This window comes from Nesoenas mayeri (assembly GCF_963082525.1).
Source record: "Nesoenas mayeri genome assembly, chromosome: 18".
NCBI classification, from domain to species: Eukaryota; Metazoa; Chordata; class Aves; order Columbiformes; family Columbidae; genus Nesoenas; species Nesoenas mayeri.
The window spans coordinates 8,464,844-8,603,763 of NC_137566.1; the positions used below are offsets into that span (position 1 = coordinate 8,464,844).

General features: G+C 50.9%; 6 protein-coding genes across 8 annotated transcripts in view; 4 read left to right on the top strand and 2 right to left on the bottom strand.

The window, feature by feature from the left end:
* Window positions 1-629: 629 nt before the first annotated feature.
* ABL1 (ABL proto-oncogene 1, non-receptor tyrosine kinase) lies at window positions 630-30,268 on the top strand. The gene is made up of 11 exons (XM_080355900.1): window positions 630-1,477; window positions 9,531-9,704; window positions 10,407-10,702; window positions 15,354-15,626; window positions 19,480-19,564; window positions 19,918-20,095; window positions 22,206-22,390; window positions 24,495-24,647; window positions 25,211-25,300; window positions 25,624-25,788; window positions 28,162-30,268. The coding sequence occupies exons 1-11, from the start codon at window positions 1,393-1,395 to the stop codon at window positions 29,859-29,861; spliced, it is 3,384 nt and encodes a 1,127-aa protein (XP_080212026.1). The 5' UTR covers window positions 630-1,392; the 3' UTR covers window positions 29,862-30,268.
* Window positions 30,269-36,947: 6,679 nt separating this feature from the next.
* Window positions 36,948-37,383, bottom strand: QRFP (pyroglutamylated RFamide peptide; the record flags this gene model as incomplete). The annotated part of the gene is given in 2 exon segments (XM_080355804.1): window positions 36,948-37,337; window positions 37,339-37,383. Coding segments are annotated over 2 exon segments (435 nt in total).
* A 4,517-nt stretch (window positions 37,384-41,900) lies between these two features.
* FIBCD1 (fibrinogen C domain containing 1) lies at window positions 41,901-55,279 on the bottom strand (the record flags this gene model as incomplete). Its single annotated transcript, XM_080355886.1, has 7 exons — window positions 41,901-42,160; window positions 42,458-42,637; window positions 42,940-43,036; window positions 48,139-48,275; window positions 49,043-49,202; window positions 50,166-50,642; window positions 55,208-55,279. The coding sequence occupies 7 exons, from the start codon at window positions 55,277-55,279 to the stop codon at window positions 41,901-41,903; spliced, it is 1,383 nt and encodes a 460-aa protein (XP_080212012.1).
* Window positions 55,280-67,544: 12,265 nt separating this feature from the next.
* LAMC3 (laminin subunit gamma 3) lies at window positions 67,545-85,396 on the top strand (the record flags this gene model as incomplete). The annotated part of the gene is made up of 28 exons (XM_080355955.1): window positions 67,545-67,947; window positions 71,293-71,597; window positions 71,732-71,862; window positions 72,757-72,923; window positions 73,519-73,707; window positions 73,858-73,975; window positions 74,056-74,154; window positions 74,467-74,603; window positions 76,067-76,183; window positions 76,464-76,662; window positions 76,891-77,007; window positions 77,443-77,657; window positions 79,096-79,284; window positions 79,367-79,612; window positions 80,169-80,322; window positions 80,405-80,547; window positions 80,629-80,807; window positions 80,898-81,036; window positions 81,462-81,667; window positions 82,030-82,106; window positions 82,312-82,446; window positions 82,767-82,911; window positions 83,028-83,189; window positions 83,519-83,621; window positions 83,734-83,933; window positions 84,019-84,165; window positions 84,369-84,468; window positions 85,146-85,396. Exons 1-28 carry the CDS (start codon window positions 67,581-67,583, stop codon window positions 85,394-85,396), a joined length of 4,737 nt encoding a protein of 1,578 aa, XP_080212081.1. The 5' UTR covers window positions 67,545-67,580.
* Window positions 85,397-87,751: 2,355 nt separating this feature from the next.
* AIF1L (allograft inflammatory factor 1 like) lies at window positions 87,752-98,386 on the top strand (the record flags this gene model as incomplete). The annotated part of the gene is made up of 5 exons (XM_080355982.1): window positions 87,752-87,829; window positions 92,342-92,408; window positions 95,312-95,353; window positions 96,480-96,642; window positions 98,299-98,386. 5 exons carry the CDS (start codon window positions 87,752-87,754, stop codon window positions 98,384-98,386), a joined length of 438 nt encoding a protein of 145 aa, XP_080212108.1.
* Window positions 98,387-101,735: 3,349 nt separating this feature from the next.
* Window positions 101,736-138,920, top strand: part of NUP214 (nucleoporin 214) — a 39,287-nt gene continuing 2,102 nt past the window's right edge. Inside the window, exons 1-33 of one of the 3 annotated variants that reach the window (XM_080356050.1) lie at window positions 101,736-101,822; window positions 103,127-103,322; window positions 103,698-103,849; window positions 104,122-104,326; window positions 104,791-104,861; window positions 105,192-105,255; window positions 105,603-105,706; window positions 106,252-106,358; window positions 106,978-107,044; window positions 107,608-107,731; window positions 109,159-109,320; window positions 110,296-110,749; window positions 112,100-112,272; window positions 112,957-113,048; window positions 113,617-113,706; window positions 114,054-114,203; window positions 114,443-114,601; window positions 116,474-116,577; window positions 116,997-117,179; window positions 117,638-117,723; window positions 117,837-117,920; window positions 118,222-118,458; window positions 119,178-119,339; window positions 120,253-120,361; window positions 123,292-123,367; window positions 124,082-124,190; window positions 125,445-125,547; window positions 126,295-126,368; window positions 127,822-129,588; window positions 131,031-131,101; window positions 131,616-131,769; window positions 133,935-134,084; window positions 136,578-136,749. In XM_080356050.1, the coding sequence (XP_080212176.1) occupies window positions 101,781-101,822; window positions 103,127-103,322; window positions 103,698-103,849; window positions 104,122-104,326; window positions 104,791-104,861; window positions 105,192-105,255; window positions 105,603-105,706; window positions 106,252-106,358; window positions 106,978-107,044; window positions 107,608-107,731; window positions 109,159-109,320; window positions 110,296-110,749; window positions 112,100-112,272; window positions 112,957-113,048; window positions 113,617-113,706; window positions 114,054-114,203; window positions 114,443-114,601; window positions 116,474-116,577; window positions 116,997-117,179; window positions 117,638-117,723; window positions 117,837-117,920; window positions 118,222-118,458; window positions 119,178-119,339; window positions 120,253-120,361; window positions 123,292-123,367; window positions 124,082-124,190; window positions 125,445-125,547; window positions 126,295-126,368; window positions 127,822-129,588; window positions 131,031-131,101; window positions 131,616-131,769; window positions 133,935-134,084; window positions 136,578-136,749 (6,053 nt within the window). In that variant the 5' untranslated portion in view covers window positions 101,736-101,780. The remainder of the gene's footprint in view (window positions 101,823-103,126; window positions 103,323-103,697; window positions 103,850-104,121; window positions 104,327-104,790; window positions 104,862-105,191; window positions 105,256-105,602; window positions 105,707-106,251; window positions 106,359-106,977; window positions 107,045-107,607; window positions 107,732-109,158; window positions 109,321-110,295; window positions 110,750-112,099; window positions 112,273-112,956; window positions 113,049-113,616; window positions 113,707-114,053; window positions 114,204-114,442; window positions 114,602-116,473; window positions 116,578-116,996; window positions 117,180-117,637; window positions 117,724-117,836; window positions 117,921-118,221; window positions 118,459-119,177; window positions 119,340-120,252; window positions 120,362-123,291; window positions 123,368-124,081; window positions 124,191-125,444; window positions 125,548-126,294; window positions 126,369-127,821; window positions 129,589-131,030; window positions 131,102-131,615; window positions 131,770-133,934; window positions 134,085-136,577; window positions 136,750-138,920) is intronic. The other 2 variants (XM_080356051.1, XM_080356052.1) reach the window with 2 other exon arrangements.

Genomic DNA, 138,920 nt, shown 5'->3' on the forward strand with positions numbered 1-138,920 from the left:
CCAGTCCTTTATCCCCAGCCTCTCTATTTGGCACCCCAATGAGCTTTGCACCCTTCAGCTCCTCTTGCTCTGAGCAGCAAAAGCACCCCAAGGTTTGGGAAATGAAAAGGGATTTCTGAGTGGAAAAAAATTCAACTGTATACACACCCAATTTGCTGTCTCCTTTATATATACAATATGTATACACATATACAGAATATAAATAAATATAGTGGAAATGATGGTTGTTTTAAAAAGGAGACACACAATAATGCCAGAAAGCACTCTCTAAAAAGTGCAAAACTGGGCAGTTGTAATTAATGTGTAGCCTTGAGAAACCTGCAAGGGAAAGGCACAGTTTGCAGGGGGAAAGAACAGTGGATGGTGGGACTTTTGTGCAAGGGGAGTAGTACCCTGCAAGTGTAAGTGCATCAGCTGAGATTGGAATCCATTTGCCTGTAGTTATCACAGCGATACTACGACTGGATCTCCTGGGGAGCACCCCCAGCTCTTTGGCAGGTTTTGTGCTGGGCTCAGGCGGGATCAGCTCTCACTTCACTTCTCCCTGTTGCAAGTCGCTGTGAAACAACCCGCATCTAAGACTTCTGACTATTGCCTACAACTCGCTTTACCAGAGCCGTGCACACGCACCACAGCAGCGTTATCCCTTAATCCTCCCTTTCCCCCCTTCCCAAACTAACCAGGGCTCTCCCAGAGCAGGGAAACTTGTTGCTTTTCCACCCTGGCGTTGTGCGAGCAGGCAGGCGCAGGCAGGAGGAGGGTTAAGGAGCGAGGGCGTTGCTCGCCCGCCTGATGTCATGGAGGGAGGCAGCGGCTGAAGGGGCCCTTTGTTGGCAGCCCTGCCTGCACCCAGCCCTGCCTGCACCCAGCGCCGGCAGCATGCGGGCAGCCGCCGCTCAGCGTGGCCAGCGCTAACTCTGCCCAACTTGCTTGGATTTGCTTTCGTTCTTCTTTTTTTTAAAAAAAAAAAGAAAAAATCCCCTTTTTTTTTCTTCTTTTTTCTTTTTCCGCCCCCTCCTCTCTCCCGCCAAAAGAGTTGGGAAGGAGGGAAGATGGCTGGAGTTCACTCCCCGCGAGAGGAGACGCGGGGCCCCAGGATTTTCCGCCTCTCGGGCTCACCCTTGTAATGGTTTTCAGAGCGCTGGATTTCTTAGACTTTTCCTGGATATTTTCTCGTAGACTTTTCCTGGATAATTTCTTTAAGACTTTTCCCGGATATTTTCTTTTAGTCTTCCCGTGGGTATTATCTTTTACACTTTTCCTGGATTTTTTTTAAACTTTTCCCGGAGCTTTTTTTCTTTTTAAGACTTTGACCGGATAACTCGAGAAGAAGCTTGAAAGAGGACGGGGGGTGGGAAGGGAAACCAGACAGCTGAAGCCAAACTCTAACAAATGAAAATGTTGGAGATTTGCTTGAAATTGGTGGGTTGCAAATCGAAGAAAGGGCTTTCCTCCTCCTCCAGCTGCTACCTGGAAGGTGAGTACCCAAAGGGACCTTGTTTGGGACGTGTCCCTTCGGTAGTTCCCCAAGCAACATGGCCCGACCCCGTCGCCATCCCAAACACGAGTTTTATCCCTTGCTTGCAATTCGGGGCCAGGCTTGGGGCAGTATTTGGTGCTAGCCAGCTTTAGGCTCAGCTTTTGCGTGCGGGGGTGCGGGTGTACGCAGCATCCAGACCCCAGGTGACTTTCATTAACTGCAGTATACAAAGGGAGCGCGGCTCTACCATTTATGGTTGTAAAATGTCAAGTGATCTTATTGCCGAACCCATAAACAAAACTGTATCTTCAGGCCTTAGCTTTATTTTTATTTTACCAGTGGAAGGATCTTCCTTATTTTGGATGTGAGGGGAGGATGATAAAACCAACTCCAGGCTCAGGAAGAAAATTTAGATGAGTCTATCACTAAAATATTTTCAGCGTATGTTAATACGTATTAATCTCTTAGTTCATTTGGGTTGTCCCCTTGTAAGTTTGCTTTCCATAGGCATTCATTTAACTGTTTTTTCTTGCATGTTTGCTTTTAAAAGGTGATTTTTGGGTGACAACTGTGGTTATTTGGAGACACTGAGATGTTAAACACATGGACCCGACTAGTTCAGATTGAAAGAGTGGGTGACAGAGCCCCCATGCCGGGCTGGGGGACTTTGGGCCGAGGTCTTGTTCAATATGAGCTCGAGCAAGTTCTTCACCCCAGTGTGGCTTCAGACCCAGCTTCTTCAACTTCTTTTGTGTTGCTGCATGTTGCTTCAGTAAAAAATAATCCGCATGCCAGGGCCGTGCCAAGTCGTCAAATCAGAGGCACGAAAGGCAGCAGCTGATTTCCCGGGGCCTATCGCAAGTTGCTGTTGCTCAACTCTTGAATATTTAGTGGAGAAATGGTCCTCGGAAATTCATAGGTCAGGAATCTCAAAATCTACAAATGGCTTCTCGTGGCAAACCCGTTTGAAGAAATTTCGGATCGAGAGTCTGGATTTATCAGGCACATTTAGTGGCTCTGAAGAGTTTTGTGTTGTCTAAAATCAAAGAAGAGTTTGCAGAGGACTTTTTTACTTATTTAAAGTTTCAGAAACCTAATGGTGGGCGGATGCATATTAATAATTTCAGTCTTTCCTACGTGACTGAGTTCTTTCGGGTGTAGGAGATCTCAGTCCGTGTCTGGTTTACTTGGGGCCGCTCCATTCTGTCCAGTTGGATCTTTCAATACGGCCCTGGGGGAGCAGGCAGAGCTTGGGGCCTCTTCCCTGCTGGAATGAATGCTATGGGATGATGTTACAGCGGCGTTAGCCTGACTGTTTGTGCAAGTTTTCCCTTTTCTGTGTGTGTGTGAGCTACAACCACTCCCCCCCCCCAATTTGCAATGAAGTTGCTTAATGAGATTACAGCACAGCTTGACTTGTGCCGTATAGGCAGTATCCAGTTAACAACATGATGGTCGACGCACTGAATATTGTAGTATTTCTGCCTTCAGCCTCCCTGGGACTGTGGCTGTGCACTTATTTTTTGTGATGGGATAGGAAATAAGCATGGAAACAACTTTTAATTTCTCTTCTATCAAAGTAGCTCAGTCCCATTCTCAGCTCAGTGTGAGGCAAAACCGAAGCCAGGACCCATGTGGCATGTTGAAGGTGAACAAATGTGGCAACTACAATCTTAATGTAGGCTACTGTGGCTCTCTTGGAAAGCAGGGTGAGAAGTGAGGAGCTATTTGTTAAGGACATCTGGAAAAAAACCAACCAACCAACCAAAACCACCCAAAACACTTGTGTTATTAATTTCTAAACCTGAAGGTCCCCACATAGTATTCCTAGGCAGCTTTCCTATTAAAATGTTGGTGATATTGAAAGCCCTACTGAGGACTCTTCCAAAGAGTAGAGGTGGCTTGTCCCAAACCCTTGTGCTTCAAGGGCACAAGTGAAAATATCCTTGTGTTATTACCCTGAGGAGCATAACAGGTTTTTACATCTGGGCTGGTTCATTTTGACAGCATCCACTTCAACTTGCAGTCGTGTGAAGGCCGGACTGATGGTTTGGGAGAAATGGGCAGGCTTGGGACAAAAGAGGGGGACCCTGGGTCCCCGTGAGCCATGTGTGGTGGCCAGTCCAGCCCCACACATGTCCCACAGCCCCCCAAAGGGCTGAGCAGATGACGGTGACACCACTGGAGGATTCCTCTCTGCTCTCTTTGCCTTATTGTAGGGGAAGCTGTTGAGGATGTGAGAGGAAAGCTGAAAGTTTCTTTACTATAGTAAAGTTTCTTTACTATGTTTACTATAGTAAAGTTTCTTTACTATGAAACCTTAACCATAACTGCGTAAAGGATGGAAGGTCTATTAGTTGTGTTGAAAACCAGTTGCAGCTTGCAAGTGAGATTAAATTGTACCTAAATCAGTTTCTTATTTTCATTTCCACATGTTAACAGAAACACCACAGCATTTGCTTGGTGAATAGCATGGAACTGTAACAAAACCAAATCTGTTTGTTTTGTGGTGGTTATTTTAAACACACTTCTGGAAAATACTGTCTTGAGGTTGGGTTTGGTGTAAGGTTGATGTAGAGTCAGGCACCTGTGTAGATGGACGTGTCTTTTGACCAAGTAATCCAAAATGTGGGGTTTTTCTTTTCGAGGCGGTCCTCTTCTGAAAGGCTCTTGTGCTGTGTTCGTGTGCAGGAATGAGGATTTTTTGGTGAGTTGTGTTTGTGGAGGTGTGAAGAGATGGCAGGAGCTCCATCCCATTGCCCAGCGCTTTGCTCTGTACAGCCAGGCCTGAGACCTTTTCTTAACTTGATCAAAAATAAGTTCAGATTAGGTCTAACGATTACTGAGATTTCGTATTGATGTTGAAGCTGGCCATTTTCTGCCCTCGTTTCTCTTCCCACTAGTAAATATTATTCTAAAATGTGAGAGATCTGAATTTCTCTCATCTGCTTTCTCCTTTCTGCCTTTGCCAACCCGAAGGATTCCTCGCCCACTTCACACCAAGAAAGGGTAAAGAGTAGAAGAGAAGAGGCACAGCATGTACTGCTGCCAATCTGATCTGGAAAACAGAATGTGTCCATGTCCCAAATAGGGGCTGGAATAGTCTTGCTGCCTTTTTGGGCTTGCTCTGCCACCAAAAGGCAGAAGCCTTGTTTAAAATCCATCAGTGTTCTCAGTAAAGTTTAAAAACTGTTTTGGGGGCACTAGTAAAGTCCTTTGTTTTCTAACTGAAGTGATTTCTGTCCCGCCAGCTGTCAGGTTGTCTGTATTTGTTTCTTTTCATCTAAGCGTGTCCTGTTACAGTCAGAGGAGCCTGGGGAGGAGCAGCAGCCCGTGGATGTTGCCTCGTTCCTGGAGAGTTTCTTTTTATGCCTTTGGGCATGTTTTGAGCCAGACCCAGATCTGAAATGCCGACGACTCATTCTGCCCTGATTTCGCTGCGATCCGCAGACAGATCTCGGGTCAATCTGTTGGGAAGAGCGAGCGCGTTAACACGGCGTTGCTGCCTCCCAGGGCAGGGCCTTCTGTTTGTTTCTTGGCTATTTTTTGCTCCTCACCTCTTGGCCTCTTGTCACTCAGTAGAGTTCTTCTAAAATGCGTTTGTGCCTTTGTAATGTCTTGCTAGTTACGTCCTTGTTCCAGTGGTTCTTGCCCGTCCCATCCTTGTTAACAAATCAGGCTGATGGTGCTGGCTGCCACTTCCCGTGGGTCATGGTGAGGAAAGGATTATAATTTCATAGGGAAAGCCGTAACTGTCTTCAGACCTAAAACTGATCATCCACAGACATGTTAGTCCTTCCCCAAGCAGTCTGGGGCTGCTCAGTAAATCTCAATGATTCTTTCTTGGTGCTTTCCCTTCCCAGGGCTCAGAAACGGGTAAACCTCACTAGATCTGCTCCCTTAGTAATGGAACTGAACAAAAATTGTGGAGTTTTCAGAAATACGTGTCATTGAAGTTGACTTGGGTACTCTTTTCCTTTCCCAGAGGTTATAATCTAAGGCCAAGCAGCAGTTATAGTAGGAGATTTGGGAATAAAACCCGAATTTCTGCCATACCCACTATTGTGCTCCATACATCTACAACTGTGTTTAGCTGGCTGGAGAAAGATGATATTTACCATATCACTAAGGAGTTATAAATGGAATAAACTCAGTGAATGAACTCGAGTGGAACCTGCAGGTTAATGTAAGAGTGAACATTCAAAAAAACCCAAACAAACAAAAACCCCACAACCAAAAACCAACAACAAAAGCCACAAGATGATGAAGGCACCTTCCGTCAGGCATAGGGAATCCGTGAGGGCCGCTGAGGAGATACTGGGACAGGGAGACAGCTGCTCCATCAAATGCACTCAAACTGATAAACATTTGGATATATTAAATCTGCGAGGCTATTCTGCTATTTATCATCATTTCTTCCAGGGGAAAAGGAGAGCAGGAGAATGCAGGGAAAGGAGAAGCTTTAGATAACGTGTGCTGTACCTCTGAAGAGATTATTAGATGTGTTCTGTGCTTTCTCGTGCGAGAAACCTCGTGGAAAAAACGCCAGCGCAGTCTGTAAGCCCACAGGATGTTTGTTTTGTAGGGAGACAGGAGGTCTCTTCCTTCTCTCGGGACTGCTGGAAGAGCTGAGTGGAATTCTGTGCTTCTGCCTGTTTTCCAACCCTTCCCTTAAATTACTGAGGAAATCTGCTTGCGTTGGTCTGGACCAGAATTTTTCATATCTGAGAACTTCTTCCACAGTCCCTAAGAATGATTCATGACTTCGTATAAACAGTAATTAGCAGGAGATAGCTGCGCTTATGAAACCTTTCTGTGTGCATACATAAACATCTCCTGGTAAAAAAATTAGGGGGGAGACGGAGACATTCTTATGGTTAATGCTTCAAAGTAAAAGCTGCTTTGTCTTATTTCGAAGTCTGCTCTGCTTTAATTGTTGTCATTTAGTTGGTGTTAGTGGAGAACTGAATTCCAGCGTTGCCTGGGGACTCCTCCCAGGAGTCCGGGTGTCATCTGGAGCACGGTGTGATCAAAGTAATAAATCACAGTCTTGCTGGGATGTAGCAGAAGACAAAGTGGATGCGTGGGAGGAATCACAGTGCAGAGATAACAGATTGAATTACGCTCGGTTCCTGCCCTGTCACCGCACCAAGATCCCCTCCTGTAGGTACAGCAGCCAAGCTGGTTTGTTAGGAGGAATCTGTCCCGTTGAAGAGCTCAGGGGTGTTGTAGAGTTGTAGTTACCACCAGCAGTAGGAGGTGAAGAAGCTGTAGTGTGTTGAAAAAGACCCTCAATACGTATGAACAGCAACGTCTAATTCCTGTGCTGAAGGACTGCGATGTCTGGGCAAATGTACTGGAGAAGAGCTGCTGACAGCTGGCTGTGAGTGGCTCCCAGATGGCCGTGTCCTGTCAGCTTCTCTCGCTTCATGGTTTTGTGTCCCGAGTCTGCTGACAGCCCCCTCTTGGGGCCCAGACCTTTAAAAGTGTGTTTTGTCACGGTCTATCAAGCTTCTGCTACACTCGGGTCACCACAACTCTGCTCTTTCCTTTACGCTCTTCTGTGTGTTGGCTCATGGCCTCCTTCTCTGGTTCTTGCTGCCCTTCAAGCTTTGTTCAGTCGCTGCCTTCCCTCCCCCTGCTCTTAGTTCGGGGTTCCTGCCTTCTGGAAATGCCACTATTAACCCAACCTGAGACTTGGGTCCTGCATCTCCCCGTCGTGCTGTCCTCCTCGGTGTGTACCTCCCCTGGGCTGATAGGGAAGATACAAACCTGTCTGTGCGCAGCATGTTCTGTGTTCGCTCAGGAACTTGTGTGGTTTTCCAGCTTATCGAATTCTCATCCTTTTATTTATCAGCCCTTGCTCTCGCCGGTCCCTGGGTTTGCAGACAGTGATCACTGAGTCAGTGTTTGTAGGAACGTCGTCGAGCAAAACCAGCCTTCCTTGACTTTCACACCACAGCTTGGTTTTGGTGTTCGTTGTCTCACGCTCGGAATCGAAGCGCATACCTTGGCATCCACGTGCAATGAGTCAGTCCTAGCATCGCCGTGCTCTGGGCACGAGGGAGGGATTCTTGCGGAGCGCTTGGCTCTCCTCCCGCATCTCCATCCGTGGCCGTGCCTGCGCCGTCCTCGCTGGGCTGCGATCGCGCTGGAGTTGGAGGGGAGCCTGCCTTGGATTTCCTGCCTTCCTCTCCAATCACTCCCCCGTGGGGGACGCATTTTCTTTCCTAGCAGAGGTTACAGTCCATCCCACCATGCAGCATGCACTGATTTGTGCTGTATTTGGGGGAGAGCATCACCGCGTTGCTCCTCGCTGCCGTTGTGCGTCTGCTCCTCGCAGCTCTGTGCTGTCTGTTCCAGGTGTTCACTGACGGTGTAACTCCTTGGAGTATCTCCAGTCACTGCAGTGCCCTGTGTTTGATAAGGGAGCTTAATGGACTTGACAGGATCAAAGCGTTTGCATGGTAAAATGATTATAGCTTAATTTTCTGAAAGTGGATTTTCTGTTTCTTTTCTCATTGTCCCTCTTGAAGCAAACCCGGGCTATTAAAATGTCTTCTCCTGCTGGAAACGGGAGGGGGAAGCAAGAATGTCCTGGTGCTTTAAAAAACCACCCAAGACACCACCACCTTCTCTGACTGGGGAATCATTTGGAAAGCAGAATTATTTGACTTCTTGGATTCACTATAAAAATATATCTCCCTGCAGATATGGTTTGGCTAGGAAAACAGGCCCAACAACATGGATACTTGTTGCTTTGCTCTCTGCCCACATTTATGATATTACCTTTTCCAAAGAACACAGTACTACTCATTTTCATAAATAATCACCCAGAGAGCCTTTACCAGTGGTGGTGTGACTAATACACCGAGGACGCCAGATTATCTGTGTGGGTGGCTAGTGGCACTTTCACCACCAAAACAATGGGATTTGTTATCATTGGTAGGGTTAGCGTATTCTTGTTTTGTGAAGACACTTGGCCTGGGATTTCTCCCTGCAGAGCCCTGCTGTGTTCACCTGTGCAGAAGGAGGATTCAGGGCTCTGGGGGAGCAGGCGGCGGCTGATGCTGAGTAACAAAAAGCAATTTCGTGGTTCGAGGGACTGGGTGCAATAGCGCCGTGTTTCCTGTCCCCATAGCTGCGCTGACGCGATGGTTTGTGTGCCGTGACCTTGCTCAATTAATCCATCCAGATGGAAAATAACCCTTCAAAAAACAAGATTGTTTTCAAAACTTCTTGCGCTGGGTTTGTGCCAGCACAGCTGGAGGTGGCACATTGGAGTGAGGGGCACGACTGCCTGGAGCATCACTGCCACAAACTCCTGAATCGTGATACGGAGATAACGGTTTGCAGGGGTTTTTTCTTGTGATAAAATTCACTGATGTGCTTGGACTTGCCTGGTACACAATATTACACGCCTGATGTGCTGCAGTGTACAAAAAACTTTGGTGGTTGGTTTTAACTCGCCTGTGAAGCTCAGTTTTTAGGCATCTACTTTTCTGGAGGTGACTCAGGATTCCTGAAGATGTGGAAAGCTCGTTGTGTGAAGTGCACTGGCCACTGCACTCTGGTTTTGAGAGCAGCAAGCAGGACAGAGGGCAATAAAAAAGGCACAGCCTTGTACTCAAATAGGAAATGATTAAAAATACAGTGACCCACGGAAGTACGTATCTCATTCTCAAATACCACATCTTATAAATCTCCCCCTGCCTGGCTGCACGTTCTGGCGATTTTGAAGGCCTTGGGTTTGTTTTCAAATCTAACTATTCCAAGTTGGGAATGAGCCAAAGGATTTAGCAGCAGCAAAGAGCCTACATGAGCAGCACAGAGGGAGAGCGGCTTTCCCTTTCCTAGGGGCTGGGGACAGCTCTGGGACGAGCGTGTCCTGCCCATGTGGCAGGAGATCTGCATTAGAAAACCGTCCGTGGAGCGCACATGGCAAGAAGCACAATGCAAATGAGAAAATCAGAGCGTGTGGGTTGACCGGCTGGCTTTTATCAGCACAAATGAACCTGCTTTTTCCCCTCTTTCTCTCTTCCTACTCCAGAAGCCCTTCAGAGGCCGGTGGTGTCGGACTTTGAGCCCCAGGGTCTGAGCGAAGCAGCTCGCTGGAACTCCAAGGAAAACCTCCTGTCCTGTCCCAGTGAAAATGACCCCCACCTCTTTGTTGCACTCTATGATTTTGTGGCGAGCGGGGACAACACTCTCAGCATAACTAAAGGTAAGGTCGCCAGGCAGAGCGGTTCTCGGAGTGTGTGAGAAGGCACAGAAGGAAAAACCACTGTGGGATAACTGAGTTATACACTAAACCCTATGGAATTTTTTTTTTACTGTGGGAATTCTTCTTAAATAAATACAAATGTTTCCCAAAGTCGTAACCTTTTAAAAGGTTAAAACTCTTTGAAGCTTTTGCATTGGGCAAGAAACTGTTTGCCAAAACTAAGGTCTCGGTTAGGAGCAAGAATTTGAACTGAGAAATTAAGCTGATTTTAAAGGCTGACCTCTATCATTTTCATAGTTCGCCAGAACACTGTCCCTGTAGGAAAAATGGCTGTATAGATAGTGTTTTCTTACTCGATCCTTCTGTTCCTCATCTGTACTCCAGGTCACATCAGCTTACCTCGCTAATTGAAATGATTTTTTAATTGTTTATCCCCTCCTGCTCTCTCCCAGCCCCATCAAGCCAACTCAGTTCAAATAAAATTTGCTAGGTGAATTTTTTTAAGCTCAATCAGTATCAGAGCTGGTGCAGAAAACTCCTGAAGCATGTGTGTGACTTTGTTTGGCTTTGAGGGTCCACTCAAAGAAACACACATGCTGCTTGCTCAGCCAGATATCTGTTCTTACAGGAGATGATTCGATGACCTGTAGCCAGAAAGAGCCCAGGTTTGCCATGTCTAAATTTATTCTCTTTTGTGCTAAGGTGAAAAGCTCCGTGTCCTGGGCTACAACCACAATGGGGAATGGTGCGAGGCCCAAACTAAGAACGGACAAGGCTGGGTACCCAGCAACTACATCACCCCGGTGAACAGTTTGGAGAAGCATTCCTGGTATCATGGACCGGTGTCACGGAACGCTGCCGAGTACCTTCTGAGCAGCGGGATCAACGGCAGCTTTCTCGTGCGAGAGAGCGAGAGCAGTCCAGGCCAGAGATCCATCTCCCTGCGATACGAGGGAAGGGTGTACCACTACAGAATAAACACTGCGTCCGACGGAAAGGTAGGATGTCCAAACCATGAAAGAAAACCTTACCGGTATCCTGACTGTACCGGATCAAGTAGTAGCAATTGAATTGGGCAGTTCTGAACTCTGATCGCAATGTTCATCATCTGTAGTTATTATACAATAAACTGCAACTGTCGCATCAGTGACAAAACAGGTTTATTCCTTTAGCAATCTTCTGGTGAGATATAATACAGCTCAGCAGCGAAACACCATAAGGTAGGTGATAGAGTTACATCAGAGCTGTATGTAATAGATATTAAGATGATATTCTGAGGATGAATTCTTGTCCCGTATGTTCAAAAGGTAATCTCTTTGCTAAATCAGACAAGTCAGTGCCTGTTTCTGATAATCCTGCAAATATTAGGGACAGGATGCTTCTTGAGCTATTCTGCAGTATTTTTAACTACTGTTTTGATTTCTCTACAGTATTTCAGCGTGATCATTGGAGACGGGTAGGCACTTTCACTTTTATATGGGCCCAGTCTCTAGTTTCTTAAGTTTGTTTCTCTAGATCGTTGTGTGCTGTAGCAGTGTTGCAATGCTGTGCTTTGTGGATGCTGCAGAGAAACGTTAGCATAAAAGTGTAGTTCTCCACAGATTTTTGTTTTGTTTGAATTTCATGGAAACATTTCTGCTGGCATTGGATTTTGGAAAAATCTTGTTTGTAGCCAATCTGTTTGAAGCAATGTCTCTTCAGATCCTGTGCAGAAGTTGAAGTGTGGATCTGGAGCAGCATGGCTGCTGAGGCTCTTCTTGCCAGCATCCAGCAATGACAGATTCTGTGCCATTAGAGCTCTGTAATTAAAATTAAAAATCAAGTATAGTAGTGGCCCACCGTGGCCCATTTACCTTTGTCCTGCCAGAGCTTTATTCTTCTTACAGTGATATTGACAGCAAAATCTTTAGTATGAAAACCTAGGGAGCCATAGTGTCACCTGTTTATCAGACTCATCACTCTAAAACTTTTAATAAGATAAACAGATTTTATTCAGTAATGAAATACCTTTTGTCTGCTTTGGCAGACAGATTGTAATAGAGACAATTCTGACCATGTTAGTTAAGATAATGTATTTCTAAATTATGGCACTTTGATTCTTCCTTTTTCCTCCAGCGTAGAAACGCTCTGTGGTCAGAATCAGCCCTGGGAAATGCTGGCGTGCAGCACGCTTGAAGGACGACATGGCAATCTGGAATATTATTCCTCCCCCTGTCTCTCTAGTTGATGTTCCTTCAATTCACATTGATGCTGGCAGATGAGCAATGTTCACACGTGAACATTTCAATCCAGGCCGCCTTCAGTGGGTGTAAACACGCATGTGTCCATGATGCGGTAGCACGTTCTCCGTTTTAGCTGTGAAAGGGTTTGGCATATGAAGGCTTTCATCCCAGCAGAGCTGTTTTTATCCCTAAAAAACAGTTCTGCAGCACTCCGATAATCCGTTAGGGTCCGTATTAGCCAGGTTAACCGTTCATTTTCCACAAAGTTGCTTGAATTGGTGTTTTTGAGAAAAGGCGCAGGTCAGCACAATTCGCCACAGCAGATCTGCAGCTGGTGGTGGCTGCAAATACAAAATCAAGGAGCGGCAGCGACCGAAAGCTTTGGCTGCTCGTGCCTGGTGAGCAAAGAGGCAGCCACAGCTCTCCCCATTGCCAGGGCCAGCATCCCTACATAAGGGTCGTTTTGCCATGTCCGTGCACCAGTCGCTGCAGTTTGCAGCCTGACATGTTAAACCACATTGGTTTTAATTCGTGTTAATAATCTGGGCAGTGAATTGTGACAGCTTCATAGCAGCCGTGCTGCCTGCTCTGCTGCTGGGCTCTTCCAGCACCCATCCCCAGCCTTAAAAGCCGAGGAGGCACGAAGAGAAACAACTAATATCTCTGCTTTTCCCTCTGAAATGAAGACTGATGGAGCAGGTTCCCCGCTCCGAGCTGCTCACGTCATACTCTATTACCCACTTGGCAGCACAGCACGGCTCTGCCCAAAGAAAGCTCTTACCTTCAACTCCCCGAGCACCTGGGGCCTTCCCAGCCCGCTGGGTCATTAGTCAGCCTGTCTGGGGAACTTAATATCTGCAGGAAGGATGAATGGCTTTGGTGGGATCACATCCCGTGACTGAGAGAAGATGCTATCGGGAGAAAGAGGTATTAGAGAAACGTGCGGAACAACGGCTGCCATGCATCGCACAGCCCGGCCCAGGCTTTATCCTGGGGAAAGCTGAAAGGTCTAGGAAGATCGAATAGGGAAGTGTCCTAATTTTAGCACTGCTCATACTGAATGTATTGAGGTTCAACTATTTTTTAAGGAAAAAAAAAAATATCCTCAGAGCATTTTTTATTTTATTTCCCAGTTTAATGGCTTATATTCTTCCGGACCACCTTTGAATGTTTTGTTGGCATCTGGTAAATGACTTCTGTGGTACAGAGGACTTGGTTTTCCTGACTTGATAATACTTGAGGCAAAGCCTCCTGTTGAGTAACCCAACTGAATAAACAACGTTGTCCAGCCAGTTCTTCAAATCCTGCTGTCGTCAGCATTAAGGGTGCAGGACACGGATCCTGCTTGAGTCTCTTGGAGCTTCCAGTGGCTCAACTCACTCCTTTATCACAGACCTTCATGGATTTTTTGGTGTGGATGTTCAATTTTGTCTGCTGACCTGGGAGAGGGAATCCCATCAGGTGAAAGATGTGTTGGGTGTCAACACAGGCTGGTTTATATTTTAATAAAATATACCAACCAGAAAAAAAAAGATGTGTTCTGATGAGGGAAGCTGCAGATGAGTGACTAACTTCATAGAAACAGGGCTGGTGTTACAATTTGACTGATGATACACAAAAATTGCCCAAATAATGTGTCAGCATCGTAGCCAGGAAGCAAACTGTACGAGTCCCCCTGTAACCTGACACATGCCGAGCCTGTTACCTCTGTTGGAGCAGGTTTAGCAGCATCAGATGGTTTTCTTGGGGGAAATTCTCCAGCCAGCAGCTCGAGTTAAGGTTTGGTAATGGGGAGCAGCGGAGCAGGGGGGTCGCAGTGCATGGTCGGTGTACGCGGCTCACTGGGCTGTGTTGGCAGCACGCCGTCCATCGCTGCTCTGTGCTCCATCTTCCTGTGATACAGGCTGCAAATTCCAGATGAAGATTTAAACACGGCATACCTCTGATTTCCAGTAGTGCTGATGTGAAATAAGGCCTTCGGGAGTTGGTATTGAGATGTAATGACTGAAAAAAACCTTTTCTGCCAACAGAATGAGCACGTTTAGTGGGCAGATGTGGTTTTTTGATGTAAGTGGAAAGCTTCACATGTGTGGCCTGGGTAGGATCATCCTGTTCTGTTCCCCATCCTGGTATGGGTTTGCTGTGAAACCTTTGGCCACTTATTTAACTTATTTCTCTACCTGTAACAAGATCATAAGATCTGTCATGCAAAACACAGATATTTCTAATTCCTATGAGATTTTGAGATCATGAGATACAAGCCATCATAAAAGCATGGGTAGCTTCCTTTACTCTAATTCTCTAATACTTCCAAGTGATCGTGGCATTCAGCATCATTTTCTCCATCCATACTTTTATATTTTAGTCCTCAGTGTAGCATGTGAACTGCTCGTACCGCTGCGAGTACACAAGTCATTCCAAGCAGGTGTGGCTTGTTTTAAATTGTGGCTGTACTGCCTGATGCTTGGTGGTCCAAGCCATACAACCGTAAACACCTCTCTGATGTTGTCACTTTTCTGTTCTCAGAGCAGCTGGTTTTAAGGTGATTCCACCTCTTTGACCATGAAAGGCATGTTCTTTTTTTTTTTTAATCAATCTGTGTTGAAATGAGGTTTCGTCCATTTACTTTATCTAAAGAGCATCCCTCTCCTCCAGGTGTTATCAGCATAACCTTTTTAGAACTCAGATTTCTAGCATTTGTCACCTTGCCTAGAAGAAGACTGGGCTTGAGTGAACACTGGAAATACAAAGCGCTGGTGGTAGGGAGTCACTTGTGGGTTATCTTTAGTAGGCTTTTAGGCTTAAAATGGATCTTCTGTATAAATGTTAAAAAAGGTAACGAGTCTAGGTTACCATGCTGCACAGCAGGTTCTCATTCAGTGCTAATGATTTTACTTCTGCGTTATTGACCGGTGCCCATCGTGGGATCTGCGCAGAGCAGCCACCCGCCTTGCTGCCAAACACAGTGCAGGAGCTTGGGCCACATGCAGGGAAGGCACCAGTTTGCTAGTGACACTTCAGAGAGAATTTAGGCAGGTGAAGATGTCATAACCCAAACAGGAATAATGGAATCAGGGCACCGAGGTTGCCAATCCCCTGCTCTCCAGGAAATATCCCCCCATCTCTACTGACTGGCCTTTTGAAAAAAGACATTTCAAGCAACAGCATGCAGATTTAATGCTATTTGCAGTCATTCCTTTCACATTGTTACAGCGAAGTGCATGTATTTTCTCCTGAATCCATGCATTTCCATGTACGTGTTGATTGTTGGCAGCTCTCAGAACTGGTAACAGAGCTGGTGGAGCTCATAGTACTGCAGATCGAGTAGATGTGATGCAACACTCTGGTTTCACAATTTTATAATGTAGTTTCTAGATATGAAAGCTCTGATGTGTGATTGAGTTCTCTCTCTCTCTTTGGTCCCTAGCTGTATGTCTCTTCAGAGAGCCGTTTCAACACCTTGGCAGAGCTGGTCCATCATCATTCAACCGTTGCAGATGGGCTCATCACCACTTTGCACTACCCGGCGCCCAAACGCAATAAGCCCACTATTTACGGCGTGTCTCCAAACTACGACAAGTGGGAGATAGAGCGAACTGACATCACGATGAAGCACAAGCTTGGTGGAGGACAGTATGGAGAGGTGTATGAAGGAGTCTGGAAGAAGTACAACCTTACGGTGGCTGTGAAGACTCTCAAGGTAGGACTCAAATCTCAGAGCGTTCCCGTTCATCTCCTTTTAGCAGGAACCGAGTTTGGGCTGCTTGCCTGCTCTCAGCCTTAGTTAAGACAGTTTGGGTTGGTGACAACCTTTCCTTTCTGTGCTGTAGGTTTGAAATATGAGTATTTTTGAAAGAGCTTGATCCTATTATGGTTTTAGGTGATACCTGAAACACTTGTAACTCAACAAAGGAGAATGATAACAGCATGATTTTTACTTTAGAACAGATGAAACCTTAGACAAGTAAATAGTGCCATGATGTCTCCCATTCCGGGTGTAGTAAAGGAGGGCTGTTCACGCATGAACGCACTAACACAAGCTGGTGTGTTAAGGAAAATTGTGAATTGTGAGTCAGTCAATATAGAATTCAAAGGCTGTGCTTCAGGGAGGCTTTGCATGTTTTGATTTTGTGTCTTATGTGGCGTCTTACCCAAAAGACAAGCTCCCTGTGTACCTGCAAGTCTTACGCAATTGTTCACAGCTGCTTCTTATCAAAAGACGCAAGAGGAGGAAAAAGTGTTTCCGAGCTAAAATATATTAACATTCATAAGTGGCTTTAATGAGGAACTGGATAATCAGTTCTGTTTCTGGCTCTGCTCCCTGATTTGTGTCTTGGTTTCCTTGTCTATTGAAATGCAAATAATGCTCTTTGAGTTCATAAGGTCATTGCTTAATTCATTTATGTTTATAAGAAATGTCTTGAGATCTTCTGGCACCATCCATGCACATTGCATTTGATTGCTTAATAGGAGTTTATGCTAACTTGACACCGTGTTCTCTCTCCTCGAATGGGGATGTGGTTTGGTCTTGCAGAAACAAACAGAACGGGGTTTTTTGTTTGTTTCTTGGGTTTTTTGCAGTGGAAACTTTGAAGTGGAGAGAACTGTGTAGATGCTTTAGTGTCAGGGGAAGAACATTTCCTTGATTTGGGGAAAATATTTCTTCCTTACTCTCTGAACAGCGGCTACCTCAGTAATTCTGGGTTGCCATGGTTGCAGAAAGTACTTTCATTTTGGCCTTTTTTTGTCCTCTGGAGATTCCTGTTGCTGCTCCCCAGTGGAGAGCCCAAGCTCCTGCTTGCACAGGGAGCGAGTGACACCTAGTGACATCCCAGCTCGGATCCGTCGCGCTGGGGACCGCAGGGCTTGCTCGGAGCGTTGCGGTGCAGGTGGAGCTGGGATGTGACCAGGCTGAACAAAACGCCTGTTTCTCCTGAACAGGAGAGACTGGTTGTTTCCAAGAACATAATTTGCTATAACATCTCTCTTCCTGCTTCCGGATGCAGTGTGAGGATATTCCATGTCTTCAGATTTCTCATTTTTGCTCCAAACTGTCGTTGTTACTTTCATTCTCTTCTCTCTAAAACCCATCAGCAAAAGCAAATTGTGTGTCATCCAATAAAATGTGTTAGTGCATAGGAGAAGCCTAAATACAGACCATGGCTGTTTCAAATATATCAAATAAATATTTAATGCAACATAAGTAAAAGTGGTTCATAATGTAGTATGAAGCAGCATGTTCCACTGGGGAATGTAAGAGTCACCAAGAAGAGAGTTGAGAAACACTTCAACCTGCAATTACGCACACTAAACCCATCCTTAAAAGCAAATTTATAATCCACCTTCTTTAAATCCATCAGCGCACTGCCTGACAGCTGGGATTATAGCTTGCTTCAAAGTTTTGGGAAACATTTTAAAATCACATTTATATCCCAGTTCTGCTGGGGAAAACAAGCCCTCCGCAGCTTCTGCACAAACCTTCACATGACTCACTTTATTTTGCTCTGAGAGAATATTCTTCACAATTTCGTGTGACTCTTCGTGTTCCTTCCCCATGTACTCCAGCCAGCTTGATAAGAAAGATAAAGCGGGGGGGGAAACTAAAGGGGAAAAACCATTGTTCCAGCTTCTTTTTGAACAGCGATGCTTACAAACACCCATTTGTTGTTGGTTTTCTATCAAGTCTCTCAGCGTAGCTCACAGCTGGTGCAAACCTCTGGATCGCACAAGACGGCGAGCAAAGCAGCACACGCCGTTCCTTGATCGCATTTTACTGGCAAGTGCTGCTCAATGTCTTGCTAATTAGATGCTTCCAGTTAAAATAGATCATGCGCATTGCGCAGGACACATCAGTGTTTATAAGGGTCTGTCATCGTACCATGACACACTCAGAATTTGGGGTTTTACACTAGATGTTGATGGAGAGGAGCATGAGGTAGGAGTGGGGCTGTGACCTGTGTATCACTGGACTGAATGCCGCCTGCTGTGACCGTGCCCAGCGCTTATTCCCCGTGAGGGCCATTTAAACACCATTTAATCTCAGCATGTTCCTCACTGCACTATTCAGTCGCCATCCTTCAAGACTGCCTCTTATTTTTTCTTATTTCATTTTTTTCCCCAGCAGAGAAGCCTGTGTTTCAAATTAGGCAACATGCAACCCCGATGTCCCTTAATGCCAGGGAGTGGACCTGTGCTCTGCTAGGAGAATATTGTATAGCCAGAACTGGTTTATTTCTTCCGTGGCTTTGTCCGGTGGAAGAAGGAAATTGGTTAAGCTTGATCCTTTGCATAAGATCAGGTTTTCAGAGAGATCATTTTACAGTAGTGCTCTGTATGTGTCCTTCTTATTAATTTGGTCACTGAAAGGCAAGAGATTTAAAAAGGTGGCACAGCTGTGCAGAGGAGCGACCTTTCAGAGCCTGGATGGCGTGCGTAAGATAAATGCATATTTAGGGTAATTTTGCAACCTGGATTGTTAACCCGGTTTCCTCTGCCAAAGAAAACAGTTTAAGGATCTACTCACAAGGACCTTTGGGCTATTAGTTTTGACAGAATGTGTTCAGCAAATCACAGCTGCCAATCAAGCTAATTGGCAAGGAATAGTAAATGATTGAATGAAGCTGTTTGAGAAGGGTTCTCGTTGCTAACTGCAGAGCAGGGAGCTGGCTGGATTGCACAGCAAGCTGCCCACTGTTATCATGCTCACCAGCAGCAGTAAATCCTTCCCAATCCTTCCTTAAAACACTTCGTCCATGTAGCCTGTCAACATTAATCCACCAATGAAAAAAAAAATATGGATATAGAAAGAAACATTGCTTTAGGAATAGATCTGTGCTTTTACACCACTTTGAAATGACCTTCTGGCCATTTGGGGCGTATTTTCTTCTGAAGAATATGTCTTTCGAGCAAGATCTTATCTTCCTCGGGTTTGTGTTGTGCCAAGCAACTTTATGGCGTTCAATAAATAGGTGGTGAGACGTCTGCCTGGACGGTTACGTCATGGGTCAGGCTCTAAATGCCAGAAATCGGTGAAACCTCGGGCTTTCAATTAAGGAGAAGCTGCTGTCGGTCCTGCCCCCGTCTGAACGGGGGGATTTCTTGTTCCTGCCTAGTGAAACCAGGGACCCGCATTTCAGCTGCTTCTCAAGCATTTGATTGTGGCAAATCCTTCCTTTGCTGTTGCTTCTTGATTTTTTCCTGTACTTTTTATTTTGTGTTATCTTCTGCTCTGTTAGGAACAAGCACATTATTCCTTTTCAACTCCTGAATGGTCCTGTGAGAGGCCTTTCACAAAAGGGATATGGATTTTCTTGCCCCAAAAAGCTATGTTAGAATAGGAATGATAAAAATATATACGTTTTTAAATCCTACAAAAAAAAAAAACCCAACGTTCCTAATTCCCTGGCATTGTGATGTGGCTACAGGGAAAAATTACCTTAAAAGAACTGTGGCTTATGTTGTCACTTTGCAGTTCGTTTTTGTGTCCACATACACAAAATCCGTTCCTCCTTTGTGCGCGCTGTCCTTGCCAAAGCTTTGCCATTGTTCTGCAGGAGGATACCATGGAGGTGGAAGAGTTCTTGAAAGAAGCTGCAGTAATGAAGGAGATCAAGCATCCGAACTTGGTGCAGTTATTGGGTAAGTGATAAATACTAAGCAGAGGGATTGGAACTGAACTCTTGTGCAATGATATGGATGTTAAGGAGCGGATAAGCTGCTTACCATACCAAGGCTTTAAATACAGACACTTATTGTCTGGCAAAATTCACAATTTGTACCACTAATACATGATTTTTAATGATCTCGTCTCCCTAATGTTTAAATTGCCAGAGCCTGAAGCAGGGAATTAAAACCCTCTGTTAACCATTTCCAAGCAGAACTCATTCTTTCTGTGAGCCCCATATTTCTGCCTTCTAGAGGGTATCAATTGCCCTGGAGAAGATTCACTGATATTCTCAAGCATTCCTTGTAAACTTTCTGCTGATCCCTAGGGGTGTGCACACGGGAACCTCCTTTCTACATCATTACGGAGTTCATGACGTACGGGAATCTGCTGGATTATTTGCGCGAGTGTAACCGGCAGGAGGTGAACGCTGTGGTGCTGCTGTACATGGCAACTCAGATCTCCTCAGCCATGGAGTACCTGGAGAAGAAGAACTTCATTCACAGGTAGGAAGGACAGTGGGCACCACTGAATTTCAGCACAAAACACCGCTTGATTTATTTTTCCTGCCTTTCAGGTTATCACGGCATTGACTTAAAAGCAGTTGGTGTCCTATAGTTAACACACCAGTGTGTTGTGTTTTGATACCGCACCTTAACCTGTCTATAGGATATTCTCCTAATTGGTTTTGTCTCAGTGTTTTTCTCTTACCTTTGAAGTAGATGCAGGTGAAAGGCATGCCAGCACTTTTATATTTTGGGCAAGGGCCTTAAATCTGAATGCTTCCCGAAGTAACAGGCTTTTAATGGAGCAGATAAGCTACTGCTCCACCTTGGTTCTAACAGCCATTAAAAGCTGCTGCAGTTGCTGGATGCGTGCAGGTGCTCGCAGCAAAGCCACCCCCTTAGTGCCGCCCTATCCTGTGGTCTTTCTTGTTTGTTTGACGTTTTTTTTGCCATCCTCTGTAGGGATTATTTCCCACTATTGTCCAGATTGTGTATTCAGTTTAATAAGCATCTCTGCAGTCTTAAAAGTCTCAGAGACTCTGACCTTTAAGTGTGCTGCAATTATGGCTGGAGCTTTGCATTCTTCATCTGCAGAAGTGGCCTCCTAGCAATATAATGACACATCCTGCGCGAAGGTTTGAGACGCTGAGCTTTTATACAAGATGTTCTCTGTGCCATAGTGTGACCTTTCCTGCCCAATTAACTGCAATATGAAATTAGCACGTGTTTTTTTCATAGAGACAAATAGGAAGATTGTGTGTGAAGTTCTAGGTGCTCCTCCAAGTCATACATTGCATTTGCTGCTTGAAAGGCCTGTTTAAATGCTTCTGTCAGTCAGTAAAGTGAACGGTGATGCTGCAAATTAAGATTTCCAGCCCTTGATTTGCTCTGTTGAAAGTATTTCATCCCATCAGCCTGCAGGAAGTGAACTTTAAAAACTGCTTTGTGTGAATCCCATTTGTCTGCTCTCCCGTTCATTTAATTTCCTCTTATTTCTGATGACCCATTTATCTAAAATAAATAGTAACGTTTTTCCTTATCAGCCACCCCCATACCCACCTACCCAATTATTTTAAGTATGTTTTCACAATTCACATCCATGGATTCAAATGCTGGGCTGTGACCTCATTTAATGAATCAGGAAGGAGGAGGAATTACATTATGAAGAGGAGCTTTTATTTAGACACACATTGTAGTAATCAGCATTGATAAGAAGGTGTATTCAAAAACACTGTGAAAATTTAATGGGCATCTAGTGAGACGTACTTTTAAAATTTATTCTGCTTGAGGAGAACAAGCAAAAGAAACAGCAACGTCTGCCTCCTATCTAAAGATCTCTCTCAAGCTTCCTGGTAGAATCAATTTTTAGTTCAATGTGACATAATCTCCAAGTGTTTTTAACAAAACCTAATATTAGGAGAAATATCCTTCTGTGCTTTACGTTTTTATACTCATGAAGCTTTTCCGAGGGTGCTGACAGCAAGTACGAGCCGGGGAAGCGGTGCATATGATGTGCACATCTCTCATCTGGAGGAAAAACGTGGAGGAAAAGCTTAATTTGCTTATTGCCCGGTGCTTTGAAAGTACCGATAACAGGGGCTTACAGCAGCTTTGAAAAGGGCAAAACATGGTATGAAAAAGTCCTGTTGTAAAATGTGGGGAGGAAGAAGAGCTGGAGAAGGAATTGTGGAGAGCGATGGGTGCTGGGGTGACCGACGTGCCGGAGAGATGGGCAAGAAGGGAGACGTCGCCACATGGTTTATTCAGTGCTCATCCTCAGCTATTGATAACTTAAGCACTGACATTTCTTGAAATTATTTTTATCCTGAGGGTGGCAGCTTTTATTGAAAGTGAGGGGGCTTCTTGAAGCTTTTGCTTCAAATTATTTAACAAAAAATAAAAAAGTTTGGATGACAGTCTTGCAGAGCCAGAATGGAAAAGAACTTTCTCTCTTACATGTATGTGCATAACTACATAATTTCTGTGTAATGCTCTGATCCAAATAATCACGTGCAGACGCAGGTTTCCTTTGGAACAGCACGTTTCCTTGCTGTCGCTACAAGTGAGATGGTAAAGACTCCTCATTGCCTATTTTTGTTCATGTTTTTAGGGATCTTGCTGCCAGAAACTGCCTGGTAGGGGAGAACCACTTGGTGAAGGTGGCGGACTTTGGCCTGAGCAGACTGATGACAGGGGACACGTACACTGCCCACGCCGGAGCAAAATTCCCCATCAAGTGGACGGCACCAGAAAGCCTGGCCTACAACAAGTTCTCCATTAAATCTGACGTCTGGGGTAAGAATTTGCGCGGACGAATTAATGCAGATTATAGTTCTTTCGCAGGGCTGTGAAATGAGGACGTTGTGAAACATTTCAGGAGGGAGCACGTTCCTTGGTTTGAGCCAAATTGTTCTATGAGCTTGTCAGAGTGCAGGAACTAATCTTTGCTAAGTCAGTGGATGCCAACCTGACTTTGTGTGTTTGAATCATTGGCAAATATGAAAATAAAGGATACTGTAGCGTTTATCGAAATGTATGAAATGGGGCTGGAGGGCACTGATATTATACTATTGACTTAATAAGTGTTCTGACCCAGGACTATGAAACAATATATTGTTATATAGTTAGAAACTTTCTAACTACTTCAAGGAGGAAAGTGAGAATCTGGTTCATTTTATGTTACAAAAAAATTATATGTGTATCTGTGTAGTGATAGCTCCAAGCTTGTCTTTTTGCATTTTAAAAGGATAATCTTTGGAATGAGATGAGGAGAAACGGAAGGAAAATTTGATGACAAATGGTTATTGAAGAGCCCTGAGGTGCTGGTGATAAGAGTAGGCTCAGCTAAATGGAACTACATTCTATCAAATCTGACCCCAGAAAATCTCATTGTACTTTTAATCAGCCGTTCTTCGGGTTTTCTATCTCTGCCATAGCTGTTGGTCAAATTCTCAAAAGTGCCGGTGACATGAGATAGAAGTTTGCGGGACGTGGTCGCCAAGGCACTTGGAAAATGTTATCCTGAGCATCTGAGCATCTTCTATATGAAAAACAACACAGTGAAGCAGCAATGAAGTTTTCTGGAGTTTTGGGAAGCTGTGCAGAGAAAGGCTTTAGTCAAAGAAACTTTTAGGTAGATGGCTGATGCAAAATGTGTTATAAGTGGGAGGAAAACCCAAACCAACCTCCCAAGGAGTGCGTGATTGCTGACCGAGGTGTTTCTTCTGCTTCGGACTCGGCCGTGGCGGCGTTGGCTGTTGCTGGGTATCCACGCAGCCTCAAGGATGCTGCTGAATCACTGTGGTGGCTGCAGCATCCCTATTGCATCTAAATGGTAGAGTACTCGGGGAGGAAAATCCAAAAGGAGTATTGGGTATCTTTAGTTAGGGTTTACGTAGTGAGAGTTGGGCAGTGGGTTTGGGATCTGATCAGAACAAGCCGCCGTGCCCCGGGGCCACGGGTGCTGCTGGGCACACCGGGGTTTAGACGCTTTCACCTCGCTGCCTCGAGACACCAATCAAAGAAAATTGTGCACAGAAATGTCTAATGTAAATCGCCCTTGGTGGTGGTACCATATAATGTGATGTGATTTCCTTACTTATGCAGAATTGTAATCGCTTTCTCTTCAGGTTAAGAACAGAATAGGGTGACTGAACTAATTACATGCAGGTTGTTGAACTGGCATTGAGTCTGTTCTGCCTGCCCGACTGCTGGCTTGGCTGCCTGACCCTGCTGCTGACCTGCATCCCCCACCCACATCTGGGGCTTGAATGTCTCGTCTGCCCCAAAACCCCTTTTTGATGTGCTCTCCCTTTTCCTGCTCAGCTTCCCCTGTGACCAAAACAGCTCGTCCTCACCCCATCTTGTTGGTAGCAACTGCTGAAACTTTCCCCTCACCGCTGCCCCCCCGGTTTCTCCTGCACACCATGCAGCTAAACAAGGGCACCCCAAAAACTAGTCAAAAAAAGCTATTAAAATGTGCGAGTCCTGTGGGGAGAGGCTGCAGATGAGAGGAGCTGTCAAATTGAGGGAGAGACTGCAGTGCAGCAGGGAAACGGTTTCAGCTAATCCACTGTGAAGTCTCTTAATTGTGCCTTTAATAGGACTTGAAGGATCTCAAGACGTTCAGGTTTGAGACAACTGATACATTGAAAATTAGTCTAATTCTACCCTGTCATATCGCAGGAGACTTGTCTGTGTTGACGACGAGGCTTGTTATGCTTCTTTAACATTTAAGCTGCTGCTGAGCATGGGATCTGAGCCACCCAGAGCTGGTTTAAGCGTGCAGCACTGTTTAGTGACTGCTCCCACCAAACATCCTTTCAAATTTAAGATGAAAACAAAGCTTATTGATTTTTTTGTTTTCCCTTTTTTCTTTTCCTTTCTTTCTCCACTGCAGCCTTCGGCGTTCTGCTGTGGGAAATTGCAACCTACGGTATGTCCCCTTACCCTGGGATTGACCTGTCTCAAGTCTATGAGCTGTTGGAGAAAGACTACCGGATGGAGCGCCCCGAAGGCTGTCCTGAGAAAGTTTATGAGCTCATGAGAGCGTGTAAGTGTTCCCCAGCCCTGCAAACGCGGCTTCTTAGCTCTGCAGAGGTGCCGTAAAGGTGCCAGGATCTGGCCACGTACGGCAACACACAAGAAACCCCCTGCCAGTTCCAGTGTACAATGCTGGGTACAAGTGTTTGATTAAAACTGTTTTCCCCAGAGGATGAGCACGCTGTGAAACCAGCCATTCTTCCCTACTGGGAGCACATAGGCCTGGGGGAGAGATTTGTTGTTCAGCTTGATGTTTTCTTTGTCTCCTTTTTCCTGACAATTTAAAGAAAAGCTTGTGCTCTAAGGATGAAGCAGGAGCTTCATTAGGCTTCTTAAGGGACTGACTGTTACTCTTCTACTGTGGCCTCTTGGTACGTGACTTAGCACAATATGTTCTTTTCCAGCATTAGTTTGGCTCAGTGCAGACACCCAGCGCCCTTCAAATGAGGTTTCCATGTCGTTATTTCATCTTGCCCATTTTATAAAATAGGAACTGCTGTTACTGACTCCTCCTGGTGTACTGTGTGGAATGTCTGACGTGGTGGGCAGTTCTGAGCAGTGCTGTTTTTGCAGGCTGGCAGTGGAGCCCTTCCGACAGACCCTCCTTTGCGGAGATCCATCAGGCCTTTGAAACCATGTTTCAGGAATCCAGCATATCGGACGGTAGGTCTGGGGCCCTTGGCCCGACAATTCCAGGGATGGAAACGGGGCCAACTGCATCCTTACCTGTGTGTTTTTATGGACTGCTTTGCAGTGAAACTCAATCCTGGGTTGTACTGCCCGGTGCAAACAGTGTGGAAAGCAGAGATGTGTTTGCATTTGGACATTTCTGTGGATGGGCACGTGTCTAATTTTAAAGGGCCAAATGGCTGAACAACCTCAAGGAACCTCTACTTTGTGTTGTTTGCTTTTCTTTTGTGGTAGGAACTCTGAACAGCACAATAGTTTTGATCTTTTGTTGATTGTAGTGATTTTCTTTGTTGCAGAGGTGGAGAAGGAGTTGGGAAAGAAGGGCATGAGGAGCGTAGTGAGCAATTTCCTCCAGGCCCCAGAGTTACCAACCAAAACACGGACATCGAGGAGAGCTGCTGAAAGCAAAGATGCCAACGAGGGCTTGGAGACCACACATGCTCGAGGCCAGGGAGAATGTGGTAGGTTTTAATTAAAGTCATTATTCCTTCAGGAAATACAGAGGAAAACAAAATACACGTCCAGCTCCAGGTCTTCACCTAGGAAAAGCTGACTCTAATAACAGGTGCCGTCTTTCCTTACCAGTGTTGTGTTTCTGGGTGACAGGCTGCTGAGTTTGCTTTCCTGGGGTCAGAACTCCTTTTATTATTTTTTGCAAAGGCAGGTTGTTAATTTTGGGACCAGATACACACGGAGCAGCTGGGAGTGTGAATCTTTGCACTGGGTGAGGCATTGACGCTGTACCTGCCGTTGCTTAGAGGAGCCCTCGGAGTTCTTTTAACTTAATGGCTGTAGCCTGCAGCTCCCTGTGGACCAGAGCCTGAGCTCTCTGATCGTTTCCTCTTCCCACTCCCTGCTAGGAGCTATCAGTGGGATCTCCCACTGCATCTGCGTGCTGGGTAATCTGCTGTGTTCAAGCCACTTTACACTATCACGCTGCATAATTTAAAGCAGGACGATTGCTCGGGTTTAGCAAACCCCACAAGGGATGTTTCTTCACTGCTCCGTCCTACCAGGTTTGTACTCGGAGCACTGAAGAGTATTACTCTTGGCAGGTACCAAATATAATTTCAGCAAGGGACAAAGAGGTATTTACAGAATCTTCTATGAAATTAAACTCTCAATCAGTTTCTTCATCAACTTACCTTGCATTTTGAGATAATAAAAGCAATGGTAAAATGCTGAATGTGTGGAGTAGATTAGTATCTAGTTCATGTGAAAAAATAATAAGGTAAACCAAAATGCAGTGTTTTTTTTCCAGCTCCTGTTGAGGGTGGCTTCTCTAACCATTCATATGACTGACCTTTCTTGTGTAATGTCAAATTCACTTAGTAGTACATATTTCAGTAGCAGATGTATGTACATGTAGACAAAAAGGGGCAAAAAAAAAAAAGAGGTGGTAAAATGTTGGAAAAAGAAAGTATTAGTGACTTAGAAAGGAAGGTTATTTACCATATATAGGGAATATAATTGCCTAGTATTACAAGCTTTGAAGTAAAATAACTTCATTTAAGTACTTGAGGGCTTTGAGAGATTCAAGTGTAGCAGGAATAATATGATTTTAACATTATGCTGGGAATCATTTCGCTCTTTATTGTGAAAGAAAATTTTTCACATTAAAGTTTTATTGTGGTTTCCCCTTCAATTGTCAGTGTTTCCATTGCAAGTCCAGCAGCTGGAAGCTGATCCTCAGTGCAAGCTGCTGGTTTTCTCTGGATCTCCACTGTGTGCAGACACAGCAAGGCCATGGTCTCCTCAAGTGCTGAGAGCTCTGATGGTTGTCCAGGGCCCCATAAGTAGTTGTGTGGAATGGTTTAACTGCAGTGGGGCTGTGGAAGTGTGCTGTCTTCTCAAAGTACACAACCATTTTTCTTCTGATTCTCCCTCCTCAACCAAAACCCCTTCCTCAAGCCAAATCCTACCCATAGCATGATGATCACCGATACGTGACTAAGCAGCATCCTCCTTTTCCCCTGTGACTCTGCTTCATCTCCCCGCGTGGCTGTAGCTGTGTGCTGCCCTGCAGGCATTCCTCCTCAGAATTAAACCGCCGTCTGAGCGCCTGGCCTGGGAATGGGACCCTCTGTCAGGGAGAGACCTTCAGGACTCTGTATACATTTATTATAAACCACTATTCATTTTTAAATATCTCTTCTACGTGGAGAAGGGGTCACCCACCATTTCTCCCTGGAGCAGTGCTGCTGAAGGAGACTTGCTACCGCTTTCCCCCGTTATTGTACAAAACCGGTTGTCTTTGCAGTGGAACGACCTGAAGGGTTCAGCTGTCGAAGGGCATCTTTATTTCTGCTTGTGAAAATGTTATTTCCATTCCCCACAAAGGTTTTCACCAGGGAGGAGACGGGGAGTATCAGAATCTAAATGAACAAGGAGGCTGGGGATGGAGGTGGGTGACAGAGATGCCTTATTAATTCAGAGGGTCGGCTGTTCAAGAGACAGCAACAGCACAGGGACTGAAGCAAAGGCCTCTTAATATTTATCTTCATCACAGTGCGAAGCTTAGACAAGTCTCCAGATGCAAGGGCAGGAATCTGAAAATAAACATTTTGTGTTTGTATGTCACTGTTTAAATCAGAAGCCTTCAGGGAAGGTGGTTTGGCAGCTGAGTCCTGTAGCGGCCACCTTAGAAATGAATGTATGCAGGACTGGGGACCGCGCTCAGTCCAGGCTTGAGTGTGGCTGCACTTGCTCTGATAGTGTCTCTCTTTACAGAACCTGCACCTTCCGTAGGTGCTGCAGTGCTTTGATCCTTGAAGAAAACCGATTATTCTGGCTGTTGAAGCAATGCTCAGTAGACTCTTTTCTTTCCCTTGCAGACCCTCTGGATCACGAGCCTGCTATTTCTCCCTTGCTTCCGCGGAAGGAGAGAGTGGCCCTGGAGAGCAGTTTGAATGAAGACGAGAGGCTGCTTCCGAAAGACAAAAAACACAACCTCTTCAGCGCCCTTATCAAGAAGAAGAAGAAAACTGCCCCTACCCCTCCCAAACGGAGCAGTTCCTTCCGAGAGATGGACGGGCACCTGGACCGCCGGGCGGGTGGGGAGGAGGAGTGCAGGGATGCTGGCAACGGAGCTTTCGTCGCACCCCCCGCAGACACAGCGGACCCCAGCAAGTTTCAGAGCCCAAGCAACGGGTCTGGTGTCACCAACGGGGTTGTCACAGGGAGCTCTGGATTCTTATCTCCCCACTTACGGAAGAAATCCAGCACGATGAGCAGCAGTCGAGGGGTGGCTGGTGAAGAGGAGAGTGGTTCCAATTCCAGCAAGCGTTTCTTGAGGTCCTGCTCAGCCTCCTGTGTGCCCCATGGAGCAAAGGACACCGAGTGGAAATCTGTGACTCTGCCTCGGGATTTGCAGTCCACGGGACGCCAGTTCGATTCCTCCACTTTTGGGGGACACAAAAGTGAAAAGCCAGCACTGCCTCGGAAACGGGCAAACGAGGCCAAGACTGACATTGCTGTCAGGGGAACAGTGACCCCTCCTCCGCGGCTGCTTAAGAAAAATGAAGAGACCACTGATGATGTGTTCAAAGATGCGGAGTCGAGCCCTGGCTCCAGCCCTCCCACTCTGACGCCGAAACTTGGCCGTAGGCAACCTGCCGCCCCTCCTTCCTCCAGTGTGCTCCACAAGGACGATGGAGTCAAATCCAGTGCCTTAGGTACCACTGTGACAATGGACCAAGGTTCTGCTGCCAAACCCACCCCTGCGGGGTTCGTGGGCGCCAGCAAGGCTTCCTCTGAGGAGCCGCGGCTGCGGAGGCTCAAGCAAACCTCTGAGGCAGCAGGGAAGGACAAAGGGAAGTTATCGAAGCTGAAACCAGCCCCTCCAATTCCGCTCTCTTCATCCTCCATCGGCAAGTCCGGGAAGGTTTCTCACAGCCCCAGCCACGAAGCAGCAGCAGATGTGACGTCTGGGCCAAAATCCAAACAGTTGACTCAGGTTGGAGAGGCTGCAAGCAGTGATGCTGTCAAGCCAAACCAGTCGGGGGAAGGTGTGAAAAAGCTGGGGATCCCCTCAGTACCAAAGCCCCAGTCCTCTACAAAGCTGCTGATGAGCACAGCGACCCCAGCTGCCTCTTCCTCAGCTGTACCCTCTGCCCCCGGTGGGGACCAGCCATCATCTACAGCCTTCATCCCTCTCATATCTACCAGGGTCTCGCTGCGGAAGACGCGACAGCCCCCAGAGAGGATCGCCAGTGGCACCATCACTAAGGGAGTGGTGCTGGAAAGCACCGAGGCTCTACGGATCGCCATCAGCAAGAACTCTGAACAAATGGCAAGCCACAGCGCTGTCTTGGAGGCTGGCAAGAACCTCTACACCTTCTGCGTGAGCTACGTGGACTCCATTCAGCAGATGAGGAACAAATTTGCTTTTCGGGAGGCCATCAACAAGCTGGAGAATAACCTACGGGAGCTTCAGATCTGCCCAGCAACAGCTGGTAGTGGTCCAGCAGCCACCCAAGACTTTAGCAAACTTCTCAGTTCAGTGAAAGAAATCAGTGACATTGTTCAGAGGTAGCAGAAGCCACGTTTAAAACTAAAATTACAATGGGCCAAAGCCAACTGTGGAGAGAGTAACGTGTGGACTGACAGGGGAGCGGGGCATCCAGGTTAGGGCTGTGCCAAAGCCACAGACTGTGAACAGATGCCCCAGCTCCAAAGGGCAGGGCTGTGTTCAAGAGGCACTTTCCACCCTCTGAACTCGGCTTCCCTGTGTTTCATATACTCGTAACCATCTTATCTGTGGAGTTCTTGCCTTGTGGACTACAAGTCTAAATGCTGATGTCACACCATGCCTTTTTATTAATATTTTATTGTTCTGGACAGACCATTAAGACTGAAGCCAGACTGATGGACACTGAGATGCCATCCTCCTCAGGAGGACTTTCTACTGCATTTCCTTCCCCTCCCTCTGCCCCACTGCACACAAGGATGAGTGTTTGAATAGCAATATACCCACTGTGTTTCTTGCAGAGTTGCAGCACGTGTCCCTGGCCTGAGTCTCACTCTTATGTGATGTTCATGCAGTAGACTTGGTGCTTGGGAGGGAAGGGGGGATAATTGTTACTGTAAGGTTTCTTTTTAATGACAGAATGCTACAAGTGATGTTTGCCCAAATTCTTCTGGTGATTCCACTTGCTGCCCTTCATTTCTGTGTTTTCGGTAATTTCTTGTTGGGCCCAAGTGAATTCCCTGGGTTCAAAATGTTGCAGGCAGCACCCGCTGGTGTTTGGAGATCTCCCTTTGGTAGTGAAAAAGGACTGGAGAAGGATGTTCTGTCGCACCCTGGTGATATCCAACATTAACAGGGCTGGTGTTTGGGGTGGAGGCTGCAGGAGGCATCGCTCCCTGCAAGACAGGAGTGCTGCAGGACGGGGAGAGAGCTTAGGATGAGTGCAGAGACACCACCGTGCCTCCAGCGTTGTTTGGCTGAGCTTACACATCGCAGACAGGCCAGAACTGCTGTTTCTCTAGCTGAATTTCCAGACTTTTGTACTCTTTGAGCAGAGGTGGGACCCGGCTTGTGCGGTCCCATAGAGACCTGGGCTCTGGGGGCCTGCAGTGCCTCCCTTCCCGTGCCGGTGTGAAGCCAGATGCCAGGACTTTGGGGTTCAAACCGTCAGTACCTTCATGCCGCCGTGGTTCCATCCAGCATCACACGAGGAGCTGTGAACACTGCAGACGTTTCTCTTGGGTGCATCTCCCGAGGAACCTGCGCCGAACGCTGACAGCAGGACTCTGCGCCTCCCCTCCGAGGTCCTCTGACCTTCCCAACTAATGCAACGCGACTGGGAACTAACTGTGACTTGTGACAGTAGTGAAAGAACAAGGTTTAGGGCTATTAACAGTGCAATTTAACTCCTCTTAACAGTTCCAAACAAGAGAAAAAAAGCATTTTCCACGTCCTGTTCCCCTGTAACTCTTGTGACCCCTCTTGTGTATCTTAAACACTAATTGCCTTCAATTGTATTTTATTCTGTTCTCTTTGGAACTGTTTGTTTTGTATATGATTTCTAGTAGTTCACTCGTGTGTGTTCACACCACTTCTCGCCCTCACAAACAGCCGTGACTTAACACATGACAAATGTTCGAAAGGAAATACACCCTTCTGCCACAGGCTGCCTTGGAAAATGTAAGGAAAACAAACACCACAAGCCTTGGACTGTCTCTTTCCTGGAGGTACTGTTTTTACTTTGATAACATATTGTGCCACTATATTATACATTTGTATCTTGTTATTACACACTTTTGTAGACTCGTCTTTTTTACAGTGTGTAAATAGCTTCGTCCTTCATCTCTGTGATACTTAAGGGGGTTGTTTCCCCTTTAATTTGGTCTAGTACAGATTGTTTCTGTACACGACTTTCAATTCTTCCTCCTCTCTTTCTCTGTTTTTCATTTTTTGATTTATTTTTTATTCCAGTCTCTCTTGCCTAGTATATTTAAAAATAAATCAATGTTGAGGAAAACCCGCGTTTGTCTGTTAGTGTGACTTTTCCAGCCCAGTTACCTCCCCTTAGACTCCACATCCAAAAAGGGGGGTTCCCTGTTCACCATGGGCTGGTCGGAGCCGGGCAGCAGCACCTTCCACGGGCTTTGGATCTGGCTCTGAAAAATCAGGAGAGAAAAAAGATGCACAGATGAATGGCTGTGTCATCGCCTCTTCCACAGCAAAGACTTTGCTGTTGTCTTTGATGAGATTTAAATCAGAGATTTGACTTGAAGCTTTTCTTCCTGTTCATTTTTTGTCTTCTGTAGTACAACTGCTGTTGGTTTTTCCTCCTGCTCTATAAAACAACCTCTGAGTTTCTCTGCTCAGACAGTTCTGGCTGCTCTCTCCCTCATCTCCAGTTGTTTGCTGGCTCAGGCTCCTTGGGTGAGATGCTCTGAGTGCAGCCTGCAGTGAGGAGCTTCCCACTCCCCTCCCTGGAGACTCCAGCACGTCACACGGTGCTCCCCGTGCGGCTTTACTGCCTAAAAACTGGAAATAACAGGTCCAAAAATCCATACTTATTTTCTGTTTTCAGACTACAGCCTCTGCAGCAAATCTTGAGGGAGGGACAGATCCAGGTGCTAAGCAGCCCCCAAAATGAGACGCTGCCTTGATTCATGAAGGCGTCAAAACAGGGCGAGAAGGAAACGAGGGCAGATGAAAGCAAGTGATATGCCCGAGGTCCCGCGGTTGCTCAGAGATGTTTCAGGGCTATAACCCAGCTCATCCAATTTCTGTTCCCCTCGACAAGTCCCTGGTGAAATCTGTCGGTCCTGGCGTAGGGAACCCACAGTTCACGGGCCATGGGGACGAGGCTCATCGCAAACCTTGTCCTGCTCTGACAGCGATTGCATCGGGACGCTTCCAATAAGCGTGAGGTGAAACGAGAGGAGAGGATGCTGTGGGCAAGTAAAAGTGTCATTAATGGCCTGCACTTGGCAGGGCTTGGGCTGCTCCTCAGCAGAGTGTCCTGTGAATCACACGCGGAGCTACAAGGGGTTCTTGGTTGGTTTGTGACAATGGCACTCAGCAAAAATCTGAAGCCAGGCTGCTCTTGGTGACTTGGAGGTGGTGAGTAGCGGTGGGGTGAGGGAAGATCTGGAGAAGCTTAACCTGCCCCTAAATACAATTGCACCTGGTGATCTCCATCTCTGCTGCTCCGGGACTGGCCCAGCTGGGGAAAACCCCGGGATGTGCAGAGCTGGGAGTGAAGGAGAAGGGGATTAAAGGCTAAATTTAGCTGAGTACAGTAGGAGTTGATTTAACAGATCGATGCATTTAACAGTTTGATTGCTCAAATTTTCAAGGCTATTGAGCTTGAAAGTGAGAGTGCTCTGGGGGAAAAATAGCTGTGTTTGTGTTTTTGTTTTGGTTTTCATGTCTTTGAAATTACAACGTCCTCTCTTTTAAGCTTTCCTTTAATGTCATCCTGCCTTTTGTCGAGAAGTTGCTTGTCACAAGATGTAAAATGTGGTCAGTGTTTTACGCTCGCTTCTTTTTTCTCAAAAGAAACCCCACCAAACAATTGTACTGTGGAGATGCTGGTGGAGCAGCGGCACTGCGCGGGGGACGAGGGACCCACTGACAGCCTCTCCCTTCTTTGACATTAATCCCTTCACGACTGAAGAGAGAGGAAAATGCACCTAAGCTCCGTGTCACCTCTGAAGAGAGGGTTTGTGGCATCGTGTGCATCAGAAAGCACAGAGCGAGATGGCCCATGGTAATGATGCTCCTGGATTACGCAGCTTCTCCGCCCAGCGCCGATGCCCTGGCAGTGGTGTTGGTGTCCCTAGAGCTCTGGGTTAGGGACAGCCCTGCAAGTCATTTGGCAGTTTAGGCTTGGCTCCAAGCTGTCCTCCCTGGCAGTGGAGGGTTGCTCGGTGTTTTTTCAGCAGTAGATCCAGCTCAGCAGATAGTTTACCTGCAAACCGGGCTGTGCTCAACTGTTTTCCCAGCAATCGCCCCCCTGTTGAAGGTTACGTGTTTGGCCTGACATCCAGTCTGCTGATAAAGGTCCCACCTGTGCCCCTGGGGCCGCAGTGCTGAATGACCCAGTTATGATGCATTAGCCCCTTCACGAGTCCCTTGGATGCGATTGAACCCGGCTCTCTCTTTACAGAGGATCTGCGTGGGCTTCTGAGATTTGCTGCTCGCGTTGTGTGTGTTTGTGGGGCTGCTGGGGACGGTGGAAAGACAACAAGCAGCTACAGGAAAGGAGCAGATGAGCAGAGATGGAGCTGGGGCCAGGATGAGGGTTGTGCCCTGGTCAGGGAAGGATAACGGGGTGTTTTATAGAGTCTCCCAGCACTGGTGGTGGTGGCAGCAAGTCTCTGCATCGGGGTCCACGGGCTGTGTGTAGCGTACCCAATGCGTGTCTGATGCCCCGTCTACACTCAGCTCTGCCGCAGTGAATCTGGCCCCTTACGATTCAGTGTGTGGGTCATTCTGTGCTCTCCGGCTCTCAAAGGTGTTGGGGTCTGGGTGTCCCCCTGGGAGCTGCCCCGCAAAGGGACCCGGGAGGGGAGGAATTGGGAGGGGACACAGATTCCCGCAGATTCTTATGGGAGCTGGATGGGAGACACCAAGTCCAGAGTGCAGGGATGGGCTTTCCAACCCCCTGGGGGTCCCTCCTGGTGTGTTCCCCGCTCCTTCCTCCCAGGCAACACCCCCAGACTCCAGGCACTTATTTTCCATTCACTTTCACCTCCTCCCCCCAGCATCAATCACCAAGGACAATAACAAAGAGCCTGGCCTGCTGCCTTTTCCCAAGCACATCACCATCCAGCTGAGGGCTGGTCCGGGGTGCTGCAGACCCTTGCACCCCACGTCACAGCCTGGGGGGAGCCGGGGGACAGCATCACCCCCATGACACGGAGCTGCCCATCACGGAGCCCCTGGACACAGGGGCTGAGCCCAGCTCCGTCCCACCCGCCAGGTAAGTGCTGTGGGGAGCACTGACTCTTACTTTTAAATAACTTACACAGAGGGTTATTGCGCTTCAATCAAAGCCTCGTTATACCTGGGGTTTTATCATGCTGCTCTGAGCCTTTTCCTCTCCCGGGCTTGAGAGCAGGAGCCCAGACGTCCCCCCCAGCACCGCGCAGCAGGTTTTCTTTCCCTTCCCGCAGCAGCCGGTGCCGCTTTTCCCTGCAATGATCCATCACCGCAAAGCCAGGGCTTCACTCGCTAGCCCAGTGTTGCTCCAAAAATTCTTTCCCCTTCCTCCCACCCCCCCATTCCAGCGCAGGGTAAAATTGATCAGTGCATATTTATTGATGGTTTGAACACTCAAAAGAAAGGGGGGGGGAAGGGATGTTGCCATAGAAACATCAATAAAGCTCCCGTGATGTGAGTGCTGCACCTGCATCCCCTGAACCGGTGGCCTTTGGTGAGGTGGGAGTCGAGAGGAGTCAGAGGTGGGTTTGGGGGTGCCTGGGGTGGGGGGCTGTGTGGGCTCAGCCACCCCGAGTGCCAGTGGGTCTGTTGGTCACTGCTGTGGTCCCCGCAGTGCGATGGTGACCGCAGCAGAGATGCAGGGGAAGGAAAACACCCATCCTCTCCCTCACCATCCTTGTGCAAGGGCCAAATCCCAAATCACCCGTATCCTGCAAATCCAGAGTCCCCATTCTGCACTCGTGGGGCTGTGACCCACACGTAGCTCCCAGGAGGACCCTGCACCCCATCACTCCCCCCAGGCCTGGCCACCTCATGGCTGCTGTTTGCCACCCCCAGTTCACCCCCATTCTGCCTTCGCTTACCCCCGCTCCCGCTGCCAGAGCAGCCCGCGCCGCTGCCGGCAGCGCTCTATTAAGCGGCCTGTCTGCGTGATGGATATTACAATGCACCTCTTGAAGCCTGGTTTTTATTTTTCCTTTTTTCCCCCCAACCACGTCCTGCCACAGTCTTTGATTCTGAGGGTGCAATTTAGCGCTTGCAAATAATTGCCCTGCTTCATTTTTGTGCCTGCGATGAAATATTAGCAGTCGTCAGGTGTCTAACTCGCTGTTAGCGCCTGCAAGCCGGGTAGCTGGATCTCTGCAGCGGCAGGCGCAAAGCGAGCGTGGTTGTTGGCATCGGCAGAGGTAGATCTGCCCGAAGGAGGAGAAGGCGGTGGCTGAAGAGCGGGGCTTGTCCTTTGCAGCTGAGCTGATTTTGGGGCTAGCGATTCCCCCAGCTGCACCGCCGGCGGCAGAGGGGACTGGAGAGCAGGAGGACACTGGGGACATGTTGGTGGCCCCAGGTAGGTGCAGAGGTCCTTGTTTCAGCCTCTCTGCACCCCAGTTTCCGCAGCAGCTCCAGCTGGGAAGAGGTGGCGATGAGGGCAGGTTAGGAAGGGCCAGGCTCTCAGGCAAGCGCTGGGGTGATGCGACAAGGACGCCGAAGGTCAGTTATCACCGTTTCACCCTCACAAGGACTCTGGTGGCACCTGAGGACGGGTCTCGGGGTGGTGGGACAGCAGCGGGACTGGTGATGCCAGGGCAGGTTTCTGTGCTCACGCTGGGGATTTCTAAGGACAAGATTTTCTCCAACCCCGCTGCTCTGGCCCGGTTTGCACACAGGAGTTGGCTCTTCTAAGTGGCATCTTGACACTAAGCAGAATTTGCTGCCGGAGGGACTTTTTTGTAACAGACGGGAGAGCAGCAACTCTGCAGCTCCGCAGAGAACTCAGGGAGACCTGCTCGTCGCTGACAGCCCTGCCTGGGACAGGCCATCCCCAGGGGGCTGCCACCACCAGCACTGTCCCTCTGTGACCCTCCAGCCTCACCGCCTGGCTCTGCCTGTCCCGGGGTGACATCCCCGCTGTCAGCCTGCACCGCGGTGACCCGGCGCAGGGCGTTGCACTGTGCCCCGGGACAGGCCGCCTGTGATGGGGAAGGGACATGGTGGCTTCTTTTTAGGGCAGGTACCTCTTCTTCCATTGCACTGGCTGGTAATGGGCATTTGAGATCTGTGGCAGGGCTGCGAGTGGAGCAAACGCGATGTCCCCCCTCCCCAAGGCAATCCCAGCAGCAACCCCCCCAATCCCCTTTTGTCCGAGCAAACCCAGGTGAGATGGAACAGAAGGACAGGATGGGGTGACCCGCAGGACGTGGGGGGGTCGAGTCGAAGTCCTCATCTCCCGAAGCGGAAGGTGAACCCCCCTTTTTTCCTGTTGTAGCCGGTGAGCTCCTCGGCCAGGTCCCCCAGCGTGCCGCTGCGCTTCTCCCCTCCGGCCGGCAGCAGCGGGGACCCCCCCTGCCGGCCCAGCCGCTGCCCGCTGCCCTCCCTGCCGCGGCCCCGCAGCCCCCGGGCGATGCCCAGCAGCCTGCTCAGCCCCTCGCCGCCGCTCCGCGTCCCTCCTGCCCTCCAGCCGGCACCCGAGTCCTCGGCCACCGCTGGCCAGCTGGGCTTGAGCGCCGTCCCTTCCCTGGGGTCCCCCAGCTCCTGCCGCTCGCTGCGGGGGAGGCAGGTCCCCAGGCTCAGGAGGAAGAGGCAGGACAGCGAGTAGGGTGCTCTCATCTGCAGGGAGCAGAGGAAGGGAGAGACACATCGGTAAACCACAGAGCATCCTCGGGCAGTGGTTAAAGCAGCAGCACGGACATGTGGGTGCAGAATCAAAGAATCAGAGAACAGTTTGGGTTGAAGGGACCTTCCCAGCTCCCCCAGTGCCACCCCTGCCATGAGCAGGCACATCTTCACCAGCTCAGGATGCTCAGAGCCCCGTCCAGCCTGGCCTGGGATGTCTCCAGGGATGGTTCATCCACCACCTCTTTGGGCAACCTGGGCCAGGCTCTCACCACCCTCAGGCGCAACAGTTTCTTCCTCATGTCTAGTCTGAATCTCCCTCCTTTAGTTTAAAACCATTACAAAGGGTAGAAGGGCTGCCCTCAGGAAGCATGTGTCCCCCATCCCTGCTGCAGCCCTGCCACCCCATAGCCTGTGAGAAAACCCCTCCAGCCTCCTCCTGCAGCCCCCACAGACCCGGCTGCGGTGAGGATGCTGGGCGGTCCGAGCTCTCTCTGCCTCTCCCCTGCCTCCTTCAGACCTGCTCCGCTTCATCTTTAGCCACTCTATGCTCACAAATTACAGCCTTGCAGCTGCTCCCCCGCTTTGCAGCTCTGCTTGGATGGGGGGCTGAGGGGGCTATTAGCCGGGCTGGCTGATGGGCTCCAGAGCCGCTGGCTCCTCTTAGGAGCTCTGCGGGGAGGACTTAAGTGCTTTCGCCTGAGCCAGCCTCATCTTCCCATCGCGCAGGTCCTACCTGCCGTGCCTGGTTAATGCAAGCACAGAGGAAGGTGCTGGACATCGTTCTGCTTTAGGGGGCTCAGAGGTGCCCCCCCAGCAGCAGGGTCTGCTGAGCAGAGCTGGGGGAGCGCAGTGCTGGGCTGCGGGCGGCAATGCCGCAGGCACCCGGGGTGACCTTGACACAGGAACGAATGCTCTGCGTCCCCTTCCTTCTGCAAGAAAGGCTCAGAAAGGGGACATGAACTTTATTCTTATTATTATTAGTATTTGTTGCTGCAGATGTTGCGCTGCTGGTGACGGGGGCCAGGGTGTCTACCCTGTGATTGCAGGATGGGGGTTGCTATGGGTGCCCCTCTCTCCTGCGCTGGACCCAGCTGTGCCCATCACCAGCCCTCACCTCCTTGCTGCCTGTGCTGCTGGTGTGAAGAAGACATGCGGGGGAAGACAGACAGACGGACAGACAGATGGACAAGTAGACAGACAGACAGACAGACAGATGGACAGGTAGACAGACAGACAGATGGACAGGCAGACGCACAGCCACCAGTGACTCACCTCTCTGCCTTGGGTGATGCCGCCACGCCACCTGCCCTGGCCCTGCTCCGTGCTGCCCCGCGCCCAGTCTGAGCTGGCCAGTCGCTTCACCCGCTGTTAAATACCCACCGGAGCTAATTACCCACCTGTGCTAATTGCCATGTCACCCCTTGAGTGCGTGGCCGGCCAGCGGGGCTGTGGCTGCAGAGAGCGGGGGACGGGGGGGCTGAGGGCTGGCCAAGCGCCACAATGGGAACGCGGCACCATCGCTGATTAACACGCCTCCTTCGTTAGCTGCCTCATTTGGAGGAGAGGCTGGGTGTGTGCCACGCTGGAGCTGGCCTTGAGTCACCGGCAGCTTGTGGGGACACTGGCGGGAAGGTCTCGTCTGGGGACACAAGTGTCCCACATCCCCTTGGCTGGTGCATTCTTGTGTGCGGCTGTTGGGGTCCCAGATGTGTGTGGGCAAGTGGTGGGTGCACAGGCACCGCCGGAGCCCCCTGTACCCCCAAACCTGCTTCCCCCATCCTTGGCCAGCACACACAGCCACCGGGGTCCCCAGTGCCTGGCACTCAGCTGTCCCCTCCCGGGTGCCCCAGGCCTGGGGCAGAGCGGGGTGTGGGGTGGGCAGCAGGATGGGGCTGGGGGCATCGCTCGGTGCTGCCCATCAGCACAGGCAGCTGGGAGCAGGTCCCCTCGTCACCAAGACCTGCCACCACCCTCTCTCCTGTCCCCAGGGCCACCCCGAGGCCTCAGGTGCCCCATCCCTGCCCTGCTGGGTCTCCCCAGCCCTCCTGGCAGTTTTGCAGGGCAGTTTGGGCAGGTCGAGCCCATGATGGGCCTGATCCCAGCGCCTTCAGCACGGCAGGAGCTGCGGTGACCCGGTGCCGCACGGCAGGTTCCTGCGGTCCCCGCACCACGCCATGGGCACAGCCACCGACACACCGGCTAACGATGAGTTCCTTTTATTAAGGAGTTTAGAAAGTCCACATGTACAGCGTGGGACACACTCACACATGACCTAGACGTCACGGCACCGCTACACACCCGGCCCAGGGCTCCATTGGGAAGGTACGTGACACCATTCCAGACCTGTGGCCACCCCTGCCCACCCCTCTCCAGGGACATGTCACCACGGACGGGTTTAAGCCTAATCCGGGGTCATGGAGCAACGCGTGCGCTCTTGGGAATTATCCTGGGAAATCCTGCGTCTCGGCGTGGATTAAATACCTCTCGCGCAAGTCAAAACAAAACCATTGGGGGGTTGTGGGTGACACAGGCAGTTATACAAGGGTGTGCTACTGACAACCTGCATGTACAACGTCCCCTCCCCAGCACGGACAAACACCGGTGGAGGGGTCCAGGGAGGGGACGAGCCTTCTCGCTTGGGGCACATGGCTCCGTGTGCCTTCTTGTCCTGAAAACAAGTGCTAGAAAACTCAGCTACAGCTAATCCACCAAAATAAAGGAAGAAAAAGTAAAGATGGGTGTTGTGCTTCCCACCTGTGTGGGACCCTTTCCGGAGGGTCTGACCCTTGGGAGTTACAGGGGGTCCTGCTCTTGTGCTGGCCAAGAGGTTCCACCACCGAGCACCCCCAAACCCCATTGCTGGGGGAGCCAGCCCGGCCAGCTGCTCCGGGCAGGGTTGCTGGGGATGGGGCCGGTGTCTGTGCTCGGAGCTTGTCCCTGGCAGAGGGGAAAGCTGCCATGATCCCTAGTGCATCGTCCGTCTCCGTTTCCCCATCAGGACAGGCAGACGGGGACTTGCCCTGCAGGAAAAAGGGCTCATCCAGCACAGGATCCAAGGTGGAGAGGGCTTAAAAAAAGGAGAAGCACGTGGGGAAATACAGAGCTGCCACAGCTGCAAAGATCAGCCTTTCATCTCCCAGTGCCTTAAGCCCCCATTGAAATGGGGATGGCAGCAGCTTCCCTCCCCTCCTCGGGCAGTCTGTCCGTCCGATGGTGTTTCTTGGGGCCAGGGCTGATGTGAGGGCTCTGCTCCTTCTTGCAGGCAGAAAATCATGTAAAGGATGGCGATGTCCCAGCTGTCCCCCTCCCCTCCCTGTTCCTGCACATCCTGCTCAGGCTTGGGCTTTTTTTTTGCTGTTAAAATCCCCCGTTTGAGTCTTCAAAGGGAGCCAGAGGGAGCAGTCAGCCCCACACCCCCGGCAGCTCCTCCTCGGGTCGGCCGGTGCGCGGCATCGCCTGCCGCCCGGTTATCAGAGCCCTGCAGATGTTAAGCCCCACTCAGGGCTTCTTTTTGCAAAAACCTTAATGGGATTTGAAGAAATGAAAGGCTTTGAATATCTGCAGGTGCTGAGCCAGAGCGTGGCTCATCCTGGGTGAAAATTAATGCGGGTCTCTGGGCCGGGAGCGAGCGGAGGGGGTTTGCGCGGGGGCACGCAGGCGTGCTGTCCAAAGTCAAGGGTTTGGGGAAAGGTCGCAGCATCTGGATGCCAAAAGTCCAAGGTGAGTCCGAGCGGGTCTGGAAGGAAGAGAGGAGCTGCAAAACACAGGCAGAGCCATGCTGGGAGGTGAGCCTTCCTCGCCTCCTCTTCCTCCTCGCCCCAGCACTGCCAAACCAGCTCCGTGCTGTGCTGGGTTCCGGGTGTGTGCCCTTGCAGCACTGTGCCAGTTTCGGGGTGCCCCAACCCGCTGGGAGGTGCCAGGAGCCAGGACACTGGGGACGAAGGAGCTCGTGGATGTCCCTTGCCAGCTGCATTGCTCTTGCAGGGGGAGAGGCGAGCGTTTACAGACCGGAGAGGGAACCGCTGGCATGATCAGATGTTCAACCCAGCTGAGACCTCCCTGTCCCCGGTAGCACCATAGGCTAAGCTGGCACCGCACAGCAGCAGCCTTGTCCCTATCCTAGAGGCCTGAGGGTCCCCACGGTGAGTGTCCCCCGGTCCCTCACCAGCTCAGCTGGGCCACTGCCAGGTACCTGTGCCTGAAGCGGAGATGATGGAGGTGCCCAGCCTGCTGCATCCTCCCCTTCCTCACCCCACCCTACTGAGCTCCCCAAATCCCACTGCCCTCTCTGCCGCAGCCCCAAGCACCGGCTGTGGGTCACGTTCCAGCCAGGAGACCCGTTTTGGCTGCAGGGGAGCCATGGAAGTAGGAAACATAAGTCTGGTGATGTCTGTGGGTGGCCAGGAGCTAAAGCCACCCTGCCTGGGAGCAGGTGCTCCCCAGGGACCCCTGGAAGATAGGTCGGCCCTTGGGGAGGACGGCAGCTGGGGCAATGGGGCTGTGGGGCGGTTGGGAAGGACAAGGGGCTGGGCACTGCGGGGGGCTCATGCCATCCAGCTAATTCTCCTCCCGGACAGGCCGGATCTTCATCTCGGTGAACTTGAGCGAGTACTGCCAGCCGGTCCAGGAGGACCACTCGATGCCGTCGGCGTAGGAGCTGTGGTGGCCCTTGAGGTACTGCCCGTTGAGGTTGGAGGTGTGGCAGTTGCGGTACCACCAGGCGCCGTGGTAGAATGCCGCGCAGTTGTTCTCTGAGTGGTCGTTGTCCAAGTCCTTGGTAGTGAACTTCATCCCATTGTGCTTCAGGAAAGAGTCGCCTGCCACGGTAGGGGGAAAAAGAGCCATGATGGGCCCTTGCTGTCCCACATCCTGCCCTCGGGCTGTGTTCCACGCCCTGGGCACCCCAATGAGGTTCATTTGGTGATTTACATGGCACTTGGGGTCACCCACCCTGCAAACACCCAACCGCAGCCCATCTCCTGCTGGTTGCAGGGATGCAGCTGGTACTGTACCAGCGCCAGAGGAGATGGTTGATGCCCCAGCAAGAGGGTTTGATGATTGTGGGTCCCCCTGCCCCAAAGGACCATGGATGTCCCCCCATCCTGCTGTGCTACCTGCTGTCCCCGAGTAGTCAGCGATGGAGATGGGGTACCCGTCCTCCTCGGGGTCAACGGAGAAGAGCCCCACGCCGAAGCTGCCATAGTGGGCAAAGGCAGTTCCGTTGTCAAAGTCCTCCAGGTCGATGCGGAGCTCATAGCTGCCCTGAACTGTCAGCACATGGATCCGCTTCAGCCCTGCGGCGGAGGGACGGGTGAGTGCGGGGGCCCCGGCTGGGACAGGGTGGCTGGGGGGCCCTGGGGAGGGGTGCGGGGTGGGATGGGGAGCGGTTCCCACTCTCCAGCCCTCACTCTGCTGTTGCTGCACGGCCAAGGGCATCTGCTCAGCTCACGGGCAAACAGCCCCATTGCTTCCCTGCACAGCCAGGGCTATCACTGCCAGGTGTGAGTGCTGGCCAAGGGGGTCGCGGTGTCCCTGGAGCTCCCTCACCCCACCCTGGGTTTTCCCATCTTGCCCAGGAGCAGCCAGCCCCACACACCTAACCAGTGCTCCCCCGTCAGCTTCCCGAAGCCGTCCCGGTAAGCTTCCCAGCCACGGAAAAAGTTGACGGAGCCGTCCTCCCGCCGCTGGAACACCTGGGGAGACATGAGGGGCATCAGTCGTGGGGCTGCCTCGAGCATCCTGAGCAGTCCCCTTGCTCCCCATCCCTCCCTGCTGCCGCCTTATTAAATGCAGGTGGCAATTAAACCCTTTAAACTCAGTAATTACATGAGGACACTGGTGAGCAGGTCCCCGGGGAAATGCTGGATCATTATCCGCGAGCTCCCAGGGACAAGTGAGTGGGTTCAGATAAAATGCTTCACTGGATCCTCCACCTGGAAACAGGAGCAAAACTTGGGGAAAACCACAGCGTATTCTTGTAAGAAGGCAGCTGGTGCCCTGGGAGGGGTGGGCAACCCGCACTCCGATTGAAATGGCTGGGGCTCTGCCATCGCATGTGGTATGGACAGACAGACAGACAGTGTGACTTGAGCTCTGTCACCACAGCTCGTGCTGCCCAGGTCAGTCCAAGCCATCCTGCAAACAGTGGGATGCTCAGTGCTGTGTAGAACTGTGCTCTCCCGGGCATCACTCCCATGGCAGCCTCGTTAGTCTCCAAGAGCAATTAACTGAGGGGCACCAAGCACCCCGACTCTTGCAGGGTCCCCATGTCCTGGCCAGATCCAGTGTGGCTTTTCTCCTCAGAGCCTTTCCCTTTACCCTCTCCCATCTGCTCATTGCCATGTCACGCCCTCTGTGTTTCATCGCCTTTTATCCACACTTTTGGGTTTGATTTATTGACAGTGATCCAGAAAATGCTATTCTGCGTCTGACCATTTGAACTTAATTAAGCCTCCAGCCCTGGATTAATTGCATTAAACTTGGCTGAGCCAGCCTGCTCAATTGTCACCGAGCACCACGCTCCTGTGGCCGAGGTTGGGGGCGATGGGGCGCTCGGTGATTTTGGAACAGCTACCCCATGCCAAGGGGCCAGAGCACCCTGTCCTTGGGGCTGGGCTGTGCCCCCAAGCCCATTCATCCCAATTCCAGCATCCCAGGCTCAGGCATCACCATCAAGCCCCTGCGCTGGCCGGGAAGCCACTGTCCTTTGCTCCACTCTGGGAATGTCCCCCCATCCTGCTGCCCTACCTGTCCTGTCTATCTATGTTGGGTTTCATCCCAGCCTGTGGAGGAGACCCAGCTCTTGAACTTCATGCCATTTTGCCCTTCACCAAATGGGCATTTTCGGGGCGGTGAAGGCTCCGGCGCGCTCCTCGGCACGGCAGGGCTCTTATCCTGCTGTACTTACCTTCTAGAATTAGAGCCTTAATTTTTATCCCCGCGTTGAGCACTTGAGAAGCTGCGGCTAAGCCCGTTTAAAGGGGCTTTCTTCAGACTTGCTAGGACGGGGGGGATGGCACGGCTGGACAGGGGCCCGAAGCTGATTTTACCCGGCCAATGTCAGCTCCAGCGCTGCCGCGCGAGGAAGGCGGCACTGATGCTCTGTCTTAATCGGCTTTTACCCACGGTTGTAAATAGGCCAATTGCCTGAGCGGTGTCCAGGGAAGCGTGTGGGGCACGTCTGCATCGGCTGAGCCTCAGCACGGCTCGGCGATCACCCTGGTGCTGGAGGAGCCGTGGTGCCCCATTGCCCCCCAGGCTCAGCCCCAAGGGGATTGAAACTGGGTCAGGAGGGCTAGGGGTGCTGTGAGTCTTGTGTACTCCTGGGTCTCCTGCTCAATCCTCATCATCTCTCATGCACAGTCCCTTCTTGTGCTTCAGGCATGTACCCAGTTCTCCTATGTGCTGATGGGGATGTGGGAGCCTCCTCCTTGCCCCACACTGGGATGCTGGGTGTACTGGGATGCTGGATGTACTGGGATGCTGGGTGCATTGGGATGCTGGGTGCATTGGGATGCTGGGTGTATTGGGATGATGGGTGCATTGGGATGCTGGGTGCACCAGTGACCCGCAGGCTCGCTGCCGTGCTCCCAGCCCTGCCTCACTGCTCTTTTCATCCTCATCAAATATGCATCGCCCCCTCTTAAGCAAAAAGGATTTCCTTCCCTTCTTTAAAGGCAAGGCTGAAATATTTATCTTCCCCGGTCGTGCTGAGCTCATGGGGCAGGGACAGACGCCTGCAAAGGCACCAACCAAGAAAAATGGGTTAAAACCAGAGAAAATCAGGAGTGTCAGCCTGATGCCAGCCCCTAGAGCCGCAGCCTGGCAGACGCTCGGCCATTGCTTCTCTGCCACTGCAGCACTCGAGCTCCTGCGCAGGTTTTTGGCCCCACGGTGTTCTCTGAGCCCTCATCACAGCCAGGAGAGCACCTCTAGGTTCAGCCATGGAGAAGACAAATTCAGAGCTGATCTCCAGGAAGAGCCAGTCCCCTGGGATCCCCTGTGAACACCACAGCGGCAGCGCTGCCCGTCCCAGGGACCCGGCTGCTCCTGCCTGCCCCTGCCAGCAGAAGCATCTCGTCCCCATTAGTGACAATACATAAATCACATCTTTTGGAAACAGCATGCATTTCCCTCAGCTTGTGCCATCCGCTGCCTTTGGCTTATCCCAGCCTGTGTATAAATGCATTGGTGTCTGTTCAAACCCCCCAGGGTGGATGACAAGCAGGCTGGGTGAAGCCACCCCTGTGAGCATCCAGGTGCCCATAAAGTTGGCAGCTGTCACTTAACATCCCCACAGCCCTTGTCCTGCCGGCACAGCTTTTTCTTCCTCATCCTTCGGCTTTCCCACCATTTCCCAATACGTGCTGTACATGGAAAATGACGCTGACGCCGCCGGAGCTGCTGCAGTTCTGTTGCTCACAGAGCCAAGATGCTGATCCCGGGGGCTTTGCCCCGGCCGGGCAGTGATGGAGGCTCAGGGCACCGGGAGCAGCGCAGAGGGTTTGCAAAGACTTTCCAAGACAACAGCACATGAAACAACATTTTCAGGCCTCCTGGGATGCCAAGCCTCTCCTGCCCTCCGTCACCCCATTATTACTTTAATAAAGTGCCGAAGGTGAGTGTCAAAAGGGGAATCAGTGTCAGGCTGGGCAATTACACGGCTGCAGCCTGGCGCTGCCGTGAGGCTCAGCCCAGCCCTGGGGTCCCTGCAATTAAAGCTGATGCTGAGCACAGGATGCGGATGCTCCTCTTGATGCAGGTGGGTGCTGACCCACACCCCAGCCAGCTGTAAACATGGCCCTGCTGCTGGTGGGCAGGACAAGAGAGGGACAAAATGGACTGGGGGGTGTGATGGGGGCTTCCCTCCCACATTGCTTTGTTTTCATGTTGCCCTGCCCTACACGGACACCAATGCTGCTGCCCTCTCTGCTGGGTTTCTGCTTTTAGACTATACAGAATAGGCATCCAACAGCCCCAGAGCTGCAATCACTGCCAGCTGCCCTTGGGACCCTGCTGCTGGCCAGGGGACAGGGTGACACTGCAGATCACACCATGGGGACCCAGTAAGTGACCGCAGATGGGTTTGTCCCCAAGAGAGCATCGGGGCAGCTCTTCCCCCAGTCCCACTCCCCCAGGTCTCCAAGCCGGCCGTGCAGGCTCAGGCTCAGCTCTGCTGCTCCCAAGCTCCCGAGTCAAAATGGATTCAGCTGCTGCCATCACTTCCACCCACCCACCACATGCAAATAAGCCCAAATGTCAGGAGTAATCGCTCTGGAGGAGGAGGGGAAGGAAATAGCCCGGGCTCTTCCTCAGCACGTTACCTGGAGCTGGGGTGACTCCGTGCCCCAAGGAACCCGCCGTGTCACCAGCCCCACAGGAGATGCTGAGACACCCCCTGCACCCTGGGAGACTGGAGGTAGGTTTGGGAGCCTGTGCTGCAGAGCAGCCCTGAGAAATGGGACCCTGGGGCAAGCACCCTGGACCCTGCTCTGGATGTGCCCATCTCCAGAATGCTGGGATTTGGCAACTGGTTTGGCTCCTCTGCCCCAATCGAGGGGGGGGCAAAGCTGTGCCAGCCCTGCTGCTGGAGCCTGTGATGCTTCTGGGTGTAAAATCATTTTCTTCGCCCCCTACCCAGCCCAGCTGGGGCCCCCCCAGCTGCAGCAGCTTTAAATAAGCCTCTGAGTGTGTCGCTAATCACCTTGGGCTGCTCTTCAGGCAGTGCTGGAGCGTGGCTGGGGGAGGCTGTGCCTGGGGTTTGCAAGGCCCTTTCCCACCTTGGGGAGCACAAAGGGTCCTCCCTTTTCCCTCAGTGAGCCCCCCAGGAGCTGGGGTCCCTAGGGCTGCCCTGTGCCTCAGTTTCCCTGCTGGAGCTGCTGGTACTGACCCATGCATGACATGTTGCTCCCGCCCAGGGTGGGCTCTGGGCAGACTGAGGCTGAAGGCTCATGAGCCCCCCGAGGGCAGGGGGGCTAAGCTCCCTCCTGGCACTGCTCAAAGCTGCTTAGGAGAATCAGATCGTGGGGATTTGTTTCCTAGAGCACCCAGCTGGAGGGGCGCTGGCTGCTTGGATCACCCAGCGTGTCCTCAGCGGAGCAGCCACCTGCCCACCCCTCCCAGTGACCCCTGTCCCCTCCTCGGGGACCCCCAAGGGGTGCCCTCCTGGGTAGAGGCTGTTCATACCCACGGTTTTCCTGGAGCAAAGGATGTCCCCACACTTGGGGCTGCCAGTGTCTCCCCGCTCCCTGCCATTATTACTGTAATTACGAAGCTCTTGCAGCCACCATAGCAAAGCGAATCAGACAGGGTGTCCAGGGAGCGAGTGAATCAGTGCGGCACCCAAAGCGCCCCAAGCATCCCTGTGTTAGATGAGGCAAACTACACTGGGTTTGGGGTCTGTCCTGAGCCCCAGCACCATCTCAGGGGGATAGTGAGGACAGGACAAAGCATAGCCCATTCACCCCATGGCACAACTGCAGCCATGCACCCGCACCACCAACAAGGACAAATCCAGCCATAGCATCAGCTCCCCACCTGAAACCCCCCTCCAGCTCCAGCCAAGCTCCCCAGGGCAGGGCCACCAGCACAGGTGACATGGACAAGCCTATTTGCTCGCATCCCCACGGAACTGAGCACCCTGTGCCCAGCCAGGCCCTGTTTGCATTTATCCCCCATCCTAACGACACATCCAAATGCTGACAGTGACATCTCCCACCCCCAGCATCCCAGCACAGGGACAGCCAGTGGCTAGTGGTGGCATCACACAGCGGCCCCCAGCACGGCGCCAGCTCACCGTCCAGCCGCCCCCGTCGGTCGTCATGTCGCAATAGACCTGGAAGCCGGCAGGATAGTGCGTGGGGAAGATGGAGTAAATCCCATCCTCTTGCTGTCCACTCGCATAGATGTCAAAGCAGTCTCGGGGCCGGGAGCCTGCAGCGTGGCATTGGGATGGGGTGGGATGAGAAGAAAGCTGGTTAATTAATGATCTAATTTAATGTCTTGCCATTTCTTTCAGGCTCCCAACCTTGCTGCCAGCTCTAGTCAGCAGCTCAGAGCTGCCTTGCTCTTTCCCTCCTTTCTCCTCGGATTCTCAGGGCGAGCGGTGCCTGGGGGGACACAGCCACCATGGGGAACCCCCCCAGCAGCTGGTAGGGACTGACCCTGTGTCCCTCTGTCACAAGGACAGGCTGGAACCCAGCTGGGGAGGAGGGAGATGATGCTCAGAGGCAGCTGCAGGCAGAGTGTGGGCACGTGCTCAGGGCCCCGGGACAGGCTTATTCAGCTTCATCTTAACCAAATGATGATGAATGTGACTTTATTCCGAGTCCCATGCAGCGCTGCCGTCTGTATCCAAATGGTCGCTTCTTGGTCTGCTTCTGCCCCAGGTACATCTGTGTGGGGAGCAGGTGGGTCTGCAGGGGTGCAAAGTGGTTTTGCTGCTGGCTTTGCAGGCTGGTTTGTGGACAACTGGGGGCTGCACGGTGAGGAACACCCCTTGTGGAACACAACTTCCCATCTCCCCCCTGCCCCATCTCTCCAGTCTCCTTCCCAGCCCCTCCGCTGTATGAAATCCCTTCCCCAGGCTGGTTTCCCCCATCTCAGGTGGTTTTCTCCTTCCCCTATTCTCAGGTAAAGACCTGTGCAGAGCAGCCCCATACACATCCCTCTCCTGCGGACCGACGGGGACACCACCTCACCGTTGGAGCAGCCCCGGGGCCGCGCTCCCCTGGCCGGGGCTCGCTGCAGGTCGGCCTTGAGCCGGGGCCGGGTGCTGCCGCGCTCCTTCTGCAGCGTGTCGAGGACGTCGCTGACCGAGCTCACCAGCCGAGCCATGTTGGTCTGGCTCTCCGAGAGCAGCTGTGGTTGGGGGACACATGGAGGGGACAAGGTTAAAAATGGTTAAACCTCTTCCACACACCCCCCCAGCCCTTTGACCACCCCACTGCAAGGATGCTCTGCCCGCTCCCACAGCTCCCCAAGCCTGTGGGCAGCAACATTCCCTTGCAGGATATGACCTGGTGGGGACCGAGTGGGGACACAAAAGCCACAGCAGATGCCATATGGCATCTCTGGTGCTTTTTGGTCAGCGGTCAGGGTCCAGATAGTGCCTGTTGTCACCAGGGCTGAGCAATCCCCGAAGCTGGGTGCATTGGTGCCGCCACCCTACGGAATAAAGAGCATCGCTGGGCAAGGGGACAGGATCACAGAGGTGGCAGGAATAGCCGTGTCCTGAGACAGCCGCCAGCTCTCTGCCATTCCCTGAGGTGACCCAGGCCAAGCAAGTGACGTGGGGTGGCTGCGGCAGAGCAGCAGGACGGGGAGCAAAGTGAAGGAGCAGGGATTGAACAGCTCCAGCCAGAGCGGGATGAGCACCAGGAGGGACGGGCACGGAGCTGAGCATCCAGCTGTGTCCTGGCTCTTGTACCCAGGTAAGCATTTCAACACAGTTCATCGGCTGGGAACTTTTTGTGACTGTAAATAAGAGGGGGGTGACTGCTGCACTGTGCTAGTCCTTGGCTCTGCTCGGAGCCCGCAAACTGGACCCAGAGCTGGGAGACCCACAACATGGGGGGCTGCACACCCAGTTCACTGGCACTGGGGTGCTTTGGTGGTGAGATGCAGGTAACCGATGAGCTGGAGCTGCAATTGTGTTTCCTACCTTGCCGTTCCCAAGGACCTGCATTAAACCTCAGCTGCTTCTGCTGGAGGTCTCGCCTGGATGCTGTGGGCAGGGGCTACAAGCAGCCATACCCTGGGGACATGGGGACAGGGGCAGTCTGTCCCAAGGAGCACCATGTATCACCCTCAGCCCTGTCTCACCTGGATGAGCCTACCCTGCTCTCCCTGCAGGGTGCTGAGCTCCTGCCCCATGGCGCTGTGCCCCTTCTTCAGCCCCTCACAGTCTGTGCGCAGCTGCACGGCGTGTGTCAGCAGTTTGGCCACCTCATCTGCCACGGTGACCAGCAGAGCCTTCTGCTGGCTCCTGGTGGCCTTGGCCTCGGCATCGTGGTCGGTGACAGCATGCAGGAGGGAGGTCTGCAGCCCCTCCAGGTGCCTAAAGGTGCCCGATGCATCGGGGCAGTTGGGGTCGATGAAGATGTTGATGCGGGAGCTGTCGGCTTTCTCGATGGTGACCAGCGCGTTGGCTTCCTCCGTGTTGGTGCTGATGACGGGGGGTGACTCGGTGACGGGCGTGTGGTAGTGGTTCATGAAGAGGATGGCCCCTGTCACTGTCACCGCCAGGAGAACGGCCACCGAGAGCAGGACGGTGCACAGGATGTACCCGCAGCTCATCCTCTGCGGACAGAGAGATGGACACCGTTGGGACCCATCTGGATGGACCCATCCCGCTCCCCTTCATCCGACAGGTGGGTTCAAACCCTCCCAGGATCTGGGGTGTTCCAGCAACAAGGGAGGTGGTGTTGGACACAGGCGTAGTGGCAGAGGAGGGGATGCGGGGACCTCGGGGAGCCCTGAGGTTCTGCCGTGGATGTGGAGGCCACGGGTGAGCACTCAGCGAGCAAAGCAGCTCAACCCGCCTGGGAGCTGGAGGCATGAAATAATAAAGAGAGGGAATGCGTGGCGGCTGCCTGCTCCTGCTGGCATGTTTTATTTAAGGTGATGATACACGGCTGGAGCAGCCCCGGCTCCTGGGGGGTGTGTGTGGGGGTCCCTGCTGCCTTGGGCACAAATATGGGGAGAAAACTGGAGTCAGTGTCCCCTGGAGCTGAGACCATGGGGAAAGCAAGGAGGCAAGGGAAGGCAGGGGCTGTCCCCAGCAGCAAGGAGAGGCTGCGGGTTGATGTTGGGACCACACAACCCTGACCATTGTGCGGGAGCATCTCCCAGCTGTGTGAGAACCATGTGTACCCATTCCGCTGAGCCCTTGCTGTCTGCTGGAGGGGAGCAGAGCTGCTCCCAAAGCCCTCAGACCTGTTCCGGAGCCTCTTGGTGAGGACAAGTCGCTGTGGGAAAGGTTTCTGACCCCCTCAAGCACCTCCAGCAGCTCCACCATGGCAGGAACCCGTCAGCTCAGCCCACGGGAGCTGCTCTGTGCACACCAAGAGCCTTTTCTCCTTGCAAAGCATGAAGCACCGAGGCCGTCAGCGTGGAGGGAATGAGCTGCCACCTGGCTCCATCAGCCCCTGTTCCCCCCACCGCATCCTCTTCTCATTACACCTGCAGGACAGAGGCTGCGATTTCCCCCTGACCCCCGCCACGGCTGTCACAAAGAATTGCAGGGCTGCCAGAAAAGCTGCAGATTCGGAGAGACAAAGACTACTTTCCCCAGAAACGAGGGGAAAATTGCTGCATCTGCAAAGATTTCCCAGGCCCTGTCCCCTCCTGTGCACATCTATCTGGAGTGACACCTTCCTTCAAGCACCCTTCATTTCATTTATGCTCCTGCAACCATTTGCATTAAGGTGACCCCAGATGCGGCAGCGCTGGCCGAGCAGGGACTGGGGGGCCACAGACACCACCCCCAGCCCTGCGGGGATGCTCTGGGTTTCTCCCCCAGCCAACAGAGCAAGGCTGGAGATGCAAACAGTGCTGGGCTGAATGGGAAGCCATCCTACCGGGATCTGTGTGACAAGGCAGCCTCAGGCTCAGCCTCTCGGTGTGCATTGAAAGGAGATGTCAAAGGCAATAAGGGGAGCTTTTGGCAAGGGTCAAGGAGTTTGCCCCACATTTGTAGATGCGCAGCCCTGGCTCAGAGGCACGAGGAGCACCCAGGAGCAGCAGGATGCTGGTGGATAGAGGTGGGAGATGTCCCCATCGCTGACACCATCACGTGGACACCCAGGACCTGGGCTCAACCTGGCCCCTCAGCACCCTGCAAGCACAGAAGTGACAGGAGGAATGGCAGCTGACCAGAGGCCAACGGCAAGTGGTTTGGGATCTGTAGGGTGAGCAAGGACTGTGCCCCTGCGGCTGTCCCGGCTACCACAGCACCTTCAGCTGCCCAGCTCTGTGCCCTCCCGTCCCGCACGCTGCTGCTCCCCACCACATTGACATCTCCAGCTGGAAACGTGCCTGCTGGGACATGTGGATGTGCTGTAACGACTGAGGGACCTGTCTGAGCATTAAGGGTTTGGGGAGCAGAACTGTGCGTGGCCAATGCTCTGTTTCCTGCAGCCACACAAGTCCCAGTCGGGCTTTAACACACCAAAATCCTGCAGCTCAGCCCGGGAGCTGCATCTCACTGTTTTCCTGCCCTTGAGCCCCAGCATTGCTGCCCTCCTGCCAGGACCTGGAATCAGGGCAGGAACCAAGAGTCGATCCCCTTCACACTCAACTACCTCTGACTGTGACCACCAGATCCTGAGCAGTGGCAGCTTTACGAGTCCCACGGCATTTTGCTGGCAGGTTGTGTTACCTGGCAACACGCAGTGGGGAGAGGAGGCAAATGTTCAGCCAGCGGTATCAGCAATGCTCCAAACTGGGGTTTGGGTCCCCCCCCCCAAGCCCCTCCAGCACAGCACCATGCAGCGCTGCTCCCGGTGCAGGGCCATGAAAACGACACTGCCACAAGCTCCTGCCCCACCATGGCCACAGCTTTAGGGCTTTCTGCTCTCTACTGTGTGGCCTCAGGCTGCTGGTTCTTCTTGCCAAGGCTTTTAGGCAGCCACGGGACATATTTCTGCTAACCATGTGGCAGCTGCCCCGGTTATTCATGTCACCGTGGGGATATCCATTGGAGGTCCCCATGTCTCCAAATCACCCCTTCCTAAGGAGAGGAGAAGCTATGAGGCTGGGAGGTGCTTGGGATAAGTGGAGCTTCACTTGCAAACCTGCCCTGCACCTTGGGCTGTGGTCCCCGCTGCCCCAGTGCCCGTCATCCCCTGCCCAGCATCCCCCAGCTTCCTCAGCCAGCCAGCCAGGGGAGCACACAGGGAAGGATGGGGGCTGGCTTGTCCCTGGAGCAGAGCCGGAGGTGGGCTGGCCCCCCAGGAGCGTGGATGGAGCATGGTGGCGAGAGAGTCTGAGCTCTGCTCTGGGAGATGCTCTTCACGGGGGACATGCCCTTTGTTCCTGCCAGCTCGCCAAGCAAGCTCTGCACTCCAGGATGGTGCACAGCGATCATGAGCAGCCCTGGGTGCTCCCCCCTTGAGCTGAGCCCCCAGCCATGTGCAAACCAGGACCCTGGTTGCTCTTTTGAGGCAGGTGGACACCATGCTTTGCATTGCCCAGGCTCAGCTGCTGGGGACCACCTATTTCCAAAGGAGCCCCAAGGCAGCAAGTGCCAGTCCCTCACCACCCCAAGCCATCGCTCCCTCCAGGGCAGCTAAAGCAGCACATTTTGCATCCCAGCAGCTTGCCCTGTGCTGCTCTGCTGCCCCTGTCCCTCCCTCCCCTCCCAGCCTGTCCAGCTCCGCCGCCGCTCAGATTTGCGCAGGGCTGCAGCCCCCGTCCCTGCTCGCCCTGGGGCTGTACCCCAGCCACCCCCCTGCACCCTGCTGCTCCCTGTGCCTTTCTGCAGCCTAACGCCATACTTTGCTCGCTCCCCGCAGGCACGGAGGCAGATGAACTGAATCCTGCTCCCGTTACCTGCTCTTCTCCGTCATCCAACGCCTGCCTGCTGCCGCTCCTACAGCACGGAGAGATTTGCAGCTCTGGGAGAGGAGAGGGCTGGCAGGCACTCCATGGGTGAGCATGCAGGTGGGCTGGGATGGGTTTGTACTGGAGCTTATGTGAGCTGGGATGGGTTTGTACTGGAGCTTAGGGGAGCTGGGAGCCCAGCATCGTCTGCACAGCAAACTCTGTGCCTCCTTTGCAACCCCCTGCATGAACCACTGGCTTCAGCCTGCGTTGTCCAGCCCCCTACGCCTCTGCCAGGAAGGGGAGAACAGAGTGAGGTGTCTCTCTTGGGGGGGTTTGGGGCCTCCGGTACTGCTTGGGGTGGGCTGCCCCTCTCCAGCGAGGTGAGGGAGCCGTTCGGCATGGATGGGCTGACCGGGGTGAAGAGGCTCAGAGCAGGGTGCGCAGAAGGGAGAAGTCAAGCAGAAGTCCCTTTCCCGCATCGCTGCGGGTGGCAGGGGGACAGGGAAGTGGCAGACCTGGGGGTGAGCATCTCACAGCTGCTTCCCCCATCCTCACCCAGCACCGCAGTGTGGAGGAAGGGGCAGGCACTGCCAGCTCTCCGCTCCTTCCCTGGACTCACAGCCTCTATCGGAGACTTGCTTTCCCCCAGCTCTTCCCAGGCACGCTTGCCCATGCTCCGCACCCCTTTCCTTCCCACCCTGCCTGCACCCAGAGCGCAGGCAGGGCAACCACATGCCCTGGGCACGTAGCCACGCTGGAGGCCAGGCAGCTGCCCGCTGCCTGCCCGCTGGGCTGGAGGAGCTGGCACATGTGCGGCGGCTTGTGCAAACAGGCTCTGGCACGTGCCGGATCCCCCGTGTTGTCACCGCAGGCTCTGCCACCGCTTCACCGCACCCCACCGCAACGCCAGCCTCTTCCCCCCAAAAACCTGGGAGGCTCCTGGAGGTTAAGAGAGGACCAGGCAGCAAGGAGTCCCCGAACCAGGAGGGACGGCACTGACTGCAGCAAGGAGCAGAGATGCCAAATCCCCTGTACAGGGTTATTTAAGCAGTTTAAAACGTGCAGCCGTTCAGCAGAAGCAGCCCCGGAGCATCACCCGCTGCCTGGCAGAGGGGCACCCCCGCCACGGGCTGCAAATAAATAAACTCAATAATTGATGGGGGCGATTGTGGAGGAAGCCCGGGGGACTCCTCACAGGGGGGGGCGCTCACCCAACCGGGCTGCACCGGGAGAAGAGCTCACTGGAGGTCGGTCATGGCGAGGCTTCGGTGGGACCCCCGGGCTGCCCCCTGCTCCCCCCGCCGGCCCCCGCCCCGTACCTGCGATTTCTCCTGCTGCCCGTCCTCAAGTTGCGAGGCTCCTCCCATGGTTTTCCAGCGCTCGTTCCCCATCGCGCCGCCAACTTCCAGCCCAAGTGCCCAGCAGACCCCCCCAGACCCCCCACTCCGGCAGCGCAGCCCCCGGCCCGCCCGCGCTGCCCGGCTTGGCCGCGGCGGGAGGACGGGCGGCGGGAGGACGGGCGGCGGCGGCGGAGGAGGAGAAGGAGGGAGGAAGAGGAGGGAGGACACGGGCACGGACACGGGGGTGGATCTTCTCTCCCCCCGCCCCGCTCCCCCCGCCCTCTCGCCCCTGCCTCGGGGGGCGCTTCCCGCTGCCCCCCCGCGCCGTGCCCGCCTGCCCCCCGGGGCTCCCCCGGCCCCGCTGCGGCGACACCGCCCGGTGATGCCTCGGGGACTCTCCCCGCCCCCCCCCAGCACTGCCCTGCGCTCCCCCCGGTAGCCCCAGCGGCTCCGGAGTCCCACCGGATCCGACCCACCCCCGATCCTGCCCCGGGGCTCCGCAGCTGCACAGATGTGGCAGCACAGCTGGAGGAGCAGCAGCAGGTAAGGTGCCAGCAGATCCAGGGCTGGTTTAGGGAGCTGGGGGTGGGCAGGTGTCACGGGGACAGGCTCACCCCCTTTCCACAGCCACAGTCCCCAGTGCAGCCCCCCACACTGGGCAGGTGCTGGGCAGAGGGGGGAGCAGTGGCATCGCTACCACCCCGCCATACCTGTCTGCCCAGGGGCAGCCAAAGTGCTGGAGGTCTGTTAGCAAAACCCAGCGCACGGTGGAAAGCTGGTGCTGGCTGGGGGGAGGCAGCAGCCAGGTCCCCAGCACACAGGGTCACACCAATGCTCACTGGAGCATCACTGCAGCCGGTGCAGTGTCTTACCCAAAGCTCAGCTTTCTCAGCCCAAAGCAGCGGTGCTGGCACAAGCTGTTGTGGGCCTGTGTGCCACCAGCCCCCATGTAGGCGTCCCTCCCCGGCCTGATTTACCGCCACCTCTCCAGGCGTGGATGTGGTTTTCTTTACCGTACCTTTGCGGCACCTCCCTTAAATCTTTTATTTGCCGGTTGTCTGATCTGCGGGCAGGAGAGTTGCTAAGAGGTTCAGAGGAGCATCCTGAGAGCAGCGCCAGCTCAGCCCTGTGTTAATCCAGCTGGGGGGAGGCTGATTTATCTCTCGATGCTGAGAAGCCCCTGGGAATCCTCTCCGGGGGGGCACCTACAGCCCCTCTGAACACTGTTGCAGCTGGGCTGTCCCTGGGGCACATGGGAACTGGGGGTTGCTCCGAACCCCCCTGGGTCTCTGTCCCTGGGACTGGGACCCCCAGCAGCTCCCGTGCAGCTTTGCTGGAGTGGGGGCTGCCCCCTGCAGCATCAACCAAGGCAGCAGGTTGAGTGTGCTGGGGCTGGGGGGGTCCAAGCGGCTCCTCTCCAGGACACACAGCCCGTTTTGGGAAGAGTGGGGAGTGTGCTGGGCTGGCAGACAGTGCCGAAGGGCTCTTGGTGACAGAGAGACGAGCACAGCCATCAGCTCGAGCAGTCGGTACCCATGTGTGTGTGTCTGTGTGTGCGCGTTGTCTCCTGGCCAGGTGCAAATCTGCCTTTGGCTTTGGCGATGTTGTGTGGATTTACCGGGCGATGCTCATGGCTGGCAGCCCAGCTCCTTCCCCACGGACGGCTTTCAAGGACTTCCCTTTACAGCTGAGCCCGTCCAACTCATTCCAGCAGTGGGGTGTTTGGTGTGCCCGTGCTGGCCAGGCTCAGCCCCCGCACCGCTCGGCCGTTCTGGAAGCTGCGAGTGCCCGGGAGGCTGTTTTAGCTGAACTCCAAACAATAAAAACTTATCATTAAAAAGAAATGTATCTTGGCTTCGTGTAGCCTGGCAGCGCGGGGAGGAGTGATTCAGTGGCTTGTCAGCCCTGGGTGTTAGGCACGCTGAGCTGCACAACTGGACACTCTCCAAGTCCAGCAACTCATTTTCTGCAAATGGAGCCGGGCCCGTGCGGCAGGCTGGTGTTTAATTTGCAATCCAACACACCTTGACACAACCCATCACTGGATCGCAGGGGCTGGTGCGGGATGGGATGCTTGGGAGCCCGCAGGGCAGGGGCGTGCGAGCAGGGCTGGGATTCCCCCATGGTACCCTGACACTGGGGTCCCCACAATGATGTGGGTGCAGGGTCCGGTTCAGTGGGTCCCAGTGCCGTTGCTGGTGGCCAGTGTGAGCCATGGCCATGTGGTGTGAGTAGGATGGAAGGTGCCTGTCTAGTGGAGGGGTCTGTGTTTCTGGGAGCCCAAGGGATGCTCAGACACACCAGGGACCAGTGGGGACACTGGTCTTGCTCATCACTGACTCACGCCGAGCCATGTCACCTCGTGTTACCCATCATGGGGTCTGGCTGGAGCTGTGGCACTGGGGACATGGGAAGGGACGTCTCCAGCCAGCTGAGCCCCATGGTTCCAGCCCTGCCACCTCTGGTGGCCCCATGGGCTGTGCTGGGAGGAATTGGGTACTTGGGGTGCAGCCGTGCACCCAAGAACTTGGGCACGTGTGTTTGCCAGGCACAGTTGGGCACAGGGACCCCCTGGGAGCTGACAGCAGCTTGGCTGGGTGGGGAGAGGGTTTCTGCCAGCAGCCTGGCCCAAATCGATAGGAAGGCTGAGGGGATGATTCATGTCTCAGGCTGTGGCCTGAGGGCAAAAACGGGAGCGATGTTTGATGTGAGGATGCCGGCAGGCGCTGCAGCAGCGGGAGCTGCGGCTCCTGGCAGCATTTCCCCTCCCCAGGCCAGCTCTGCCCACGCTGTCCGGGGGTCCTGGCTTGGCCTGGGGGCAGAAAACCACTGAAGCAACACAAGATCAGAGCCACACACTAAAACTAGTCTTTTTTTTTCTTTAGATTTCAAACACTGTTTTCTGTTTTGTGGTCCAAGACAGCGAGCAGAACTGCAGTGGTGGTGGCAGCAGGGGCTGGGCTCACGTCAGCTCTGTGTCCCCCGTGGGCATGGGATGCTCTGGGGAGCAGGGCACCATGAGACAGGGCTCAGTGGCACTTCACCCCACATCATTGTGTTGAGCCAGCAGAGTCTGTGTCCCAACAATGTCACAGTGCCAGAGCCAGCGAGGGGACCGATGTCCCATGGGTCCATTCCTGCAGGTTCCATCCCCAGGCAAGTAGCTATGCAGCTCTGTTATTCACTGTCCGAGATGTGGAGTGATGCTGGGGATGGGAAAAAGACTGATGGGGGGGGACGACTGACCCCTCCCCGAGGAGCAGGCTGTGCTTTCCTTGGCAGTGTGCCACCGGAGGCAGAGAGCCGTCGCTGCGCACACACGGCGTCAGACATCATCATCATATTAATAATGAAAGGGCAGCTCCTTCAAAGCTCTTCGCCCTGTGCTGGCGAGAGCGCGGAATGCAGAGCAGACGCGTGAGCCTCATCCCAAGCAGCCGCGGGGAGGACACTGCGATGCCCGGCCGGTCCTCTGCTGGGCCACTGACCCGCGGTGACAAAAAACGTGCCGGGTTCCCCCTGGGTGCTCTCCCTGCTGTGAGTTTGGGTGCTGGGGGGTCCTTGCATGAGAACAGGATGATCTGTGATGCCCCCAGCCCCTGTCACTGCCTCCTGTCCCCCTGTCCGGTGGGAAAAGGCTGTTTTGGCTGTTGGGGAAAGCGTGTCTCCTGCAATGCCAGAGTGCTCTGCCCATCATTTACCAACACCAATTGCTGTGCCAGAGCCTTTTCTTTTCACCAGAAGATTGAATAGCTCAGATAATGAGACAAACTGCCTCCAGAGAGGTCTCAGGCTGCAGTCAGAAGTGGGTTCGTGGCATCCTAAGGCATCTCTTCTGCTCATCACTGTGCAAGCCCTCTGGGTTTCCAAAAAATCCTTTCTTTAGCAACTCCCTTTTGTCCGGAGCATCCCTGAACCTATTCTCTCTTCGTGAGGGTCTCAGCAGGACCAGACCAGGGGTTGAGCATCCCATCACCTCTCTCCTCTCCACCAAACCCCCTGGGGTGGTGGGAGCTGGGAGGGTTTTGCTGCAGGTGCCGTGATCTGGGGAGGAAGGAGTCAAACCCCCTGTGCCCAGGGGAGGTGAAGCATCCCATGTCCACCCCATGCCTATGTGCTCTCCCTGGCACCACACGTGTTTTGGGGAGTCTCATCCTGTTGTGCCCCGCGCCTCAGCCCTTCCTACCCAGCCCTTTCTCAGGCTTTTTTTTTTCCTCCCTCCAAACAGAACAAAACCCCCCAAATCCTCCGCAACTGAGGAATTTCTTTTTGTTTCTCTTTTCCCTTTGCTTTCTGCGGTGGCAGAGTATCGATTGGAGCTGATGTGCTGTAATCCACTGTTGCTGTGAAAAGTTGGCACCCTGGCGTCCCTGGAGGGGCTGAATCCTGCTCCTGCGTGGGTCTCGCTCCTCTTATGGACTCAGGGCACAACAGTGAGGTTGTGCCATCCCGTCCCATCCCATCCCATCCCACCCCATCCCATCCCACCTCATCCCATCCCATCCCACCTCATCCCATCCCATCCCATCCCATCCCATCCCATCCCATCCCATCCCATCCCATCCCGTCCTTGCAAAGCCAGGGACTAAATGCCTGCAGCCCCCCTCCACTCCCCCTGCCTGCTCCACCACGCTGCCACTCCATCTATACTTAATGATGGCAAATGGGCCAGAGCTCCGGAACGCGAGAGGGAAAAGAAAACCAGCCAAAAACCCTCCAGAAAACACAGGCAAGATTTTAATTTAAAACATTTTCCCACATGAAGAGCAGCAGCCTGGGCCATCTGGAGGAGCATATGCAGGTGAGCGGGAGGCGGCGGTGCCTCCCCCAGCTCCCTTGCTACCGGGAGCCCCCAAAAGGGCTTTTGGCTGGTAAAAACTAACCCTGGAGGGCAGCCAAGCACCCAGATCCCAGCTGGTAGCATGGGGGAGCCCTGGATTTCCCTCCCGAGCTAACAGGATCTCTCTGCTTAATTGCTGTATTTGCAGGAAAAGTGATTATGAATCCCAACGCAAACTGCAATAGCGGCTGAGTTTATTGCAAGTGATTAATTCAGCGATTTAATTGAAACTGCAGGAGTGGGCTGGGAAAGGATCAGTCCGGGGCTGGGAGGAGGAAGGTCAGCCCTGCTCAGTCGTACATGCATCTACCCCTAACCCCCAGCGATCAATGAGATCCAAATTAGCAGATTTACTCGTCAGAGGACTCCTCCATTGGCTGAGCATCACATCCAGCATCCCAAAGTCTCCTAGCAACCCCCCAGCGCTGCCTCTGCCCACCCGTTAACCCCTTCATTGAGCCCCCTCGCACCACACACTGCATCTCAGGCTCCGAAGGCATCTCTGCCACACCGGGTGCAAGTCGGGGTTTCATCCAGCAAATAAATGCACAGTGATACCTGAAGGATGCTCAGGATGCTCAGCCAGGTGGGTGAGCTGAGCTGGGCTTATTAGTCAAGGCTCAGAGTTTTTTACTCCAGGTGGCACAGACAAATTCTCAGGGTTATGTATTAATGGGAGGGGATTAGTTTCTAAATATCCTGTTAGTTTGGAAGGTTTCATCCTCCCAGCTTGGTGGAGATGTTGGGAAAAAGTCAGGGAAACCCCAAATCATCCAGCTTCCACCCAGCATCGGGAGAGACAGAGTGTGAGTCTCCTGGCCCTTCCTCCAATTTCAATAGTAAATCAATTATGCCATTTGTTTGGGAAGTGGATGAAGAGTGCCAAAGTCGCTCTCCTAACCTGCCCAAGAATTAAAATGTCCTTGAAAGTGTAAAATCGCAGCAGGACACGGTGTGATGGTCGAGCCCGGGCTGGGGAGTGTGAAGCTGCTCCGTGATGGTTGTTATTTTGGTTTCTGATGTCCGATACTTCCCTGGTTTTGCCTTTAGAGATCAGAAGGCTGGAAACAAGGGCTGGAAAAAATAGTAGTTTGTTTGTTGAAAACCAACAGTTGACATGAAGAAAAATAGTCTTTTTTTCCGAAAAAGAAAAAAATCAAACTCTCTTAATATTTATGGTCTGGGAAATATGTCCAAAGATCATGTGCCACTGAAAAGGATAAATCACTTCTCTTACTGTAATGTGCTTTGTCGGGCTTTATCTCAAACATAGTTATAAAATTACCAAATTGAAATTTTAAAGGGGGGAGGGAGGGGGAAAAATATCTGGAGGGTTTGTTGCTGCTTCTATTTTCTTATTGCCAAATAAAATACAATTAAAGCAACATTTTATATGCCAGCCAGCATAGCTACCATTGGTTTTCTGATGGCACTTTTTTCCTGTCAGCCAATGAAAATAAATGATGCAGGATTACCAGTGAGCATCCAGCTCCGTGGCTGGAGGGGGATTCGGAGCAGCAGGCATTGGGTACGAAACGGAGGGATTTTAGTCCCGTTCTAAGTGGAAATCTCCGGGGACGTTCCCCGCAGAGCTCTCTGCCTGCGCCTGGAGTGATGCTTTGCCTTTGTTGCTCTCCCAGTTCCCACCAGTGCTTCCCAGTCTAACCCAGTCCTTGGCACAGGACCTCTCCGGGGGTGGCAAATTAACTCAGGACCCTCGCAGGATTTCTGGGGTGGTCCTGGCTGGATCAGCGTGGGTCCGGTCCCCCGTGGGGCTCAGTCCAGTGCTGGGGGCTGGCGGCAGCTCAGCTGCTGACTGCGCTGAAATCCCCGTGGTAATTGGATGAGGGCACTGGTTTCCATGAGAATATTAAATCAGAGCCCCAGCCCTGATCCGGGGAGACACATTTGGGTATATAAAGACACGGTAGATGACATTATGGGGTGGGAGGGGCAGTTATTTCTCCTGCTTTAAAGTCAAGGGTAGCACAACAATTTCTTATTTGTCACAGAGTCGATTGGACCTGCTCTTATGGATGGGAGGGAGAGGAACTGTGGAGGAGGCTGTCGCTGTGCAGGGATAATCCCCAGTAGAGAGGCTGAGGACTCGCAGCTCATCACAGTGATGGCATTAAGTGTTTTCCGAGTCTGCTTTTCCCCAGCCCCTGAGAGCCCATCGCTGTGATGAGCTGTGAGCGCTCAGCACATCTCAGGAAAGTGCCCGGAGAGTGGCACAGGGAGTCACTAAGCAAATGAGGGGCTTCCAGCGCCCTCCCACTTATCGGTTTAGCCGGGTCTCCAGTTGGAGTGACCATCTGGTGGCATCTGCTGCTGCTCAGCTGTCACCCACCCTCCTGGTGAAGGGGGATGCTCAGGGCTGGGGTACCCAGGGGACAAGTCCATGGACCCAGCACAGGGTTAGGGACAGCGATGCTGGGCACATCCCATGGTTCCTGCCACAGGGGGGACAGATGGATGGATGGATGGATGGATGGACAGACAGATGGACTTCTCCCCAGCCAGAGCAGGGAGGCAGGGGAGGACAGACAGACAGATGCACCTTGTTAGCCAACAAGGTGGCCTCAGGTGATGCTGACAAGCCCATTAAGGGGGTTTGTCAAGGGAGGCCCCAGACTGACAGGGAATGCTGCTGGTTTTATCTGAGATGCTGCTTTTGGGCTGGAAGAGCTCTAAGCTCCTGCTCGTTAATTAGAAAAGGCTTCAAGGAGGTTTGCACTGGTTGGCCTCACTTGTGAGCAGCTGTAATATGATGAGTGATTAGAAACTCTGAAGCTTTTTCGCGGGTGTCATTAAGCTGCTGATGAGCTCAGGCAGGGAAAGAGCCTTTTTGGCTGTGCTTGGCACTGGCCAGTCTTGTGCTGACCCGGCTCTTCCTCATCTCGTGGTCCTTGACCTCCTGAGCCCTGAGGAGATGGGTGAAGCGTGAGTCCTGGGGACAGTGATGGCTCAGCTGTCACCCCATATTTCTGGGCTGGTGTCCTTTAGCTCATCTGTGAGATGATGAGCTTGTGGTTGTGCATGAGTGAAGCTGGGATGTTCCTGTTTTCATTATCTGCCAGGTAAAGAGAAAATTTGGGGATGTTTAGCTCTAAAATGGGGTCTTCCAGGCTCTTCGTGCATCAGGGGAGAGCATGGTGATGGCTGTCCTGGATATTGCTCCAGGAGCATCTTGTCCTCAGAGAGCTCATTTCCCAATTATAGGCTTTCATCACTTGTCCTCTTACTCAAGAGACATCCTTTTGAGGAGCAATGTCCCTGTCCCACCCTCCTCTCTCCCTCCTGAGGCCCCCAGGGGCTGGGGCAAGACAGGGAGCGTAATCTGCTGGATTTTCTCTGCCTTCTCTTGTCTTCTCCCATCTGCTTTGGCAAAACTTCCCGCGGCTCGGCAGCATCCTGCCCTGACGTGGGCTGGTTGGCATCACTAGCGCTGTATTTACAGCAGTGTTAATTAAATACTTTCTGTAATCAGTGCCACACATGACCCTGCTCCCTGAGATGAGGTTGGGCTGTAATGTGCCATCACTGAGTGAGAACATCACTGCTGCTGTCCTGGGGAATTTCTAATAGATTTACTCATCCCAGGCCTCTCATTTCTCTGTTTCATGACATTTTGCAAAGTTCAGGTTTACAAAATAAACCAGCGCACAGACGAGATGTTCCTGATGCTATTTACACTGCATGTGCCATTTCCCACTTATGGGGTCTTCACCCTGTGGTCAGCAGAACCAAGGTGGGGTGGCAGTGCTGGCTGGTCCCCTCTGCCCAAGGGGGAGCTGCTTTTGGTGAGGACACCCCATCACCCTCACACAAAGCCCTCAGTGCTGGAAAATCCTGCTCCTCGCACACCCCTGCGTGCTGGCAGAGCAGCAAAGCACAGTGGCTGCGTCAATTGAAATGCTGGTGGCATCGTGCAGCTGAACCTGTCTCTAATCCCTGTTCTGATCCTGGGGTGAGGGATGGGGTGGGAGAAAGAGAGCGGGTATGGCTGCTATAAGGCTGATGGGCTTTTTTGGGGGGGTGATTTGGGGTGCTCAGCTGCTCTGCTTTCAAAAGTGAGCCTGGATTAAAAGCTGGCGGGGAGGCATCAGGATGCTGGCAGAATGCTGTTAGTGTGCGACAGCCTCCTAAGGTCTTGGCTATGGGCAGAAAAAGCCCTTTTTGGTAAATCACCTCTCCAGGAGGAAGAGGCAGCATGTGTCCTAAACCTGGGGATGGGGAGCAGGAAGGAGGGGTCTGTCCCAGAGGGGCACAGCTAGTCCTGGAGACTTTCCATCCTGGCATGGAGATGTAGCAGCACAAGGTGGTACCCAGTGCCTTTCTGACCCACTCCTGTTTAAGCCATGCCCAGGCTTTGGTGGTGGGGCCTGGGGCAAACCACCCAGCTGGGTGACCCAACCTCCTCTCCTCCTCTTCCTCAGGATGAAGCTGGCCAAGAGAGACACCTCATCTTGCCCTGTGCTACAGCAAGGGAATCTCATCCCTTGTGGCGCATTGGGAGGGTGAGTAGTGGTTGAGGGATCTGGGGGTGTTTATCTTGGAGAAAAGGAGGCTGAGGGAAGACCTTATTGCTCTCTGCAACTACCTGAAAGGAGGTTGTACCATAGAGGATGTAGGTCTCTTCTCTAAAGTAACAAGTGTTAGGATGAGAGGAAACAGCCTCAAGTTGCACCACGGAAGGTTTAGATTGGATAGGGGGAACAATTTATTCCCAAAAAAAGCTGTTGGGCATTGGAACAGGCTGTCCAGGGCAGTGGTGGAGTCACCATCCTTGGAGGGGTTGAACAGATACAGAGATGAGGTTCTTAGGGACATGAGGTAATGCCAGGGATGGGTTAACGGTTGGACTCGATGATCAACAGGGTCTCTTCTGACCAAAGGTACTCTGTGATTCTGTGACCCCTTCTGGGGAAGACTCTGCTGGAAACCCAGTGTGTGCAGGGGCACTGACCCAGCTCCCACCCCAGCCCCACAGGATGGGACCACCCTCAGCCCCATGGGCAGTGGAGGCAGGTAAGTGGGTGGTGGCACCTGGTCCCACACCCCAGCACCCTGTTGAAACCCGGCTGGGCTGTGGGTGACGGGGCTGTGGGCTCCAGCACACCTCGCTCCTGCCTAGCTCCTGCCTTGTCAGGTCTGATCAGGAGGAGGATCAGTCGGCCTTGCGCTCTCTCTCCAGATTTAATTAACGGGCCTTTCATCTCTACCCTGAAGGAATCTGCTATCTTCTGTCTTCTTAATTAACGTTCATTAAGCAAATCAGAAGAACTTTTTCTCCTCACCGCCTCCACGGATCTTAACCCTTGCGGGGTGCCAGGTCTGTGCCCGGGCAGGAGAAGGCTCCTGGGCTGTGATGACAGGTTGAGGTGTCATCACATCCTTGGCCACTGCGTCTCCACTACGCTTGGACCAAAGTCCTGAGGCAGGAGGTGAAGTGTCTCCAGGTATGGAGGACTTGAGCTGAGGTTGGGCCCTGCTATACCAGCAGGACTGGGGGAAAATCCCAGCTCTGGTCGCTCTTATGGACACCCTTGGTCAAGCTCACCCATGTCCATGGAAGACAAACGGTTTCCCATCACCAGCTTTATCTCCTTGTCCTGTCCAGGGGTGGAGCTGACCCATGACAAGGTGCATCTGTGCATGGAATTTTTGCTGAGAAGCCGCCATCCAAACCTGATAGTCATTGCAGTGCAGGGAAGATATATCCAGCCTCTTGTTCTCAGAGAAAAGGGATTTATTTGGGGCTCCTCCTGCCTGTTTTCCTGTGGACTGAAGTTAGATGTGGTGGGTTTTCTCCTCACCCTTGGTGGACACTCATAGGTGACAGGGTTGAACCCAAGCCTTCGGCTGACCTTTCTCTTTCTGCAATCTACAGCGGGGTGGCTGCTGGTCACCAGGGCTGGGGGGGGATGTGCAGAGATGGGGTCTCACACCTCCCACCTCCTCATCAGCTTTGCTTCAATCCACCTGGTTGTGTGGCCTCGTCCCTCTCCAAGGTGGAACCCTCTGCAAGAAGGGAAGAGCTGGACAGGGAAATAATCTCCTGGGTGTGTGTAACATCCCAAGGAGGAGGTGGCAGACTCATGACATGAGAGAGTCTTTCCTGCCCAGGGCTTGCAGCCTCAGTAGCAAGGGAAAAGCAAAACACCTGGAAAACATCATCCCTGCAGGATGCAAATCCACTTAACACTGGTGGTAGAGATGCAGAGAGCAATTATTGAGCTGAAAACCTCTCTCTTTCCCCTCAGAGGCTGGCAGTGGGTTTGCCACTGGCTGCCCGCTCCCAGGCAGCTGCTGCACGTCTCCTCGGTGCTGGGAAATCCGCCTTTCCCAGCGGAGCTGGCTCCAGCTGTCAGAGCCCGGGTCAATATATGGAAATGCGGCTTTGAACCGGTGCTGCTGCGGGAGCCGCTGCCCAAGACTCTGATTCACAGCTTCCCTCCGGTGCTTTCTCCCCGCAGTGTGCACGGAGAGGGAGAATAAAATAAATAAGAGGAGAAGGGAAGGGAGGAAGGGAGCTTAAATTATAAATGAGGGCTAAGTTTCCAGGGCTCCTGTGGGCAGCTTGGCCAAGCAGCATGAGGGGCTGAGGCAGCATTCCCCTGTACACCCCAATTTTGCAAATGCACCCCCTGCAGAGGGTCTGTACACAGACACAGCACTGTGCCAGCCTACCTCTCTCCCCATTTTCTGTCACCCTCCTGTCCCTGTGGGTCAAATCTGGAAGGTGCCACAGTCATGAGAGGGATCCACTCTGGCACAAACTGTAATTAGCATTACAGTTAATAAGCTGTTAATAAAGTCTGGTGATGATGTGGCTTTGCCACCCCATGGAGATGCCTCCACAGGGATGTGCCCTGGTCCAGGGGACTGGGCTGTCCCATGGCAGCAGGTGGGGTAGGACCCCACATCTGGGTTCTGGTGTGGAGGCATTGGGGGTGTCACAGACCCAGCCAGGTTGACATGAGTTGGGGAGCAGTGAGGTCCCTGTAAATCTGTGTGGGGAGTGAAGGGGGTGCTGGATCTGCTCCAAAGCCTTTCCCCCCAGCCCACCTTTGATTTTGGGGGCTGTGAGAAAAATGGTGACTCCCACTAATTTAAGGGAAAAACCCACATGTGGGGCGTGTATCACCACAAACATCCCTGGGGCCGAGAAATGAATGAGCTCAATTTCACCCACACAGCTGAAGATGCAACTCCCCCACATACCTGAAGCAACAGAGATGGGGTGCACCCCACCAGAGGGGTCCCATCCTGCCCAGCCCCCTGTTCTGCGGACCAGGGTGGCCTGGAGGAATCCCAAATCCCGCAGCCCCGGCTCACACGCGAAGCTTTCGACATTCCCAGCAGCTTCCACAAGATGGACCTCGGAGCGAGAGGAGGTGCCAAGCAGGGGGACACGTCCCATCCCATCCCGTTACATCCCATCCCGTCCCTCCTGCTCCTGCTGTACCATCCCGAGGAGGCTCAGAGCCCGGCCAGGCGAGCCCCAGCATGGCACGGGCACCCCTGCTCTGGCTGCTGCTCCTGCTGGGGCTGGGGACGGGGGGCTCATCCTCCTGCTGGGACCCCCAGGGCCAGCCCCGCCGCTGCATGCCTGTCTTTGAGAACGCTGCCTTTGGCCAGGCCGTCCAGGCCACCAACACGTGCGGTTCCCCCCCTGAGGACTACTGCCTGCAGATGGGCGCCCGCCACGCCAGCGCCCTGTGCCACCGCTGCGATGCCACCGACCCCCGGCGCCACCACAACGCTTCCTTCCTCACTGACTTCCACAGCCAGGAGGAGAGCACTTGGTGGCAGAGCCAGTCCATGGCTTTCGGCATCCAGCACCCCAACTCTGTCAACATCACCCTTCATTTGGGTAAGTGCTGGTGGGTCCCCCCCCTTGCAATGCTGGTGGTGGGTGCATGGAGATTGGAGTGCATGGCTGGGGGATGGATGGTCCTGCAGCTCTTGGTGCTGCTTTGGGGTTAAAGGCAGGACCCTCCATGGGGCTTTTAGGGGGTGCAAGGAGTGAGGTGCCCTTTGCAAAGTGTTGTGGGTAGATCACTGAAAGGACTTGGGAATACCCCATCCATCAGCCCTGGTCCCTTGTGGGGTGAGGATGCTGGTGGCTGCACCCACCTCTGCCACGTCCAACCAGCTGTGCCTGGGGTGTCCATTTTCCCTGCTCCTCCATGGCTGCTTTGTACTGATTATGCAAGTTTTTTGGAGCAGGAAGAAGGCGGGGGAGGCACAGACCCCCCCTGTGAGACCTTTGCACTGGGTGAGCACTGGAGATGCCAAACCCATGCCATTTCACCTCTGTGCATTGCTGAGGAAGCCTGGTACAAAGGGGGGCAGAGCTCTGCACACACTGTGCAGCCCCAGCAGGTTTCCCCAGCTGGGATACAACCCGCTACATTCCAAATACTGTGCAACTCGCCTGCTTGGAGGATATTTAAACCCATGGGTTACGCCTGGCATTTTAAAAACGATTTTTAACATTTTCCTGCCGTCTAAACTATCCTGGCTATTAGGCAGTGCTGTAAAATCTCCATTCTCTGCTGTCTCCTGCCATCTGGATGCCAAAGTGTGGTAGCGGAGGGGCTGTGATCAGAGCCGGTGAGCTGGTGTGGTGCAGAGCCGTGTCGGTGGGACGCGGTGGCCAGGGTTGGGGTGACAGTGGAGGGTCCATGCCTGCCCTGGAAGGGACTCGGGAGCTGCCCGGCTGAGCAGAGGTCACCACTTTCCCAGCCCCCTGCAAGCAGGATGACATCTGATCCCTGTCCCCAGGCTGGGCTCCCTGCCGGGCATGAGAAGCAATGCTGGAGGAGCCTGCCAGCCCCACGTGGGGGGATCTGCCCCTCTTGCCCATCTCATGCAGGTTGTCACATCACCCCGAATTCCTTTGTTGTATTCCCGAATACAACCTACATGGCTGAACAAGCCACCACCGGTTCCTCTGGTGGCCACAGTGTCCCCCCTACACTGACAGGTGACTTCCAGCCTGCTTCTGTTTGCCTCCTATTAGCACATCTGAGGCCACACTGTTGCACCAATTCACCTTCAGCTCTGGGCCATGTGTCCTTTTCTGAGTGGGAGCATCCCCCTGCAATGTAAGAGGGATAATTTCCTGCACGGCTCATGTAACCTGTCATGCTACAAAGTGCCATGTTGGTGCCTGAGGCATTGCTGTCTGACGTTTCCCACAGACCCCGGGCTCTGTTCTTGTCCCAGCTGCAGACCTTTTTATTGCAACCTTAATGCTTTCGCTTGGGTTATGGAGGAAAAGCCCAGCTGGCCCCTTCAGCTCCCAGGATGTGGCCCAGGACAAGTTCTCACTCCTGAGCTCTTCTGAGTAATCAGGATTTTTAACCCGTGTAGCGTGTCCCTGCCAGCGTGCTCGTCTTGCTCAGTCAGACGTCTTATAGGTTCTCCAGCATGGTTACCTGGGGAGCTTATTAAATAAGATATTGAATGAGTTGGACAAGACCTGTGTTTACCTGCATGCTGTTGATTGGCGTTAATTAGATTACCCTCCTTTAAATCACTCTTCTCGGTGAGGTTTCAGCCATGCCATTACAGTATGTCAGACTCAGAGCGGATCGATAATCCTGAGTGCCCATGGTCATTGCATTTACCCTGTCAGATGTCAGGGAGGAACCCAAAATATCCATGGGCTGGCAAAGGCAACAGCTACCTCGGGTAGCTACGGATGCCAGTGGCTCATGTCAGGGTGTCTGGATTAGGCAGCAAACGCAACTGTGGCTCTGACTCTGATTTTCCTGTGGGATGCGAGCCTGCGGTGGGCTCCGGGAGCTGAGGTTGAGGTGGCCGGAGGTGGCTCTGGTGTGGTCCAGGCCATGGTTTGGGCTCTGTGAGAGGTGGGTGAACACTTTGTTCAGAGGACAGCACATCTGGGAGAGCAGCCAGGGGTCCTGGTGCCATCGCTCAACACCCCTGTGTACCCTCCTGGTGTCCCCATCCCACTGCATGCCCGACTTCGGGACACGTCACACCCTCCCAAGCAGCAAAAAAGAGACAACCAGCCTGGGTTATTTTCTGGATATTTTTTTTTTCCTAAGCAGAATTTGGCCTATTCAAAGGCCTGTCTGGGAACAGCACGCGCTCCCTGGGGACAATTCCCAACAGCTTTGCGTCTCCTCCGCCCCAGCTGGAGGCACCACTTGGGCCCCCCCATCCCATCCGCCCCCTCCCCTTGCCGGGGCCACTTGGGGCAGGGGCTGTTTATTGACACAGCACCGAGCTCCCTTCCTCTCCCAGAGGAAACTGCTCCGGGAGGTGACAGCCCTGACCTCGCTGTTTTGGTAGCCATCCCACCCGGGATGGTGCTGTCTGGGAACCGGCACCCGCCGGCATCCCCCTCACTGCGGGGTGCAGGGTCCCCCACTGTCGCCAGCCTGGAAGAGTCCCAGAGGGAGGTTAATTGGGGGGTGGGGGGCACAAGAGAGGGCAGTGGTGGTGGGACAGCCCGGTTGCAGCCCCTTGCCACCTCTGGGTGGGCTGTGAGTGGGTCTGTCCCCCGCCCGGGTGCTCCCCGCATCCCTGATGGGAGGCAGCTGCTTTTCCCAGCGCCGGTAGCCCGGCTGCCTCGGCTCCCCCGCAGCAACGTCGCAGCACATATGCGACAGTATTCATATGGGCCCAATTAAAGGCTTGTTTTCCTAGTCCCGGAATAACCCCTCTAACATTCCCAACTCATTATCTTTTCAAATAAAGCCAAAACCTTGCAGCTAATTGTTTTGCGCTGTGAGGAGCGGCATTGTTATGGAGCAATCCAGTCTTTGAGCTGGTCCTTCATCTCTGGCAATTAAACGGTTCTGATGTTCACTTTGGTGTTTTCTTTCTTCCTTTTTTTGCTAATTCTTTCAAGCGCTTTCAGAGCTCCGCCAGCCACTCTGGGGACTGGTGGCCTCTCTTTGTCTTCATGCCGGCAAAGACAGCAGTGATGCTGGGTCCTGGCACACGGCTCATCCATGGGAAGGGTCTGCCCTTGACCCTTCCCACCTCCTCATCCCTGTAGTACCACTGTCCCAGGGATGCTGCTCAGTGCTGGGGACCTAATTATGGCTGGTTAAAGCCAGGTTTTGCAGTGGCTTCTTGCCCATGCACCCACGCCATGGGGGATAATTTCAGCCCCGGCGCAGGCTGCGGTGCCCATGGCGGCAGGGAGAAGGTGACAGGGTGGCGGGTCTGTCCCCAGGCAAAGCCTACGAGATCACCTACGTGCGGCTGAAGTTTCATACCAGCCGCCCTGAGAGTTTCGCCATCTACAAGCGCAGCCGCGCCGAGGGGCCCTGGGTCCCCTTCCAGTTCTACAGCGCGTCCTGCGAGAAGACCTACGGGAAGCGGCTGCGGCACTACCTGCGGCCCGGGGAGGATGAGCAAGTGGCTTTCTGCACAGACGAATTCAGCGACATCTCCCCGCTGAGTGGGGGCAACGTGGCCTTCTCCACCCTTGAGGGACGGCCAAGCGCCTACAATTTCGACGGGAGCCCCGCACTGCAGGTGCTGCAGGGTGGGAGGGGGGTAAAAGCACCGTGATGCCCTGAATCCCTGTAAGAAAAGGTGCAGGATGCATCTCGTTTGGGAGCTGGTGGCCTGGACCGCTGCCCAAGGCGTCTTCCCTGTGTCCCCTGCAGGAGTGGGTGACCGTCACCGACCTGCTCATCTCCTTGAACCGTCTCAACACATTTGGGGATGACATCTTCAAGGACCCCAAGGTGCTGCAGTCGTACTACTACGCCATCTCAGACTTCTCCGTGGGTGGCAGGTGAGGGGCAGCGGGGGCCAGGGTGAGGGCAAGGTGGGGGAATCTTTCTGGGGCTGTGGGGCTGTGATTTGGGGCAGCTGCTTCGCACCTCAGCCTTGTTTAAAGTGCATTTTTGGGGCAAACCACTCAGATGTGGCTTCCTCCATCTGTAAGCCAGAGCTGGCCATGCAGAGATGGGTGATGAAACCTGAAGACCTTTAAGTTGTGCCAAAGGAGGTTTTTTCTCCCCAGGCTCTCTCTATTTGCCACCAGCTGTATTTGCTTTGCCCCCTCCCACCCCAATGGCTTCTGAAGGCACTGTTGCTCCTCCTGTAGCTCTGCTTGGTTCCTGGGAACAGCAAAAGAGGGTCTGGGGGGGCCAGCGGGGAGATGCCCCAAGGCCACAGAGGCTGGTGGAGGAGCTTGGAGTTGGTATGGCCATGGCCAGAGGAGCCTGAACAGCTGCCCGTGGGATGGGGGGACTGATGTGGGACAGAGACAATGGTGGCACCCACCATCAGTCAGCCCCAAAAGGGAACGCTTGGCCCCAAAGCAAGATGCTCAGCTCCTAAGGGGGATGCTCAGCCCCAAAGGGGGGTGCATGTGCCCTTCCCAGGCTGGGGCATTGGGAAATCTCTCTGTCCTGATGAGAGCTGCTTCCCCCAGGCGGTGGGGCTGGGGCTGCTCCCAGCTGGCCAGCAGACCTCACTGCTGTCGTCTCATCCCCAAAGCCCCAGCAGCTGCAGCTGGTTAGCATCTCACATGGGCCACCCTCAGTGTGTGACCTCCCAGCTGGCCAGGCCAGGAGCACCTTGGGGACATGGCAGGTGGCCTCAATGCCAACACAGCCTAAGCTGCATTTCTTGCCCTATGGCCACCCCAGGAGAGCCCCCACACACCAGCATCTCACTGCAGGTGCAAATGCAATGGCCACGCCAGTGAATGTGCACCGGACGAGGCCGGGCAGCTGGTCTGTGTGTGCCAGCACAACACAACTGGCACCGACTGCGAACGCTGCCAGCCCTTCTACCAGGACCGGCCCTGGGCTCGCGGCACCGCCGAGGCCGCCAACGAGTGTCTGCGTGAGTATCGCCGGGGCTGGGTGCATGGTTATGGTGTGTGATCAGCCCCAACAGGCTGTGATGATGCTGCATTGGCTCATCCAGCAGCTCCTGCCCTCCTTGTGCAAGAAGAAAGTGCCTGCTCCATTTTGTAAGGTTGCTCTGGGCAGGAAGGGAGAATTTGCACCCCAGGTTCCCCCTTCACAGCATCACCCTGAGGATCGCCCAAGCTTCCACAGATCACAGAATGGCTGGGGTTGAAGTGACCTCTGGAGAGCATCCAGTTCAACCCACCTGCTAAAGCAGGGTCACCAGAGCAGATTGCACAGGAAGGTGTCCAGGCAGGTTTTGAATGTCTCCAGAGAAGGAGCCTCCACAACCTCTCTGGGCAGCCTGTTCCAGTGCTCTGGCACCCTCAAAATTTCCTTACCCCATGAGTGCAGCCATCTGCTCTGTGCACGGTGCGGCACCCATCTCCACTTCCAATGGCAGAGGCATTGCCAAAAGCTCACACTGCTGAGCCAAGCAGCCCCTCTGGCTCATCCACCCCCCAAGGAGGGCGCTTTATCCCCTGTGCCTCCTGGGTGCTGAGCATCCTTCCTGCCTCCACCTGCAGCTTGCAACTGCAGCGGCCGCTCAGACGAGTGCTTCTTTGACCGGGAGCTGTACCGCCGCAGCGGGCACGGGGGCCACTGCCGAAACTGCCATGACAACACTGCCGGGCCGCACTGCGAGCTCTGCCGGCAGAACCACTATCGCTGGGAGCCGCAGGCAGCCTGCCAGCCCTGCCACTGCCACCCCGCAGGTGCGTGGGGCTGCCGTGCAAACCCCTGCCCTTGCTACGGCTGGGAGGGATGGTTTTGGTCAGTTCTCCCTCACCCGGCGGCTCCACATCTCCCCACCATGTATTTTCCCTGCTGGACTTGAGTCTCAGGGCTGGCCGGGGTCCCTGCAGGGTCCCTGCACCCCCAGTGTGACAGCTCTGGGACCTGCCTGTGCAAAGCCAACGTGACGGGCTGGAAGTGCGAGCGCTGCAAGGACGGGTACCACAGCCTGAGCGAGGGAGGCTGCAGGTGAGGAGGAGCCCGGTGTTGTGTGGGGACAGCAGGACAGGACTGGGGGTCACCTCCTGCCTTCATGTCTCCCCATCCAGACCCTGTGCCTGCAACCCCGCGGGCAGCATGGGCACCTGCGACCCCAACACGGGGCATTGCACCTGCAAGGAGAGGGTGGAGGGGCATCTGTGCAACAGGTAATGATCATGGTGCTGGGCTCGGGATGGGAGCGCTGTCCCTTTCCAGGCTGGGATCAGTGCTGGGCAGGTGTCTTCATGTCTATGGGTAACTGCTGCTTCCCCAGCCCCTACATATGACCCCTCGCAGGAGCTTTGTGGTGGGAATCCTGTAGGGTCACTCCCCACAGAGGCCACAGCTGATGAGGCTGGGGTGCCACATCCCTTTGGACCACTCAAAGCTGACACCAGTGTCCCGCTGGGATGCCACTGTGGTCCCCCACGGCTCTGCCTGCCCCATGCCATGTTCTCCTGTTTCCTCCCCATGCCCAGGTGCCAGCCAGGCTGGTTCAACCTGCAGCCCCACAACCCTGCCGGCTGCACCAGCTGCTTCTGCTATGGCCACTCCACTGCCTGCGCAGCGGCCGACGGCTACGAGGTGACCCACATCCGCTCCGACTTCAGCCAAGGTACTGACCCTCAACCCTGGGTGAAACAGAGAGCACAGCTGCACCAACTCCAGCCAGAAAACTCCAGCAGTTTGGGAAGGCTGGGGCTGAGCATCCTGCTTTGGGGCTAAGGATCTCCCTTCAGGACTTGACTGGTGGTGATTTCTCTGGCTTGCCTCTATTTTGCTGTTAAATATCTGGTTTTGCCCCCAGTTCTGTGGGGACAGGCTCTCCCTAGCTCCCTATGGCATCGCTCCATGCTGACCTGCTCCCAGGGCTGTGCGTGTTCAGGGAGAGCTGCGGGGCCGGGCACTGCCATCCCATCACACCAGGGACTGCCGGAGCGCTAAAAATCAACACAGAAAGATAAAAAACAAAAGGATGGAGCCTGGTGGGAACTTTCCCCCTTCTTGCCTCCTCTTCCCATCCTCAGCTGGGATGGGGCAGAGCAGACAGGAGCCACGGGTGCAGGATGGGGTGCTCTTGCCTAGGGCTGTGCGTGGCAGAGCTGGATGTGTGCGGGATGTTCAGGGAAACCCTGCCATCTGCCGCACAGCCCGACGTGTGCAGCCCCGGCTGCGGGCACACATTGCAGCCCCCGCCACAGCCCCCGCTCACCGGGACCCCTGCCTGCCCCCCGGCAGGGTCTGGGCATCCACTGCAGGTGTACATCACTCACCTGCACCTCGATGGGGCGCACAGAACAACGAGCAGATGGAGACAAACACGCCAGGCGCAGGTTTACCCTGGTCGCCTTTAAACCCCGCTGCCAATTCCTGTGCTGCTGAAATGTCTTCCACGGCCTTGAAACAGAGCCAAGCTTTAAACCGAGTCCTTTTTCCACCCTTCACGCAGCCAATTAGGGCTGCTCCTTTAGGGACAGGCTTGGCAGAGCTCTGGGTTGGGTTGCAAGAGGCTGAGCCACCCGGCCTCCCACAGCCCCTCTCCCCAGAGCCCCCCCAAACCTGCAGCTGAGCTGCAAGTTTCCTGTGCTGGGTGAAAGACTCCAAATTTGGGATGATTTGATAATCAAGTGCAGTCCACTTGAGACCCAGGGAGACATTTCCAGGAGCTTGTCCTACAGCTGCCCAAGGTTGGAAGAAATATCTGACCCTGGGGAGTAGGGGGGGACTTTAACTGATTTCCGAACTAAACCAGCTTAATGCAATTTCACCTCATCTCTCCCTGGGCTTCCTGTCCTTTCAGCCCACAGAAATGCTGGAACCACAGCACAGGCAGGGGGGCAAAAGTTTAAAGATAATAATTTCCTGCATATCTAAGCAAATAAACAGATGGGGGAATGGCCAGGGCCACTCACCAGCACATGAGAGCGCAGAGCCTGAGTGGACCAGGGCATTACAAAGCACTTTATAAGACCCCGGAGAGTCTTGGGGGGAAGGACAGAGCCCCCAAAAGTTGGTGCTGGGCTGTTGGGGCCTCACTGCTCCCTTCGCACATGCACCACTGCCGTGTGCTGTATGCAGGGCTGGAGGGCTGGGTGGCCACAGCGCCAGGCACTGCGGACCTGCCACTACGCTGGGCTGGAGGGGAGATCGTCACCGAGTGGGATGGGGAGGAACCAGTGGATTTTCTTGCACCAGGTATTGTGTGTGCTGGGTCCCTGGGGTCCTGCTTTGCCATGGGGACCCCTGGGTGGAACATCTCACCTCTAAGCTGGTGCATGAGGAGCTGGGCTCCATCCCAGAGCTGAGCGTGTTTTGATAACGCAAAGCAGTGGGGGGGATTTGGGCAGTGGGCTGGGACCCCAAGAGAGCAGGTTGTAGCTCTGGGAAGGTGGCTGTGGCTTCAGGTGATGCTGGTGGGGCCCTGCACAGGGTCACGTCTGTGTTCTACAGACTTTGCTTCTCTCTCCCCTCCCAGAGAAGTTCCTGCAGATGCAGCGTCTCAGTTATGGGCAGCTCCTGTCCCTGCTGCTGGGAGCAGAGCAGAATGGGACGGGGATGGAGAATGGGGTGCCTCTGCTCTGGGTCCAGCTGGTGCTGGAGGGCGAGGGGATGGAGGTCACCATGTCCAGCAGTGAGAGCCGGCCCCAGCGTGGGAAGCAGGCTGTCACCTTCAGGTACCACCACAGCTCTTTGGGGAGCCTCGGCTGGGTTTGGGACACAGTGTGGCTGACCTTGCCTGGGGTGTCCTGTGCTGGGGAGTTCAGCCCCTCTCCCTGCCCCCCTCGAGGATTTAACTGTGCCCCCATCGCTGTGCCCGGGTGCCAGCTGTGGAGCTGAGCTGTCCTGCGGCATGTGGCTGTCAAGCTGCCCCTGTCCTTCCTCCCATGTTCCATCTCCAATAGGCTACACGAGACAGAGGAGGGTGCGGAACCTTCGCTGTCAGCCATCAGCTTCCAGCGCCTGCTCTCCAACCTGACAGCCCTCCGCCTCCGCGTCCGCCGCGGCCCCGTGCGAGGTGGGTGGCTCACACAGTGTCCCCACAGGCACCAAGCTGGGATGGGGCTGGGGACATCAGAACAGCTCTCGGGGACAAGAGGCATTGAGGGGGAGTGTTGGGGCAGGGGCTGGCTCCTCTCTGAGAACCCCGCTGGGCTCTCCAGGAGGTATTTTTGGAACAGGTTGGCCAGAGAAGTGGTATATGCCCCATCCCTGGAGATATCCCAGCCCAGGCTGGGCGGGGCTCTGAGCAACTTGGTCTGGGTGAAGATGTCCCTGCTCATGGCAGGGCAGTGGAATGGATGAGCTTTGAAGGTCCATTCCAACCCAAACTATGTCATGATTCTCTGATTTCAGGGTCTCCTATGGCTGCTCAGAGCATTTCCAGACAGGATGAAGAGCATAGGGCCAGGGGACATGCCATCCCATCCTCATACTGTTCTCTCCCTCTCAGGCAGGTTGTTCCTGAGCCAGGTCCAGCTTGTGTCGGCTCGCCCTGGGCTGGGGGAGCGGGCGGGCTGGGTGGAGGAGTGTACGTGTCCCCCAGGCTACACTGGCCAGTTCTGCCAGTCCTGCGCCCCTGGCTTCACACGAGAGACCCCGTTCGGTAGCCCGTTTGTCACCTGCGTGCCCTGCGCCTGCAACCAGCATGGGGACTGCCACCCCCTTACAGGTGGGCACCTCTCTGCTTGTGCAGCCACTGCATGCGTGAGTGACAAATCGTGTCATTGCTTGTTTGTGAGGGATGCTGGAAACCATCCTGTGATACCCAAAGTTTGCAAGTTGAATTGCTTGGGTGGTTAGAGGGGCTGGGTTCATAACTGCAGAGACAATTAGCAAATTGCAATAATGCTGGTAAATAAGAGGAGCATCTTTCATGGTACTTTATGACCTTAAAGGAGGAGAAAGAAGGGTGCTGCTCCTCTGAGGAAGGAGGGAACGGTCAGGGCAGAGGGTTTTGCTTGGCCAGGTCTCACAGGGCATCTCTGCCCAGGAGTGGAGCAGGACTGGTCCCTGCAAACTGGGATGAACCTGAGCAGAGAAAGAAGTAAAAGAGCAGGAGAATACAGCAGCGCTGGGCTTGTGGGAAGGCACTGGAGGAGCCGGCTCCCGTGCTGCCTGCCCAAATCCTGCTGTGCCTCCAGACCCAGCTCAGAGGTGCAGGATTGCAGCACGGACTGTGGCTTGAAAGGAGGAAAAAGAAAAACCAAAGTCTTCAGGGCAGCATGGCCATGTCAGGGGCGGTTTGCAGGGTGTTGGTGCTCCCCTCTCTTGCCAGGCAAAGTGTCTGGATGGCACTGGTCGAGGAAGAGAGGCAGGATTGCAGAAACTCTGCAAACTCACCCTCATCCCATGGAGCCTGGGCTGGCACCACCAACTCCATGGTCCCCGGGACGGAGCCAGGCATTTGATGTCCCAGCACGGGTGGTGCCAGCCCGAGCCAGCCCGCACGCTTCCTTTCATTTATTTTTCCACTCCTTCCTGCCACCTGCTTTTCCTTTCTTTTCCATCGTCCAGAAAATGGAAAAATACCCATTTCCTCCTGCACAACCCCACAAATAATGGAGAAGAATCCTCCCCCTGGCTCCTTCTCTCTCTCTCTCTCCAGTCAAACAGCATCCGCCGGGAGGTGGGAGGCTTCTTGAGCATCCTTCCTCCTCCTCATCCTCCCAGCTGATTTTGGAAGGCTGTGACTCACTGGCTCGGCTCGCGGGGAGACACTCGCTCCCTGCTGGGTGCCGGCCAGCTGCTTGTGTTTTCTATGACAGGCTGGAAATTATGCTCCTCGTCACCGAGAAATGTGTTGTCAATTATCGTAGGCGCCGACAGGCTCCGTGCACAGCGCGGGGGAGCGTGGGGCTGGCGCTGGGGCCCCAGTGTCCTCTCCAAAACCTCCTCCTGTCGGCAAAGACGGGACAAGGAAGGAAAACATTACAAGTCTTGGTCGGGGACATGCAATCCCAGCATGAACCCTTAGCTGGAGCTCTGCATCCCTCTCAGCACCCACAGTGTGCCACACTCGGCCCTTGGCTCTCCATCCCCTCTGTGGCCCCTGCTGTTATTCAGGGCTGGGATTTTGCAGCCCCTCAGCTGTGTTTTCCTCCTCGCAGGGCACTGCCAGTGCTTGCACAATACCGAAGGTCCCTCCTGCGAGCGCTGCAGCTCTGGGTTTTATGGCAACCCCTTCATCGGGCACTTTGATGACTGTAAACCGTGCCCCTGCCCCGACCGCTCACCCTGCACTCAGGTGCCAGGCAGTGGGGAGGTGGTTTGCACCCACTGCCCCCCTGGGCAGAGAGGTGAGGCTGGGAGTGGGTGGCCGAGGGAGCCGTGGGCAGCACTGCCACGGCCAGACCCTTCCCACCTTTTTGCCTTCTGCAGGAAAACGCTGCGAGCTCTGTGACGATGGGTTTTTTGGAGACCCCCTGGGGCAGAGGGGTCCCGTGCGTCCCTGTGTCCCCTGCCAGTGTCATGGGAACGTGGATCCCAACGCCGTGGGGAACTGTGACCCTGTGTCCGGCCGGTGCCTGCGCTGCCTGTACAACACAACGGGCGAGCACTGCGAGAGGTGTCGGACAGGCTTCTATGGGGACGCGCTGGCTCCCAGCCCTGCTGGGAAGTGTGCACGTACGTACGGCCCCAGGGGCTGGTCCTGGTCCTCTGGGTCCCACTGCAGCCAAAATCCTCCCAGCAGTGCAGGTGGGGTGTGGACAGGGGATGTCCAGCAGGTTTAGGGGCTGATGGATGGTCTGGGTTGGCCCCAAAGGCTCGGGAATGGCTTTTCTCCGCTCCCTCCACTGCTATCCTTCCCTGGAGATAGCCCAGTCTGCTAGGGCTCAGCCTCTCAGAGCCCTGTTTGATGGGGGGCAGACAGCTCTCCACATTTTGGGGGCTCGGCCCCAGCACCCTGTTCCCATGGTCCCATCTGCCAGCCCTGTGCTGCACGTCAGCAGCGCAGGGTGTTTCAAAAAGACAGACCCAATTTCAAAGCAGTATATTTCAGAATGGCAACATGCTACAATTACACAAAAATTTACAAATGGTTTAATGAGTTGCCAGGTTTTAGTAACCTTTTTATAAAGGCTCTGTGTTCCCTCCACCTGCTGTATGGACAACGTTGAGATGATAGTTTGAATTCATCCCAAATAGCCTTTTGAAACACCCTATATTTTGTCTCCTGTAGCTTGTGATTGCAACCCCGATGGTTCGGTCCTGGAGCCGGAGGAATGTGATCCCAGCACGGGGCAGTGCCGCTGCCTCCCACACGTGACGGGCAGGACCTGCGGGCTGTGCCAACCCGGCTACCATGGCCTGCAGCCCACCGTGGGGTGCCAGAGGTACGTGGGGGCTGCGAGGGGACAGCGGTGACCCTGGCTCTGGTCTCTGCATCACTCATCACCCTCCACCTCTCGGTGCCAGCTGCCAGTGCCATCCCATGGGGTCACGGGACAGCGGGTGCCACGCAGTGACAGGACAGTGCTCCTGCCAGCCGGGCGTCACAGGGAAGCGATGTGACCGATGCCACCATGGCTTCTTTGGCTTTTCTGCCAGAGGATGCCGAGGTACTGGGGATGGGGACCGTACCTTGGATGTAAAACCAGGGCTGGCAGGTGTGGTGTGACACCTCCCTGTCGCCGTTGCAGCCTGCAACTGCTCTCCGCTGGGCTCCGTCACCCTGCAGTGCCACGAGAACAGCACCTGCCTCTGCCGCCCCGGCTTCGTGGGCTACAAGTGTGACCAGTGCCAGGCCAACTTCTTCCTCGACCCGCCGAGCTCCCGCTGCCAGCAGTGTCCCACCTGCTACGGGCTGGTGAAGGATGAGGTACAACCTGTGTCCTGCTAAGGTGGGCACAGTGACCTGGCCCCTGTGCTGTCTCAGTGTCCCACTGTGTCCTTCCCATCTCACCCACAGGCTGACCAGCTGAAGGCCAGGCTGCAGGAGATGGAGGAACAGCTGCAAAAACCGGGCTGTGACACCCGCCTGGGCCAGTCCCCCATGCTGGGAGATGCGCCCCGGGGAGACGGGCTGCCCAGTGCTCACCTCCTGCATGGTATGGGGGACACCCCTTCCCTCCACCATGTGGGGAGCCCCACGTCAGCCCTCTGGGGACACCCTGCTTCCGTGGGGTGACATGCTGGGTGGGTGCAAGGAGAACCCAGGTCAGCGCTGAGCTCAGCAGGAGTGATGGGGTGACCGAGATGGGGAGGGTGGGGATGGCCATGCTGTTTTGTGTAGGACAGCTTGCACGCATGACATTCTGGAGCAGCTGGTGGCGGGCATTACTGGGGACTGAGCATCATGGGGTGTCCTTGGGGTGCTGCACCCCTGGGTCCCTCCTGAGCACCCATGAGGGACTGTCATCCCCTTCCATTAGCAGGCATAAGGGAGGGTGCTGGGGCATGGGGCAGCCCACAGACAAGTGGGGAGCCCCAGTCACCTCTGTGAGCAACAAGAACCTGCTTGTGCTGCCCACAGGTGTCCGGGTCACCCTCCTGGCGCAGCTGGGGCGGCTGGCTGGGGCGCTGGGCACCATGCAGGGCCAGCTCAGCAACGCCAGCCAGGCCATAGGCTGCTCCAGCCACGGACCCCCCAAAACCTGCATCCTGCTGTCAGAGATCGGGGCCACGCTGCGGTCGGCACAGCGGGAGATCCTGCATGCCACAGACACCCTGGCTACCACGGTGTGGGCTCCTGCTGGTCCTGGGCTCCTAGGGGGCTGGTGGCCATCCTGGGAAGGATGTGCAGGACTGGTGGGGTGGGATGTGACCAGCACAGTGGGTGGGTGTGAAAGCCTGGGGTCCATGTGGGTATAGCCCTCATTGCAGCTGAGTCACACAGCTACAGCGTGTTTCAAAAACATGGACCCAAAGCAGTATTACTAAGGAATTGGATCCATCTTTTGAAATACTCTGTATTTCCCTTGCTCTCTCCTGTTTGCAAACCTCCTCCTGCACTTTGGGAGGTTCTCACTAGTGTTGAGCTAGTGGGGTCCAGGGGTCCCTGCTCCCCGCTGGGGTTTCACTGCCACTGTTTGCGTTTCAAGGAGATTCCCTCGGAAATCCCTCAGCAGCCCACAAACTGGAGCCACCAGGCACTGGAGGCACGGGAGCTGGCCCAGAGGTACAGCTGCAAGTCCCTTCCTTTCCCTGGCAGTGATGGATGGAGACGTGGAAGCCCCGAGCCTGGGCTTTGCAGTCCCCATTGCCGAGGGTCCACCTCAGCCTGACCCTGCCTTGTGCCATCACGGCTGGGACTGTGGGATGGCTGCTCCTTCCCCAGGAGGCCAGTCTTAGTATCATCTCCCTGGGTGTCCTTGTCCCTGCAGCCACGAGGACATGGTGGCGCGGGTGGAGGCGGTGGTCGGGAGAGCACTGCGAGCCTCCAACACCAGCTCCCAGCTCCTGCGGAGCTTGCTGGAAGGGAACACGACGTGGGAGATGCAGCAGGAGCTGGAGGCCGGGTGAGGGGCTGGCAGAAATGGGGGGCTGGCAGAAATGGGGGGCTGGCAGGGCACCACAGCCCCTTGCCTCTGGCCAGGTCCCTGTTACAGGACTTGATTATGGTGGTTTGACACCTGGTCAACAGGGACATGACTGAGTCCTGTCAAACTCATTGTACCATAGTGTTGCAAAGCAGAGAGCCAGGGTGCTGCGTGTTGGGGGTATTTCATGCCCAACGTTTGCCCCTACATCCATGTCCAAGAGCCAATCCCCAAGCCATCATCTTCAGCCTTCAAGGGTCCGGAGGGTCCTGGGTCACCGTGGCGTCCTGTCCGTGTAGGTATGAGGAGATCCAGCGGGCACGGGAGGAGCTGGCTGCTGGTGTGGTGGAGGTGGCAGCGGAGGCCAGGAGAGCGTTGGCAGCCGTGCAGCAGGTGAACACAGACATGGCCGAGAGGCTTCTGCAGGTGGCTGTGCCGGGGCAGGTGAGCAGCATCAACACTCCTCTTTGAAACCCTACCCCCTGCTTCACCCGCTGGGCAGCACTGCCTCCCATGCTGGGCGATGCTCTGACGGAGCCTTTGGCATCCCTGATCCGCAGCAGACGCTGCCGGCGCAGGCTGCAGCCCTGGCGCAGGAGCTGGCAGCGCTGGAGCAGGCAGTGCAGGTGCAGGGGCCGTCGGCTCGGCGGGCTGTCGAGGCATCCCGTGCTCTGGCAGCAGGATTGCGCCAGGAGCTGCAGAGGACTCGTGGCTTCGAGCAGGTAACTGCTGCTCATTTGCGTGGGGCGTCCCTGCAAAATAAGTGATGGGGAGACTCCCAGTTCCAGCTGGAGCTGTGGGCACGCTGGGTGCACCCCTCTCCTGCCCTCCCACCCAGGGCACAGGGGGTGGGTGAGCCCCATCCCTGCTGCTGTAGTGACCAGAGGAACCATGCTGGCAGCCAGGGAGTTTCAGCAGAGATCTCCACTTAGGATTCCAGATCTCCCAAGGAGCTCACCTGACGAGTGGGAGCAGCCTGGGACCCACATTTCCCAGCTGGGTGCAGCTCTTCTCCTCTTTCCCAGCCTCACTCCTGCTTTTCTCTCCCCAGCTGCGGGACCGGGCTGGCTCTGCCCACAGCACGGCCACCTCGGCCATCGCACGGGGAAAGGCTGTGCTCTCCAACACGGAGTCCCTCCTGGCCAACTTGGAAGGTAAAAGCCACCAGCTACAGCATCTCCGGCCACAGCTTGGCTCTCACCACTCTGACTCTGGAAGTCATGGGGAGAAAGAGCCAGCTGGGTGACAGCCAGGTTGTCCCTGCAGGCATGAAGAAGGTGCTGGGACACAGGAAGGGCCAGGCTGCTCTGAGCAGGAGGATGACACTTGTGCGGGACAGGACAATGGTGGAGGCCCAGAGGAAGATCAAACAGGCAGAGAGGATGCTGGGAAACTCCTTGTCCATCTCCACCACAGCCCGGAGGAAGGCTGGGGAGGCTGAGCAAGTCTCTGGGGAGAATGCAAAGGTCCAAGTGGAGGGATGTGGGGTGCAGGGAGCCCATGCCAGCTGCATGTCCCCAGGTGACTGTCCCCATCTCTGTCCCTTTGCAGAGGGCACAGGCTGTGCTGCAGGAGGGCAAGCAGACCCGCAAGCATGCCAGTCAGCTTGCCGTGCGTGCCAATGACACCCAGCGAGAGCTCTCACGGCAGGAGCACGTGGCTGAGAAACTCAGGGGGGACCTGGAGGAAACGCATCAGGTGAGTCAAGTCCCCTTGGGCAGCTCATGTTCTCTGGAGCCTGGAAGGGGATTTGCCCACAGCTCAAAGCATAGGGAGCAATGTGGCTTTTGGGCTCCAGTGTATGGGGAATGCTTTGGGGACATTCCTGGGATGCTTTCCCTTCTCCCATCCAACCAAGGGTCAATGATGTCTCTGATCTGGGTGTCTGCCTGTGTTCAAAGGTGGGGATGGAGGTGAGTGAGATGGCAAAAAGTCTCCAGGAAGCCCGGGGCTCACTCATCTCGGACATTGAGACCCTGAACAACCTGCTGAGCAGCCTAGGTGAGACCTGGGGGAAATGGGGTGTGGGGATCCAGGCTGAAGCAGGGTGCAGGGACCTGGGGAAGGGCCAGGCTGTTGGAGTCTACGTCTCTCCTGCTCACTGGTTCTGGGTCTCTTGCTTGCTCACCACCCAGGCTGAGATGGATGCCCTTTGGCTGAGATCGCTCAGGGTTTTAGCAAAACTTCTTGAGGGCTCATGTCTTGAAGAAAGCCCTTGTGTAGAATAAATTGGGTCTTGCGGAATGTATGGGCTCACACCTAGTGCAGGGACACTCATGTCCATTGGCATCTCCAGGAGGAGCAGGGCTGGGTCAAGGGTTCAGTCCCTTTGGACCCAAGGAGGTGATGGGCTGGGTTCACTCCCTGCTGCTGGTTGGTTTTGCATCAGCTCCTTCTGCTTTGATCATCTGGGTACATTTCTGAGCACTCTGGGACTCCTGCGTTTGAGAAATTTTGCAAAGGGGTGGAAATTTTCACCCATCTGTAAGAGAGAGACCTGCCCAGGCTCTGCCTGGAGCCTCAGAGCTATTCGCTTATCTGCAGTCGCTGGGAAGCTGCAATGCCTCCATGCCCCACTGCACCCACTGCCTCCAGTTTTCCTGGTGCCGAGGGTCAGAGCCCTGGAGCATGTCCAGAGCCTTTCCTGCCTCTGACCCATGTCCTCTCCCCTTGCCCAGGCAACCTGGAGCAGGCAGCGCAGCTGGAGCCAGTGCTGAGCGCCGGGCGGCTGGAGCTGGAGCGGCTGTGGCTGCGCCTGGCGGCACGGGGCAGGCTGGCCGGCCAGCTCAGCTTGCTGCAGCGCGAGGCGGAACGGCAGCGGGAGAAGATCGACGCGTTCAAGAGCGACTTGGCTGAGATCCGGGCTGACAAGCAGAACCTGGAGGACATTTTGCGGAACCTCCCCGAGGGCTGCTCGAAGTGGCAGTGACAGGTTCCTGGTCACCATCCCGTCACCATTGTGCCCCCCTGCGCAGGGAACGGCAGAGCGAAGGACACCCTGCGGTCACCAGCATCGATCCCTCCCACTGTTCATCATGCTGTCCACCACACAATATCACACCCCAGGTTCTTATCTGCACCAGGTCAGGCTCAGCACCCTGAGCTCTGCAGCATGGTTTCAGTCACCAGCTCTGTCCTCAGGGCAGGGGGACAACCATCTACCAGGGACCACCGATGTGTCTGTGCAGGAGACGGAGCACTCACAGGGTTGGTCTCTCACTGTGGAGGGAGCAAAGAGCTGTCACAGTTCTCCATACCAGACACATCTCTCCATCCCTCCTTCCCCACTGCAACATGGTGCACCAGGGAGGGACAACTTATCAAGTATGGAAGGTACCAAAGGGGGTCCCTCCTGCCCCAGGAGGAGATAAGAGAGGCTGTTGCACATGTGCTGGACCCTTAACCAGCTCTTGGCAGGCAGGTGAGGCATCCTCTGCCTGCTTGCAGGGTAAGAGCAGCTCTGTCCCTGCTATTCCCCTGCTCCAGGGTCACACAGTGTCCTCTGCTTGACCCACTGGATGTCACCAGGTCTGGCTATAAACCAGCCCAATTGCCGGTGGTACCAGGGGCTGGGTGGAACAGGAATGCACCAGGCAGAGAGGTGGAAGAGCTGACGCAGCTGCATCACCCCACAGCCCCCATCACCACCCACAAACCCCCACAGACACAGACCAGCCGGACACGGCCAGCTCCTGGCAGTGTCACTGCCGCGGGGTGGCAGAGGTCGGCAGCTATATCGCCTTTAAAGGAAAGGCATGTGCGTTCCCCCCCTGCTCCCTGGGCTGGGCTGTGGGGCCATGCAGGCAGCAGAACCAGGTCCTTGTTCAGCCCTGCCATGCTGGCTGTGCCGTGACTCCAGGTAGCAGTGAAATCACTCACGTAAGACCAGAAACGAGTCCCCAGGTTGGAGCCCCGTTCACTTTTTAACCCGTTTTACCTGTATTCTTCTGCCCACAGTTCTGGAAATCAGGTTTGATAAGCCTTGCGTAACGTTCTATGTAAAACTTCTGCCAGAGACATTGGACCCCCCCCCCCCCCAGCATCATCTCCAGTGGGTTCAGCGGTCTGGAAGTTACACAAGGATTTCCTACCACAAGCAAACCATCTCCCCCCAATTCTGGACAAAATCTGCCCAAGGAGTGGGGTGCCAGAGCTGCAGTGCTGCAGGAATGTCACGGCAGGGTGTCCCCTCTCGCTACCCAAGAATAGTTCTGCAAAAGCAAAACCATGCGAGAGCACAGCGTGCTTCAGCTTGGCCGAGAGGCAGGGAGCCACAGTCACTTACTGTCTCCCTGGCTAGACAATTCTACAGCTCCAATCAACACATCAATTTACTGCTCTTACAGAAATGTCAAGCCTCTGCCTTGTGCCTGCTGCTGAAGATGTGGTTCCTCCTCCCTCCTGCTCTCCCTGGAACTCCGTTCTTTTAGCTGGTGACACCTGCCTAGAGCTGTATCCATTAAAAATTCTTAATATAATACATAGCTGCCCATCCGCCTGCGTGCACAGCAGCAGGAGGGACACACGCTGTACCTGCACTCGCTGCTTTCTCAAAGAGCAAGTAGCTGCACCCAGGGTTGAAAGGCAGCTGGCTCTGGGGTGGTGTGGGGCACCTGTCTGACAATTCTACTGAAAAACCTCACCTAAGTACAGGTCTTTAAAAAAGAAGGTGTCTAGCTGAGATTGTGGGGGGAATGAGGGAGCTGAGTGCCACGACCCACATTAGATCCTGGCCAGGACACGCATCAGCTTTGATCGCGTCTGTCCTGCGCTGCAGTGTCTTGTCCTGCTGCTCATGCTCCAGTGCTCACCAGCACCGACTTGCAAGCGGTTGTGCTTTATCACACCCCAGAGCTGCTCCCAAACAGCAGCTTGCAAACCTGCCACCGGAATCAGTGCTCGGTGCCCGAGGCGGGTGCACCTGTACCGGGATAGCTCCGGAGGGGATCCGGGGGGTGTTCCGGGGGCCGCAGCCGCTGTGCGCGGCGCCAGGGGGAGCCTGTCCCTTCCCTTCCCATCCCGCCGGGGGCTCGGCCGCTGCTTCCCCCGCCTCACTCCGGATCAGGCAGTTCTCCAGCAAGACCTGACCGAGCGGCTGCACTCCGCGAGTAGCCGGCTTACGTCCCCCGGGAAGAGCAGCCCGGAGCGGGGCGGGGGCTGTCAGCCGCCGGTTCTCGGCAGGGAAGGGGTTAACGGGGGGGGGCGGAGGTCCTGCACCACCCGCCCCGCCCGGCCCTGCCCACCCCTATTTAAAGCGGCGGCGGGCTCGGGGCGGCTCCGGGAGATGGCGGTTCCGCGCCGGCCGAGCGGCGGGGGGCTGCGGCGGGCCCCGCAGGACGGGCGGCTGGAGGAGATCAACAAGGTGGGGCCAGGACCACCCCCCCGACTAGAGCCGAGCCGGGGCAGCCCCGCGGGGACCGGGCAGGGGGGCTCCGAGGGGCGGGATGGGGATGGGGGCGGCCGCGCGGGGCTGAGCCGGTGCCCGGCGGGATGGGAGTTGTGGCGGTGCCGGGCGGGGGAGAGCAGGGAGAAGACAGGGGGAGCTGCCCCCTCTTCAGCCTGTGCCCCCTGGGAGGGAAATCCGGCTGGAGGAGGCGGTGGCTCTGCGGGGGTTTGTTCTCCAGCCCCACCGCCCGGGGTGCTCCCCTCGCAGGCTGCTCTTTCTTCTCCTGCGACCACAGCCTGGGCAGGTTCGGGGGGCGGTGCGTGCTCAGGGTCCCGTTGCCACGGAAGTCCCCTTGGGAACGTGCTCCAGCAAGAACAGGAGTTATTGTTCTTCCATCCACTGTATTGAGCACTTCAGTCTCTTCTCCTAGGAGTGAGGAGCATCTGCTGGTCAGAAGAGCTGACTCAAGCCTTTCTAGTTTTTGATTGCAGTGGGTGAATGGGGAGCCCAGGATGGTTGGGTGTCCCACAAGCCTTGGGCCAGGGGAACAGCAGCTCCTGGATTAGTACAAAGTACGCTGGGCTGTGTGCCCTTCATGCTGGGGTCAGGCAAGGTCCTTTCCTGGAGCTTTGGGCTTGCCCTGTCCCTTGCTTGGCATGGCCTGTGGGGGCAGCTCCATTGGCATCTCTCCCAGCTGAGAGCTGTTCTGAAGGTGAAAAGAAGTTTTTAACCTTGAAACCATAAACGATGGGATTTCTAGGGTCATTTCTAGGTGGGCTTGGTGGTCACTTGTTGATATAGCCAGTGGCCCATTGGTGTTACAGGTGGAGAATTCAAAGAGCTGCGTGAGATGAGAACCTGGAAGAGATGGTGGGCTTGCCTTGCCCCCACATTATCTGGGCTGTGGAAAGTGCCAATATGTTCCTTCAGGCAGGGCTGAGATGGTGGAGGTGGAGTTTATGTAGGTCACTGGGAAGGGAATTGGATTATTAGAAACTAGGAGGTGCTGCAGTAGAATAAGAGCAATTGGCTAAAAAGGAGCCTCTGAAACATGCCATGGGCAGGCAGCACAACATGTGCCAAGGAGGCATGTCAATGGGTCTCAACATGTCCCACATGGCCAAAGTGGAGCTGACTCTCGAGTTGGGGGAGGAAGGGAGTGTGTTGTACCTATTGCTGCAGTTTCTGCTGCTGCAGAGCTGTCCCCAGCATCACTTGGGCACAGGGTGGGTATGTGATCCTTCAGCTGGCAGGAGCCGTAGGACTGAGCCTGGGGAGCTGCTGCTGAAGTGCAGCTGCTGTGCCCTAGGGCTGGGGGTTCTTCTTCCTCCCGTGTTCCTGTCCTTCCCCAAAGCAGCCATCACTTCTGCCAGACTTTTTCTCTGTGTGAGGTTTGGGTCACAAAAATGAAACAAGCTACGTGACTTCCCACTGACAGAGGTTAGAGCTGCTTGTTCGTGTCCTTGCTGCCCTGTGTGTTGGCTCAGGGCTAGGAGAGGAGATTTGAGCAGCTAGAAATCAAGCTGTGGATAGCAGGCGTAGCAGCTGCCCATGGATCCAGAGCAGCCGCTGTGCTGCAGTGGTTCTGGGCAGCAAACCCCGGTCTGCTGTTCTTTGCTCGCTCTGCACAGCAGCACTGGGAGAGTTTGCAGTGAGTGTGCAGTGAAGCAACTCGCACCTCCCCCTGACACGGAGCTGACAGGTAAACCTGGGCTGATACTAAGGCTAGAGCCAGGGAGGGGGTTTCCCAAGCCTTGAAGAGCCCCAGGTGTAAAGTGCTCCTAATAAAACCTACCATCAGGCCAAATTCTTATCAGGCTTAGTTTCATTGTCTCATCCTAACACTTTGTTCCCTCCCAGCCCTGTTTTCCTGGCTGGTTTCTACCACAGACGTCTCACTGGGATAAGGGTCTTTGGCAGGCAGCATCCTAAATGCACATGTGCTTCTGAAGGGCTAGTATTGAATTCTGTCTTTTCCAGCTTGAAACACTCCTCTGGGGTCCCCTCTTGGCCGTTCCCCTCTTCCTGGGAAATGGCAATCACATTGTTCAGCCTCGTGCATCAAGGTGGCAAGTCTAATCCAGCACAGATTAGTTTCAACCTAGTTTTACCCTCTAATGCGCTGGGCTGTGGGGATAGAATTCAGCCTGCCAGAGAGCAGGTACCTGCTTTCACATCCAGGGTTGGCACGAGCATCCCTCAGCCCCTTCCCAGCCCCAGCATGTGGGGTGGCTGGTGTCAAGCACTTAAACAGCCCAGTGAGAGCGTGGGCTTCTGGCTGGAGATGCCTTTTTGGAAAGGGAAGAAGGATCTGGCTTTGCTCAGGTGGTCTTGCAGGTAGCTGGGACTTGTGTGGCTGAATTTATTGGCTTAGAAAAGTCAGGCTGTTCAGGGCAGGAGTGGGGGAGAGGCTGGGGCTTAGTAAGCAGTTCTTATTAATAGAACGTGCCTCTTAAAATGGAAGATTTAGTGAAGGGCTTGAGGAGGAACTTCAGCCACTCGGCTGAGTCTGAGTCACTGGCCCTGGGGACTGAATTCCTGTGTGCTATTGTGAGTGTTTGCCTTATCGCAGTGGTAGCCCAGTTTGCATACAATGTAGAGGGTGGAATGCCTTTGAAATATGCTGCCCTGTTGCTTCCTTTGGTTGTGAGCAGAGCTGTGACGCTGGTGGGCTGCCCAGCTCCCCTCCAGTTGAAATGCAGGAGGACTGGGTGCCAGGTATGTGCACAGTGTCACCCATCCTGCTCTCACACCATGCTGCCAGGGGCTCTTGGACCCCTGGGCATGTGTCCCTCAGCCATCCTGTGCACATGTAGTATTCTCTTCCCTTGAGTCTTCACTGTTCCCGTGCTTTCTTGCTCCTGAAGCAATACTGCACTCTGCTCTCATATCCCCTGTTCTGCTGGTAGGTGCAAACTGCTGCTTCTGCAGGAATGAAGCTGTGACCTGGTGGTGAGGAGATGCTCTGGCCCTGTTTTTGTTCTCAGGGATGTTTGGCAGGTTCCTTCTACAGGGGCTGTTCAGTGGTGATGGCAGTAGGTAACATGAATCTCTGGTGACTTCTGCTGTTGGCTGAGCCCAGGTCTCAAAGCTGAATTGGGCCCTTTGTGTTAGGCTGGCAAATGATACCCCTGGGTAGAAATAATTTGAGATAAATGGAGTTGGTAAAGGAGAGTGAAAGAAGGAACTGGGAACATTGCTTTTCACCACAGTTCTCAATTTGACGTGGTGTCCATGGTGATAAGGGAAGTCCGTGTCACGCTGGTTTAGGGGACATGGTCTCTGATGTCCTATCTGGAGTCTGTGAGATGGGAAGAGGGGCTGGCAGTAACTTCTGTCCTAGCTGCCTTCCTACAAAACCTTAGTTTAGCTGCACATAAAGGACTTGCCAAAGCAGTGGTTACCTGGCAGTGAAGGTTTGAGGCATTTGCACATTTGGGTTCCTGATGACTGTGGGGACCTCCTGCAGTCCTGATGCCCCAGTGTCTGCAAATGGGGCTTCTTTTGGATGAGGGGGCCTGTCTTACTTATCACAAATTATGCTGCCCCAGTACTACCCATGTCAGAGACTCTACTATCTTGGAGACCCACTCCTGCCTTCCTTGTGAGGAACAGATGCCCAGAGTGGGGAACAGCCTCAGCCCTCCATCCACTCTAACCCCTGGAGGGGTTTTCTCCAGGACAGGCAGTGCACAAACTGTACAGATGTTAATGATTTCTGCGCTGAAGAATGCGGTGGTGTTGCTGAACACAGACCGAGCTGTGACGCTGCGCTGGGCTCGCTGGGGCTGGGCGGTGTGGGAGGGCAGAGAGACCGGCTGCTCGCAGCTGCGGTGGTGTTGCTGGCAGGGCAGAGCAGCGGAGCTGGCTGTGCGAGTCCTGCTCTGTTCGCTCCAGTACCTGAAGGTTTTTCAGGTGGGGCCAGGGACAAGTGACCAGAACTGACACAAGATTTTCCTCTCCAGAGTCAGGGGGAGAAGTGAATAGGCACTTTGAGAGTGGGTGCCTGTTCCCTTCCCCAAAATACCTGTCCTCTTTTGTTTCCATGGTGTTCTGCGGACTTTGACTCTTCTATTTGCTAGCCCTCAAAGTTATCCAGGAGTTTAAAAACTCTGAGATCAGAGTGCTTTTTGCAAGCAATAGGAGCCCTTGCTGGGAAAAGGTGCCTGATCGATGTGCTGTGCGTGCTGAAGCAGATATATGGGGAGCTGAAACCTTGGGTGCAAGAAAAGGGGGTTTCATGCAGTTATTCCAAAGGCACCTGAGGTCCCGTCCTCCCTCAAGCTGTTGGTGGGAAATCGAGACACCAGGTGCATTATTCCCCTTGCACTGTAGTGTTAATGATAAGGTGTGGAGGGATTAAACCCATTTTCAAGCCTCCTGTCACTGTTACTCAGATGTGGCTCTCTGGGAATTGTGTAGATCTTCTGGATAATGCTGCGTTCATACATGCCCTCTAGAGTGTTTAACTTTTTTTTTCTGCTTTAGGAATTTCTCTGTGACCCAAAGTTCAGTGATGAAGAAGATCTGGAGGAGAAGTTGGCAGTGTTCAAAGGTACGAACCAGTGGGTTTCTGTGTCCTTTCAGCCTGACTGTATGCTCTGAACATATTATTCTCCTCAGCACTTGGACTGTACCAGCCCGAGCTTCTCTGCCAAATACAAGTGACTGAGCTGGGACAGATGGATGGATGGATGCCTCCCCATCGCTTGTGGGACTCAGTGAAATTCCCTGGAGAGGTGGTTTTCCCACACGAATCTTTGTGCTTGGTGAGGCAGGGACATGTCACCCTGCAGCCATCCTGCCTGGCAGCTGCTGGTACTGCAAAACCTGCTGCGTGGACAAAACCCTGGGGAGCAGCGGGAGGACGGTTTCTGTCTAGATACCCAGACAAGCTAGCTGGTGTAATGCACGATGCAGTAGCTGGACTATTTTTTAAGTGAATAGGAGGACCTCTTCCCACAGAGCAGAGGTCTCAGCTGCTTGCTGGAGGAGCTGGGGCCTTTCTCACCCCACAAGTTTCTTTGGTTTGATCTGATCCTTTCCGAGCCCCTTGATACCAGAAGCAACAGCAGTAGCATGTCTCTAGTCCTGGCCAAAGCCTAAGGAGGGTGGGCTGACAGATTTGGGGCTTACGTTTGGGCTGTTTGCTGGGATGGGGGATAGAGAAAGAGCTTAAAAGTGTGGAGTCCTCTGGAGCTTGTCCCCAAAGTGGTTACAGGACAAGATTTGGCAGGGTTGTTCTGGGTGCATCCGCTTTCATTCCAAGCAGTGCCTGAAGGCAGTTGAGAAAACATGCCTTCTGCGTCACACTGCCCTCGAGGTTTGTCCTCAGCCTGGCTCTAACCAAATACAGCCTGACCTTGCTTTCATTTCAGGCGTTGTCCGCTATTTCCCTTTGAATTTTGGCTTTGCAATCCAGCGTGGCTGGGGTTTTGTGATCCCTTACCCTGCCAGGCACAGAGGAGCCTCCCGTGCTCCCTGTCGTTTTTCTGTTGCCTTTTGTATGGCTCTGGCTTTTGGCTGCAGCCCCACATTATTTTTTCCCATCACAATTGGGGCTCTTCAAACATTGCAACTGTAGGTCACAGGCTCAGAATTCCCTGTAACGAGAGCCTTTGGCATCTCCTCGTGAGTTTGCCTCCGTGGCCTGTCCCGCTCTCCAACGCCTCCTCCAACAATCGGCTCATTGTGTGATGATGATGGGGGGAGCGTTTCTTCTCTGTTGTCCTTCCCGCTGCCCTCCCCGGCTGGGGAGCCCCTGTGCAGTGTTTGTGTAAATGCATTTGTGTGGGGAGGGATTGCATAGTTTTGCCCCACTGAATCCCCGCAGCTGGGATGGGAGGGAAAGATGAATGTGCGAGCTGAGGCGTAGAGCATGATGATGTAAAGCTGCCTCTATTCTCGGCGCTTTTGACAAAGTGTCAGCTGAGAAGAAAATAAAACATGTGCTGGGCAGAGACACAGCAGAGTGGGGTTTGTGTCCCCGAACGCATGCTGGGGTGCCTGACCCCCTCCCAGGGAGGCAGCAGCTCATTTGCACAAGGTCATTTTGGCAGGGCAGAGTATGCAGAGGGACAGTTCCACATCAAGCATTGCTTTGGCCCCTAAGCACATGTGAGAGCCCTGTTTTCATCCAGGATTGGTTGCTTAATGCTTGAAGGGAGATGTTTATTTCTGCCCGAAGCACAAACAGCTTTGTTTTGCACGTGGTATTGCTGTATGTCTGCCCCGTTCAGCTCACAACAGCAGCAACCCACCAGGTGAAGACACGCCAAGCTATTCCTCTGCCCATCGGTCCAGCCAACCTGGGACTTTCCTTTCAGAAACACAGGTCCTCAGAAGGCTCTGACGTGTAAAATATCCCCTCTTCCCTTAAATTAACCTGCCACTTCTCTGTTCACACTCATCTGCTTGCTGGTGTCCCTGGAGCAGAGGCAAAAGGGCTTTTTCCCCTTGGGGAAAGGAGCAGCCTGGGAGCTCTCACTCAATTTGAGTGCCCCAAGGCTGTTATGGGGACCGTGAACCGCAGGGCAAGTGGCGATTTCTGCAGCTCAGCGTGGATGGATGGTGGCAGCAGGCATCTTGCTCTTCTCATTTAGCAGAACTGAGATGATGGGGGGCCCCCTGCGGCGCTGGGAGCTCTATGGTCTGTAAGACAGACAAATCCTTGCCTGAAGAGCTTAAAGTCTAAATGGGGAACAGCTAGCAAGGGGGGTAGGAAGCACCAGGTGTGCCACTTCAAAGGTCAGAAGCAGCACAGGACTGAAATCCTGATTTTTCTGACTCAAATCAGTGCTGTCTGTTATGGCATGCTAGCTTTCGTCTTGCAAAGCTAACCAGATCTTCTTGAGCTGGCTCTGCCTTTCTCTGGGGATGCTGGAATTGCCCAATTCAGCAATGTTTGACAGCAGGCTGGAAGAGTGAACAGCCTGCTCTAGCATGACTGTTCCTGGGGATGTTCTTGTCTTTGACCTCTTGATGTGGTCCTTGAGCATCTCTGCTGGCAGGTGCTGCTCTGGCAGCAGTAGAGTCTGTCCCTGGTTATTGCAGGCAACCACGCCATTTAATCCCCCTCCTAATCGGATCAAGCTTCATTTTGGGAGTGCTCAGTGTTTTGTTTTCCTTGCTACTCCTCCTGGGAGGCTGTTCCAGAGCTTTGTTTTTCTGGCTGGAAACCTCTTAATGTTATTCATGGCTAGCTGATACCTTGTTCTCATGCCAGTGTTTTCCTTCAGCTTAAATGAAAAGCAGCCACAATTAAAGAGCACTTAACTCTAGAGCCTTGGAATTGAGATAAGGGTGCTAAACCAGGTCTCATGATGGTCTTCCTCTTTGAACTGTATATCAATCTTATCCCCTCATCTTTTAATTCATTGCTCTAAGCAGGCAGTGCTCCAAAGCCCTGTGTACCTCCTGCTCTAGCATCCTGCTAACTTACTTCTGTGTCTCTTCCAGAGAAGTACATGGAGTTTGACCTGAACAACCAAGGGGAGATTGGTGAGTGACTCAGGGATGCTGGGCTGAAAGAGCAACAGCCTGCTGAGATGATATCTGCTGCTTCCCTCTGTACTGGCGTTGCTGAGGAGGAAAATCTGTGGGCTGCTTCTGTGTCCAGCCTTGTTTGCTCTTGATTCCCAGCCAGGGGTTTCCTTGGCTCTCCAGCCCCTGCCTCTCAGCTTAGGCTTTCCTCACCTGCTTCAAGATCTAAGCTCTTTTTTGTTGTCTTCCTCAGTCTCTGCTTAGTTCCTTCTTTCTGCTCTAAATGCCTTTGATTTTCTTCTACATTTTACTCCACTAAAGCTGCCTTCTCCATCCTCAGCATTTCCAGAAGCTGCAGGGCTTGGGCAGTCCTGGGTTTTGCCTGGCTTGAGGCAGAAGCTGAATGAAACCATGAGCACTTCTAGTGCAGAGAAGCTCTTTGCTTTGCTGGGAGGGGAGCGGAGGGAAGCAGGGGATTTGGGTGTGAGTCTGGCTCAGCTGAGCAGCCCTGGTTTGGGCCCAGAAAGCACCAATTACATAAAAATCCAGCCTTCTGCAGGCCTGGAACGCACATTGAAGTGTAATCACTTGCATGCTGTGCCGTTGCAGGAGGCTGCTGCCTCGCTCCCCTCCTCCACCAGTTCCCCAGCTGAAGTAAAGCCTGCGGGGAGCTGGAGGAAGCCTGACACAGGGCTGCGCTGCCTTTCCGGGAGGGAAGGGGCCACAGGTTGCAAAGCAATGGAAGGAAATGGCCTGTGGTGATGGGCAGGGGCACACACTCCCCACAGCTTATTTCTTTCTGGCTTTAACCCCCGTGTTGCTTCCCTCTTCTCCATTCTTGTGATTCTTGGCACCATGCTCTGAGTTGGAGAGCAGTGTCACCACATGTCTCTGGACCACTTGGAGACTTGTCCCTTTTCTGTGTGCACGGTGCTTTTATTTTGAGCTGCACAAATGGAAAGGGCTGCTCTGTACTGGGCTCTACTGGAAAGCCTCTCTTGGCTTCAGCAACAGCTTTACTGCTTTCAGCCCCTGAGTCTGCAGGTGAAGTGGTCTGAGGTGGGAACTCATGCCTATGTCCCTTGGGTTGGTCTGTGCTCCATGTGGCCACTTCACGGCAACACCGCTTGCCTTGCTCTTGCAGATTTGATGTCTGTCAAAAGGATGATGGAGAAGATGGGGGCTCCAAAGACCCACCTCGAACTGAAGAAGATGATCTCTGAGGTGACTGGAGGGGTTAGTGAGACCATCTCGTACCAGGACTTCGTCAACGTGATGCTTGGGAAACGCTCTGCTGTGCTGAAACTGTGAGTGTCCATGTGGGGGGAGCGGGGGACACACAGGACCTGAGCTGGCATGTTGGGGAGCAGAAGCTGTTCTGCCTAGTGGATATAGAGCCGTGCATGGTTGGTGTTTGCAGAGGGGAGACGAGGACCCTTGTGAAGGGGAATTTGCAAAGGGACACGAGAGGGTGTATAACCCAGTGTCTGGGCTGCGCAGGGTGTGTTAGCACAGCCTTCCTCCCACGTGCTCTGTGCAGGGCGATTCTTCAGTGCTATTCTTCCCCTTTCCTGAGGGCATGCAGGCTCTCAGCACTGTAGGACTTCTTCCTTTCTCTTCCCTGTGGCTTTGGGGACATTGGCTTCCCCTGTGAATGGTGGCAGAGCTTGAGTGGCAAATGATGGTTGTGCCAACACCAGCAGTGCTGGCTCCTGTTTCCCACAGTATGCTCCCACCATGCCTGATTTTGGAGGGATGGGGCAGTAGATGGAGACAGGATGCATAATTGAAACAGCTGGCTTGTGCTGGGAGAGGTTTTCTGCATTACAGGCTGCCAGCACCAGCCTCCCACGGCCCCTCTGCCCCCTCAACAGGGCTCTCAAAGTCCTGCTGTAACAAACTGCTTCCCAACACTTGCTTGGCTCCATCCCCACCCCATTGAAGCCTGACTTTTCCTTTCACAGCCACAGAGGCTGGCCCTGCTTTTATGTCTGTAACCACCGTGAATAGGAGCTGCTCCTCTCCGTCCCCCCTTTCCCCTTTTTGGAGGCGGCTTTAGCAGCACAATCGCTTTCAGGGGAGGTTGGGGGGAAGGATCCTGCGCCCACCTCTCACATGGTCCCTCCAAGTTGGTACATGTTAGGTGATGAGTCTTCTCTCCCCACTGAGTGCCATGTGTCTGCAGGTTGGGATGCTCCCTTGAGCACACACGCTTCTCACATCCCTGCTCCTCTGTTCTTTCTCCATGGACGCAGGCTGAGCCTGCAGCCTGTCCCACATCTTCCACCCTTCCTCCCAACAGCAGCAGTTTTCACAGACGAGTCCCTTCTCTTGCTAACAGACACCCCATTGTCTGTTGGACTCTTTAGAGCAGGAGCAGAAATGTAAAACTCTCCCCAAGAGCAGTGCAGCCCTTTGATCCAGCGGGGCAGCTGGCATTCCCAGCGTAGCTGCCGTCCTCAGGGAGGAAGACAGTGCTGGTGGTTGCAAAATGCTTGAGATTCTTCTGGCCTGTGCCTTTCTCCTTGTCTCTGCCTTTTTTCCTGGCTGTAACTGCTGTCGCTTCTTTGGTGTTGGCTTTTGAATGTTCTGCTGTGTGGCGACGTACAAGGTGGGCCAGGGAGAGTATTTGCTTTTAGACATCAGGAGCACTTAGCGTACATTGTGTACCTGGGGGATTTTGGAAGTGGCTGTCTAAATAAAACGTGCTAATCCTCAGGGTTCTGAGAGGAAAAACCAGCAGAGGCTTTGGAAACTATCTCCTGGAAGCTACTGGAAAAGCCAAGCTGCCTCTGGGCTAGCAGCACTGCCCTCTGATGGCTTTGTCCCCTCTGTTAATTATTGGCTGCACTTTGCATAGGAAGCTGATAAAATAATTCAGCAGATAAAATAATCCCACCCCCAATTACGGGTAAAGATCTACCTGCTTTTTTTTCAGTGGTATTGTTTGTTGTGTTTTGCAGGGTCATGATGTTTGAAGGAAAAGCCAACGAAAGCAACCCAAAACCTTCTGGTCCACCTCCAGAGCGAGACATAGCCAGCCTCCCTTGAAGAGGACAGGCTGAAATATCGGCACTGTTTGCTTTGCTGGTCTATAACAGAGGTTATCTCTGCTTTGTTACTTCTCACTGTGGACAGTCCTAGTTTTCAACTAACATGCCTTAGAGGAACAGCAAGGGAAGCTGGAGACCCCCAGCTCATGTCTTTCTGCTGCATCCCGTAGCCAACTTGATTTGTTAGACAGCAGCTGTAGCGCCAAGTGTAATGTAAGACCAAACAAAAAATCCTGTGATCTTACTCTTTCCTCTGCCCTTCCTGCATTTCTCAGACAGGGAGCCGCTTTCCTCCCAGTGTATGGATTCAGAGCTGTGCTTGTCATGACAGGTGCTGTGCTGCCAGATATTGAGCATTTCTCTAGTAAAGCCCCTGAGAGCAGCTTCATGGGTGCAAAGAAAGTAAGTGCCTTCTCTGCTCCATCCTGCGTTTCCTGGCTTTGGACTAGTTCTTCCCTTCCCGACCCCACCAAAACACATCAGGCTCCCACCTCCGTGACTTAGTCGTGTGCTGGGTGGATGCAGGAAGGTGTGTGGACACCAGAGATCTGCCTGCGCGGTGTTTCAATTGGAGGTGGTGACCGCATATATCTGTCCCCTCCATGGGTCTGTCCTGCAGCCAGATCTCGGTGGGTCCAACACCAGCCGCTGCATGTGAGGGTGGTTAAAGCTCCCCGAGGGACACCCTTCCTGATAAATCTGTGCTTAGATCCGATGGTGAGCGTGACCTCTGAACAGGCGGTTGTCTGTCCTGTCCGTCGGTGTGGAAACAAGCCTGCTGTGACGTTTGCAGCCCTGCAGGAAAGCCCAGGGTGACATCAAACCTTTGGGTGAAGGAAGCTGCATGACCCAACTTGGAAGGACCTGCGAAGGTCCCTTCCAACCCAAGTTACTTTATTCTGAACTGTGAACCCAGTCAGACTGGGATCTGTCCTCACGCAGCCACTCTGTCCCTCTGAGTTCTGCAGACACCCCATTTGTGTTTCAGCTTGGTCTCCTGCAACTCTTGGGGACACTTCCCTCATGGATAAGCCCTCGAGTCTGCAAAATAAGAATGGTTTAAGTGTGGAGTGTGAGCTGGGATCCAGATGTAGCTGGGAGTGTGGTATCCACACGCGGGTTACTGCGGTGATTCTCACTCTATACACTTTCTGGAATCCAGATGTTTGCTCTTTGCCCTTTCCCTACTCTTTTCTTAAACAATCTTGGCAGCTTTGAACTTTTTTTTTTTAATCATGGTTTAATAAATAATTTTTATAAAGGAAATACAGATGATTAACTCTACTAGGCTGATTGTTCCTGCCAAAGGCTGCAGTTTTAAATAAAAAAAACAACATTCTTACTACTGTTTGCATGAAAACCAAAATTGTAATGGAGAGGAAAAAATTAAGAGCAAAAGCAGCACCAGTCTACTTCAAGGACTGAAAATAAATCTTCTGAAGCTCCGCCATGTGTCAGTGTATTTAGTTTAGCTCCTCTGAAGCTTGGTCCATATGATTGGTTGCAGATTAAGCGAGCTGGCTTCCGAGTCTGTTAATATAAACCTTTAAATAGATCCTAGAGATAAGTGTGGGCTGTCTTGATCTGATCTTCATCTGTAATAACTGACTGAATGCCATGGAGTTTGGGTTATGAAAAGCAGAGGCCGCCTCCTGAAAGCTGGTGGTTTGGTTTTTTTGTCTTACTGAAAGCAAGCAGGTGGTGGTGCTTGTTTTAAGGACTAATTTGTTTATCAAGAGCAGATTCTTGTAATGCTTCTCTTCAAAGTGTTGGTTTTTGGGTGGTGTTGGATTTTTTTTGTGGTGTGGGTTTGGTTGTTTTCTTCACTGTCTGCACATGAAGCGATTGCCTGAGGTTCTTATCTGATGTGAGTTATCAAAATGCAGACCAGGCTTCCTGGGGGAATGGCTGGGTGCACTTATTCCATGTGTTCCTCAAAAGGACAGAACTGCCCTCAGATCAGAGCCCTGTGTCTGCTTTCTGCTGCCTGGCAGCCTCTGGGAATGCACCTGCTTTTCCAGGCTGTGTTAAAGCCATTGTTCGGTTAGAAAATAAAGGTAGCGCATTACACGAGGGAAATTTGGATGCTGGTTGCCACACACAGTTTAGGTCACTGCCCAAAGCCATCACGGCTTTTGTCTCTGTGGAAATTCTCCTCCTTCTGGTCCTGGAAAAGACACGCATGACCTGCCAGAGCTGGAAACTGCATTTCTCAGGGTGTCCTTGTCCCCACAGGTCTAAGTGCTAAGGTGACACCCCCCTGTGCTGGCACAGTGTGATGGCTGAACCCTCTGAAATTGAGGCAGGAGGGAGCAAGGGAAGAAATCCTGCTGTGAGTGGGAAAAGCACTTCTTCCTGCTCACGTTTCCAGCTAGGTTGCATGTAACCAGAGGTGTATGGAACTGTGTGCTCTTGCTGCTGCCCAGGCTGATGGCGCAGGATCCGCTTAGAGCTGCAGAGCCACTGGATTCCTGCTGTGGAAAGTGTGGCAGCCCCTTCCCAAGGGCTGAGGGACAGCGTGGAGCAGCTCTTCACCAGCCCCACCATGGCACAGCCAGGGAAGTCCACAAGTAAAGACATTTCTAAACCAGAGTTGTAAGATTTCTGTTTCCAGAGGTTATATACATGCAGACCATACATACTCTTTCATTTCCAGGAAACCCTTGACATATCTATCACATTTCTTGGAAACATTTGGCACAGGTAAATGTCCACAGTGCACGTCCAATGATCCAGTGATCTTTTGAAGGTTGAAGGAGGAAGAAAGCGTTGTCTTCACGTTGTCCTTGGACTGAACTCATGTCCTGGGCACTCGTGGTTCCTTTGTTACCCGACTTGCAGCCATACACAGTCTGAACCGGTTCCTGCTCTGGTTTTGTCCCTTTAACCCCTCAGAGCAAGCACCTTGTCCTTCAGCCCTCTCCTGCTTGTCCTAACACACACCATTCCTGTGACCTAACACCTAATAAACACCTGAAGTCTATCAAACTTATTTTTATTAACTTATTTCTATCACTCACGTTGGATTTCGGGTACTAGCCATGCCCTGTCCCCAGCGGGTCTGTCCCCTCTGGACCCCCGCGTGTGGCCACGACCACGGAGGCAGACGCTGCCTCACAACATAACGAACCAAGGGGTTATTAAACACACCCGCTTGCCAAGCAGCCTCTTCGGCCCCCAGGGGTGGCGTTTATGGCCCCGTTCTCCAGCCCCGGGGGGACCCGGCGCCGCCGCAGCTGCGACACAGCGCAGCCCGCTGGAGGACTCAAGCCACCGCGGAGCATAAAGAGCTGAGGGCTAGAGCGGCCCCGCCGGAAGCGGAAGTGAGCGCACTGGCGGCGCGCGGGGGTTTCCCGGCCGTGTCGCAGGGCCGCGGGAGCGGTGGTGCCGCCATGGGGGACGATATGGACGTGATCCCCGAGCGGGAGATGAAGGTGAGAGGCGGGAGAGAGCAGGGGGACTCTGAGGGGGCAGCCCCCGGTGGTGAGGGGATGGCAGGCGGTTTGGCTCGGGCTGGTTTAGGCCGGGAGGGGCTGACAGACCGTGGAGGGGGTCGTCTGGGCCCATGAGGGAGCGGGACTTGGGGAGGACTTGTCCTGCGCCGTGAGGGGAGGTGGGCTGTGAGAGAGACTTGACTTGGGCTGTGGGGCTGGCAGGCCGGTGGTGGGGGCATTTCCAGGCATCCTTGTGAAGCACCTGAGGAATTTTCAGCTGAGTCCGGTACCAGCCTGTGGAGTGGAAGAGAGAGGGGATGGCGCGGCCTGTGGTGAGGGGGAGCTTGGTAGCACCCGGGGAGGGAGAGGCACAGTGTGCCGGTTGGTGAACTTTATTTTGGGAGAGGAGTGGTGTGTTTCCCAGACCTGTCAGCATGTCTTGTGCTGGGAATCTCCTGCTTTGGGGCACAGTATGTGTGATTATTGCCTATGGGACAGTGTAAAGGAGAGTCTTGCTGTGTGGTGCCAGCCAAGCCCATCGCTGTGTCTCCAAAGTTTTGCTGCGAGACTTTATAAATGAGGACACGGGGTTCAGATTCCTGTAGCCCAGGTGGATCTTCCTGCAGCTGCTTTCTGCTCAGGCCTCTTCAAAAACAAGAGACTTCAGCTGTTTGTTTTGCAGAAGGTTCTGAGTTGCCACAGCCTTCTCAGGTTGCAGGAATGTACTTATTCAGTGCTTTGGCAATAACTTGGAAATAAAACTCAGGTGGTTGATTTGAGTTACTGACATTCAATCCAATGCTCAGTTCAACAATTGGCACCTTGGGAAGAGACTCATTCCTAAGTGCAACCTCAGGTTTTGCATGCTGGTAGTGCAACTGCTGTTTCTTAATTCAGTCTGTAGTTTGGGATTTTGTATTCCTTGCTCTGCTTTTCTCTTCCTCCTTTTACAAAAGGACAATGTAAATTATGAGATAAGTGAATGCAAAAAGCCCAAGTTTGTTTATACAAAGTAATTGCTGGGGGTGGGTGGAAGGGAATAACTGTATCTGTTCTGTATGTCATTAATTACAGAAGAAAACAAGGATTCATCTAAGCAGGTATGTGCTTTGTAGCTTTAAGGCAACAGGGTTTTTTCAGTCATGTTATATCTCTGCTCTGTCCCCAGTGGGTGGGGACCCTGCCTTGGCAGGTGTTTTGTATTTCTTGTGGAGAAACCTTGCAACTTACTGTCTAGAGAAACTGAAGTAAACCATCCTCTGCATGAGCATGTGTACAGCTGCTTCCCAACTCTCTCACAACAGGACTTTCAGTTCAGAGCGCTGAAGAAGGTCCGCATCTTCGACGCTCCTGATGATCTTCCAAAAGAGCGCTCCAGCCTCCTCGCAGTGTCTAACAAATACGGGCTGGTCTTTGCTGGTGGAGGAACCAGTCTGCAAATCTTTCACACCAAAAATCTTCTCATGCAGAACCAGCTGGGAGAAGATCCCAATAAAATCGGTAAGGGATGTCTCGTGGTCTTTCCGGAGGCAGATTTGTATGGGCTTTTCTGATCTGATAGTTGTTGGGAACACATCACTGGGGTGCTGCTGTTCAGGCATCATTCAGGTTTGGCCATCTGTACTTAATTTTCCTCCAGGTTACTGAAGAAGGGAAGTGGAATTTTCTTAGGAATTTGGCAACTCTTGAGACTGTATTGATAGAGATGAAGGGAGTTGCTTTCACTCGGTTTTTCTACATTAGCTTTGAGAGCCACTGTTAATAAGACTGGTAATTTTTGCATAAACTTGTTCTAGTGCTATTATTTTACAAGAACAGTTATTGTTATTTATATTAATCCCATTCATTCTATCTTCCCTTTTTTTGTGTTTTAAGTGGAGAATGTTCAGAGTACCTTAGTTCCCATGAAGTTTCCTGTGCAGCACCTGGCTCTGAGCTGTGATAATCTCACACTGTCTGTCTGTATGATGTCCAGTGAGATCGGTTCCTTCGTTGGCTTTTTTGATGTCCGCACGTTCTTAAATCAGGTAAAACATGTGCAAAGTGGATTTGCTTTTTGGTTTGGTTTGGGTTTTTTTTTGAGAATATAACAGGAGGAGAGACATAGCTTGGGTGGGACTTTCTGTCTCTCTGTGGGAGGTGACTTGTAAAGGAATTGTTCAGTAAACTCAGAATCTGCTTCTTATATTTATCAGTCGTTACTGTATAGGAGAGTCAAAACTGCTTTGAATTATGACTTTAGGAGAACTTGGTTTTGTGCTCAGCTTTGACCATCTCAAGTATTTGTCTTTTCTAAAAGGCAAAACAGCAGAAACGTGCATTTGCGTATCACAAACTGGCCAAGGACGCGGGGAATGGAGCGATGGTCAATGACCTGAAGTGGAACCCCGCCAGCCCTGCCATGGTGGCCATCTGCCTGTCCGATGGCAGCATCTCCGTCCTGCAGGTCACGGACTCTGTGAAAGTGTACGCCACGCTGCCGTCCTCCGTCGCCGTTACATCTGGTGAGTGGCAGCCCCAGACAGAGAAGAGTAGAAGTGAAGATAGCTGTAAAAAGGCTGTTTGTCTCAAGGGGAGGTTTCTCTAAAAAAATTCTCAAAAAGGAAGTATCTAAACTCCTTAAGACTTGGAAAAATGTCTTACAGTATATCTGCTCTTTCCCAGTTGATTGGGGGAGCTGCATCTTGTGGATTAATCAAATGTTTTCACCTGTGGTTTGTGCTGCCTCAGACTTGACTGTGATTTCCAAGGAAGCATGCAAATAGGTCTCGTCATCAATTGTTTTTTGATATGTGCAGTCTTGCATTCTCTGTGACTGAGTGAACCCCTGCTTGTTTAATTCAGATTCATGCTATTCTGCAGGGGGAAAATTGTGGGTTTAAATTGTTGGTCCTCCTGCTTTTGTGGGGCCTTGTAACTCTCCAATTCCTTAGTGCTAACAAAATTGTCTTTTTTTTTTTTTGCTTAGTGTGTTGGAGCCCAAAGGGAAAACAGCTGGCTGTAGGGAAGCAAAATGGCACAGTGGTGCAATATCTGCCTGTAAGTGTTGTTGCTAGTAAAGTTTTATGTCTGCTGAGTAGTTTGTTTTATTTTCTTTGCATCGCAAGCTACAGAATTTAGTCAGGTGGCACATGGTGTGAGCCATGTGAAGCTGCCCAACCCCTCTGGTAAATATTAAAGGGTTTTAGACCAATGCTGGGTTTAAGATTTGCACCTGCCACTTAAATGTTATGATTTCAGAGTGGCATGTGGTGAGTGTTAAAGAGTGGATGAGTTGCTCTAAACCAGTTCTCTGGGCTTTCTGCAAACCTTGCAATTGACTTCGTTTGGTGCCTTTTTCTTTGAATTTAAGGGTAGTTTTATTTGCAGAATCTACAGGAGAAGAAAGTAATCCCTTGTCCTCCCTTTTATGACTCGGACAATCCTGTTAAAGGTACATATTTTTATTTCTTCTTTTAAAATACTATTACTCATTCCTCCTCATGTTGTTTTTAGTTATAACCGTACCAGTGTCCTATGCTAGTTACATAATTGCAGTGTGGTTTTGTTCATTCATTTAATTTGGATATGCTAAACCATAATCCCTGTTTGGAAACAGTAGCGTCATGTTTTGCCTGTGATATCATGAAGCAAATCCAATACATTCTTTTGGTTAGTGTTTGAAATTTCTGGGATCACACAGTTTTTGTCCCTAATAAGATTGATGTTCTGCAGACAGATCATTAAAAGGAAATATCCTGGAGTATTCCTGACTGAGGTATTTGTTTCCTTCTCTTTCAGTTTTGGACGTCCTGTGGATTGGCACATACGTTTTTACTATTGTGTATGCAGCGGCTGATGGGACGCTGGAAACGCCTCCGGAAGTGGTTGTAGCCATATTGCCTGTAAGTGCCAGCAAGTCACAATGACAGAAGTGTTTGTTGCTTGTTATTAACTTGTTTATTACAATGACAAGTTGCTTTTATTATTCACATTGGCATCGTGTAGGATTTGAGTTTGGTACTGCTGTGAATCGTGGGTTTAGGGGGACTGGGTGGAGGTTGTATCCACTTGAAAGCCGATCAGTAACCTGTTCTCTGCCAAGATCAAACTGGGAACACTTAGGAAGAAAACCTTGCCTGATGTAGAGTCCTGACACATGTTTTTGTTTAGGTTAGGGAGATTTTTAGGCCTGATGATATGCTCTTATTTAGTATCAGGTTATTAATTGCTGAGGGTGTTGTGAGATGTAGACTCTTTATTGTTCCTTTATATTTTGGAGGAGAGTTTGTGTTTGTTTACTTTGTTCTTTATTTTTCAAGTGGTCTCACGATGCTGGTTCTCTCTTGAAGTATGTGGCAATTATTGGTGTACCCTGATACAGTCATATTTATGGGAGAATTACTTGATTTCTGCATTGGAAGGTAAATTACCAATGTTGGTCTTACAGAAAAAGGAAGAGAAGCGACCAGAGAAGTTTATTAATTTCATGGAGCCTTGCTACGGGAGCTGCACAGAGAGACAGCATCATTACTTCCTCAACTACGTTGAGGAATGGTGAGTGGCAGGAATCACGGCACAGCCTTTGCCTTGTGCTGCGTGTCTGAGTGCGCTTCTCAGTTGTTGTGTTCCTCCCTTTTGTAAACTATATCTAACTTGAATATGAGGTGAATGAAATTGTTATTTAGAAAATGCTTTGTGGAAGTACAGCTAATTTCTCCTGCAAGCTTTATCTCTGTGCCAACATACTGATCTGTCTTGTGAGAATACTTATTATTCTTTAAAATCTGTCATAACCATTTCCCTTGAGATTGTAAGTCATAGGTTGGGTAAAGCATGAACTTGTTTTCTCCCTTAATTGTCTATCTGTGTGAAGAAGCTGCTTCTAACTTTTCTACTACCTGACTTGGACCATAATTATTTATGATGATACAGTGGCTGCCAAATCACTGTTAGGCAAAGAGTTTCAGCCCCTGTTGACTGCTTTTAAAGAAAAAAAAAAATCCACAGTGGTGTAGCGAATCGTATTTCCCTCATCTTGGGAGGAAAAGTCAGTTCTATCTTATAAATTGTATTCCTAGTTACAAATTTATATAGATAATAAAGAACTGTGGAACTGGGGACCTTGCCTTGGATCCTCATGTTGGTTTTAACCCACTTGTGTCCATGCTTACAGGGATCTAGTTCTGGCAGCTTCGGCAGCTTCCACAGAAGTCAGCATTCTTGCCAGACAGGGGGATCAGGTAATGTTCTTGTTCCTGTTGCATTTGTCCATATGTACCTTCCAATTCTAGAAAATCTAAGCAAGTATAACCTGTGTAAGAGCTGGAATACAAAGAGATGGTATATTTGAAAAAAAACAAACAAACAACAGCCAAAAGCCAAAAAAACCCCTTTCGTTTTACATCTGAGTTGTACAGAAACTTAGTTCATAGATGAATGAGAGATTTGAGTGACGCAAAAGTATAAACTGAAACACAGTGTCTTGTGGACCAAGCGCCATTATTCACTTGGTAGTCTCAAAATTTGGTCCAACTCACTATAATAAAGTGATTCATGTGAGGTCATTAATTGAAGTTAAACATTAAAACTGTATGACCTCACTGAACTCTGACATGCAATGATGTGTGAGAAATCACACACAAATCTGTGAAGAGCCTTGACATTATATGTTAATCTGACAAATTTAAGTAAATGCTCTCTAGCTTTTTGTGCAGTCTTATCTTTCAATTGTAGTGGTCTAGAGTTCTGAGGAAGGCCGACCGCATGAAAACAGAAGTCAAAATAATAGCCTTGCTTTTTGCAGAACTGGGAATCATGGGTTTTGGAGGACTCCAGCAGAGCAGAACTTCCTGTGACAGACAAGAGCGATGACACTCTGCCTGTTGGCGTTGCTGTAGATTACACCAGTAACATGCCCATCCCAATCAGTAAGTCCTGTTAGTCTTTCTTGTGGAATAGTCCAATAATAGCAATATATGAGAGATTTTTGAGGGGCAGCCTGGTTCTCAGGGTTCTAGGGAATTACTCTGAAAGGGAGACTGACAGAGAATCCATCCTGCCTTTTCATACCAAGCCCACAGCGCATGTAGGCTTACTTCTATGTAAGGCTTCAAATGGCAAAGTGTTAAATAAAATACAGTTCTTCCTCAAAGTTTTTGGCAGCCTGGGATACTGCACTAGTAGACATGGCAAACAGAGCACCTGAGTTATGTCTGTGTTTCACAGAGCTGGGATAACAGTGAGTTTAAAGGAGTTATATTCTAACACCGGGGATTTTGGACAGCCTGGGAGGCTTGCTTTCTTCTTGTAGCTTATGTCATTTTGCAGAACTGTTTTGTATGAAGTACATTTGTGCTGATCTAAAGGAAAAGTGGGTTAGTTTCAAAGCCAGAAAGAAACAGAGATCATGGAGGTGAATGCGTAGGTTTTAATTCTGCATTAGAGCACAGGGCGTGCACTGACTGAACCCTGCTGTGCTCTACATCTCCCCAGTTCCATTATTGCTGTACCTTCTGTGCTGCCTGAAGGCTCTTCAAAGCACCTTGTCAGAGGCTGAAGCTGAAACTACATTTGAGCTATTGTGTTGTACCTTAGTGAATTCTGAATACTCTCCCTTGAAACCCAGAGACAGATTGAAATAGAGATGCCTTCAGGCAGAGTCGAAGGTACTGCAGTCAGGAGTTCCTGAAGAGCACAGGGGGGTGCCGATTAACTGAGAACTTTACCTGGCTGAAAACTTACAGAAGGGAATTGAGGTCAACCTTTGTACTTGAATGAAAAATGGATTTTGAAGCATTTTCTCTCTTAATCTGTACAGTTATTGGATTAAGAAATCTGTCAGGGCAGCTTTTTTTAACACCAAGTTGTGCTGCTGTAGAGTTTTTAGAAAGGTTTTTGGAGAAGCCTTTTGCACATTCTCTGTGCTCTCACAGGCTGCAATCAGCTTGATTTTTAGCTGCACGTTAATTGGCTTTGCAGTTAACAGCAAGTTTGGATTTCAAAGAAACCTCATTTGTCTTGGAGCTTGTTCCCATGTGGAACCTACCCTTCTCTGGCATGGTTTTCTTGAAGAACTGATAGATAGGTAGAGAAACACGGCCATCCACTGCACTGCCCGACAAACAAAGCACCGTGAGCATAGCAGATTTTTCATTAAGTCAGAAATAGCAAGGGATAAAGAAGGAAAAAAAGAGAATTGGGTATTCACGGGAAAGGGAACCAAGATACAGGTGAAAGACAGAAGGGTGAAATGTAATAAATACTGTGCTAAGCAAGTCATGTGAAGGTGCCAATGCCAGTAGGAACAGAACAGGAAACTTTGGCTGTGGGATTTAACCTACGTGGTCTCTGGCAGGTGACGAGAAGACCCTTCCTCCAGCTCCAGTTCTGATCTTGTTGTCTACGGATGGTGTGCTCTGCCCATTTTACATGATCAACCAAAACCCAGGGGTCAGATCACTTCTTGTGACCCCAGAGCCGTTGCCGTTAGTAGGGGAGAGAGTTCCAAAATCGACAGGTAAGTGCTCCAGTGGGTTAGGGAAACACTTGCATTTGTGGATCTTTGTCGTCTTCATCTGTAAGTGGTCACGGAAAAGACTTTCTTTTTTTTTTCTTTATAGTGATAACGGGGAGCAGTTCTTGAGTGTTTTGGCCCCTCTGCGGAATGAGGCCAAAGCAATTCTAGGAGGCCCTTTGCCCAGCTTTGGGGTGTGTGACTGGGACTGCAGCAGTGACAGTGGGCTCTGCCTGAGGACAAGGATCAAGCACTGTGCAGAGCCAGAGCAGGGTCTGTGTGCTTGAGAGACGTGATGGTTCTCCTCCATATGTTTTGCCACAGGAGACCATGAGATGAACTAAAGTGTTTGGCTGAAGCAAAAGCTCATTTTAAACAGTAGCTTTTCACAGCACTGTGAAAATTGTGTTAGCAGGTGAAAAGTTGTCAAGGTTTAAGGCAAGGCGACTCCGCTGGGAGTAGTAGTTTTATCCGAGTTATGTGTTGCCATATGAAGTGTGAGGTGGGCAGGTAAAAGCTGATTGTGTTGCTTGTCTGCAGGCAGGCAGTAATAATTGCAAACCCACCATTTCCTTCCCTAAGCCCAAATTTGCTTCTCCTTCCCCAAAAAGAATGCTTTTATTTGGCAGCCTGCCTCCCTGCAGCACTGGCCAGCTTCTGCGTTGACAGCCTGTTTTATTTGAGATGGCAGGAACCTCATCAGAATCAATGGGGAAAAGTGAAGCCTTTTCATGAGAAATTCGAAACAACATTAATCTAGACAGACTGTAGTATTGATCGTGGCTTGGACTTGGTGCAGTTTCTGTATCACTTAGTGGGTTTGGGGACTGGAAGCCTGACTCTGTCATCTCTCTTCCTCACTGTCTGTCCAGTGAGCGAGATAGTGCTGAACTGTCCCCATTTGACCTTGCGATACCTTCTGCCATTAGTCACTGCTGCCAAACGAGTCTCCTCCTTCCCCATTTGTCTTTTCTGCAGGAAGTACCGCCACGACTCCAACCACTTCTCCAACTTCTGGAAAGACTGACACAGCACCGGGTGTTGCTCTGGCTGCGCCTGCCTCAAGTCAACCCCCGGCAGCGGGTGGAGCGGCTGCTTTTTCCTTTGTGGCTTCAGCTGTGAAGACGCCTGGTACTACGGGCAGTGATCCTTCGTCTTTCTCCTTTGCCACCGATGCCTCCAAGCCAGCTCTGGCTCCCAGTCTGACTGGAGCAGCAACGTTCTCCTTCTCCTCTCCTCCTAAGGCATCTGTGACTCCTGCACCTTCTGTAGTCACCACCACAGCTACTGCCACCTCCTTTTCATTTGGATCTGTGAACTTTAAACCAGCTGCAGAAAGCTCACCTGGGCCACCAGTCTCCACAACACCTGTTGCACAGAAGTCATCTTTTGCACCTTCAGCTTCTGCAGTCAAAGTGAACCTCAATGAGAAGTAAATACAGTACTTAATGCAGTGGCTAGACACTTGTTAAATTGCATGGATGTGAAGATGGTTTCTGGCTTTTTGCCCTGACAGCTGTTCCCCATGCTCCCAAGGAAGCACTGAGGAAGGCTCTCTTTATGCCACACATGGCTGTCTTGCTCTGAAAAACTTCTGTGCTTCCCATACCAGAGGTTACATTCATGGACAAAATACTAGTGGAGGGAAGATGCAAAAATTAGAGTGATAATTTACCAAATTGCCAGAGACCTAGTTGTTTCGTGTCTGATTTGTAGGTGTCAAACAGTAATTCTGTGCCTTGGTTTGGCTCAAATCATGGTTAAAGGCTCTTGGGAACAATGGGGTTTGAAATCCTTTATGTCTGGAACTGGTTTAGGTGTGGTGGTGATAGCGCAAGTTTCTTTGTTGAAGGTTCCTTACCCCTGACCTAAAGAGTAACTTGCAGATCTGACAGGAAGCTGTATCTATAGCTGATAGATTTCTTTTCCCCTCCTGTGTTCAGTGGAGCGGGTGGGTTTGTTCTCAAATGGATGCTTGCTCACTGAACACAAGATCTGAAATCTTCAAAGCTTGTTCATGCCAACTGAAGGAAAACTCATATCAATTAGAAACTGCAGAACAGATTTGAGCGATAAGTGCTCTCAGATTTCATATACCGACTCTCCCCTCCAACTCCTGAGACTTGCTATCTTTTTTAGGGGAAATCATTTAAAACACAGACCTATGTTAATTGGAGTTGTTTTCTGTGGAGAGCAATTCTAATGTAAACGCATCATAAGAAATTTCTGATGGTTCAAATGATTATTTTTTTAATTAGAAAAATCTTTACTACACCAGGATCTGATGGTAGCTCTTTCAGCTTTTAAAATTTTATATTTTGTCTATAAAGTAAATGATATGCTTGTGAATTGGCTATTTAAATTGCCTGCCTTGAGGAGCTGAGTTTGCAGATGAATGGAATTTCATATTTTGCAAAACTTCTAGTTTAGCATTGATGCAAGGATGACACTGAAAGACACCTCAGATTTGCTACAGGTGGTGCTTTGGTGTGAAATAATGAGATGCATTTTGAAGCAGAGTAGTATTTCTTGTTGGTGTTTGGCTTTTGCTCACTAGGTGGGTCTATAGTAGCAGGCTTGGTGCTTCCATATATTCAGAAATGATCCTGAATGGCTCCTTGCCACTGTCTCCAGAAGCTACACTTTTAAGTTTGTGTCTGGAGCTCGAGTTGTTTTGACTTCAAGGGATGCTAAATTCATTAGAACTTAGTGCTTCATTTTGGATGGAGGGAAACAGCCAAGACCAGTTCAGAGCTGAAAGTTATTCTGCTTTCTCTTGCAGGTTCACTGCTGTAGACACCTCTTCTCCCACTAGCAGCAGTCAGTGGACTTCCCCAATGTTTTCGTTCTCAACTGCTTCAAAACCTGCTTCTGGAGGTCCTCTGGGCCAGACTTCACCCCTCGCAGCCCCTCCTACCACACCACTGAAGGCTTCGACCCCTGTACCTGCAGCAGGTAGGAATCTGATGCATATTGTTGGGAATAATACGTTATAAACAATGTTCTAAAAGTTTTAGGATGCAATGAGCTTCATTTGGCTTCTTTCTTTCTTGTTTTTCGTGCTGTGTTTACTGATGCAGCAGAAGTCCTTGATTTGCACGCCATAGTGATGTTGATGGACTTAGTACTGAAACTGAGATGTTTTTCCATTTGTGCACTTTGTTCCCCAGACAGCTGTATGTGAAACAAATATATTCAGCTTCTTAAATTCATCCAGAAGTTCTGGCATTTTCAGTGATGTGTAATACAGCTCTGATTCTGAATATTCTGGGCAGTCACACAAGTCATTGCCTTATCTTGCATCTGGGGTAACTGGAGTTGAAAATGGTCACAAATGAGTTTGCATTAGATGGCATTTGTTAGCAGAATAATATTCCATTTCTCAGATGATCGTGTGACTGGGGCTTTTAAGGTCCCCTGGGAGTGGTACAGCCAGATATTGAAGAGTGGGAGTTGTTACCCTTAGCAGAGAACTGGGATGGGATTAAAACAGCACCTAAAGAAGGTGTTTTGTGCTAGGGCCTGTACCACTGTTGCTTTTGGATTTGACAGCGATGATTATCATCGTGTCTGATCACAACTTGTTTTCTCAGGCTTTGTGTAAGTTTATAAATCACTCTTCATCATCTTAAATCCTAGTGTCACGTCCTGCTCAGAGTGTACCTTCAGCTTCTACACTACAGAAGACAGCCAAAATCACCCCGTCTGCAGCAAAGCCAAGCTCTACTCAGGTAGTGGGAACTTGAGTGAGTTCTTTAGTGGGAGAATGTTGTACATGGCACATGAATTGCTTCAGATTCATTGGACTGAATGACTGTTCTTTGGTCAAAGAATTAGCTAGCAAATCTGTGGGACTAAAACTATGTTCTATTTATGTCTTTAGAGAGCTGCGTTTTGATGTATCTTGTCATAATCAGAGTTGTAGAAACTAATTCTTTCTGTTGTTAGAGAAATGAGGTTTCATGGCTTTCCTAGCTAATAAGCAGTTGAGACGCCTTGACAGCGTATTGAGAGTGACACCAAATTTGTTGGGTATTAAAATGAAAGCAGTAATACAGAGCAGCCCTCAAAAATTTCCTTTGCTTTCATGAAGCTTTGGCCCCATGTGCATACCAGTCTTGGTTTACCATGGAACTGGTATTGATGCTTATGACAGTTGTCTCCCTGATGACTGATGGACTAGACTGGTGATGGGTGAATGGAGCTTCTAACATCAGGCATTTTTTGATATTCTAAGTTCCTTATTGCTAAGAATATATCCCTAATATTGGCTTTGGGTTTGTTTTGGTTTGTTTTCAGGGCAAATCAGCACTCCCCAGCACACCTTTAGAGAAACAGGCCCACCAGTGGAAGGATTCAGACCCTGTCATAGCAGGAATCAGAGAGGAGGTGAGATTCACAAGCAGTTTATAAGTACACAGACACTTATTTTTCAGTTCACGTATGTTCAGATGGTGTCTGTCAGTAGTTTAGGAATCAGAATGGAAATTTTTTCCAAGATGATCAGCCTGGTTTGTAATTGCTGTTTGTGTGTCCTGTTCAGTCATCTTTAATTTCAGTCACCGCGCTGGAAAAATTGAGTATTCTTTCCTATTAATGTTCAAGAAGAATTTCCTGCTTGGACTGCAAAGTGACAAGTGTTTATGGTTTAGTAGAAACGGTGTCCAAGAGCTGTGACATTTGTTCCAGACCCTGGTGTGTTTCAGTGACTGTGCTTTCTTCCCTTGACTTCATAGATTGCACATTTTCAGAAGGAGATGGAGGAGCTGAAGGCCCGGACTTCCAAAGCCTGTTTCCAAGTGGGTACTCCAGAGGAAATGAAGATGTTGCGGTCAGAGTCAGATGATCTTCACACCTTCCTCTTGGAAATTAAAGAGACGACAGAGGTGAGCAGAGTATCTTCAAACTGCTTAACTCTTCAGCAATGACTGTTGCTCACCTGATGTGCTTAACCTGCTAAAACTGAGCTGTTGTAGATGGAACATCCGACTGCGCTGCTTTAATGTGGGGGTGACATTTGCATTTGTACTTTCAGGCAGATGCTTGCAGAAGCCCCTGTTCTAGAGATGGCAATGAAAAAATGTTTCTTTGAACCTTGTCACGTCTGTTCTATTTCTGTTTGCAGTCACTTCATGGAGATATTAGTATTCTGAAGACAACTTTGCTGGAGGGATTTGCAGGGGTAGAAGAGGCTAGAGAACAGAATGTACGGAATCACAGCTCGGGGTATTTACACTTGCTCTATACAAAACCTTTGGATCCCAAGAGTGAAGCACAGCTTCAGGTATGAAACATGTCACCCAACTTCTAATCTAGAGTTTTTTATATAAAACAGACTTGCATGTGCAAGTGCCCAGCAGTTTTGTTCTGCTCTGGGTATTTGCTATTTCTTTTATAGTTTAGTAAAAGTGTGAGTTTTGTTTTCCCTGAGTTTGCAAGACATGCTGAAAATCCTCTCCTAAAGCTCTTCTGTGGTGTTGTCATTTGCAGTAATGATTCAAAACTCCAGCTGAAGTGGTACACCTGAGATCCAAGGCTATTCTAAACTTAGAATGTGACTCTTGACACCCTGTTCCCTCTCGGCCTGTAGTGTTTGCTCAGAGATTTCAGTTAGAAGAATTTTTTTTCAACACTTTGTAGAAGAGTTCTTGGAATTATTTTTATCTTCAGCAAGTGCCTTCTAGAACAATTTGATTTATTATGACTTAGAGAATTGTGTGGTTAATTTCACGGATGACGGAGCATAAAGCTAAATGATATTCTAAAAGCTGGAGCACAAAAGAAAATAACCAGCAGCACATAAAAATGCTTTCAAAGACATGAAAGAAGGTGGGGTCAATGAAGCACTCTTTGTTACAGCTCTGGTGATGAGAGGGCTATTTAACCCTAAGCAAAATAGAGTGAATGTGCCCTACAAATGATACTTGGTCTTTTGTATGCTCATAAGTTCCCCTCTAGAAGTTTGACCAGCAGTCTGAAGATATAGTTGAATGTCATCTTTGTTACAGTAGGTATCAAGAGGATGCACACAGCCAGTTACTTTAAATCAGCTGACATGAAGTAATATCTTTTAGGTCTGATCTCTAATCTTCACCTGGGTTCTGTAGATTGATTCACAGTCTTAATTGTTTGCCTGCTCTGTGACATTTCAAGCTTATGCTTGTGACTTCAGAGTGATGATAATCTTGAAATGCTTGTTTCACTGATGTAGAGAGAGGATCATGAGGAAAGAATAACAGTGGGAGAGAGGTGGAATGTAAGGAGGGAGCTTTCAGGTCAACTTTCTGGATTTGGATTGAGGATGGGTGTATCACATTAGAATTTCATGCTGTATCTTGAAAGCAGTTGCAGTGGGATTTTTCCCAAGCTGTGTTACTTGTCTGCTTCGTCATTTTGTTTAAGTGAGCGTTTTGTTGAGCTGAAACTAGCTGCAGCTTCCATTGCCATTTTACGAGATCAGAGTTCAAGTCGTGTTCGTGCTGGAGGGATGACAATAGCGAGACTGAAGGCTGGTCTTGTTTAGGGAGCAAGACTTCTAGCCAGAGGCCTCTGGCTTAGTTGTGCAACTGTGTGGTTGTGGATAAGTCACTTTACTCTCTCTCTGCTTTATTTTTTTAATTATTATTTTCCTACCTATAAAAATCTTGTTAATTCTTTGCCTTATTGTGGGAGTTGTATTTGTGAATGCTTGAATGCTTTCGTGAATCACAGTCTGTGAATGCTGGTATCCCAGAGCCATGTGAATAGCCTGCAAAGCTTTGATCACCTATAATTGTTACAAGTTTCAACATTGTAAAATAGGAGCAAATGACTCATGATCTGGAAATGAGATTTGAACTAAGCTTTGTTTTGTAGAATGCCTGATGTTAGTAAAACCATTTCTGTAAAGACCTGTTAATGTTTTGCAAATATTATGGAAAGTACTATTTCTAGTTGAGAGCTGGGATAGTATGTCCAAGCCAAGCCCTCTGGCTACTCCATTGATAAGTAAATTTTCACTATGTTGGGTTCTGTTGTGCTGATAAAACTTTCCAGGCAGAAATACGGGAAAGTGCCACATGGCTTGGACTCAATGAGCCCAAAGGGTCTTCAGCTTCTTCACCTGAAACTGAGATTTCTGAAGCAAATTAAAAACTGACTTTATTTTGCATGGTAGGAAATTCGACGCTTGCACCAATACGTGAAGTTTGCTGTTCAGGATGTGAACGATGTTCTGGATTTGGAGTGGGATCGGCACCTGGAACAGAAGAGAAAGCAGAAGTAAGTAACTGAATCTGGAATACAGAACAACTGTAAGACACCTAATGGGAGTTATAGGCTCAGACTGTTTGGCTTCCCACATGTTGTAAGGTTGCTGCATCTCTGTGTACAGTGTTAATAGTGCTTATAGAAAAAAAACTGTAAAATAAACTTTGTAGAAACCAAATGCATCAATTGGTGGTAGCTAATAAATGAAACACCTTGAAGTAAATGAGCTAAAGGAATAAACTTGCAGCATCTCCAAAGGAGAAATATTCATTTGAAATGAACTGAACCGTTTTGGTGTTCAAACAAAACCATGTTTGACCTCGTGGAGTTTAAGTAGGTAGAACCACTAAACTACTTTGCATATGTGTGCCTGCTCGTGGCCAGATATATAGAACGGTCCTTATGCCTGTCTTTTCATCTGATTTCTTGAGGCGTCTGATAGTTCCTGAGCGAGAGACTTTGTTCAACACCCTGGCTAATAACCGGGAAATAATCAATCAGCAGAGGAAGAGACTAAATCAGCTCGTGAACAGCCTGCAGCAGCTCCGACTGTATAATCAGACATCTCAATGGCGTGTTCCCAGTGATACATCTTCTCTTAGCAGTGCTCAAAGGTATGTGGAACACAAATTCCTGAGTGGTGTTGACACTCCTCTCTTGCCCCCAGCAATGTGGAAGGGCGTATTCTTCAAAGAATTATGCTCTGTGGATGTGGTGTGGGAGGACAAGATGTCCTAAAAATGATATGAAACTATGCCCAGGTAATACAGAAACTCCTTGGTTATATTCTATGACACACAGTTTGATGATTACTGGAGATTTCCCCTAAAAGTTACAGGTTTTATAGTAAACGGGATAACTGAGCCTCTAGGCTGAGTGCTGCTGGTTTTCTGTCCAAATCCAGGGGAAGCAGTGCATGGCTCTTAGAGTTTTCAAAGTTTAAATAGCACAGTGTCTAGAGGAACCAATTGTTCTTCCAGATGAGCCAATGGTTCTAGTGGTTCCTTTTGTTCCTGATTTGGTTGGTTTCTTTCTGCTGACCGTGGTTTTTCACTGCTCTGCCTTGTTCCAGTTTTGACAGTGACCTTGAAAGCCTGCGCAATGCCTTGATGAAAACTACCTTGGAATCACATGCCAAACCTCTGCCTAAAGTACCTGGTAATTTATTCTTTCTTCCTGGCCTTCACACCATAAATGTGAATAATGTGAATTACTTTTTTTGACTTGCAGTTTGATTATAGACTAATAACTGTCGCTTTTTTTTTTTCCAGCTAAATTATCCCCTGTGAAACAGGCACAGCTGAGGAATTTTCTAGCCAAGAGGAAAACTCCACCAGTTAGGTCTACAGCTCCAGGTAAACCTTTAGTTACCATAGAATTCTGAAATACTTGCCAGGAGGATGAGTTACCTGCTGTCAGTTCTGAAGTTAGCTTTTAGCTTCTCACTCTACTTCTTATTTCCTCTTCCCTCATCTGCTCTCAGTAAGAGTCTCCTTCAGTTACTGTTATGTTGAAGGCTGCCTTTTCTGGCAGTTAAGAAACTAAATCCTATGAATGCAGGATTAAAAGAAGCCTAGAATAGGGCGCCTGTGTCTTGGCTGGTAGGCTGGATGGTTCTCTCAATACACCGATGTGATTTTGTTTCTGATATTGCAGCAAGTTTGTCCCGATCTGCCTTCTTGTCAACAAGATATTACGAAGATTTGGATGAAGTCAGCTCAACATCCTCAGTTTCCCAGTCACTGGAGAATGAAGATTCGCAGACAGTGGACCAGGAAGAAGAGGCTGCTCCAGTCCAAGTCCCTCGTCATGCTCCTGTGGTCCGAACCCCCTCTATCCAGCCTGGTTTGATGCCTCAGTCTCCATCCTTTGGGAAACAGCACCTTCCCTTGGGTACTTTGCACGAGTTGTTTTTGCGATCTGTGTGTATCCTTGTCAATATCTTTAACCACTGTATCTATTGCCAGTGCTTCAGATCCTGGAAGAATGAGATTGCAGCGTGCAGATTTACATTGCCAGGTTTCCAGAGTGGCATTGTAATCTCATGAACTTGAGCTAAAAGTACTAAAATAACTCAACTCATTGACTCTGTTTCTCTGATACCCTGTTTCTTTCAGATCGTACTGACCATTGTATTCCTTTAGTACTTTGGGCATTATTTTAAGAAATAATAGCATACACTTAAAGCAAAGTCCAGGGAACTAAAGTATTACTGCATCTGGTTGGTGTGGCCAAGGTCAGGAGTTCTGAGCCCACGAAGCCACAATAAGAATTATATTTGCATATCCTCAGTTTTCTTTGTACAAGAGAGGGGTTTTTTAATATCTCTAGCCAGAGAGAAAAATAAGGTGTCAGCAGAAGTGTCTGTAACAGCAAACTGAAAGTCATCTAATGCATTGAAATGACAACTATTGAGATTACCTGGCTGAATTCATTGGGATATACAGAAACTGCCAGGGACAGATTGTGTTGATTGTTTAAAAGCCCTGTGCGTCAGTCTGGTCAGAAAGAACTGGTGTACTTAGAGGAGCAGTTCAACAAAGGCTTTCAAGTTGCCCTGATTTGTAGAGATATAGTGAAGCGTAATTTTCTTTTTATTTTTCATTTTGTAGTGCCCACGTCTTCAAACAGAGTCATACCACAGGGGGCAGACAGTACAATGCTTGCAACGAAGACGGTGAAACACGGGGCCCCCGCTCCCACCGTCACCGTTCCAGCACCGCAAGCAGCCGCTGCCGCAGCCCTGCGGAGGCAGATGGCCAGCCAGGCCCCAGGTAAAGGCTGGCTGGTGGCCCAGGTGACCTCTGGGCAGTTGAATGTGGCTTTCACAGGAACTTAGTACTTTCGAAGGAGGAGATCATCAAAGTGTGATGCACATCTCTGTTTGTTTCTTTTGGCTTTTTCATTCCTGTAAGCTGCAGTATGAAATGCCTGAGAAATTCTCACCTCAGGTGTCTTTGTCTGTGCAATGACAGAAATGTCGATGACTCTAAAGATCCTGGCACGGCGGCTGATCTGTGTGCAGGAAACTGTTGGAGAGCAGAGAAAGGATGTCACTAGCCTATATTAATAACTCTTCATTATTAGCTATGCAATTAAAGATCTGAATTGTAAAACAGTTTTCATATTGAAAAGTTAAAGGTGAACTGCTGAGTTAAGCCTTAGTTCTGCTTGTAAGGTTTTGAGTTGGCAGGAGAAAGGTTCCCCAACTTAAGCTTTTCTCATTTGGTTTTAGATATTTCTTGGTGCTTCCCCAGTACTGCAGCATCAGCGCAGAAAAGAAACAAATTTCCATTACTGGTAGAGAAATTGAATTAATTTATTTTCCTTTCCCAAGGAAAGCATAAGTGCAGAAAGTGGACTAGTGACGTGAATTTTGCCAGAGGCTGGGGTATAACTGTGCAGGTCATTTCTGTTAATCTAAGATGTTATAATGTGGGTAAAGGAAAGTTCGTAAGAATAATTAGATTGGGTCAACTTACAAGCAGAGATGTACCAGGTATGTAGAAAGCTGTCTTCTTTGGTGTCCCTATTGAAGGCTGAGATAACAAATGTTTTGGGCCAGATACGCCACGTACCTTGTAGAAAATTGCATGGATTTCTTCTGGAGTTATTACAGGCACCATATTGATTGAAATGCTTAATATGGAGATCATCTTTACCTCCTTTTTTTTTTTTTTCTTAAAGCTGTAAGCACCTCCTTGACTGAATCAACTCTGAAGAACGTTCCTCAGGTGGTGAATGTTCGAGAACTCAAGAATAGTGCATTGACTCCGGCTGTTTCCACGGTGATAGGGTGAGTAGGTGCTCCCCTTCTCTCCTCTGTGATAACCTCAGGTAACACTTGCAATAGAGCACAGCTGCCGGTGGGGAGCAGTAGTAGTATTTTACATAGTCTATGTAAGGCCTAAAGTGGATGCATTTAGAGTATTGGGTTTATGGAATGAAAGGAAGACATATTTTCTTTCGGGGTCATTCAAGGATTTGCTAATGGCTTGCTCTGAACAAATGATGAGACTGGTATTTACCTCCTTCTCCATTAGTCTGTGAAATGTGCTTTAGTGCATCCCCTGCTTTTGGGATCCAGTGATTTCGCTGCTAATATGTACTTTGGATCTGATGTCTCTCCAGTCGCTACCTTTATTCTGCCTCTTTCTACGAGGGGAGTGCACCCCTCTGTTGCCGAGTGTGGTCTGTGAACTGAAGCTGTCCAGATGTTGTTCTTTCTACTTCATCATCCATTACAGAGAAAACCTTTTCTGGAGTTACACCACTTCTGTCTGTTCCCAGATTCACCCCCTGAGGCAGAACTGTGCTCTGGCTCTTCCAGAAACTGGTCTCAAATTTTTTAATATCAGAATTTGGGTGTCAGTAGGGACTGATCAGGTATTTAACCTTGAGTTTAAGATTTCTTGTGAGTTAACTGCAGCACTTGGCTTTCCTACTTCTCTGCCTCCTACAGACAAAAGCCAGCTCAGCTCATTCCAGAGATTTCTGTCTTATCACCAGGCTCTGTCACTAACCACAGGATTAGTCCTTTTCCCTCTTGTCATAATGACCTTGAAACTGTCTTTGCATGGAGTTTCTGCTGTTTTTTAAGACCAAGATAATACATGGCATGGTTGGGCTGGGCTGGGGAGGCAAGGACACTACTGAAAAATCTGAGCAAAGCTGGAGTTACTGCGTAAAGCAGGATAAACTCAGCACATACACCTGATTAAGTCCACATGGAGTTGCAAATGCTTTATTCATATATCTCTGGGCTATATGTGCAGCTTCTGGAACAGTGTCTGTGGTTACATAATTTCTAGTTTTGATATGTGTGTGTAACCTTCACTGCCAAAGAAAAAAGGTGAAATTCCTTTGCAGCCTTTCAAAAAGAGAACAGTCCTACCATGGTGGCACTCAGCTGCTGACCTTGAAATTCATGGTTTCTTCTACATTTTAATTGGGAAATACTTTGGGAGCTTTTTACTATCTTATTTTCTCCTACTAGCGATAAACTGAGAGGGAGAAGGGCAATGCTACATCTTTTGAAAGTAAAATTTGCAAACAGCTCTGCTTGGGAAATGTTACTAAAAGCAGAACTCTTCTATGACCTAGAAGAGTTCTCCACCCTTTGTTTCATCAAAAATACGATGAAAAAAGTAGAGAGTACTGACTGTGCATAGACAAGGACATGAGCGAATGGTACATATCGGTGACTGGTTTTCACTTGAACTGTAGTTAAAGACCTGTCTTACTTTCAAGTAGTTTTAGGCTGGCAGGATTGATTGATCTCTCTAATTTATAGAGCACCAGCTAGCTTGATATCTTGAAGGCTTTTTACAGTCGTATTTTATAGCTGACCTCATAAACTCCCTAAAAATTCTACCCAAATGAACCTGCGCCTGCCAGTCAGAATCAGCACTAAAATAAAGAGCATTCACCCAGCAAAGTTAATTCATCAGTTTTTGCTACTTCAGACATCCTGGCTCTCTTTTGCTGCCACAGCACACTCTTCGGGTTGTTAAGCAGTAATGATTTTTCAGTTGTTATCAGTTCCTCAGTGACCTGTGGCTGGGTGTACTGGGGGTCCCGGTCCAGTTATTCATGTATAGTTTCATGTATAGTGAGCAAGCGCTCGTTGCTGGAAGGAACTAGTAACGCAAAGGCACAAAACCCTATCCAAAACGAATGGCTATGCAAAAATACTGTTTCATGTGCGTGTCCCCTTCCTTTGGAATACAGTAGGAAATCTCTCTGAGCTGGCCTGTAGCTGTCTATATGGTAAATGCAGTTTGGGAGTTCTTGTGCTTAGGAGATATGACTTCGCACAGATCCACTTACTGGCTGGATTTGCAGCCTCAGCCCTTTCTATAGTACGGAGGTTACTTATTGCCTTAGGGAACGCCCGCCCGGGTCAAGATGGAAAGAGTCTGCTAGGCCAAGAGAAAACTGGCCTTTGCCACCCAGAGAATGCAGTCAGCACTGAATTTGTTGTGCTTCTGAAGGCTTTTATTACTGCCCATTTCAGCTGCTGAACCTGGTGAGCCACGGACTTGAGGAGAGGCTGAAATTGGGTGACTGTTCCCAGATTATGGTGATTTTGTGTGTTTATGGCCCACAGCATGTAGGATGCTTCACCCTGGAAGTAGATGGCGCTCTGCAGCAATCTGCATGCTCCGATGTACAATCTGTTTCATAGTCAAAATTTCCTAATCTATAATATAGAATATAGGTTAATTTTATCACGGTTCTTGCCATGACTTTGTTAATGTTTATACTACACTTGAAAGACATGAAGTGCTTCTGCTGCACACCCAGCTTAATCTCCTTGCTCAGCATTTCTGAGAGTTGCGTGTACTTGTCTGGGCTCCACACTGTAAAGAAGCTTCTTAAATTTGTTATCCACTAGGCATAAAATTGTAATCTCCTTACCTGCTGATTTTTCATCAACTCCCAGTAAAATAGAAAGGCCTGACTCTCTTCGATGACAAGAGCGTGTGAAGAAGACTTGATCGTTTAAGTCTAGAGCTTTAAACACATTTGCAGACTTCCTTTGTTAAATGTGGCTGATTCATTTAAGAGTTTTATTCCCTAATCAGATTTGTTCGTTTCGAGTTATGTGTGGAATCTTTAATAACAGTGGTTGTTCAAGACCTGTGGAAGCTGTACTTTTGGGGAGGGGAGGAAGTCTTCTTTTGGACTAGTCATTCATGTAATGTTTTAATTTTTCCTTTCAAGGTCATCTGTACCTCACTCTGCAGCCCAAGCAGTCCACCAGGTTTTGGCAACTGTTGCTACAAATCAAGCTAAACAGGTATCTTGCTGTAGAACCCTTTCCCTGTGGAAAACTGTACCTGGCTCAGTGCAGTTTGGTGATTTGATTGTTGGTGAACAGGTTATCTAAAAATCTTTTTGCAGCTTGTCCTGTGTTCTCGGCAAACTATGTATTTATCTGTGACCTCAACAGTGTGATGCCAGACATATCTTTGTTATGTCTTGCTTTTTCTCTCTTTTGAAGACTTGCAGTTTTCTAATGACCACAACCTTGCAGCACTAAGGATTGCGACTACCAAGAAACTGTATTAGGCTAGATATACCTAAATTTCACAAAAAAAAACCCAATACAAAACAAAATCCCACAAAACCAACACAACTTTGCAATCAAGGTACAGAGTAGTTTACCTGTCCTGTTATTCTATTGAAAACGTTGGTTGACCAGCTGCTAGGTTTTATGTCCACACATCAAAAAACCATGCAAGAGTCTTTGTCCCTCGGAATCATTGAGCTGTTGCCCATGGAGCCTTACTGGCCTCTGCAAGAGACTCATTGAAAAAGCTGAGTATTGATCCTGTACTTAACAGTCAAGACTGAATGGGCCCAAGATTGAAGGACATTTCCGAGCTCTTTGATCACCTTCCTCTAGTTTGTTCTTAAGTCATTGCATGAGTCTTGTAATACCATACCAAAGTCAGAAGGACCTTTGTTAATGGACAGACTGCACTGACCTGAAGTGGTTTTGTGTTTTCAGACACCTCTAACAAGCTCACTGAAGGGACAGGCTCCGCCTTCCTCCGTGTGTGCACCCACTCCTATGGTGTCTACATCTGGTCCAACGTCATCTGGCAACAAACTCCCAGGTAAGTTGCCTTTGGTGGAGATGGAAGTAAGGCCTGGATGTCTCTTGCCACCAGTCAGGGTGCACATCCAGAGAGTGAAGACACTGAGGAGAAAAGATCTGCCTCTACTGAGAGGCTGCTGTGCCAGACTTGAGGGAGAGAATTAGAAAAACCAAAGTACAGAAGAGCAGGGTAGTGGTTTTGTGTACAGCCCTATGTTTTGTCTCTGTGCCTGCATCTAGAATTCAAGGACACAATTCCTCATTCAAAATGGACTCGGAATATCTAACTGTTAACAAGAAATGTTCAAAGTGCATCTATGAAAGGCTACTGTAGTTTGACAGCAAATCAAGAGCAGATATCTTTGCTCTTTTGTTTTTTAAACATGAAACATTGCATTTGTGCAGGAAAGTGATTACATCCTGAAGTAACAGGAATAGTTTTTCCATATGTTGATGTCTGACTTGAGTATTTCTATACCACAGGATGCAGCACCATAAGAGTACCTGGACTAGTCTGAAATGAGCTAATTCAGGTCCTGGGTCTCTTGAGCTCTGGGCTTTGTGACCAATTTCAAAGCCAGTTCAGATACTGTGCTCTGCTGTGCACAGCTTAGAAGCTTCAAAGGAAAGGAATGCTCAGTTTACATCAGTCAGTGCAAATGGGAGAAGAGGAGACTCTTAGGGAAGGAATGAATTGATTTTTAATGTGTATTAGATAATAATGCTTGCATTGGACGTGGTTTTATAAGCCTCTTGCATAAATGTCTGAAATCCATCTCTCTTGCTCTTCTGCCTTTAATCCATGGATGTAGGTTGCCTCTTAGCTGGGGCAAGAAGCAGTAAAAATAACTAGGAATCATATTTGACTTGGCAAACACTTCTTAAATTTTGTTTTATTGAAAATGTAAGCTTCTGAATTTGATAGCACTCCCTTTATATTTCAAATGTGTTTTGATATGTAGATGAGAAATTATACTGAGAATGTCTTGATTTTCTTTTTAATTGTTTAATTGTCAAGATGGTTACACTTGTCTTTGCTCTAATCAGATATGTTATTTCCTTAAATCTTTGAAATAGTTCATGTGTTCCCTGTCATTGTAACAGTAGCAGGAATATTTCTGTGCACAAATATCAGACCTGGTATAAGTAACAAAAAAGCTTTGTTTCTAAGAGATGAAATTCCAGACTGTGTACAAACTATTCCTTTTTTTTTATAATTGGATGTCAAGGTGCTTTTTTTATTATTTGTAAGACTTGTTCTTGTAACTTACAGGACAAGGAACAGTAAAAACAGTTACAGCAGTGACTTCTACAGTGACATCAGTCCCAGCAACGACAGCACAGCTTAGCAAAGCGTTCTCATTTTCTTCTGTGGGGTCTGTATGAATGTTAATGTTTCTTTGTAGTTATTAAATATGAGTGTATCAGCTGGTACAGCAAGTGTTACCTACAAGGTGCATAGTGCTGTAAAAAGGCACCTGCAAATGGTAGATTGGGGGCAGAGTTGTTGGGAAACCTTGATGTTTGTGGAAGCCTCCCTGAGTGGGGTCTGAAGATAGGTGAGAATTTGACACAGTATCATGTTGCTTTGAGATTTTTGGGTTTGTAACTAACCAAGAAAATCAAGCGTAACTTCTGTCTTGCTATGAGCCATCTCCTTTTTTTTGATGGGTGGTAGTATCCAGTTTTTCTGTTTTGTACGTGCACTGTCTCTTAGGTTTTAGCTCTTCTAATTTTAAATAAGCTCCAGTCGCCACTGTGGCTTCTGTTCTTTCGTGTCCCAAAAGCTATCAGGATTTGGTGTGTGGTGTTCAGCTGCCGAGCTGAATGGGGACAAAATACACAGCAGAAAGGAAAGAATATGGGAAGATGAGGAGTGGTCAAAAGAACTTTGAACTGTCTTTATCCCTCTAGAGGCCTTATCATAGGGGAAAAAATGGAGCCCAGTCTGTGTGCATGCTTCTCTCTGCCTCTTTTAGTTGTTGGAGGAACTGTTCTTGTGCCTGACTTTGTGCAAGACTGTACTGGAAATCCGAGTTTCAAAGTTATGTTAATCATGGGGCTGGAAGTTTCAACACTTTGAGCGAAGTGTCATTCTTTCCCATTCTCCTCTTTCCTTCTAGATCTGGATTTACTTTTGGCAGTGTCACATCAGCTGCTTCCTCACCGACGCTGTCCAGCCTCCCTTCCTCGCAAGGTTAGTTTGGAAGAGTGTGCAAACAGCATCACATCCCTGCTGAGAGAACACTTACTCTTCCTCATTTGTGTGGTTCTTGTTTTATGTTGCACTTCTATTATTAAAATTGCAGTAGCTGCAATAACATTATATCCATATGCTGGATTATGCCCTGCGATGCACAGAAATCTAGGCCACCTGCCTTTCAATTAAAGAGTAAGCAAAATATTTGCTGCCAAGAACATCTAGGAGGTACTGGTTTATGAAAACAGTAACATTTGTAGTCACTTCCTGTGCTGTCTTGAATCTGTAGATTTTAAAGTTGCCGAGGTGGTCTGACACAAAGCTTTATTAAGTGAAATGAGCATTTATTAACAGGAGGGGAATGGTTGTGTTGCTTCTCAAGTTGAGGTGACAATATATAGGTTGCCTTTGCATTTCATAGGCAGATCATATTTGCCCAGTCTGGAAAAAGGGGACTGATAGGTCTACTTTGTAATATTCTTAAAGTTTTCTGCCTCTAATTTCAGCCTTGCAAGGGAGACTGTGTGGTCAGAAACTCGCTTCCAATGTTATTTGTTCCTCTGATAAAAGAGATCACCTCTTCTTACAAATCTTGGCTTGCTTATATCCTTAGACCATCACAGCCACAGCAGTGCTACTAATGCTCTGACCTTAAGCAGAGAGAACTAACTTGGCTTAAAACTTGAAGATTCAGTTAATGTCAAAGCTTAGGTTAATAGCACTGATTAAAGGAGGAGTGAGAGGTGCAGGGGACAGAATTGTAAACCACAGCCTTGTGTGAGGGCAGTTACTTCATGCTGCACTGTGGAATGGTAGAAACACCTTTGCCTCTGTTAGCTGGTGATGGAAGAACAGAAGGAATTTCAGTGCCTCAGGAGGAAAGAAACGCTATGTTATTCAGTGTCAGTTACTAATATACTTAAATATACTTAACATATTTACAGGATAAAAAACAAGGATAATGCCAGCTGTGCTAAGTGGCTTTTGCTTTTTGTTATTTGATCTCCATGCAGATTTCCTGTACCTTGTCCAAACCAACCCATAGTCCAAAGACTAATACACTGTATTCAAGCCAGGGGTGAAAATGGTTAACAGCAAATGGTCTGTAGTAACCAGGTCTCTTATGGTTTTATCATACTCTTGAAAAAGAGACGGGAGCCAAAGGCTGAAATTGTCTGTACTCAAATAGAAGGAGTTAAATGAAGTGACATGGAAGTAACAGTGTTTGTCACTTCAACCCTGTCCATAAAGGTTTCAGATATCACTGTTGTCTCCTGAATGCACATGGAAGTGGCAGTTTCCTGGTGGTCCAAAGCTTTATATTTCTGAGGCAAGAGTGCTGTCTTTCTGATGCTCTGTGGGGCACTAAAGCATGCTGTTACTGTGAGGATGATAAATGAGCTTTGCTTACCATAACTCAGTTTGTAACATCTGTCTTTCTCCCTAACAGCCCCTGCTAAAGAATCCGCCCAACCTGATTCATTTCCACTTGCCGGGAGTTCCAAATTTGGAGTAGTTGCTGAGGGCTCCTTTGCTTTTGGGTCCTTCAAGCCAACAAGTGCTCCAGGAGCCTTAGTAGGAAATAGCTCCTCAGCAGACGGCACCCAGTCAAACAAACCTGCTGCAACGTCATCTCCTGTTCCCTCCACAGCCTCTGGCAAGTTGGATGTCTCTCCATCTAAACCAGGAGATCAATTGTTTCAGAGCAATCTAGCTGGTGAAACTCTTGGAAGCTTCTCAGGACTACGTGTTGGTCAAGTAGATGAAAATGCCAAGACCACCACTAAAGCGCCGTCTACCAGTGTTGCAGCAGTACAGTCAACAAAAGTATCTACAATACCTTCTGGGTTTACTTTTGGTGCTCCGCTGTCATTAGGAAAAGCTGGAGAAGCTGCTTCAACATCAGGCACATCGGCTGACACAGCATCCCCGGCCATCAGCACTAGTGCCACAGGCAGTCTCTTTGGCAATGTCCAGATAACCAGCACGGGGTCTTCTGGGGTGTTTAATCTTGGAGGCTCTAGTGGTAACAAACCCCCCTTTTCATTCGGTATTCAGCAAGCAAACAGTATGAGCACGTCTACCTCTACCCCTTCTACTCTCTCTACTTCAACATCTCTCTCATTTGGAAGTTTCTTGAGTTCATCACAAACTGCTGTCCCCGCCGCAACTCCTAATAAGGGTGCAGGGGATGCCAAATTACCGCCTGTGACAGAAAAGCCGTCTGAAAATGAAGCTGCGGCAGCTGGCTCTTCACCTCCAATGCCGCAGTCATCGCAGCCACAGGTACAGCTTTCGGAGCCTGTTAAAGAACCCGCTTTACCCCAGACCATAGCCGGGGATGCTGGCTCTGCGGGCTCTGGCACCACATTGGCAGCACCTCCCTCTGAGGCTGTTGCTGCCCCTGCCTCCACAAGTGATGTGAAGCCACCGGTGCTTCCCACCATCTCTGCATCTGCCCCACCAGATCAGAACATCTCAGCAACAACCTCCACAACAAACATTGCCTCTCCTGCAGAAGCAACAAATACGTTGGCCGCTACCTCTGATGTTACTACGTGTGTTCAGAGCCCGACTGTTGGTGCCTCTGTGTTTGCCCCCACGTCTGCAGGCTCCTCAGTGTTCTCTCAGCCTCCAAGTTCCAGCTCTTCTGGCTCAGCGTTCAGCCAGCCCGCTGGTGATACAGCTGCCACTCCTGCCACACCACCTGTTTTTGGACAACTCCCAGCAGGTACCACAGCATCCTCTCCATTTGGGCAACTCACCACCAGCACCTTGTCCACTGCCACCACTACCACACAGGCTGCCAGCTCTGCTTTTGGTACCTCTGCTTTTGGCACCACCACTACTGGGGGCTTTGGTCAGCCAGCGTTTGGACAAGCACCGACCTTTGGGCAACCAGCAAGCAGTTCTTCGAGTGGTTTTACTTTTAGCCAGTCTGGGTTTGGGACAGTGCCAGCTTTTGGCCAGCCAGCGGCTTCCACGGCAGCCTCCAGCAGCGGCAACGTTTTTGGAGCACCGGCTAGCACCAACAGCACCAGCTCCTTCTCTTTTGGACAGCCATCTGCCAGCACGGGAGGTGGGTTGTTTGGCCAAAGCAGCCCTCTGGTGTTTGGGCAGAACACCGGATTTGGGCAAGGAGGATCCGTCTTTGGTAGCGCTGCCGCCGTCACTACTACCACGTCATCTGCTGGGTTCAGCTTCTGCCAGGCTTCAGGTAAGAACAAACCTCAGGGAGACACAAGACATTTTTTGATGCTATTTTCTTTCCCCTGTGGCACTTGACAATTTTTGCTTTACGTTTTTTGGTTTTGTTTTGTTGGGGGATTTTTGTTTGTTTGTTTTTAATCAGTAAGAATAGGAGCTGCAGTGTGTGTGAACGGGAAGCTAATGTTGGAGACCAAAGCAGCTTTTGCTCTGCTTCACTATGTATCAGTAGACCTCTGAATGTCACCTTTTGAATCCACTCTTGCATTCTTTTTATACTTTATAGTCTACTTGACTTAATTTTGAATTATGTATTGTACTGTCTGTTGCATGATAAGCATAAAAGGTACTAAACTAGTATGTTGTTGTAAATTGTCACACTGGAGTGGCAAGGCAGCTCTGAGTTCATAATCAAGGCACAGATGTGGCATTTCCTTTGGTTGGCTCTGTTGAATATGTGTGACACTGGATGTATAGCCAGGTATAGTCCTGTATCATGATCTGGGGAGGCAAAAAAAGTGTTAAACCCTCAAAGTGACAGGTTAGCAAGGAACTAGTCTGTTTAACCCAATTTTGCATTTGGAAAGACCTCAAAATTAAATATAACATGACCACCAGCTACCTGTCTACACAGTTAAACGCAGCTTGCACAGACCAAAGCTGCTTTGTCAAGTCTCCTTTTGTTCTCCACGTTATTATAATATATTGTTGGTTTTCTCCGAAGCTCTGTCTGTACAATCTTCAGAGAGATCTCAAGGATAAGTGAAAAGTACATAGCGATAATAGAGAACATGTATTTCCAAGCAAGAAAAACTAATTGGGTTCATTTAATTAAGTGATGGCACTGTAGGCAAACCGCTTGCTGATTTTTAACTACAGTACCGGAGAATAGTTAAATTGGGGGAAGTGAACTCTGCTTGAGAAAGGTGTTCCTAATTATAGAAATGCAAGCTGAATTACAAAATGCACATTTAAATGAACTGGGGAATGGAATGAGGAGTTCTTTTTTTAATCAAAATGTTTCATTATCTATAACGGGAATGTTTAGGAAATAAAGCTCAGCCCCTCCCTACAGAAGGGAAATCAGGGTGCTACAGTGCTTGTTCAAGACTTGCAGCACCCTTATAGCAGTGTTAACAGAAATCCATTTCTCTTACATTGTTAGCAACGATCCCATAAGTGAAAAAACCTTCTGTTTTCTGTTTGTTTTCATGTTGGCCAAAGAGAAAAGGAGAATGACTTTCAAATAAACTTCCAGTGGAATTTATTATTTGTGTGTTGGCACATACTTCAAATTTGTCCAGCCTAGATACATTGGGTAACATCATTTGTATCTCTGTTTAGGCATGGGAGACCTGTCCTTTCCCTGTTCTGGACTAGTGTCACCTCCCTGAATTGTCTTTCCCCCTAGTAATAGTTCTGGTGGTTTATTTTCCTTTCTTTTCTTGACAGGTTTTGGTTCTAGTAACACAGGTTCTGTGTTTGGGCAAGCAGCTAATACTGGAGGCACTGTCTTTGGCCAGGCAAGTATTTATTGGTTTTGCAGAAACATGGGACTGTTACGTATTGTGGACTTGTTCAGGGTTTCCTACCTATTTCTGATATATTAAAAAAGAAATAAAAATACAGTTTGACATGATCAATACAAGGTGTCTCAGCCTGTACTGAAGATATTTGCTATTGTAGGGGGCACTAAAGCAGCATCTGTATTGTCTTCCAAGGGGTACGGAGAGACAAATGTTTTACCACGTGCCAGATAAGATAGAGATGTTGTAAGTCACCTGCCTTTGTTCCATGTTAAGTGGCACGTGGACAGCGTAAGCAAGTTTCAAAAGCTTTATTCTGTATCGTAGATAAGGTTTAAGAGAGACTTAAATAAGATTTCATCGCATTTGACTTTGGAAGGTAATTGCTTCCTGGTTCTTCAAGCCCTTCATACATTCAGCAGAATAGGCCAGACAGAAAAATCAGCCCTGGGGGAATGTGCAGCTCTGATTTCTCTTAAATCACCTTTTTGTCCTTTTTCTGTCCTAGCAGCCATCTTCTTCCAGCGGAGGCTTGTTTGGAGCTGGAAGTGGTGGGAGAGGTGGAGGTTTCTTCAGCGGTTTGGGAGGAAAACCAAGTCAGGATGCAGCCAGTAAGAATCCTTTTGGTTCCTCCAGTGGGGGATTTGGATCTGCAGCTTCCCAGAGTAAGTGAACAAAACAAGAATACAAAACGTGCTGTGATTTCCGTCTGCTTTTGCGATCCCATCTGCTTTTCTGCTGTTAGTCACCTTTGAGTAAATTCTATGTTAACATGAAAGGCTTCCATGGGTAACAGACAGTGTGCATGATGTGTAAGCCAGAATTTTTCCTTTTAGGTTTATAGAAGGTAAGTAGAGAAGCCATTGAAACAAACATGCAAGAAGTGTGAAGAATATCTGTTCTGTAGGGAATTCTTGGCTAAATTCTTTAAAATTGAATACTCTACCTTCTTGTCACTGATTTTCTGCTTCCAACTTGGTTGAAAGTTAGAAAGCTCTAATTATTTCTGTTAAAATTGTGAAGAATTCTATTCTCAAGCAAACCTGAGTTAAACAAGTGCATGATGGATAGCAGTTTCTTCAGCCTTGTCCTGAAACTGTCTTCATGCAGCACATGCAAGGTGTTTTATCAAAATCTGCTGTAATATATGGATAAGCTCTCAGTCATTTTTCATATCCAGGAGGAGATGTGAATTTTTTAGTCACAAGGATGTAGTGAAGAAGAACAGATATTGTCAGCTGTTGAGTTGGGGATGTAGTCTGTTTTGGTAAGGAAGTAGAATTGCAGAGTTCCTTTTATCAGTTTTTATCCAGATTTGATAGGGTGAGTCTCTCCAGATAAACTCTTATAAAAATCATGAAAGCTGGGTAGATAGGAGAAATTCTACTAAAACCCTCTTTTGGAGGAGGGACTTGTCCTTCTTTTGCTCCAACTGTCAGCTAAAAGGCATCAGACCACGTGTGTTTCAGCTAAATCAATCTGCACGGGAGGTGCTGAACCAACCCTCCCATGTGTTGCTTCTTGCCCAGTCAACCAACCTAACAAAAGGAGGTATGAAAAGTAATTAAGACTACGTTAAAGCCACACTCGGGTTCCTTTGCACCAGGGACTTTAAGGGACTGTTAGAATTTTTTTTTTAGAAGCTATAAAGGATTAAGTGTAAGCACAAGAATCGATCACTGTCTATTAGTGTAAAGATTTAATTTTTTTTTATTGCCAGAATTGAGTTAAAAACACATTAGTCTTGAGTTTTCTGGGCTAACAGGTAATATTGTAGAATTTGAGCTGAGATGCATGGACGCAGTTGTCTGCTGTAGCAATTAGTTTGAAATACTAGCAGGCTCTCTTGTGCCTTTCCTGTGCAAGTATTGCAGAGCTGTGCTTGTTACATACATTTGTATGTCACAAAAGCTATTCAGGATGATTTCTTAACTGTGGCTTTTATTTAATGACTGCCCTGCTTCGTTATTTCATCACTTTTGGCTTGGGTTTGGCAGAAAGGGAAAGCAGAAGGGGTGGAGTCCACCCTGCAGCAAGACGGGGAAACAGCGGCTAAGATGTAAAAGTAGGGGAGCAAAGGAAAACTGTGGAGTGAGCTGCAAGGGTTTAGAAGTAACGCTTCAGGTCTTGGGAGACTAAATCCATTTCTTTTATTACATCTTTAATGATCCATTGGGATGAATGGTTGAGGTCGGTTCTCCAGCCTTGCTAATTTAGTCCTCCTTGATTGCAGTGCTGGGTTTTGTGATGAGATAAATCAGATGGTTCACTAGAGAGCAGCTTTGATTATTCCCTGTCTTGCCACTAGGTGCTAAAAATCTGTGTAGCCTTGTGAAAGATGAAAATGTGTCATTTTTCGGTAAGGCTGGAAAAGTTTGGCACCTGCTTTAAGGTCCTGACAGATAGTCATGTTAAGAAATACAGGCCATTGCCAGAATAGTTGAGAATCTTTAATTTGTAGTGGACTGATACTTGTGTTATCAAGAGAGACTGGTTCTAGCTGCTGTGATTTCTCACTTGAGGGATTGTCTGTTAGTGACTGTGGTGCAGGATGCAACTAAACAAATAATCCATCCTGTGATTTGCTAAATTACAGCAGTAAAGGGCTGTTAGTGGTCCATCTGATCCAGAATGGCTGGGTGGAACTACAAAGCGCTGTGGGAAAAGGTGAAAACTCAGTTTCTCTGCAGAGTGCTGTTCTCAATGCATTCGTTTTGTGTTTGGGGCTTGGGGAAGTAAAAGGGGTTTCGGTTTCTCTTGATCCAGTTAATGAAGTGTAACATGGAATATTGTCTGTTATGAGCTTCACGAGTATTTTTCTTCTCCCCAGATTCTTCCAACTTATTTGGAAACAGCGGAGCAAAGACCTTTGGATTCGGGAGCTCATCCTTTGGAGAGCAGAAGCCTACGGGCACTTTCAGCTCTGGTGGGGGAAGCGTGGCCTCGCAGGGCTTTGGGTTCTCCAGTCCAACCAAAGCAGGTACTTTGTTAACCCCCCCACGCTTTTCTGTGAGCTATTTAGTAGAGTATTCTACCATTTAGACGTCTGTAGCTTGGACTCAATATTATGTACAGGAATTGTCTTTGAGCAATAAGTAAAAAAATGACTTAGTGAGTGGAACTTCAGCTGGTGGATTCAAGGTAGAGATTTACAATCTTTTGCGCAGAAAAGCACCCGGTAAACTACATTTTCAGGTGTTCATTCCAGAAATTCCCATTGCAGTTTAAGAGCACAGCACTGTGTGAATTATTTCTGGTCCTATGAAGAGTACAGAATATGGAACTGAATAAGTTTTTCCTATTTCAGATGCTTTCTTGAGATGTTATCTTCCAAACTTCACTGCGGGTTTTGTCCCCGTTTCTTAATGTGTGTGAATGCACAGCTGTCTGCAATGGGAAAGCTTCTTCATAAAATGCGTATCAGATGTGTTTCAAGTCCTTTTCTATTGAAACCAGCCTGGCCTGTCATCATCACTTTCTTCTGTGGTTGAGATGTTGTTCTCTCTGTCAATGGAGTTAATTGAATCAAATATTGGAAATTTCACAAAACCTCTTCTCTTTTTACTGTCATCTGCCCAAAGAAAGAGCCACAAAAGTAGTGGTGACTGTAATATGTTTATTAGATGGATGGCAGAATGTTCATTTTGTTCATTACTAGGCCAAATGGAGGCCCAAGGGGTCAGGCAGAGCAAAGCTCTTCTCCTCTAAGCTCAGACTGTTCCTACAATGAACACTGCAGTTGGGTGTCTGCTCCACGTGTGGGTATTGCTTTCTGCTCGATAGTGGACCGAGTTTATTATCTGTTATGTTTTGCTAGAGGAGGAGAAGGACATTGGTGAAGGAAGTTCTTTCATTTGCCCAGTGACTCTTCCCTTGCTTTTCATTATTTTGGTTTCAAAATTCTTCTTGAGATAGGATTTTCAAGAGGTTTCTGCAGAAGGCACATCCACTCACACAGAGCCCCTCAGATCCTTCCCTCCTCTTGGTTGTATTTGCTACATATTGAAATGATTGATGCCTCTTCCTCTCCCAGCTGCAGTCAAAGGGTTTACTTTATTTGAATCCCCCTTTGTCCTGGTTTCACTACTTGTGTGTTTCATTTTCCTTTCTCCAGTATTTGTTAATATCCATTGCAAAAGAGAGCGTGTGCCCAGGAAAGCATCAGCCCCTGTGATAAATACTCTAGCTTCCTAGAGATAGAGATCACAAGATACCTGATCTGCATTTAAATAATTCAAGCCTAGCGTTTATTTTTTCCAGACCTTTTGTGTTTACAGCCAAACAGTATCCATTACCTTGACACGGACTGGAATTTCACCCCGGGTATTGAAATGTGTGGTGGTATCCCAGTCCCCAGCACTAGTCAAACAAAAGAGCAGGTGTCCTTCACGTTCCACGGTGTCAGTTAGAAACAGGCCAGCAATACCAGCGGATGAACACAGAGTAAAATAGTCTTGGTACAAGTCCATACCAAGTTGCAGAAGGCAGCTAAACCCTGAACAGAAATTGCCAAGAGCAGAGTTCAGTTCTTGGTTCCCCACAGGAATCATTTCCACCACTTAAACCAGAATTAAATAAAACCCTACCCCCTGAATCTTCTTCCATCATTGGAGCACCTCAAAAACAAGCTTGCTGTCTACTCTCTAATCTTAAGAATTGGGGAGACTTACCCATTGCATTGGGAAGTTCTTGCAGTTCCAGCATTTGCATGGATCGAGTGCTGAGCTCAGGACAGAACATTTGTCCAGAGTTTGAGGTTTGGAGCCAGGGTAAAACGCTGCAACCAAACCACAGCAGCAAACGTTCATGAAGTTGACCTTTACAGGAGACTTTTCATTCTGCATTGTTATATTCAGTTCATTTGGGGAGTAACTTGTTTAAATGCTTTACTTTAAAACTGACTGCATAAGCTAAGCTTTATTTCTGATAATAAGTGATAGTTTTATGATGAAGGATGGATTTATCTTCTTTATAATAATAGAAGCATCAGTCTATCGCCTGTTGTATGTACTCTTACTATAACTTGGTTATTGTGCGTGCTCTCTACCTCACAATTAAGACATTGGTCTTTTTTATATAAAGCAAATAGAAATTCCTTTATAGTGTGCAAGCATATACGATATATCACCACTTTTTAGTACAGCTCTGGGATTTGAGTTGAATTCGTCCTCAAATGTTCAAGCCATCCGGAATGTGGGTTTTTTTCTGCGTAGTCTCTTAATTCAGTTGCAGTTTTTTGCATGCATTCGGGCACTTTTCTTATCCATGTCTTTTGTCACAAAATACCGTGCAGTTTGGGAGCTTTGTGGTGGTTACTTTTGTAAAAAAACGCTGTGTCCATATGATAAGATGAACAGAGATAAATGGAGATTGTCTGCTTTAAAATCTAGTTTTTGCTTTTCTGCATTATTTTTTACATGTCGTTCTCGTCCCCTTTTTTTTGTTTGTTTTTTTTTGCCTCTGTTTTGCTCAGGTGGCTTCGGTGCTGCTCCAGTGTTTGGCAGCCCTCCCACTTTCGGGGGATCCCCTGGGTTCGGAGGGGTGCCAGCATTCGGTTCAGCCCCAACCTTTTCAAGCCCTCTGGGCTCAACGGGAGGCAAAGTGTTCGGCGAGGGTACAGCAGCCGCCAGCGCTGGAGGATTCGGGTAAGCAACAGGGGCTGGGGAAGCAATATTGCATGACAAAATCTATTGTGCTTTGTTACCTCTACGTTAACATAAAAAACGTATTCTGTGATTGATTGCTAAGCTGCGAGTGTCCTTGGTTTGGTTTTTTTTTTGTTGTTTGGTTGGTTTTTAAGGCATAAAACAAAGACATGAACCCCCAAGGAAATGATGTGTGTGATGTTTTGATGCTGAAACTACCACCTTGAATCTTCAGCTTTAGGGACTGGGGGGGAAGTGTGAATCATCTCACAAGTGTCTAAGGGAATGCAGGAGTGTTTTCTGTGTGCGCACTTACTGAGTTCAGATCTAGGCTTACAAACTGTCTAGCACAGAAAAATAATAAATATCATTATCCATGACTGTCTAGCCACCTTATCCATTGTGAGGTTTGAGCTGGAGATCCTGATGAGAATTCAGGCTGTTCTCTCACCTTTGGGGGGTGGGAGGAAGCATTTGTAACAGTCTGTGCTCCCAGAGCAATTTATGTTTATCCCACACTGATTGTTTTTACCTGTTTCTCGATGCCTTAAGCCTGTGCTTGGCACCAGAGCAGACAGCACTTTACTCCTTGTTTTGTTCAGCAAATACAGAATTTCAAACCTTGCAAAGCAGCTTCTGCAATAGGCAGTGAACGCACTTCTTCAACACCACACTGCCAGCCGGCAGCTCTCTGCTGTGCCCTACAATTACATTCAGACCAAATAGACCCAATTAAAAAAAAAACAAATAAAAACCTTCCAGTGAAAAGAGGAAACTGGATGTCTTCCCAGTCTAAGTGTTTACATATTTCACAAGTGTTTGTCTTTGGTTTCAAGAGGAACCGCCTTTACGTAAGGCACATTAGACCATCCAGAAGTGTAAGTTGTTAGTTCCCTGTGAGGTTGGCCAGGAACCCATTGGCCGGGGCACCCCTGTGCTGCAGGAGCTTCACCTGGGTTCTTCTGCAGCATTACAAAGCTCCAAACCTCACCACAAAATTTTGAAGAGTAGTTTAATTCTGCAGTGTCACGTAGGACATGTACAGGACTTCTTTCTGCCTTTCTCTTCAAATGCAATTTTAAAAACCCCAAATCCAGAAAAGTTGCTTGCCCATACATGATTAGCTCCTGAGATTGCCCTGCTAACCTGGGATTCATTGCTGCTTCAATTCTGAAAAATCTGCATCACTTGATAAATGACTTCAGCATCAAAAATAGAAACCACACTTCTTCAAAGTCTGCAGTTCAGACTGTTTGTGAGCAAATAATGTTTTGCTTTCATCAGGTAACCTCAAGTGCCTCTCAATTCTGTTCTGTATAGGAGCTTTGCAAAAGCCCTGAAAATCTAGGCAAGATAGGTTTGATTTGCTTGTTACCAGACAATGACTATACCTCATGCCTTTTATATGTTTAAAGAAATCATCTGTTCATAGCTTAAGCTGTTTGTGTGCTCCAAGTGTTCGTAGCATTTTTCAATGGGCATGTTCTTCTAATTGCAACTGCAAGAAGTGGTTTGAACCACGAGCTTCCTTGTCACTGTTTCACCGGGTAGACATAATTTGTGTGTTTAGTGGCACAGTCCTGATGAGAAGGAGCACTGTAGAAACCTCTCCTTCTCAAATGCATCACCCCATCTTGCTTCTTTTAAAAAAGACCTGCAAAACATGTTCTACCCTTCCTGGGAAAACCACATTTGTGGTTCTGAGCTGAAGTTTTTGCAAGGTACGTGGGTCAAGAGCCAAAGCAGAGGTTAGCGGGGCCAAAGACACAAAGTCACTGAACTGCCCGTTGTATCTCGTGCTGTGTGTGGCAGTAGCGTGTGTACGGTTGACGGTGTCTGAGACAGGAGAGGTGCCGTCCTTTACCAGGTGAGCTGTTTGTCACACTGCTCCAGGGGCTGTCTTTTATCTGGAGAGATGTGTTTTGATGTGGGCTTTTGTTTATTTTTTTAAAGTTGTCTAGATCTGGATGGATGGAGAGGTGGGTTAACGTGCTGTCAGCTCATGTTTTCAGTCAGAGCTTAAAGCGTGGAAACTACACATAGCGTGAACTAATACATTCTATTTGATGGCTGAAGTTGGTATTTCTAAGCACTTGAAAATGTACCCTGTGTAAGCACGAACATATTTGCCCTTGTGCCTGATGTACATTAAGGATGTAGGCTGAACAGAC

Coding starts and splice junctions, on each gene's coding strand:
- ABL1 (XM_080355900.1), top strand. CDS start 1,393: ATGAAAATGTTGGAGATTTGCTTGAAATTGGTGGGTTGCAAATCGAAG. Junction 1,478..9,530: donor CTCCAGCTGCTACCTGGAAG/GTGAGTACCCAA, acceptor TTCCTACTCCAG/AAGCCCTTCAGAGGCCGGTG. Junction 9,705..10,406: donor CACTCTCAGCATAACTAAAG/GTAAGGTCGCCA, acceptor TTTTGTGCTAAG/GTGAAAAGCTCCGTGTCCTG.